At 35.5% G+C, this 144,179-nt stretch overlaps 13 protein-coding genes and 1 long non-coding RNA gene across 14 annotated transcripts in view; 4 read left to right on the forward strand and 10 right to left on the reverse strand.

The window, feature by feature from the left end:
* Nucleotides 1–7,190: 7,190 nt before the first annotated feature.
* Nucleotides 7,191–10,885, forward strand: LOC120333199 (kelch-like protein 23). The gene has a single exon (XM_039400570.2). It carries the CDS (start codon nt 7,261–7,263, stop codon nt 9,223–9,225), a length of 1,965 nt encoding a protein of 654 aa, XP_039256504.2. The 5' UTR covers nt 7,191–7,260; the 3' UTR covers nt 9,226–10,885.
* A 7,801-nt stretch (nt 10,886–18,686) lies between these two features.
* On the forward strand, nt 18,687–19,952 carry LOC144429971 (uncharacterized). The gene is made up of 2 exons (XR_013479211.1): nt 18,687–19,323; nt 19,439–19,952. It is a non-coding gene; the product is annotated as an uncharacterized LOC144429971 (long non-coding RNA).
* A 131-nt stretch (nt 19,953–20,083) lies between these two features.
* On the reverse strand, nt 20,084–23,160 carry LOC120328664 (kelch-like protein 36). The gene has a single exon (XM_039395196.2). The coding sequence runs from the start codon at nt 23,089–23,091 to the stop codon at nt 21,133–21,135; it is 1,959 nt and encodes a 652-aa protein (XP_039251130.2). The 5' UTR covers nt 23,092–23,160; the 3' UTR covers nt 20,084–21,132.
* Nucleotides 23,161–27,484: 4,324 nt separating this feature from the next.
* On the reverse strand, nt 27,485–31,190 carry LOC144429783 (kelch-like protein 40). Its single transcript, XM_078117990.1, has 3 exons — nt 30,687–31,190; nt 29,514–30,500; nt 27,485–27,616 (listed from the first exon to the last, which is right to left on the reverse strand). The coding sequence occupies exons 1-3, from the start codon at nt 31,188–31,190 to the stop codon at nt 27,485–27,487; spliced, it is 1,623 nt and encodes a 540-aa protein (XP_077974116.1).
* A 6,358-nt stretch (nt 31,191–37,548) lies between these two features.
* Nucleotides 37,549–42,032, reverse strand: LOC120333129 (kelch-like protein 38). Its single transcript, XM_078118089.1, has one exon. The coding sequence runs from the start codon at nt 41,980–41,982 to the stop codon at nt 40,000–40,002; it is 1,983 nt and encodes a 660-aa protein (XP_077974215.1). The 5' UTR covers nt 41,983–42,032; the 3' UTR covers nt 37,549–39,999.
* A 7,503-nt stretch (nt 42,033–49,535) lies between these two features.
* LOC120333162 (kelch-like protein 41) lies at nt 49,536–51,883 on the reverse strand. The gene has a single exon (XM_078117938.1). It carries the CDS (start codon nt 51,697–51,699, stop codon nt 50,599–50,601), a length of 1,101 nt encoding a protein of 366 aa, XP_077974064.1. The 5' UTR covers nt 51,700–51,883; the 3' UTR covers nt 49,536–50,598.
* On the reverse strand, nt 51,755–52,563 carry LOC144429784 (kelch-like protein 24). Its single transcript, XM_078117991.1, has 2 exons — nt 51,868–52,563; nt 51,755–51,763 (listed from the first exon to the last, which is right to left on the reverse strand). The coding sequence occupies exons 1-2, from the start codon at nt 52,561–52,563 to the stop codon at nt 51,755–51,757; spliced, it is 705 nt and encodes a 234-aa protein (XP_077974117.1).
* A 1,421-nt stretch (nt 52,564–53,984) lies between these two features.
* On the forward strand, nt 53,985–56,052 carry LOC144411703 (kelch-like protein 36). The gene is made up of 2 exons (XM_078117992.1): nt 53,985–55,198; nt 55,277–56,052. The coding sequence occupies exons 1-2, from the start codon at nt 54,181–54,183 to the stop codon at nt 56,050–56,052; spliced, it is 1,794 nt and encodes a 597-aa protein (XP_077974118.1). The 5' UTR covers nt 53,985–54,180.
* A 7,667-nt stretch (nt 56,053–63,719) lies between these two features.
* LOC144429786 (kelch-like protein 26) lies at nt 63,720–65,684 on the forward strand. Its single transcript, XM_078117993.1, has 2 exons — nt 63,720–64,484; nt 64,671–65,684. Exons 1-2 carry the CDS (start codon nt 63,720–63,722, stop codon nt 65,682–65,684), a joined length of 1,779 nt encoding a protein of 592 aa, XP_077974119.1.
* Nucleotides 65,685–73,269: 7,585 nt separating this feature from the next.
* LOC120333188 (kelch-like protein 40) lies at nt 73,270–76,826 on the reverse strand. Its single transcript, XM_078118230.1, has one exon. It carries the CDS (start codon nt 76,709–76,711, stop codon nt 74,744–74,746), a length of 1,968 nt encoding a protein of 655 aa, XP_077974356.1. The 5' UTR covers nt 76,712–76,826; the 3' UTR covers nt 73,270–74,743.
* An 8,413-nt stretch (nt 76,827–85,239) lies between these two features.
* LOC120333108 (uncharacterized) lies at nt 85,240–89,894 on the reverse strand. The gene has a single exon (XM_039400461.2). The coding sequence runs from the start codon at nt 89,812–89,814 to the stop codon at nt 87,856–87,858; it is 1,959 nt and encodes a 652-aa protein (XP_039256395.2). The 5' UTR covers nt 89,815–89,894; the 3' UTR covers nt 85,240–87,855.
* A 6,985-nt stretch (nt 89,895–96,879) lies between these two features.
* Nucleotides 96,880–101,747, reverse strand: LOC120332056 (uncharacterized). Its single transcript, XM_039399262.2, has one exon. It carries the CDS (start codon nt 101,737–101,739, stop codon nt 99,778–99,780), a length of 1,962 nt encoding a protein of 653 aa, XP_039255196.2. The 5' UTR covers nt 101,740–101,747; the 3' UTR covers nt 96,880–99,777.
* A 68-nt stretch (nt 101,748–101,815) lies between these two features.
* LOC120347536 (uncharacterized) lies at nt 101,816–104,373 on the reverse strand. The gene has a single exon (XM_039417554.2). It carries the CDS (start codon nt 104,264–104,266, stop codon nt 103,382–103,384), a length of 885 nt encoding a protein of 294 aa, XP_039273488.2. The 5' UTR covers nt 104,267–104,373; the 3' UTR covers nt 101,816–103,381.
* Nucleotides 104,374–117,975: 13,602 nt separating this feature from the next.
* Nucleotides 117,976–144,179, reverse strand: part of LOC120347079 (baculoviral IAP repeat-containing protein 2-like) — a 30,688-nt gene continuing 4,484 nt past the window's right edge. The window contains exons 7-19 of the mRNA XM_078117680.1: nt 144,082–144,147; nt 142,762–142,867; nt 141,940–142,016; nt 133,109–133,218; nt 131,769–131,960; nt 128,245–128,346; nt 127,251–127,665; nt 126,483–126,633; nt 125,127–125,226; nt 124,332–124,613; nt 122,656–122,954; nt 121,961–122,267; nt 117,976–121,149 (exon numbers count right to left, since the gene is read on the reverse strand). Of these exons, the coding sequence (XP_077973806.1) occupies nt 120,975–121,149; nt 121,961–122,267; nt 122,656–122,954; nt 124,332–124,613; nt 125,127–125,226; nt 126,483–126,633; nt 127,251–127,665; nt 128,245–128,346; nt 131,769–131,960; nt 133,109–133,218; nt 141,940–142,016; nt 142,762–142,867; nt 144,082–144,147 (2,382 nt within the window). The 3' untranslated portion in view covers nt 117,976–120,974. The remainder of the gene's footprint in view (nt 121,150–121,960; nt 122,268–122,655; nt 122,955–124,331; nt 124,614–125,126; nt 125,227–126,482; nt 126,634–127,250; nt 127,666–128,244; nt 128,347–131,768; nt 131,961–133,108; nt 133,219–141,939; nt 142,017–142,761; nt 142,868–144,081; nt 144,148–144,179) is intronic.

The raw sequence follows: 144,179 nt of genomic DNA on the forward strand, positions 1-144,179 counted from the left end.
TATTCAAACACATCCTATTATTTCAATTCACTCATAGTATCACTGCTATTACTGCTTGTTCTTTGCCTTCTATTATTTACTTTTATTGCAATCATCTCATCCTTCTGTGTTGTATTTACGTTGACAAGTTCCATGCTCTATGCTTTGCAATTTTATTCCTCTCGTGTAGTTATATATGAAGAATGTCCCTTATGTTAATGTGAAATTGGTTTAATTTGAAATGTATTCTAATACTGCTATTCAATTTATTTTATATATCACATATTAAGTATCTATGTTCTTTATTTTTGCATTTAGTTTATTCCATAAAAAGTTGATAAATCTGTTATACATATTCTACCAAGGTCAAAGATCATGTGTATATGCTCTGTTACTCATACTTTTTGGAACTCAAAAGTTCATGATAATATTTTCGACTTCAATTACAGTATTTTCGTATACCGTAACAGGCTTGTCTTATTTGCCGAGTAGATTTATTCTCCGGAAAATACGGTATTTCTTGACCATATTTCAATATTGTGTTTGCAATTTCAATTAATTAGATTTTAAAACCATGGGTGTCTCTGCTTCATAACCGACTTCCCATCCGTGGTAAAATTATTTGTTCATTTATTTGTTCAACATTTTTGCGCAATTTTGTATTCATATCGCATTTTATTTTACTGGCAGGAATAAGGAAACTTGACAATGACATCATACATCCCGGGGGAGAGGAAGGAATTACTCGCATGTACTAGATTGAACTAAATTTAAAAACTTGCCGCACACCATTCAAAATGGGCACTTCTCCGATGGCCGCACAATTTTTTCCTGGGCCGCAGTTTGCACACCTTTTCCGTATGTGAAAAAAAAACTAGCACGAGAAAATTTGTCGACGTGTACGACTGAATTGAAATCTCTAATTTGTCAAAATCGCTATCAGAAAGAATAAGTTATTTTTACACAACGCTTAATCGCGTCTTTCACTCCGAACAAGACCCTGTACAAGCAGCCACTGATATCTATCATTTCAATTGTTTTAGGCGACATTTTATATATCAGATAGATTAGATAAATAGTTCATTTTTAAATCCGTCATGATAAAAAACAACGACGCACATAGGATTGAAATTCACGGAAATTGAGTAAAACTTTGATTAGATTTAAAAACACCAGACATATAAGTACTTCATGCGAAATTTCACCTTGTGATATTTAATATATACAAAATCACGATTAGATACTCAAGAATCGGGTTTAAAGTTTGTGATCATTGCGATAGTATGCAGATATAAATGAAAAAAAATACGATGATATATAAACTCACTAATCGGGCTTTGAGCTTGTGAGCACTGCTAAATTATACGCCTGTGTGATGCACGCATGAGCAGGATTTAGGTACTGGAGTACCTAAAAGGTGCTCCAGAAGTATGTGCACCATTATGTCGCACAACCCGAACCCTAACCGGTACACACATACTATGTTCAGGTTGTGAGCATACTCCTGGAGCTCCCATATATTAACCCTGTTTGACTATTTTAGCCCAATTACAGCGAAATTAAATTTACAACTGATTTGTCACAAAAATGACCAATTAAAGAATCAAGACAACAAAAATTTGGTGACATTTTGTAAAAACAGTATAATATGAAAATCAAGTCTTTCCGTGTTACGAGTCGCCATTGAAGTCGGTAATTGTAAAATTATTCAAATTACGCAACATTATGTAACGTTCACTGCCCCGCAATCAAGTAACAATGAGTTTCCATTTAAATTATAAAGGTGTTGTTTATTCATACCACAGCCCCCTACACACCCCTGCGTTGTAGCATCTTTAGTACTTTTCCATTATGTTCACCTTTGTTCCAGGCTTACAAAGTAAATGAATCTTTTTTGTAATTTGAGGTTCTTTATGTTCCGACGTTTTGTTGATGAGAATAGTCGCCGTTTTGACAGACGAAAGATTGAGGTTTTTATATCTATAGCAATGGGCTCATTTTGTCCAGATCGGAAGTTCGTCATTCTGAATCACAATATATTATTCAGTTTAATATTCCATACACAGGCTTGTGTCGTTGTACCTGGGACCTTATGAACAGTTTAAAATTTAGAAAATTAAGATCAGGGTTATGAATATTTATTTGTTGGTTAATATTTTAGAATTCTTGTTTGAAATTTGTTTAGTTGTTTGTTTTCTGAATTGATATGTTGAATTATACTTTGGCTAGCTCTATTTCGTGATTATGATGGTGCAGTGACGTAACTTTTGAATGACGTAGTCAGGTAGGGGTCATTAATGACTTATTTATTGCAAGAAGACCAGATACAAGTACCTGGGTAAAGCCGCGGGCCACAATTTTATTTAAGATAGATATAGGGGAGTCCATGCCTAGAGGGTGAGTTGAAACGCATAAATTTCTAAAGAAAACCACTATTCAAATTTATTTTCACACCGACTACGAATTCAGTGAGAAACACGTTTTTATAACATTGTGTATTTTGCAACATATTATTGCTAGCTGTTTTTGCTAATATGACAGTGGTACTTGGTGGCAACGCAAGAAGATTGGAATTGCTCGCACATACCAGATTAACTAAACTAAAAACCCGCGTGCACGCTATTCAAAATTGGCCCTTTTCCGCTGGCAGCACAATTTTTCCTTATGAGCCGCATTTGGTCCGCAGTTTACACACCTTTGGACTAAACAGTCGGTAGGAGCGATGGGTATGCTCCATTAATTACTGTAGATTTGACATTTTAAGTCTAAATCAGGACTACTCAACTGGCGGACCGAGGTCCAAATCCGGACCTTTCGAGTATTTGATTCGGACCGCACCTGCTTTATTTTGGATCATCAGCCCTACTCTTGTAGTTTCCTTCTATAAAATGACTTTTATAGTTACGAATATATATATGTAAAGAACTATAACATCATAATAAACAATCCTGATTTGCTAATATTCATTAGCCGGTCGGGGTAGTGCGCCTTTAAGGATGCCGAAATATAATTTCTGTAAAGACCGGACCTAAATAACTTTGAAGTTTTGGATCTTCGGTGAAAATAGTTGAGTAGTCCTGGCCTAAGTCTTATTGGGTTTCTCAATGCAGAGCTTTAATTGGGCGAAAGGCTTGTTTGTGACTGTGACTATTCAATCCGTTCTTGCCTTTCCTTTGAATTAGTATAAATATTTGCATCCCAAATATTATGTCATCTCTGCATCTTTACATTTTGTTGGAACAAATATGAAATCTTCTGTCCCCTTCTCGCCCCTTTTATCCTAATTACCCAACGCTTGCGCACCTTTCTGAGTTGTGATATATATTTAATACAAATTAAATAATTAAAATATTCTTATGAAGTGAAATTGATGCTATGTTTTAGGTTAGGATAGACGTATAATTTAGGGCTTGCTGGAATAATTATAAAATATTTGGTGTCTCAAAGATGTTTTTCCCATTGATATATGTCTCACACTCATTCGCAGACTTGTCCATGCGACATATTTTACGTCCCATTCCCATCCCATAGCAATTATGCCTGTCTCATCCTATCCCATGGGATTCCCATTAAAATAAAATTCAATAAAATTTGTTAAATTTAGGTTTAGCGTCTAATAAATAGGACTTTCTGTACAAAGAGACATGCAGAACAACAAAATTTACGGACTTTGTTAACTATTTATTCATAACTATAATACATGTGTTCATCAGCCCTTTCACGAAGTATATTGTTGATGCTGAATATATTTTGTTCTTTATAACTAACAATAGAGCTATTATCAAATATATGGACACAAAGTCCATAACGAAATGTTTTACAATCATTTCAACGAAAATCATACGTTTTTCGTGTCCTACGTGTCCCATGGTAAATACAAATGTGTGCTGTACTGCTGTCCCTTCCCATCCCATGAGACGTTTGCCAAGGGATTCCCGTGGACAAGCCTGCTTATGTTCGTTTTACTGCGCATGCATATTTTAGGACTGAGCAGAGTCTTAAATCAGGGGTGTGCAACCTTCAATACAGTTGGGATATAAATATATAGATATAAATATACAGATATAAATAACAGAGTGAAACCGCGGGCCACACCATTATTAAACATAGGCTTACTATTGGTTTCAGGCAAAAATTTTTGGTTTATTGATCTTATGGATGAGGGTGTTCCTTTTCCACAAGCTCCGTCATAGAACTCAGGCTTAGGCTTTGCAACGCAAAGGGATTGGTATTACTCACACGTACTACTAGATTAAACTAAATTAAAAACTAGTTTCGCGGGAAACTCACTATTAAAAATTGGCAATTGTCCGCGGTTTGCATTCTGCAGGTTGCACACCCCTATCTTAAATGATTGACATACTACGTGAAATATTACAATAATTAATAGAGTGCGCTGGAATTGTGGGCTCGGCTAAAACTAGCCCTTCCAAATGATTTTTGAGCATTCAATACACCTGGTATGTGACATCACAATGGACAGTGGCAAGCAAACTACCTATGAAGCGTGGAATGAGCATTCTAGCTAGACAATAGAAAATATGAGTCAGAACCGCGATTTGAAAGCGTAATGTTGCAAGGGCGCAAGAATGAAAATTCAACTGCACAAAAGGTCTGGTGCCACCCATACTTTTGCTCAGAGATGAGTATTCTTTACTCCTGATTGAATGCACATAATGCACCGCCATAATTTAAAATAGTTTCAGTAGCTCTTGGCATTTCAGTTGTTGTCTGTGGCGTAACTTATAGGCGAGTTTCCATCACCATTGACTAGTGCGTATAATGCACTACCAACATTTTGAATACCCCCAAAAGCATTTGACATTTAGGTGGTTTCCAGCCGGTAACTTCGCTCAGATATGAGTCCCATTCTTTACTGAGCGAGTGCGCACACTGTACTACAATAAATCTATAGTCCAGTGGTTCCCAACCTTTTATGGCTCGTGGCCCCCTTCCGGCGACTTTTTGCACTCGTGGCCCCCCTGTTCACCATCCCAAAGATAGACGTGTTGGATTCTATTATGTTTTACGACCTTTTATGCAATGCAGAAACAATCCAAAAGTCCGGCTTTTTAGTATACAATCAATGGGAATCTTGCACTTGGGACTGTCTGACGAGATATTATATTAGGCCCCGTCATTGATATAGCCTGACAAATGTCACTGTTAACATCAAGGCGGTTTCCAAATTTTGTTTCCTTCGACAGAAACCCGATCTTTGCCAATGTTGCTTTCTTGTCGAATCTAACTCGCTTGGCAACCAAGAAACCGATGTCAACGAATTTCATCTTGGGTTGATTTTTGTCACAGTGGTTTGAGGTTTATGTCAGTGGTTTTCAAACTTTTTGAAAAATTATGCATAACGGTCCCCTTTCAATTTTTCTGATTACTCGCGGTCCACTAAATAAATGAAAGCAAATAGCAACGCGGTATATCAAGCATTCATTTATTGAATGATATTAAAACAGTTCGATGAGATGGGTACGCCTGCTTGGCTCCTACTAGCTTCCACTTCTAACTTGGGTTCTGTTTTGGATAATGCAACTCTCGTATCGTGTCTCACGTCCATTCTGTTTCAAGATTTTGTTTTAATAGCGAGTAATGTAGAAAAAGCTGTCTCACATTCGTAATTTGTTGCAAATGGAATAAGCATCTTTAGCGCCATCTTAGCAAAATCGGGATGGGACGGGGCCACTGTGTTTTTTTTTCTTCAGAACTTTTCCCGGCAGAATTTTACATATGAATCGTTATATCTAAATTTATTTTTTATGGCATTTTTAGGGCATTTTTAAATTATCCCGTAAACATTTACAACCAGACCCACACGCCTTCCATAAACAATACGCTCTGATTTACGGTACTTAACACGTTCTCCAACGTTTGTTATACGTAATAATGTCTTCGGTAAAGCGTGTCGTGCTTTGGAGAAACACTATAAAAGCATGACATCAAAATTTTACTTCAAATCAAAGTGCTTCTGTGCCGAGGGTAAAGTTGTCTCGGGGTCCCCATAAAATCGCTTCGCGGAACCCTAAGGGACCGCGGACCCCAGTTTGAGAACCAATGATTTAGAATTCAGATTAGATGGACGTAATGACTCATTGCTCATTACATACGAGCACATTCTCTCTCATCTCGAAATACTTTTGTGAAGCCAACGTGACTGTCGTTCCATTTTCATATTTTGGGCATCAGGAATTTATATATGGGATTTTGTGTCTATAATACGATAGTGAAGGTTATCTCTCAGTCTAGTAAACCGCCCGTCTGCAGATTAGACGGCCTACCAGCGAACTATTTCGATTGATAGATTATAAATTCCATCATGATTATCAAACAATTCAAGATAGCAAATAACATAGCCATGTACTGAAACTACGGTAAACGGAGAATTTTAAGAGGAAAGTATGCAAACGAAGTCGTTTTATATTCAATTATTAGCCTTGTGTCGTGACCCCCCTTGAACTGCTTCGTGGGCCCCGGTTTAGAACCACTGCTATAGTGTTTCTGCACCCCATTGGCATTTCAGTGGTCGCTATATTGCTCAGAGATGAGTCTCGTTCAGTACTGAGTGAGTTCGCATACTACACTACCATAATTATAGTTTTCGTAGCTCTTGACAATTCAGTGGTAACTTTGATCTAAGATGGGACTCTTTTACTTCTGAGTGAGAGCTTGTAATGTGCTGCCTTAGTTGTAAATAGTATCTTCAGCTATTGAAATTTCACTCAATAATGAGCCCTTTTTACTTATTTGTGAGGGCCCATATTTCACCACCATAATTCTAAATAGAATCAGTTTCTCTTGGAATTTCAGTGATTGTTCGTAACATTGCGCAGAGATGAGTCCATTCTCTTACTGAGTGAGTGGATGATGTACTACTAAACATTGGTATGGCTGACAGGAAAGCCAAGTTTGTCCAATATTGAATAGTCAGCTCTGTCTCTCGCTAATCAGAAAGACACATTGCAATATGTGTTGTTTATAAGAAAGACTATAACTTGAGAAAGTAGATATTAATCAAGTAGATAGAAAATTTCAATCTTATGTCGCAGGAATGTTTGAAAATCGCTGCACTAGGACATCTATATTACAAATTTGGATTTGACGTTTTTGTAACCTTGAATGATGTTTCAATCTCTCCTCTATATTGTGTTGCAAAATTGAAATTCTCCAGTACTTCCAATATTTACCTAATATTTACAGAATCTAGTTAGATAAGAATCTTGCTGTCATCCACACTTATTATTGAAGTTTTGTCTTTTGTAAATCTGTTCCAAAATGGCTGATTTTGAAAAATCCGTAAAGATTACCCACTCATTGAATGTACTTACATCATTTAATGAACTAAAACAATCCAACTGCATTTGTAACTTCACAATCAAAGTTGGTGACAAATCTTTCAGAGTCCATCGAGACCTGCTTGGCGCAGTATCAAAGTACTTCAAAGGCATGTTTTCGAGTAACATGGTTGAGGCTCGGAATGGTTTTGTCATTATGAAAGACATCTGTGCTGATGCTGTAGGGCAGTGTGTAGATTTCATGTATACTGGTGAAGCAAATCCATCCATGGAATCTGTTGAAAATACTTTGTATGCTTCCAACTTAATGCAGCTTGAAATATTATCAGGTATATGCTTCAATTTCATGAAAAACAATTTGTCAGTGCAGCATTGCTTTCTCGTGGTCAGGTTGGCAAGACTTTATAATTGCACAGAGCTACAAACCATTTCTGAGCGATTCATTGTGGATAATTTTGAGTCTCTGATTTTGGGTGAAAATTTTCTACATCTGAGCAAAGAAGAACTCGTATTTTATCTGCAAAAGTTGGATAAAAAACATGGAGTAGTTTGGCATGCTGTGAGAAGTTGGATTTCAAACAAAGATGAAACAATTGGATCAGAATTAATGGCGACTTTGCATTTTGAAGAGTTTCCTTATAAATTTTTGCTCACTGATCTTCTAAATGATTTTTTGGTAGAAAGTTCTCCAGATGCAAAAAGTTTTGTCATCAAGAATTTGCTTTCGAATATTGATGGGTTGAAAGAGAATTTGTCTCTCGACACTTTATTTCTTTTGAGGAAGATTAATCGGATCGATAACAAAGTTTGCTCAGAGAATGTGAGAAATATAATCAATGAATTTATGGCTCAGAATTTTGAACAGATTGTACCGCTGGATGAATTTGTCGAGTTGGAAAAAGATGAAATTTATATCTTGTTCAAATCTCCGGAAACAAAATATTCTTCAGAGAAAATTAAATGGGAAGCTGCACTGAAATGGGCCAAACAAAGTCGTCGTCATCGGAAAGTTTTTCCAGACTTGTTCGAGTTGATAAAACTTGAGGATTTTCCTGGTGATTTTATTCGACAAACAGTCAGAAATGAACCTTTGGTTAAGGATTCGCACAAGTGTAAAGATTTATTGCTTGATGTCTTTGTCAGAGCCCCTGTGACTAAACTGGTGCCACACATTGCTGTCTCAACAGAGACTGACATAAAAACTCTGAATCTCCAAACAAATCAATGGTCTAGTTTGCATTCAGATTATAATGTTGGAATTCATCTTGTCAATGTTAAGGGACAATTGTATGCTTCAGATGGGAATGAATTGTCTTTGCTACAAGACGGTCGGTGGACTAAGAAGGCTAAGATTGGGAGTAAGAGTGATGGATTGGATAAGATTGTTTATCTCAAGGGTGGGATTTATATTATCAACTTAGATCAGCATACAATGCGATATAACATTGCCGAAGACAGATGGGATAAGAATTTACCTTCATGTTGTCTTGATTATCGTTTTTGTGCTGCTGCCTCTGATGAGTTTATATATGCGATGGGAGGTTGGTCAACACAAAAAGAAGCAAAAGTATACGATCCTGGAACAAAGAAATGGTCTTCCCTGCCACAGATGATTTATGGAACAGCAGATGGAGCAGCAGTCGTTTTTCAAAGTATGGTTTATGTACTGGGAGGTTGGAATGGAGAGCGCTCCCACAACCTTGTTCAATGTTATAACCCTGTTGTTCGATCATGGGCACAAATTGCAAGTATGAAGATGAATAGAAGTTGGTTGAGTGCATGTGTTGCTGATAATAAAATGTATGCTATCGGTGGTGCTAGATGTGAAAACCAGACTGAGGATTCTATTGAAACATTCAATGAAGAAACTGGTGAATGGGAAATAGTCTGTGAAATGAATTGGCCCGGGGTGGACTGGGTTCATTGCTGTAGCTTTGCTCGATAGATGAGTAGCCAGTGATAAGAGTTGATGTCGATAAAATATTCTTGTTTTTTGTAAATAGGCTACTATCTGTATTAAATTTTTTTATTGGGTCATTGGGGGTGATTCAACTTCAAATAATATTCTAATATCGATGCGTGATATTACTAGCTGTATCATCAATGATAATTTTTCATTTCATGATGTTTTTAATTTGCTATAAATCTACATAATAAAATTTCCACAATTTTATATGAATTCTGGATACAACGTTGTGATGTGATTTAGTTTTCTTTTTTTCATAATTACCAAGAAACTTCAATATCACCCATAATTGCGACTTGGCTCACTTGCTATCAATTAGCAAAATTGCTGTTAATAATATAAGTTTACTTTTAAAGAATATTTTAGTCTCAACAGTCAAATCACTTTGTTTTAATTCGTCAGAGATAACAGTGTTTTTAAAACTAAATTTCCGACTTTACAAACTTAATTAAATATCGAACCTTGGTTGTCGCTTTGGTCCCCACTGCTCCCGCGACTTCCTTTTCCGGTAAAAATGTTTTTTGAATTTTATTTTTTATCAATTTGTATGTTATCATTTACTGAATGGTAAAAAAAACTTGAGTATGACTATTCTATCTTTACTCATTATTTCACGGTTCAGGAAGTCATGATGAAATGCATCGACTAAATACCTAAACTTCTAGGTAAAGATCATCTCATTTAAGTCATTGGTATTGATATAACTGTAACAAATCCTTTCTGCACAAAATGTTGGTGTTTTATTTCTTTCTTATCAAGTTTGCACTTTTAGGGTTAAATTACACTACTTATTTTATATATTATACACACTTATGTGCATTGTATTTATTGATTTATTTTGCTTGATTTCACTCATATTTTGCAACTAATATGGAATACAGAATTTCAGTTTTTGTGAGGCATTTTAATACTAATAATATTTCGAATTCATTTATTATACAGTTCAGTTTCATTTTCTCTCCCTCCATATGCATTTGCATACTCCATTTGTAATATCATAGTTCATCCAAGTCTGTATTTTGTAAGAAAGAACAATGGATAATTTTTTTCACACTGAAAAATAAGTAATTGTGACAAGTTGGAATTTTTTTGAATGTTTTTGTAAGTTATTTTCTTTAATTGCTAATCCGAGTTTTTGTATATTTAGCTTTGGTATATATATATTTGATTTATTGCTGTTTTCTTAGTTTTTATTTGTTTTTAGTTTCTTCTGTACACTGTTGGGGCAAGCTGTGCATCTTCATAACTATATACCGTAATTACCATTCGTAGGAAGCTCAAGTTTCATCGAACTGTTTTTGTAGCTATTTTCACATATTCTATTTTCCACTGTGATAGCAAGTTGTGCGATTCCTAAATATTCTGGTTTTCTTACATATTTCATTTTGATCTCTGCACTTAATACTTTGTAATTAATTTTTATATTATCATTTTTGGGATTCTCAAGAACCCTTCAAGATTGAATTTCTGACATTTGCACTACAGTTGTTAATACATAGCTGTTTATTTATTTTGGTGACAGAATAACTGATTTAATCGTGTGAATTTGTTATCGAATGTGAATATATTTATTATTTTTTCGATCTATAGATTAAACCGTAGCTATGTTAACAGTAATCTGTTCACAAAGACAGCAGTATTGAAATAGATTTGATTATTTAGTGACCCACACTCAAGTTTGTTTAAAACTGATGGCTCGGTACTATATGCGACGATTCGATATGATACGCCTGAAGACTTAATATTTACACAGTTGATCTTCAATATATGATATCGGAGAGAAGAAAAGTGATAAGCTTATATATGAAAATCTGGGGAAGGAAGAGTTAAAATAAATAGTAAATCTGTTGGGTTAGTGACCGAGTAGCTGAAACACTCTACTTAACCATTTCGCATTGTATCAGCGGGTAAAACCTCAGGCTCAAATCCATCATCCATCGTTGAGTCTGGGCAAATTAACATGTACTAGCTATGTACAAATAGTCCTGACATCTTGCTCTTAGACGCCAAAAAGTTGAAAAAATTCCTTGAGAAAGGTTTTTTGAATTTTGTGTTGGAAATGCTGAGATGTTTTTTTAGTTCGGTTGTAAATTTTGATTTTCACCGTTAGAATCTGAAATTCTGACTATGAGAAGTTTGAAAATAGGACTCGACAGTTGACAGCCCTGTTTTATATGTATGATATCTTTGACTATCTGAGCTGGACCATGGCGAAATTGAAAAAAATAGTTAAAAGCGGGTAAATACTCAAACGGAGGCGATTTTCTGAGAACGGAACAATATCAAAAACAGTACTATAACTATGGGCAAAACGACGTTGGAAAAAATAAAGGACAACTAGTATCTTTTCTAAATACTAGGAAAGGACAAGTACATGAAAGCTTAATTAAAGGATTGTCCTTTGAAATAAAGGACGGTTGGCAACCCTAGTACCAGGTTAGGGCTTCGGGTTATGCGACATCTTGGTGCACAAACTTCTTGAGCGCCAAATTACGTGTTTCACATATCATGTGTATTAATCACGCGCAAACGTTCCACCTGTGTTCAGTAAAAGCACTTAAACCCTGAGTCCCGATGCATTCTAGTCTCCAGTCGTTCAACCACTAAACCAACTGGTTGTTGACGAGATAACTCGAGTAACTTTGTCAGGGTGAAGGTATGTTTCCACGAAACTCCTCAACACTGCATTCTATAGATAATTATTGAATGGCACGGGGGGAACTGCTATAGTTCATTTGTCAGGATAAACTCGCTATTAGAAAGAATCAGACCAGATTAAACTTTTTACTATACGACGCTTGATCGCGCTTTTAACTCCGAACAAGGCCTTGTACAGGCAGTCACTGATATCTAACGATTTAAAGAATTTAGGCGACGTTCTGTATATCAAATGGTTTTGATATATAGATGATAATTTATTTTCAAGTCCGCCATGATAAACAACGACACATAGTACTGAAATGCATGAAAATTGAGCAAAACTTCAATAAGGTTTAAAAACACCAGACATATAAGTACAACATGAGAAATCTCATATTGTGATATTTAATATATACAAAATCACGATGATATACTCAAGAATCGGGTTTTAAGTTTGTGATCATTGTGATAATATACAAATATAATTGAAAAACACGATAATATATAATCTCACTAATATGGCTTTAAGCTTGTGAGCATAGTTAAAAATATACGCCTGTGTTATGCACGCAGGAGAAGTAGAAATACGAACAATTAAGTAACAATCACGGACATATATTTCCCCTGTTTGACTATTTTAGCCCAATTTTAGCAAAATTATACTTTTAGCTGATCTGTTACAAAAATTGCTTATACGACAAATTGAACCTTATTAAAAAAGTTTGGGTGAAATTTTGTAAATTCAATGTAATATAAAAAACAAATCACTCTACGAGTTGCCATTGAAGTCTGTAATTGTAAATTATTTTGAATAACGCAACATTATGTATCGTTCACTGCCCCGCAATCCAGTATAAATTCCCTCTAAATTACAAAGGTGTTGTTTATTCGGACCACAGCCCCATACACACCCCGTCGCCAGTACTTTTCCATTATGTTCACCTTTGTCCCAGACTGACAAAGTAAATAAATCGTTCTTTATGTTCAGACGTTTTGTCGATAAGAATAGTCGCCGGACGAAGGATAATGTTTTTATATATTTAGCAATGGGGAGGGAAAGGCCGATCTTATAATCTCTTTTAGTCCGGCTCATAGTCCAGGTCGGAAGTTCGTCATTCTGAATTATACAATATATTATTTAGTTTAATATTCTAGATAGGCAGGCTTTTGTTTTTGTACCTGGGCCTTTATAAATAGTTTAAATTTAGAAAATTAAGATCAGTGTTATGGATATTAATTTGTTGGTCGATATTGATAAACAACTATACTCTGGCAAACTTCATTTCGTGATTGTGACATTGCAGTGCCGCAGGTTGCACACCCCTTTTCTAAATGATTCAGTGAAATATGATAATAATGGAATGCGCTGGCATTGTAGGCTCGGGTGAAACTAGCCCTTTCCAAACAATTTCCAAGAATTCAAGGCACTTGGTATGTGACATCACAATGAACAGTGGTAAGCAAACTACATATGAAGCGATAGGTGAGCATTCTAGCTAGGCGTTAGAAAATATGAGTCGGGGCCATGATTTGACATTAATATGTTGCAAGTGCGGGAGAATGGAAAATTGAACTGTATAAATGGTCCGGTGGCAAACATTACTTTTCTCAGAGATGAGCGTTCTTTACTCCTGATTGATTGCACATAATGCACCACCAGACTTTCAAATAGTTCCAGTAACTCTTAGCATTTCAGTGGTCGCATGTGACATGATTTATAGGTGAGTTTCCTTCACTATTGTGTAAGTGCGTATAATGCACCACCAATATTTTAAATATCCCCAATAGCTATTGACATTTGGGTGATTGCCATCCAGTAACTGCGCCTAGAGATTCTGAGATGAGTCCCATTTACTACTGAGTGAGTGCGCTTAATGTACTACAATAATTCTATATAATTTCTGTAACCCGTTTTCATTTCAGTGTTTGCTCTTTCGCTCAGAAATGAGTCTTATTTACTACTGAGTGAATTTGCTACACTATAATAATTATAGTTTTCGTAGCTTTCGTAACTCACCACCATAATTCAGAATAAAATCAGTCGATCTCGGCATTTCAGTGGTCGGTCGTAACGTTGCACACGAATGAGTCTCCTACTGATGAGTGCGCGTAATTCATTTAAAAAAATTTAAATAATTTCTGTAGATCTTGGCGATTGGGTCACCAGTTCCATCGGTCGCTTTGCTCTGAAATGAGTCTATTCTACTACTGAGTGAGTGTGTATGATGCACTACTGAACATTGGTATGCCTGAGAAAAGCCAAGTTTGCCAATTGTTGAAAAGTCAGCTTTGTCTATAGAAAATGACTAGGTTGAGAAATTAGATTGCAATGTACAGCAGGGGTGGCCAACACATCAATCAACTCGAAGTTATTGTCTCATTCCAAGAGTAGTGTGATAAATTTTATTCGCATCGGAAGCAATAGCATCAGAATGCCCATATTTTTCTAATTCTAAACAAGTGAAGAATCGGAGTAGATTTAAATCAGATTCTAAAGTTTGAGCAGTCTTGTAACATTTGTGGTTATGAAATATTGTTTTTGCTGTTTAGATAATACATGAATACTGGGCAAGGATTTTTAAGAAATTTTCGACACATCAACTGGAAAGATTGAAATTAACAAAGTAAATCGGACAGAAAATTCACAAATTAGTGTGATCATTTCATTAAAAACTTGCCCAGAGAACCGAGCTCATGGGCAGCTGTGGAATTTCATTTGTGCGCATGTGCAGTTATCTGAGTATTCAATACTCGTTCGTTTTGTGTATTATCGATCGGGAGCTATTTTGACAATTTTAGTCAATTAAGGTCGAGAGCAAGTTAGCCAGCCCTGGTGTACAGGATAGGTTTTTGATATTTATCCCGAAGATAGAAAAGTGCAATCTTATGAAGAATGAAGGTTTGACAATCACCGCAACAGGACATCTTTATCAAAAAGTCTGTTTTGTAACCTTGAATGTTTTTTCAATCTCTTCTTCTCTTTATTGTATTGCAAAATTGAAATTCTGTCAAACTAATTAATTTACTTAATACAAATATTACACAAGCTAGTTAGACATCTTACTGTCATCTACACTTATCATCGAAGCTTTGCCATTTGTGAATCTCTTTCAGGATGGCTGATTTTAAAAAATCTGCAAAGATCAAGACTTTATGATCGTACAGAGCTACAAATCATTGCTGAGCGATTTATTGTGGATAATTTTGAGTCTTTGATTTTGGGTGAAGATTTTCTACATTTCAGTGAAGAAAATCTTGTATTTTATCTGCAAAAGTTGAATAAAAAGCATGAAGTAGTTTGGCATGCTGTGAGAAGATGGATTCTAAACAAAGGTGGAAAGATTGGATCAGAACTGATGGGGACTTTGCATTTTGGAGAGTTTTCTTATAACTTTCTGCTCACTGTTCTGCTAAATGATTCTTTGGTAAAAACCTCTCCAGAAGCAAAAAGTTTTGTCATCAAAAAATTGCTTTCGAATATCGATGGGTTGAGAGAAAATTTGTCTCTCGACACTTTATTCATTCTGAGGAAGATTAATCGTCTTGAAAACAAAGTTGACTCAGATAATGTCAGAAAAATATTCAATGAATTTATGGCTCAGAGTTTTGAACAGATTGTACCAATGGATGAATTTATTGAATTAGAGCAAGATGAAATTTTCTTCTTGTTCAAATCTCCGGTAACAAAATATTCTTCAGAGAAAATTAAATGGGAAGCTGCACTGAAATGGGCCAAACGAAGTCGTCGCCATAAGAAATTTTTTCCAGACTTATTTGAGTTGATAAAACTTCAGGATTTTTCTGATGATTTTATTCAACAAACAGTCAGAAATGAACCTTTAGTTAAAGAGTCGCATGAATGTAAAGATTTATTGCTTGATATTCATTTTCCCAGAGCTCAGATGGGAATACTTGTCCCACATATTGCTGTCTCGACAAGAACAGGTATAAAGACTCTGAATCTCCAAACAAATCAATGGTCTAGTTTGCAGTCAGATGATGATGTTGGCATTCATCTTGTCAATGCTGAGGGACGATTGTATGCTTCAGATGGGAATGAATTATCTTTGCTGCAGGATGGGCAATGGATTAGGAAGACCAAGGTTAAAAGAAAGAAAGTAAACGATAATACAGTTTATCTCAAGGGTGGGATTTATATTATCGGCTTTGATCAGCATACAGTGCGTTATGACATTGCCAAAGACAAATGGAATAGGAATTTGCCCCCATGTCTCCTTGATTATGGATTTTGTGCTGCTGCCTCTGGTGGGTTCTATATGTTCTAATATTTAAGCCCAGAGTATTCTACTACCTACCAGTATATTTATTGTTATTATGTGTAACATATTGTTGTGTTTGGAGTTAGAAATAAATTAGTAGAGAATAGATGACCACCACTGCCAGCGCGCAGCCGGGATTTTCAAAATCGGAAATTCTCATTGCCGCCTGCAACACCCACCGCGATTCCGCGCTTGTTAAAAGAGCCGTCTTGTCAGCGTATAATGATCATTCTGTTACGTAAAATATTCAATCCATGACAACTACGAGATTCTAAAATATCTTTGTATATTAATTTAATGTGTCCAACATAACTCGCGGTTGCTTCTTCTTACGTCAAAAAAAAACATTACTATTCGGTCCACGGAAATCTGTGACCTAAAATTACGAGATAAACTGCTTGATGTATTTAATTTTAATATGTATTTTTGCAATCTTGCCAACTCGTTATTGCCGTTAGAAAAATCTCAAACAATTATATAAAATCCTGTTAAGTGTAGAGAATAATTCATTTCATACAATGAATATACATATAAAGTTTAGCAGTAAATTAAAAATACATATTCATCGCCGCGATTATGCCACCTGTTAGAAGAGTCGACTTTTACAACAAATAATATAACAACAAATATATATTTTTCTGTTGTGCAAAGTGATGAATTCGTGACCAACACGGGCATATTTAAAATGTCTTGCTCTTATTAATTTAATTGTCTTCAATTTAAACTGCGGTTGCGTCGACAAAATAAAATCCTCACCACTCTTATATACCATTGCAATCAGCGGCCATAAAAATAAAAACGTGAGGTAAACTGTCCGATTAAATATTGTTTTTATCCGTATTTTGCGAATTCGGCAAATATTTAGATGTACTTGTTAACAGTGACTCCGCTCGATCGAAATGCTCAGAGTAAAATATCTCAGAGTAAAATTTATTTCATCACAATAAAATTGATTGAATATACCTCAGAATAACTATAATATAACATTCTCACAACCAGGGAAAAAGTCGTGTTTTAAACCTTGTATCGTGTTAACCCGAAAATATTTGACGGCAATTTAAAGTAAAGGATAATCAGGCAAATCCCGCCCTCAGTGACGATACGTTCCTAAACGCTGACCAAACATAATGTGCACACGAAATTTTGTGATTTTCACTGCCTAGAAAAGCGTTTTTTAAATTTTCGCGGGACTCAATAAAACTTATGTTGTTTACGGTTTTGTTTTCAGTATTTTAAATTGCCGCTTTTCAATCAAAAAGTTGCGTTGTCTTTAGAAACTCGCCGCCTATGAACGTATTTACCAGATTCACAATTCCGTGCGCATACAAAAATAAAATAAATGTTATCGTTATCGTGGAACAAATTTGTGGAAAATTTTCGTTTTAGAGAAAATAACACAATCGTAATAGCGTTTACGGGCCTAAATAACACGTTACGCTGATGAGTGATAAAAACAATCGCGCGCAAGTTTCTATCGAGAATGTTTTCATTCAACGGAAACGTCTTGAAAGCGGCGTCGAAAATGTGTGACGTCACACAAATATCCGATATTCTTATGAACGTGAATTCCGATATTCGAATAATGAGATATTCGAATACATTCGAATACTTCATTCGAATTGGCCATCCCTGGTTATAACCCTGTTGTTCGCTCATGGACAGAAATTGCAAAAATGGAGATGAATAGATTCAGATTCAGTGCATGTGTTGTTGATAATAAAATGTATGTAGTAGGTGGTGCTAAAGATAAAGGTCTGAATAAGGAATCTATTGAAACATTCAATGAATTATCTGGTGAATGGGAAATAGTCTGTGAAATGGATCGACCTAAGCTGGAATGGGTTTATTGCTGTAGCTATGCTCAATAGATGTGTAACCATTGGTTCAAGTTGAAAATGCTATATGTTTTGTCGAACAAATTTTGATTATTTGGAAAGGGCTATTGATCAACTAACATTACATGATACTCATGGAGTTAAAAATGGGGCAAAACTTCTTTATGGATATGTTATCAAAAGGGCTTTAAAGGTCTTCAAAAGTGAATACTTAAAAAAGGGAGATGATGAAAAAGCAAAAGTTATAGATCAATTTTTCAATTTGAATTGGTGTGCTATATTTGGAGATGCTGAAGCGAAATCAATAACCAGCAGACAAAAAAAAAACTAAGAACACCAGAGGATTTACCCATAGGAATAATTCAAACTAATATATCAAGAAGGCAAAGGAACCGGACGCCTTGTGCCAAACCTGGTCCCGCCTGGTATTTTGTTTGGTTCAAAAATTTTGTCCGATGCTGAAGTTCGGATAAAATGTGCAGTCAACGTAGAAAATCAATTTCTATTTCCATCTTTGACTGGAACATGTCAATGGGCCTTATTGCACTAGTTAGTACAATTGCAAAATCTGCTGGTGTGACATCAAACTTGGCGGCTACTAAAATGAGGCACAGAGTGTCGACGTTGTTTGCAAATTTGGATGTACATGAGCCCCAAAGAGCTATTTTTTATGAACATATGGGACACAGTGCGGACATGAATTCTATGGTTTATCAATGTCCGAAGGCAGTTCAAGAAGTTACAACAGTTGAAAAGTATCTATCTGGCATTGATGGCGAACAATCTGGTGAAGTCATAGCAGGTACTCATTACAATAAAAGCACATAATTTCTTACATTCAACAAGGAAAAGCCTCAGATTGAAGCTCAATTCCATGTGACAATCTTTCTTTGTGGGTTTCGTGTGTATCGTTTGAGATCATATTGTAATTTGATTTTTTGTGTCTTCTTATTGTATTATTTATTACACGCCGGAAGAGTTGTTTAGTTTAAATCAATTAGATCTCACACATTAAAGATTCATGCTTTTTTTCGATTTGTTTAAAAACAATTCAATGTAAATGGACCGCATTCAATTGTATTCAAAAGTCGGTAACTATATTTTTATTTTTCAGTTTTTAGATTAAAACTTGTTGTATTTAGAATCTCATGTCGTACAAGACAACATGACTTCAAGTCCATCGCATACTGGTGAGAAGAATAAAGAAACAATACTGAGTTCAAAAGATGAAGACTCTGAATATGAATCCAAGTGTATCAGCGATGATGAAGTTAGTGAAGAAGAGGCATATCTTCTCAGGAGGAAAAAGCTAAAATATGGGAGTAAGCATTCTATTTGTATATCGTCTGTTTGTTTATCATTTCACATAGTTAGTTAGTTATCAGTGCTGCATTCATATTCGTTCAGTTATTTATATATGACCCTCTTATTTTGCAGTTGGGTTCGTGGATCGGAAGACATTTTGAGACATCGTGACTGTGAAGCCTGCCTGTCTCGGTGGGCGTTGGTGTATAATGGTAATGTGGCCTCCTGTCATTGGCTGAGGAAATACTTGTCTTGGGGGAACAATTACAGCTTTTCGTGCAACAGGAATTTTGCATAACTAGGTAACTTCATAAATTGACCATTCACAAGTCGAGAATATGCAATCTGTGAAGTATAACTTCAACGGTTCAAGTTTATACAAAATTTATTTGTGTACTAACTTTGGCTTCACATGGGTTGAGGAAGTTCATTACTGGCCATTGTACGTAACTGGTGAGCGGTTGAACTTCGTTAGAGATTGTCCAGGTGCACCATGTTCAATCCTCACATATCCAGAATTAGAGTTCCGAGCCATTGTTTTGAACGAACTTGAGTGTAGGTCACTAGATAGTCAAATCTTCTTCAATACACAATACTTCAACAAGTCCTGTTTTTGTGGATTACTGGCAACCTAGCTACAGTTTTATTCTATATCACTGAAATATTAATAATTGCATATTTATTAGATAGTGAACATACAATCACACAAATTTAAATATTCAGAACATTAAAGTGATTGAAATTCTTTAATCAAACAAAAACTATGGATGACAAAAATCAAAAAAATATACAGTTCTTCAAATCAGAAAATTCAGCCTTTTTGAAGCAATCAAAATTATTGAACAATGAATAGATTTCAAATTAGAACATTTAAAATAATGAATATATAAGTTCAAACCAAAAAAATACAGATGCATGATCACAGAAAACAAAGAATGAAGGAAAATCCTTTGATCTGTAAATTTAATGTCCATAATATATATAAGTACCGGTATATAATATAAACATAATAGTCAAAAATGTGTCTGTGGATTCAAAATATTATACAAGTTAATAACTGGAGTTGAAATTTGCATCATCGTCGAGCCGAAGTCTTAAAATGTTTATCAGGTTTGGAGTTGAATGTAAAATCTCTACGATTTCACCACAACAGAATTACAATTTGGAACATTCTCATATTATAAATTATGTCGATAACTGTTAAAAATATCCACATAACTCAAATTTCATACTGGCATTAAAAGCCACATAAATCATTTTCACAAGAAATCTTGGAGTTTTATATTTGTATTATTTTGATATAAATTTTTGCAGCAGTCTTCAAACTTCATGAAATATTTTAAAATTCTCTCAAATAAATAATGTTAAAATTTATTATATATAATGAAATGTTGCATATGGAGAAAAGTAAAAGCATATGAATAATATGAAGCAAAAATAATATGGCTGCCCGTGAGCTTATGAGCTCAACTCTGCAATTCCATGGCAATGAGGTTCGAACCGATGTTATTCATCTCATGCTGAACACCTCTACCAGAATGTGTGGCAAATGGTACTGCTCAACTTTAGATAGATTGCTTGTTGTGAAAATATGTGGGGTTTACTTTTTTTCATGGGAGAGGAAAGTCAATAAGACGGCTCAATCATATTGCCTCTCATCCGGCAAAAAATAAAATGGTTGAAATGAGAAAATATCAAGAGTGATACAGCTAGGATAGTCAAAAACCTATCTGGGAAGGTTCACCCAATGGAAAAGTTTATATAAAATAGTATTTACAAGCAACAAATATATTTCCTCGTTATCAACTTTTACCAAGGTTACACATCTATTGAGCATAGCTACAGCAATAAAGCCATTGTAGCCCATCCATTTCACAGACTATTTCCCATTCACCAGTTTTCTCATTGAATTTTTCAATAGAATCCTTATTCAGGCCTTTACTTCCAGCACCACCGACTGCATACATTTTATTATCAATAACACATGCACTGAACCAACCTCTTTTCATCTTCATTTTTGCAATTTCTGTCCATGAGTGAACAACAGGGTTATAACATTGAACATTCCTGTTAAAGCGATTTTTATCATAACCTCCCAGTATATAAACCATACTTTGAGAAACGACTGCTGCACTACCTGCTGTTTTATAAATCATCTGTGGCAGGAAAGACCACTTATTTGTTCCAGGATCGTATACTTTTGCTTCTCTTCCTGTTGACCATCCTCCCATTGCATATATGAACCCATAAGAGGCAGCAGCACAAAATCCATGATCAAGACCACATGAAGGCAAATTTTTATCCCATCTGTCTCTGGCGATATCATATCGCACTGTATGCTGATCATGGCTGATAATATAAATTCCACCCTTGAGATAAAGCATCTTATCTGACCAGTGACTCTCTTTTTCAACCTTAGCTTTCTCAATCCATCGACCATCTTGTAGCAAAGACAATTGATTACCATCTGAAGCATACAATCGTCCCTCAGCATTGACAAGATGAATGCCAACATCATAATCTGACTGCAAACTAAACCATTGATTTGTTTGGAGATTCAGAGCCTTTATACCAGTATCTGATGAGACAGCAATACGTGGGACAAGTGTTCCAATCTGACCTTTGAAATAAGCATCAAGTAACAAATCTTTACACTTATGCGACTCTTTAACCAACGGCTCCTTTCTGATTGTCCGCCGAATAAAATCATCAGAAAAATCCTGAAGTTTTATCAACTCGAATAAGTCTGGAAAAACTTTCTGATGACGACGACTTTGTTTGGCCCATTTCAGTGCAGCTTCCCATTTAATTTTCTCTGGAAAATATTTTGTTTCTTGAGATTTGAACAAGAAGAACATTTCATCTTTTTCCAACTCGATGAATTCATCCATTGGTACAATTTGTTCAAAATTCTGAGCCATAAATTCATTGACTATATTTCTGACAGTCTCTGAGAAAACCTTGTTTTCGATCTGATTAATCTTCCTCAAAATGAATAAAGTGTCGAGCGACAAATTCACTTTCAACCCATCAATATTCGAAAGCAATTTTTTGATGAGAAAACTTTTTGCATCTGGAGAAATTTCGAATAAAGAATCATTTAGCAGAACAGTGAGCAAAAATTTATACGGGAACTCACCAAAATGCAAATTCTCCATTAATTCTGATTCAATCTTTTCACCTTTGTTTGAAATCCATCTTCTCACAGCATGCCAAACTACTTCATGATTTTTATTCAACTCTTGCAGATAAAATACGATTTCTTCTTTGCTCAGATGTAAAAAATCTTCAACCAAAATTAGAGACTCAAAATTATCCACAATGAATCGTTCAGCAGTGGTTTCTAGCACCTTGCGATCATAAAGCCTTGCCAACCTGACCACTAGAAGGCAATGCTGCACTGACAGATTATTTTCCATGAAATTAAAGCATATACTTGATAATACATCAAGCTGCATTAAGTGGGAAGCATACAAGGTATTCTCAACAGATTCCATGGATGGATTTGCTTCACCAGTATACATGAAATCTACACACTGCCCTACAGCATCAGCACAGATGTCTTTCATAACGACAAAACCATTCTGAGCCTCAACCATGTTGCTTGAAAACATGCCTTTGAAGTACTTTGATACTGCGGCAAGCAGGTCTCGATGGACTTTGAAAGATTTGTCACCAACTTTGATTGTGAAGTTACAAATGCAATCAGATTGTTTTAGTTCATTGAATGATGAAAGTACATTCAATGAGTGGGTAATCTTTGCAGATTTTCCAAAATCAGCCATATTCAGAATCCTGGAAAATCTTCCCAGATAGTGAAGCCTTTATAACAGTTAAATATGCTGATGTAACTAGATTCTGTTATATTTGTGTAGTAAGTAAATATTTGAGTCAGAATTTTGTTTTTGCAACACAATATATATAAATGAGAATAGTAGTAGTAGAATATAGTAGTATGTATTAAAATAACATTCAAGGTAACAAAATAGTCAAATTCTAATTTATAACAGCAATGTCCTGGAGCAATGCTTTTCAAACATTGCAACCTAATTTTTCGAGGAATCCTGACTTAGGAACAAGATTTGTCAGATACATGACTCCGACTCGATTATGACAGTAACGATCGAATATTCCTTAAAGCGTTCCAAATTTAAGAGACTTCGAAAAGCCCAAACTGGAAATTTAGCTAAAACCTAATATTTTATCTCAATATTGCTTTACTTGAGTTTGCTATGGATGTTCCATCTTACTCTTACCATATTCCCCCGAAAATAAGACCTAGCCGAAATATAATACCTAGCCTGATTTTTGAAAAGGTTTTTAAATCGAGCCTTCCCTAAAGTAATACCTAGTCGATAGCGCGAAATTTTGATTTGAAAATTTATGAATCTAGTGACTTGCAAGACATTCCAGATGATGATGATATGGTCATTTTTAAATAATCTATATTCATCAATGAATATCGGTTTTTATATTTTGTATATTTGAAAATCTAGAATTTCTCAGCTTTGTCATTTTGATAGATGAAAATAAAAGACATCTCTGAAAATAAGCCCTAGTGTTATTTTTCGAAAGGAAATTTACATAACAGCCTGTTCTGTTTTTGTTTAAATTCAAGCATTTCTGAATGAAAACAAATTCGTGGCAAACATTTAAGTAGCAGCTTGATATTGGGCCATATGCTCCGTTAAATTCAGCATTGGCCCACCAGAGTGAAAATAAATTTTTTGTATTTGGCAATAATGAAGGACTTGCAAGGAATATATGAGTCAGTGGCATTATATAAAATATAGAGTTTACAAAGATGTGAATGGAACATTGCTGTCAAAGGCTATAAAACAGTTTTCTCTCATCTAATTCGATTAGCTGGCAGCTCTCCCTTGTTCACTGTCAGGATACCTTACAGGCAAAAAAAAAAACTAAGCTAAAATTTTTATCCAATAGCTTCAATTATGTGGAATTCATGACCTAAAAGCTAAATAATTAACATATATTGCCTGAAGTTTTGAGTCAATCGGAACTCACTAATGCTCGATTCTACATTATAATGATTTATAGTCCCAGGCACTGTAGTCCAACCTCGCTCAGAAATTATTCTCTCTTAAATTTCTGAATTAGTGCGCGTGGACTTGCTTTGAGCACATTTTCATCAAAAAATCTGTAACGTTTATTATCTCTACACCACACTATAGTCCTAACTCGAGCAATAAAATAAGTTTAAGCTGAATCGAGATATAACAGTTTGTTTTTCGTCAACTCCAGCCATCAAATTACCTATTGGCGTCATATTACCAATTTATTTAAAAATTGTGTTTACCAAACATGGCCAGTGTCTCAGCAGTGTGTTTTACCAACGGACCATGCTCGATCTTACAAATGTAAATTATTACACTATTAACTTATCGAATAACGTCACTTAATCTATTTCCTTATGAGCTATGACTAGTTAACCAGCATGACTCGATGCAATATGCAATGCACAAATATATGTACACAAAGGTTGATATGTCATTACAATATGAGAAGAATTACAGCCAAATTATATAAGGATTGCACTGTATGTCATTTAACTTGGGATAAATATATGAAGTCGATGGCTAGAAGGTGATCACTAGCAAAAGCATTTTATAATTCGATTCGAACCGTTTTCCTATCATCAATTCTGACTAGACTCTGAATAATCTGTCACTGGTGCATGAGGAACCCATATTCTCTTTTTTTAACATAAGATTACCCCCCTTAATACTCTTTTAGGACTGGCATAGATATCATTTCTGAGTCATATCTTTATCATACAATGCATTTTCGCACTGCTCATTACGACCAAAGAAGGCACTGTAACAGAAATGTAAGGTGCTAATATTTATGGTAGGCCCCGAATATTTCCAATTCGGCAATAGTCTATCTTTAACACTTTCATCGTAAGTACAGGGTGCCAAGGAATTGGATTATTTGGAATATATTCTAGAACTGGAGTGGACAAAGGTTTTTTCAAGGGACGCACCAAAAAACGTCCGCACTAAGAAACATTGACTGTGTACCACTGTGCAGAGCTTTGTTGAAAGTGAATTCCAGGGATTACGGTTTATATACTTCATAAGCTCACTAGAATACAGTATTGCGATTTGTTCTAAGAAACATTAGTAAATTGGATTTTCTGTAAATATACTCTTACAGTTTTAAGGGCAAGGGCATGGTTTTTCATCTGAATAAGCTGTTTTATCGACTTCCCTGAACCTCGGGATATATATTCTATCCCATATGAACAGAAAGAAAAAAAGGTTATGGTGGGGCATAAACAGCATATGTAATTCGACACTAACAATAATGCCATCCTATACATTTCATTGATTCCCCAGGTTTGGTCAAACATAAATTGTACGAAGTATGATGGACCTTAACTATGTATTACTCTTAGGCCATTATTCATTTATTTTATTCAATGCAATAAAATAATCCAATCTAAGCTGCATAGAAATATAACTGTTTGTTATTTCGTCAACTCCGGTCATTAAATTACCTATTGGCGTCATATTACCAATTTATTTAGAAATTGTGTTTCCAAACATGGTCAGTGTTTCAGCAGTGTATTCAACCAACGCACCATGCTCGATCTTACAAATGTAAATCATTATACTATTAAATTATCGAACAACGTCAGCAAATCTATTTCCTTATGAGCTATGACTAGTTTATTAGCACGGCTCTATGCAATATGCAAAGGTTGATTTGTCATTAAAATATGAGCAGAATTTCAGCCACATTTTATAAGGATTGGTCTGTATGGCATTTGACTTGGGATAATTACATAAAGTCAATGGCTAGGTGACCAATAGCAAAAACATCTTATAATTCAATTTGAGGCGTTTTCCCACTTTCCGCGTTTTCCCACTTTCAATTCTGATTGGGCTCTGAATAATCTGCCACTGATGCAAGAAGATCAACTATTCTCTCTTTTTTATCAGATTACCTCCTTTGATACTCTTTTAGCGCGTGCACAGATATCATTTCTGAGTCATATATTTATCATACGATGCATTTTCACACTGTTCACTACGAGCAAGACACTGTCATAGAAATTTAAGAAGTTAATATTTATGGTAGGTCCAGAATTTTCTCATTCGACATTTGCCTTCCCAATCTAACACTTTCATCATAAGTACAGGGTGCCTCCCAGAGCTTGGGTTATTGAGAACATATTCTAGAACCGTGGTGGGCAGGCAACGTTTTTCTAAGGGCCGCTCTAAAAAAAAATTTGACTGTGTCACCACAGTGCAGAGCTTTGTTGAGAGTGAATATTGGGGAATAGGATTTATATACTTCAAATAAGATCTTTAGAATACAGTAATGCGGGTTGTTCTGTTTAAAAACTATTGTTTGATAGAGTAGATGGGTGAAACAAAACACAAACTTGGCAGCAAATGCGTTTTTTTTTGTGGCGTGAAGATTGGAGGTGTATACTAAGGATCAATGTTTTTTTAATACAATAATATTTCACTTTCCACAATGATATCATGTGAACAAGGTTTCTCACATATTTTCAATATTATTGACAGTGATGAACTTTTCAAAGTCCCTTGCCAACTGCTATATCCTTCACATTACTCTTAAGTCTCAACCATCGGTGTCACTTGCAATCTTTCTTTAGACTACCATCATCTATGTACTTGTATACTGCACCCAAGCAATTTGTATGCAATTCTAGAGAATGTATTTGGTGGTAATAAAAGTATATTATCGCACATCATGGGAGCAGTGATTATAAATGACCTTTGACCCAGACAAAAGTTATTATTAAGAATCATTAAAACAAATATTTGATTAAGAATCATTCAAACAATATTTTTTAATGAATATAACATACAGATCCTTGATATGTGATAGTTCCTATATTGATCGAATACCAACATTTTATTAATTCACATTGATCTAATATAAGAGCCATTTAATCAAGCCATACATATCAGTGTACAATCGATATTTACATGTATTGAATATGATCTGCATTTAGTTTAGATGGTTCCAGTGAGTTTCATAACCAACCCAAGTCACAAAACACCAGTACGTGATGGAAATGGAGTTCATTGCAGAGTGGTTGCCTGGGGTATTCAGAAAGCCATCGTTGGTAGGGAGCACTGGAATGGACTTGTGTAGAGGGTACAGGCTGTGATCGTGAATTCATTGGTGAGTGGTATTGGGTGAATCGGAAGCATCTGTCCTGGTTGGTGATAATACCAGCATTGAAGTGTACGATGGAACTCTTGTCACTAGTTGAGAATGTACTCGTTCTGGTGGAACAACTACAGCTAACTACAACAAAACGCGAAATAATCAATGTTATGTGAGAGCATGTTCACGATAGTTGTCTGGAATCTACTTGCCTTGGTGCATCGGGCATTCCTGGGTAATTCAGCATTGACAGGTACTATCATATATGGACCATTTGTAAGTCAAAATATGCAATCTGCAAACTTCAATATGTCAAGTTTATACAAAAGTTATTTGTGTACTGTCTTTGGCTTCACATGGGTTAATGACTGTGAGCATATACCTAACTGATGAGCGGGTTGAAATCTGAATTATAGATTGCTAAGGTGTCTGTTCATATTCAATCCTCACATATACAAAATCGGGTTCCGAGCCATTATTTTGACCAAACTTGAGTTTGGGTCACTGGATTGTCAACTCTTCTTCAATACACAAGACTTCAACTAGTCCTGTCTTTGAAACAGATTACTGGCAACCTACCCACAGTTCAATCTATATCACTAAAGTTAATAATTGCTTACATATTAGATAGCTATCTACATTTGAATTAGTAGCATATAAAGTATAGAGCACACTAAGTAAATAAATTTGCTGCTCAATGAATAAAAAAGTCCTCTCTGCAGTGGAGTATTGAAGTTGAAAAATTTAAAAATATATTTCCACTGAAATTGTCAACATTATCAATCTTATGATATGAGAAATCAAATATCTATTACATCAAACACATATGGAGTGCAATATTACATAAAAAACAAGTGCATATGAACAACATGAAGCAAAGTAATGCAATAAATGCCGATATAAGTGTGAGATAAAATGAACACCAAGCAGTGAAACGTAACCATTCAAAAATTAAAACTCGATGAGGAGGAAATAAAAAACAGAGGGAGAGTTCAGGATGAATTTGTTACAGTTACAATGCCAATGACTTAATGAGATGATATTTATCTAGAACTGCATTTCTTCGGTTAATTACAGGGGTCGGCAACCTTTTGTCGCTCGCGGGCCAAAATAATGGTTGCAAGTAATTGGCGGGCCGCACATATTTTTAGAAAGTTGAAAACCGAACGAATGATACTTTTTATAATAAAAATGAAGCAGTGAGACATCTCTAGAATAGAATATAGATTTATTTCCTCATTGCATTGCATTTTTGGCGCCTTTTGAACCCTTTGCACTTAGCATCAACTATTCTACATTTTGTTGCCATTTGTCTAATTATATTTAAATTATAGCCTCATTAAACGAGTAATTGTGAATTTTATACTTGTTAGATTATAATATAATTACTATTATTTTATATTATATTACTATAATTCAGTGAAGCGTCGCGGGCCGGATTATGTTACTGGGGGTGTGGGGGGGTTCTCAAATTTTTTTTCGCCAAGTTAGATCGAAACAGCTAGCGGGTCCGATCAAACGCTGGAATACGCGTGTTTTTAGTAGCCTTGAGGGTCTAAAAAGCATTTTAAGCTACGGTGCTATCTACGATACAGAAAAATTATTTTTAATTTTTTTACATTTAAAAAGGGGGGGGAGGTCGACCCGCAAAACCACCCCCTGGCTACGTCACTGTGCCGACCCCTGGATTAATACATTCTATTACAGTGCTTACTGAATCGTGGAAAAATGAGAAAAAGACTAGAGCACATCTATTTACTAAGGAAAGGTAACGAATAAAGTTTGGCTAATTGATACCAAATGAGCCAAATCACAACATGTCTGATATTGAAGTTTCTTGGTAATTATAAACAAAAGTCAACTAAATCACATTATTATGTACAATTTTGTATCTGAAATTGATATTGAATTGAAGGAAAATATTGAATCGTCAGATTCATTGCCATATAGTCAGTATATATAAGAAACAAGTGTATTTCCTCGTTATCCACTTTTAACATTGATTACTTATTTATCGAGCAAAGCTACAGCAACAGACCCATTGAACATGAAGCGGATCCATTTCACAGACTATTTCCCATTTACCAGTTTTCTCATTGAATGTTTCAATAGAATTCGTCAGGTCTCGATAACTATCCCCACCGACTGCATACATTTTATTATCAACAACACATGCACTGAAATATTGTCTACACATCGCCATTACTGCAATTTCTGTCCATGAGCGAACAGTAGGGTTATAACATTGAACATAACAGTGAGGATACCCAATATCATCTCCTCCCAATACATAAACCATACTTTGAAACACGACTGCTGCACTATCATATGCTTGATGAGACATCTGTGGCAGTGGAGACCATTTCTTAATTCCACGATCGTATACTTTTGCTTTCCTCCATGCTGCCCAACCTCCCATCGCATATATAAACTCATCAGAGGCAGCAGCACAAAAACCATCACCAAGATCACATGAAGGCAAATTCTTATCCCATCTGTCTTTGGCAATGTCATATCGCATTGTATTCTGGTCACGGTTGATAATATAAATCCCACCCTTAAGATAAACCATCTCATACCTCTCATCACTCTTCCTTTCAACCTTGGCCTTCTTAGTCCATCGACCATCTTGTAGCAATGACAATTTATTTCCATCTGAAGCATACAATCGTCCCTCAACATTGACAAGATGAATGCCAACATCATAATCTGACTGCAAACTAGACCATTGATTTGTTTGGAGATTCAGAGCCTTTATACCAGTCTTTGTTGTGACAGCAATATGTGGAACAAGTTTTCCCCCCTGAGCTTTGGCATGGAGAATATCAAGCAATAAATCTTTACACTTATGCGACTCTTGAACTAAAGGTTCATTTCTGACTGTTTGTCGAATAAACTCATAAGAAAAATCCTGAAGTTTTATCAACCCGAACAAGTCTGAAAAAAATTTCTGATGACGGCGACTTTGTTTGGCCCATTTCAGTGCAGCTTCCCATTTAATTTTCTCTGAAGAATATTTTGTTTCCTGAGATTTGAACAAGAAAAAAATTTCAATTTTTTCCAACTCGATAAATTCATCCATCGGTACAATCTGTTCAAAATTCTGAGCCATGAACTCATTGATTATATTTCTGACATTCTCTGAGCAAACTTTGTTTTTGATCCGATTAATCTTCCTCAAAACGAATAAAGTGTTGAGGGATAAATTCACTTTCAACCCATCGATATTTGAAAGCAATTTTTTGATGACAAAACTTTTTGCATCTGGAGAACTTTGTACCAAAGAATCATTTAACAGATCAGTGAGCAAAAATTTATGAGGAAACTCTCCAAAATGACAATTCTCCATTAATTCTGATCCAATCTTTTCACCTTTGTTTGAAATCCATCTTCTCACAGCATGCCAAACTACTTCATGCTTTTTATCCAACTTTTGCAGATAAAATACAAGTTCTTCTTTGCTGAGATGTAGAAAATCTTCACCCAAAATCAGAGACTCAAAATTATTCACGATGAATCGCTCAGCAATGGTTTCCAGCTCTGTACGATTATAAAGCCTTGCCAACTTGACCACTAGAAGGCAATGCTGCACTGACAGATTATTTTCCATGAAATTAAAGCATATACTTGATAATACATCAAGCTGCATTAACTGGGAAACATACAAAGTATTTTCAACAGATTCCATGGATGGATTTGCTTCACCAGTATACATGAAATCTACACACTGCCCTACAGCATCAGCACAGATGTCTTCATAACGACAAAACCATTCCGAGCCTCAACCATGTTGCTTGAAAACATGCCTTTGAAGTACTTTGATACTGCGCCAAGCAGGTCTCGATGGACTTTGAAAGATTTGTCACCGACTTTGATTGTGAAGTTACAAATGCAGTCAGATTGTTTTAGTTCATTGAATGATGTAAGTACATTCAATGAGTGGGTAATCTTAGCAGATTTTTTAAAATCAGCCATTTCTGAATTGCTTCAAGATTTTTACTGATAATAGAGGCTTTACTGTAGAATGATAATTGAACTAGATAGTTTAATTACGGTATGTTAAGAGTAAATATAATAATAATCAAATATATATAAATAAATACAAAAAAGCAGCTTAAGGACCTTATACGAGTCTGGTGTAGTTTCGTACCACAAGTCTGTCTGGTTGGCGTAGCATAACGATTTTTGTACATCTCAATCCTAACCCTCCCCCCCCCTGACTACGCCATCCAAAAATTACGTCACTACGACATCACAATCACGTCATAGAGCTTGCCAAATATACCTATTATCGCGTGAAATAGCATCTGCGCCGACGATAAGAAACTCACTTTCGGCAGCGATCTCTCTAGTCGTCGAGTAATCTAGACCAGTGGTTCCCGAACTTTTTAGAGTTGGGACCTACTATTTATTACCACAGCTTATGGCGACCCATTTAACTTTTTATGACATACCACAGAACACAGCAATGGCTAATCATCGCAAAACTACCATGTTTGCTCTAAAATAGGACCTGGCCTGAAAATAAGACCTAATTTGATTTTAAAAATGATTTTAATTAAACCCTAACCTTAAAATAAATTTAAAATGTGTGGGACAGGAAAGGTTCAATAACCTGAGGTAAGGTGAAGATGACACCACTATTCAAGATTGTGTGATTTCACAATCACAATTATGATATTTGTCACTTGATTTTTGTATAGGAAATACAAATAAAAACGATGGATGTCGGTTTTTATATAATGTTTATATTAAAAAATTTCGTGATTTTCTACAATGTAATTTTATTTTTAATAAATGAACACAAAAGACCGCATCCGAAAAAAAACATAGTGTTATTCTTCAAAGGAAAATAAATCTAAATCCTGTCTAAATTTCGGGGAAACACGATAGGAAGCGCTGTGCAGTGTACAAAACTGCTATGCGTAAAAAAACCAAATGGTCATTCTTCGTGTAACAAATTTTTGTTCCTTTGAGAAGATCGTAAGAAGGAAACTTTCACAGATTAGAATTTAAATTCTATTTAATTTCTTTTTTTTTTTGAAGATTTACATATTCGAGTCGCCACCGATCCTAATAACCAGTATATTCAATCAAAGTTTTCTAAATCTTTTCACGACCAACCAAGATTCCTTTTGAAACAATTACAGCTTTCTGTGCAACAGCAATTCTGCATAACTCGGTAACATCATATATTGACCATTTGCAAGTCGAGAATATACAATCTGTGAAGTAAAACTTCAACGGTTCAAGTTCATACAAAATATTTGTGTAGCAACTTTGGCTTCACATGGGTTGAGGAAGTTCATGACTGGGCGTATGCAGTGGTGCGATTCAATTTTTTGTCAGCCGGTTCCATCACAGAAGTCATATTTTTTAGTAAATAAACTGATTAATGCGGTTCGCTGGTTAACAGGTTCGCTGATCTCATAGAATTCCGTGACTCGCGACCAATAGTTTGGGAACCGCTGATCTGGAGAAATAGCTTCGCACGACTTGGATGACAGTTCGTATTTTAACGATAATAATAACAAATATTAATTGTTGTTCTACAGCAAATACTACGCAAAATTTCTCACCAAAAAAAATCCTCCTTGGTTGGGTATAGTTGGAATAAGCCGCCTTATCGACTTCCCTCAACATTGCTACATAAAAACCTCATCCTTTGATACGGCAACTATTCTTATCGACAAAACGTCTGAACATAAAGAACATCAAATTGCGGAATAGAAAAAGGTGAACGTGATGGAAAAGTACTAGCTATAATATTCCTACAGCTCACGAGGTGAACAGGGGCTGTGGTCCGAAACGCCACACCTTCATAATTTTGAAAAATTCTTTGATCCTATTGTGTGGCAGTGAACCATGCTTACGGTTGCGTGACAAGTAATTCACTGTTTAGACGTCATTGGGGGACACGGTAGGTTCACAAGTATTACAATTTACAAAGTGATTTAGTTTTCATATTACACTTGATTTACAAAATTTCAGCTAAACATATTTGATCAAGTTTAGTCAGTCTTGATTCTTGTATAAGAAATTTTTGTGATGAATCAGTTGAAAGTTTAATTTCGCTGTAATTGGGCTAAAATAGTCAAAAAGGGTTAATATATGTCCGTCATTGTTACCTAATTATTTGCATTTCCTTTGCTCTGAGTGCATAACATAGGCGTATATTTTAACAATGCTCACAAGCTTAAAGTCCGATTAGTGAGTGCTTATATATCATTGTAATTTTTCATTGTATTTGTATACTATCGCAATGAGCACAAACTTAAAACTCGATTCCTGAGTATCTAATTGTGATTTTGCTTATATTAAATATCACTAAGGTGGGATTTCTCATGTAGCACTTTCATGTCTGGTGTTTTTAAATCAAAGTAAAGTTTTGCTCAATTCCCATGAATTTCAGTCCTATGTGTCACCGTTTCTGTACCATGGCAGACTTCAAAACGACTTATCTATCTATCTAATCTATTTGAAATACTGTCACCCAAATTCTTTAAACCCTTACAAATCAGTGGTGCTTGTTCAGGGCCTTGTTCGGAGTGGATGACGCAATTGGGCGTCTTATAATAGAAAGTTATGGTTCTGATTCTTTTTGATAACGATTTTGACAATTAGCAATTTCAATTCAGTCGCACACGTCCGTAGCTTTTTCGCGAGCTTGTTATTTTTCATCTATAGCAGGGGTGTGACCCACAAGAAAAAAATGGTCCGCCCGGGGAAATATTCCCAATGTGAATGGTGTGCGGCCCTCGAAACAAGTTGTAATTTCAGTTCAATCTAGCATTGATGCATAAAATAATTATTGGACACGTAGTGGACATAACGATCGTTTCAATATTATGTTGTTGTTGTTGTTCTTGTTCTTTGACACGTTTTTAAAAAGTCGCTTTTCTCTTCGAATACTGGACCAATTGCTTTGAAATTTTCAGTGGTTAAAGATTAATTTTTTCGCTAGAAGGCTATTACTTTTGTTTATTCTTAAATTTTATATGAATCCTATGAGATATGATATTTCATACAAAATTTCGCGGTATTTATTTTTACTCATGGGAACACTGTTTTACACTTATTTCAAGCGGTTTCGCGATCGATTGTCTTGCTCAGTACTAGGCTTGCACGTAATTGACAAAAATCAATTCCGTAATTACGGCAAAATCAATTACGTAATGACCCCGTAATTGCGATATTTTTCCACGCATTTAAACCTATCATAACAACCAATTGAATCCACTTCTTTTCCGAATGGGACATTGAAGTTGGGTTTTCATATTCTTGGCAGTACTACACGCCGGCGGCAGATGTTAAAGACAAATATCAAGGAGTGAATTCAAATTAATTTTATTCTGATTTATATCTTTTGTGTTAGCTTTGGTTTTCTTTTATCACCTTCGCAAATTAACCGTCCCATTTTTATGCGATCAATTTATCATTACCGACACTGGTATACGGATATTTATGGAAACGATAGTTTTTTAAAATCGACTTTCGTACTGAATAAAAATTACGGGTTTCTAATTTATTAACCAACGACGAGAGTATTCTCTCGTTTGAATATACCTGCGATTTCCTCGCGACGAAGACTTGTTTTTGTAGCGTTTTCGGCATTATCCGACATTACTGCCTTGTTAGCATTTTATAATAATAATTATTGATGTCGACTTGTTGACGATATTCCGATTACCATGCTTCATTTTACATTTAATCATTTCGCGGACTGAATGTTTATAACGTTATTTGCGATAAATTTAGATCAAATATTATTTATTTGCGTATAATTTAAATACCGAACTTATATGATATGATACAAATTTGGTCGAGTGCCGGTGGTATTCAAGTCGACGATAAATCAAAATAAGTTGCCGCATTTGGTAAGACAGTTAATCAAATATGGCCGAAATATTGCGAGGAATTGTGAAAAACATCATGAGCAAGGCCAGGTCCGGACTGATATATAACGATAAAACCGTTAACAGAACATCAAGATTTTGTAATAGAAAATGGATCTCGCACAGAATAAACCTGGCTCATATTTGATTATATACGATAGCAGTTAAATTTTTTAGCGGTCCGCGAGGAACCCGTCGTTTTGTTGTTTCTCTGTCGTCTCAATCGCTTTACCGATGCCGAAAAGACGAAGTTGCGTTGGTTCATTACGTAATCTCTCTTTTGTCGTCTTATTGCTATTTGATAAGCGCGACATTAATTATCACGGCGCTGTATTGGCGCTAGTGATCAATCGCACTTTTCGCTTATTTGGTTCCAGTTCTTCGCGAAAGCTCTTCGTTAAATTTCACAAGATCGTCGTGTTGAAAGGTTATGGATATTTTCCTGTTTATACCCCAAGTCTGAAATAAAACAGCCAAAAGCAGTATGATATTCCATGTTCATATATCAAGTGTTGATATTAACAATGGTGGGGAATCCCCACTATTTAAACGCGTGACTATAAAATAGAATAAAATAGAAACGGAACATATATACCATAAGTAACGGGAAACTGGAACAAGTGAATAATAAATAAAAGTAAAATGGATACAAATGTTTGATAGACCATGTTTGATAGATTGATCTCCTGCGTTCATTAGTCATTTCACCCGAAGAAGTTGAAACCGGGCGTGTTAGCGTCCATCGGTCTTAACACAATTCTTCCCCCTATCTACGGTTATTATGTACATTGGCCATGACCATGCTAGATAAGATGCGGGAGAAGTTAAAACCAGGTGTGTTGGCGTCAAACGGCAGTTCTTCCCCCTTAACTACGTTAATAATTTACATTGGCCATGCCAGATAAGTTGATAATAGGTTAGTAAATGGCAACGCGTCATGCCTTCCTTCACCTACGTAACGAGAGAGAAAAACGGCTGCGAATACCGGAACTCTAACTTCTTCTACTTGTTGAGCTTTCATTTTTCGCAATCGACGAAATTGACTGCTTTGAAGAAAGCTCGTTTCAATGCAATAATTACGACTTTACGTAATTTGTAACTTCCCTTCCGTAACTCCAAATAATTACGTAATTCCGTAAATTACGTGCAAGCCTACTCAGTACTACAGCTACTGTAGGTCGGTACTGGTAAATTGCCATACAGGTACCGTAACGCAGTGAAATTGTCTTATTCCTTCCGCGGTATTACTAATGCTGCAATGCAAGTTTTATAGCCTATCGTATGCGGAACGGAATATCAGACCTACAGGTTCGGTACCGGTACTGGTAGCTCAGTACGTAAGTACGATACTGGTACTGGTGCCGGTGTCTTACCACAATGAAATTACCGTAACCTATTCTTTCACGGTCCTACCAGTGCAGTAATGCAAGCGTTGTAGCCTACTATATTTGTTTATTTTAATGAGAGTCTACTGGAAACAACATAAAATTTGAAAGGGAAGAATTGTTCTGTGATCAATTATCTGTCCTAAAGTGTAAACAACATAAAATTTGCAAGGGAACAACTGTTCTGTGATCAATTACCGTATATGGCCTACAGTGTACAGGTAAGATGCTGGCTGACTGCTAACCGGTACTGGTAGCTCAGTACGTAAGTACGATACTGGTACTGGTGCCGGTACCGGTGTCTTACCACAATGAAATTACCGTAACTTATTCTTTCACGGTCCTACCAGTGCAGTGATGCAAGCGTTGTAGCACTTGTAGCCTACTATATTTGTTTATTTTGACGAGAGTCTACTGGAAACAACATAAAATTTGAAAGGGAAGAATTGTTCTGTGATCAATTATCTGTCCTAAAGTGTAAACAACATAAAATTTGCAAGGGAACAACTGTTCTGTGATAAATTACCGTATATGGCCTACAGTGTACAGGTAAGATGCTGCCTGACTGCTAACTCAGTACCGGTACCGCTTGACACGTTTTACAAAAGTCGCTTTTCTCTTCGAATACTGGACCAATTGCTTTGAAATTTTTAGTGGTTAAAGATAAAAATTTTCTCCAGAAGGCTATTACTTTTTTTTTCGCTATGACGTCATCAAAATTATGTGACTCTACGTGTCCATATATTTGAGCATAGCTCTCTTGTTTCTTTTATACTTATCCTAGGTTGTCCTTATGGCTACGGCTTGATCGTGTACAGTACTTAAAATTCCCAATATTATTTCAGACAAGTCTACGAAAACAAGAGCGGAACAAGTCTACTAGCTCTTATATGTTTCTTAGCACACGCTAATCCCCTACAACATTTGAAATAGCAATATGCCATATTGGTTTTGTACAATTACTTTTTTTCATGAATCTTTTTTTAATTAAAGTCAGTGAAAAAAATTGCAAAGAATAGATCATGGAACTTCTAAAGGTAAACATGACATAACAAAGCGATATGATTGCAATAAAAGCTAATTGCAGTATGCATGCCAATATATCTATACATATGAAACAGGACTGTCGAGTCGAATTTCCAAACTTCACAGAGTCAGGGCCGCTTGTAGATAGTTGTCAGGAGTTTGACATGTTAATTCTCCAAGACTTAACAACTTAAATATGGAAGCTTATTCAATACAGCCCTACAATATGTCAAGAAAAAATGAACATTTGGAATTGCATACAAAAAGTTCAAAGTTTTTTATTGGCAACTCATAAATAAATATAATAAATAGTGATTGAAAGCTACTATAATAACAAATCCAGTTATATAAAAGAGAAAGAGTAAGACTATTACAGAGCAATAATATTCATCCAAGATATAATAAATTGGGTAGAAAGTGATTATGACCACCACACAAAAGTACTGTACAATATTACATACACAAATGGGCACTCCTGAAGTATGTGTACCAGTATGGAGATATCTAATTTGGTATGCCTACGTTACATCAAGTTATGTAAAAAAAGGGCCTAAAACCTATGGGCATGGGGTATATCCACTTGGCTAACACACACAGTCCTCTAACACGTAATATAACTAGAATAAGAAAAATGGTTATGCCATAACCTGGTACACACACTGGAATACCCACAACCGATCTATTTTAACAATCTCATACAAGTAACAAATCACAAAAAAATATTTTGTCTGTTTGCACACCGCCAGGTATATTTCTATAATTTCGGATACTGTAAATTAAAAATAAATATGAAAATTAAAAACTCTGAATATTAAAACCAAAATCTGATGGGCCATTAAAAGCTAGTTATTATGCAACTATAAATATCTCGGTTTCAAACTAAAAAAATGCAAGGTTGTTGCTTTAGGCTAGAGTGTGCCAAGTGCCCCGCGGTAAAGTGCCAATTTTGAATGATGTGCCGCGCTTGATATAATTTTTTAATTTAGTTTAATATGGTATGTGTGAGTAATTCTAATTCCTTTTGCGTTGCCTGAGTCCAATTTATTATCTATGCATATGAGGTTACAATGTCCTAACAGCTAGCTTGTGCAGTGTCATAATGTCGATAACCAAAATGTTTGTGCTGCAGCTACTAGGAAGCCTATGTTAAATAAATGTGCAACCCGCGGTTTCGTCCAGTTATTTGTATATGGCCCTCCTGTAATATAGGTTGCACACCCCTGCTTTAGGGTTTGCAGTTGGGTTTGTGGATCGGAGGACATGTTGAGACATCGTGATTATGAAGCCTGTCTCTCCCGGTGGGTGTTGGTGTATAATGGTAGGGTGGCTAGGAAGGAAATACTTTTCCTGGGGGAACAATTACAGCTTTCTGTGCAACAGGAATTCTGCATAACTCGGTAACATTATATATTGACCATTTGCAAGTCAGGATATGCAGGCTGTGAAGTATACCTTCAATGCTACAAGTTCATACACAATATTTGTGTACTGTCTATGGCTTCACATGGGTTGAAAAAGTTGATTACTAGGCTTATGTATTTAACTGGTGAGTGAGTTGAAATTTATTGTAGATTGTCCAGGTGCATCATATGCAACCCTCGCATATCCAGAATTAGGGTTCCGAGCAATCGTTTTAAACAAACTTGAGTTTGCGTCACTGGATTGTCAACTGTTCTTCAATACACAAGACTTCAACCAGTTCTGTCTTTGTTGACAGATTAATGGCAACCTAGGTATTTTAATTTATATCTCTGAGAAATTAATAATTAATATGTGCATATTCATTAGATATTCATCCAATTGAATTGAAATATTCAGAACATTAAGGTGATTAAAATTGCACAATCGAAAAAAACTATAGATGCTTGGAATAACGATGTCAAAAATCAAACAATCACACAATTTTTACAAACAAAAAAATTCAGTTGTTTTAAAGCAATCAGAAGTTTCATGAAATCTGACTTTAACAATGATTGAGTAGAATTTAAATTCAGAACATTTAAAATAATGAAATAAATATATAAACCGGTAAGTACAAAGACCAAATCTTGAATAGAAAGATATTTCATTCTTTGGTCAGGGCTGTGAAGATAGAGTCAAGTTTTGGCATGTTGTGAGTATTTTATTGATATGATTCAATAGGTGAGTTGATACAGTCAGTATATACAAGCCCATTTAAAGCATACTTCATCATCAAATTTTATCACTGATTACTCATTTATTGAGTAGAGCAACAGCAATAAACCCAGTCCACCTCAGGCCGATCCATTTCACAGACTATTTTCCATTCACCAGTTTCTTCATTGAATGTTTCAATAGAATCCTCAGTCAGGCCTTGAGCACCACCGACTGCATACATTTTATTATCAGCAACACATGCACTGAACAAACCTCTACTCATCTTCATTTTTGCAATTTCTGTCCAAGAGCGAACAACAGGGTTATAACATTGAACAAGGTTACCACTCCGTCCTGCAATACCTCCCAGTACATAAACCATACTTTGAAATACGACTGCTGCACTACAAAATGTTTTATAAATCATCTCTGGCAGTGAAGACCATTTGTTCGTTCCAGGATCGTATACTTTTGCTTCTCTCTCTGTTGACCATCCTCCCATGACATATATGAACTCATCAGAGGCAGCAGCACAAAAATCAACACCATGACCACATGAAGGCAAATTCTTATCCCATCTGTTTTTGGCAATGTCATATCGCACTGCATGCTCATCACAGCTGATAATATAAATCCCACCCTTGAGATAAACCATCTTATCGTTTTCATCACACAGTCTTTCAATCTTGGTCTTCTTAATCCATCGACCATCTTGTAGCAAAGACAATTCATTCCCATCTGAAGCATATAATCGTCCCTCACCATTGACAAGGTGAAAGCCAACATCATAATCTGAATGCAAACTAGACCATTGATTTGTTTGGAGATTCAGAGACTTTATAACAGTATTTGTTGAGACAGCAATATGTGGGACAAGTTTTCTAACCTGACCTCTAAAATAAGCATCAAGTAACAAATCTTTACACTTATGCGACTCTTTAACCAAAGGTTCATTCCTGACTGTTTGTTTAATAAAATCATCAGAAAATTCCTCAAGTTTCATCAACTCGAACAAGTCTGGAAAAACTTTCTGATGACGACGACTTTGTTTGGCCCATTTCAGTGCAGCTTCCCATTTAATTTTCTCTGAAGAATATTTTGTTTCCGGAGATTTGAACAAGAAAAAAACTTCATCTTTTTCCAACTCAATAAATTCATCCATCTGTACAATCTGTTCAAAATTCTGAGCCATAAATTCATTGATTATATTTTTGACATTTTCTGAGCAAACTTTACTTTTGATTTGATTAATCTTCCTCAAAACGAATAAAGTGTCGAGAGACAAATTCTCTTTCAACCCATCGATATTCGAAAGCAATATTTTGACGACAAAACTTTTCGCATCTGAAGAACTTTCGACCAAAGAATCATTTAGCAGATCTGTGAGTAAAAATTTATACGAAAACTCTCCAAAATGCAAAGTCTCCATTAATTCTGATCCGATCTTTTCACCTTTGTTTGAAATCCATCTTCTCACAGCATGCCAAACTACTTCATGCTTTTTATCCAACTTTTGCAGATAAAATACAAGTTCTTCTTTGCTCAGATGTAGAAAATCTTCACCCAAAATCAGAGACTCAAAATTATCCACAATGAATCGCTCAGCAATGGTTTGTAACTTTGTACGATCATAAAGTCTTGCCAAACTGACCACTAAAAGGCAATGCTGCGCTGACAGATTATTTTCCATGAAATTAAAGCATATACTTGATAATACGTCAAGCTGCATTAGGTGGGAAGCATACAAAGTATTCCCAAGAGATTCCATGGATGGATTTGCTTCACCAGTATACATGAAATCTACACACTGCCCTACAGCATCAGCACATATGTCTTTCATAATGACAAAACCATTACGAGCCTCAACCATGTTACTTGAAAACATGCCTTTGAAGTACCTCGATACTGCGGCAAGCAGGTCTCGATGGACTTTGAAAGATTTGTCACCAACTTTGATTGTGAAGTTACAAATGCATTCAGATTGTTTTAGTTCATTGAATGACGTAAGTACATTCAATGAGTGGGTAATCTTTGCAGATTTTGCAAAATCAGCCATTTTCGATTTCCTGCCAAATCTTCTCATATCGTGAGACCTTATGTAACAGTTAAAGATGCTGATGTAACTAGATTCTGTAATATTTCTATAGTAAGTAAATATTTGAGTCAGAATTTCGTTTTTGTAACACAATATAGATAAGTAGAAATTGATTAATAGTATAAAGATAGTAGTAGTAATAGAAATTTAAATAAAATTCAAGGTTACAAAACAGTCAAATTCTAATTTATAACAGCAATGTCCTGGAGCAATGCTTTTCAAACATTGTACCTTAATTTTTCAAATTTTAGTCTTTTCTTATACACAACTCGCATTGCTGTGTGTCTATCTACCTATGTTTAGTACTTTTATTGTAACACTACGCAGCATGTAATAATATATTTGAGGGATGATATAGCACTAACCCATGATTATAAATAACCATGCACAAACAAGCGATTTTGTGGAATCCTCACTTAGGAACAAGATTTGTCAGATACATGACTCCGACTCGATTATGACAGTAACGATCGAATATTCCTAAAACTTCCTAAAAGCGTTCCAAATTCAAAGAGACTTCGAAAAGCCCAAACTGGAAATTCAGCTAAAACTTAATATTTTATCTTAATATTGCTTTACTTGAGTTTGCTATGAATGTTCCCTCTTACTCTTACCATATTCCCCCGAAAATAAGACCTAGCCGAAATATAATACCTAGCCTGATTTTTAAAAAGGTTTTTAAATCAAACCCTTCCTAAAGTAATACCTAGTCGATAGCGAAAAATTTTGAATTCAAAAATTTATGAATCTAGTGACTTGCAAGACATTCCAGATGATGATGATATGATCATTTTTGAATAATCTATATTCATCAATTAATATCGGTTTTTATATTTTGTGTATTTGAAAATCTAGCATTTCTCAACTTTGTCATTTTGATAGATGAAAATAAAAGACATCCCCCAAAAAGCCCTAGTGTTATTTTTCGAAAGAAAATTTACATAACAGCCTGTTCTATTTTCACGGAAACACGGTGGAATCAGAAGTAATTGGATATGATATGTTTCACCTAACTTGTGTTTTACAAGTGAATTTGTTTAAATTTAAGCATTTTTGAATGAAAACAAATTCGTGGCAAACTTTCAAGTAGCAGCTTGATATTGGGCCATATGCTCTGTTGAATTCAGCATTGGCCCACCAGAGTGAAAATAAATTAATTGTATTTGGCAATAATGAAGGACTTGGAAGGAATATATAAGTCAGTGGCATTATATAAAATATAGAGTTTACAAAGATGAGAATGGAACATTGCTGTCAAAGACTATAAAACAGTTTTCTCTCATCTAATTTGATTAGCTGGGAGCTGTCGTTTACTGTCAAGGGTACCTCACAGACAATAAAAACATGCTCAAATATTTTTAACCAATAACTTCAATTATGTGGATTTCACGACCAAAAAGCTGTTTTATTGGTCATAGTTAACATATATTGCCTGAAGTTTTGAGTCAATCGGAACTCACTAATGCTCGATTCTACATTATAATGATTTATAGTCCCAGGCACTGTAGTCCAACCTCGCTCAGAAATTATTCTCTCTTAAATTTCTGAATTAGTGCGCGTGGACTTGCTTTGAGCACATTTTCATCAAAAAATCTGTAACGTTTATTATCTCTACACCACACTATAGTCCTAACTCGAGCAATAAAATAAGTCTAAGCTGCATCGAGATATAAGAGTTTGTAGTTTCGTCAACTCCAGCCATCAAATTACCTATTGGCGTCATATTACCAATTTATTTGAAAATTGTGTTTACCAAACATGGCCAGTGTCTCAGCAGTGTGTTTTACCAACGGACCATGCTCGATCTTACAAATGTAAATTATTACACTATTAACCTATCGAATAACGTCACTTAATCTATTTCCTTATGAGCTATGACTAGTTAACCAGCATGACTCGATGCAATATGCAATGCACAAATATATGTACACAACGGTTGATATGTCATTACAATATGAGAAGAATTCTAGCCAAATTATATAAGGATTGCACTGTATGTCATTTAACTTGGGATAAATATATGAAGTCGATGGCTAGAAGGTGATCACTAGCAAAAGCATTTTATAATTCGATTCGAACCGTCTTCCTATCATCAATTCTGACTAGATTCTGAATAATCTGTCACTGGTGCATGAGGAACCCATATTCTCTTTTTTTAACATAAGATTACCCCCCTTAATACTCTTTTAGGACTGGCATAGATATCATTTCTGAGTCATATCTTTATCATACAATGCATTTTCGCACTGCTCATTACGACCAAAGAAGGCACTGTAACAGAAATGTAAGGTGCTAATATTTATGGTAGGCCCCGAATATTTCCAATTCGGCAATAGTCTACCTTTAACACTTTCATCGTAAGTACAGGGTGCCAAGGAATTGGATTATTTGGAATATATTCTAGAACTGGAGTGGACAAAGGTTTTTTCAAGGGCCGCACCAAAAAACGTCCGCACTAAGAAACATTGACTGTGTACCACTGTGCAGAGCTTTGTTGAAAGTGAATTCCAGGGATTACGGTTTATATACTTCATAAGCTCACTAGAATACAGTATTGCGATTTGTTCTAAGAAACATTAGTAAATTGGATTTTCTGTAAATATACTCTTACATTTTTGAGGGCAAGGGCATGGTTTTTCATCTGAATAAGCTGTTTTATCGACTTCCCTGAACCTCGGGATATATATTCTATCCCAAATAAACAGAAAGAAAAAAAAGGTTATGGTGGGGCATAAACAGCATATATAATTCGACACTAACAATAATGCCATCCTATACATTTCATTGATTCCCCAGGTTTGATCAAACATAAATTGTACGAAGTATGATGGACCTTAACTATGTATTACTCTTAGGCCATTATTCATTTATTTTATTCAATGCAATAAAATAATCCAATCTAAGCTGCATAGAAATATAACTGTTTGTTATTTCGTCAACTCCGGTCATTAAATTACCTATTGGCGTCATATAACCAATGTATTAGAAATCGTGTTTCCCAGACATAGTCAGTGTTTCAATCGTGTTTCCCAGACATAGTCAGTGTTTCAGCAGTGTATTTTACCAACGGACCATGCTCGACCTTACAAATGTAAATTATTACACTATTAAATTATCGAATAACGTCAGCTAATCTATTTCCTTATGAGCTATGACTAGTTTATCAGCACGGCTCTATGCAATATGCAAAGGTTGATTTGTCACTAAAATATGAGCAGAATTTCAGCCACATTTTATAAGGATTGGTCTGTATGGCATTTGACTTGGGATAATTACATAAAGTCAATGGCTAGGTGACCAATAGCAAAAACATCTTATAATTCAATTTGAGGCGTTTTCCCACTTTCCGCGTTTTCCCACTTTCAATTCTGATTGGGCTCTGAATAATCTGCCACTGATGCAAGAAGATCAACTATTCTCTCTTTTTTTTATCAGATTACCTCCTTTGATACTCTTTTAGCGCGTGCACAGATATCATTTCTGAGTCATATATTTATCATACGATGCATTTTCACACTGTTCGCTACGAGCAAGGCAGTGTCATAGATATTTAAGGAGTTAATATTTATGGTAGGTCCAGAATTTTCCCATTCGACATTTGCCTTCCCAATCTAACACTTTCATCATAAGTACAGGGTGCCTCCCAGAGCTTGGGTTATTGAGAACATATTCTAGAACCGTGGTGGGCAGGCAACGTTTTTTTAAGGGCCGCTCTAAAAAAAATTTGACTGTGTCACCACAGTGCAGGGCTTTGTTGAGAGTGAATATTGGGGAATAGGATTTATATACTTCAAATAAGATCTTTAGAATACAGTAATGCGGGTTGTTTAAAAACTATTGTTTGATAGAGTAGATGGGTGAAACAAAACACAAACTTGACAGCAAATGCGTTTTTTTGTGGCGTGAAGATTGGAGGTGTATACTAAGGATCAATGTTTTTTTTATACAATAATATTTCACTTTTCACAATGATATCATGTGAACAAGGTTTCTCACATATTTTCAATATTATTGACAGTGATGAACTTTTCAAAGTCCCTTGCCAACTGCTATATCTTTCACTAGGATAAGTCTGTGCATAGCTCTTAAGTCTCAACCATCGGTGTCACTTGCAATCTTTCTTTAGACTACCATCATCTATGTACTTGTATACTGCACCCAAGCAATTTGTATGCAATTCTAGAGAATGTATTTGGTGGTAATAAAAGTATAATATCGCACATCATGGAAGCAGTGATTATAAATGACCTTTGACCCAGACAACAGACAAAAGTTATTATTAAGGATCAATAAAACAAATATTTTATTAAGAATCATTCAAACAATATTTTTTAATGAATATAACACACAGATACTTGATATGTGATAGTTCCTATATTGATCGAATACCAACATTCTATTAATTCACATTGATCTAATATAAGAGCCATTTAATCAAGCCATACATATCAGTGTACAATCGATATTTACATGTATTGAATATGATCTGCATTTAGTTTAGATGGTTCCAGTGAGTTTCATAACCAACCCAAGTCACAAAACACCAGTACGTGATGGAAATGGAGTTCAATCTCTTATTTAAATAGCAGATTGCAGAGTGGTTGCCTGGGGTATTCAGAAAGCCATCGTTGGTAGGGAGCACTGGAATGGACTTGTGTAGAGGGTACAGGCTGTGATCGTGAATTCATTGGTGAGTGGTATTGGGTGAATCGGAAGCATCTGTCCTGGTTGGTGATAATACCAGCCTTGAGTGTACGATGGAACTCCTGTCACTAGTTGAGAATGTACTCGTTCTGGTGGAACAACTACAGCTAACTACAACAAAACGCGAAATAATCAATGTTATGTGAGAGCATGTTCACGATAGTTGTCTGGAATCTTTGTTTGTTTATTATGTGCGCGAAACTGTTTCTCGCTCGTTCAAAATACTTATCTTTGAAGTAATGACAAATTCTTTCATGTAATTCTAAGCTTTGAAATACTTACCCAAATAAAATTGAATTAGTAGTAAAATAAAAAATTTACAAAAAAAATATGTTGACGTCATCGTGGATACGAACACTCGGCTCAAGCATGGATCATAGTTGGATGCCTAAAATGATTTTAGTTAGTGCGGGAATACTTCACAAAACATAAACCTAAAGGTAAAATAGCCCGAAAATAACTAATATTGCCATATTATGACCAAGGATGCGAGTGCGAATATATGAGAGATCCGGAAACAAAGAGTAGGTTATGCACATCCACTAATAAAGGAGACAGGACTCTGAGAAAAGTTACAGATGAGCACTGAAGAGAGACATGATACAGAAACTATATTGTGGTGGGGCATACCAACGTATAAAATTTGAAACAAACTATAATGCCATTATATACCTTTCATTGATTCCCCAGGTTTGGTCAAGCGTAAATTGTACCAAATCTGATGGACCTTGGCTATGTATTACTTTTAAGCCACAAAAACCATTGTTCATTCATTTTATCTAATCTTACTGAGAAATATAAGTTTTGTCATTGTGATCTGACAATGATTAAAACTTAATTAAATCCCTCTCTCAATTCAGTCATCATTAATAAATAACTTCAATATAGTAATGGATACCAGAACTGCAACAAACTCAATGACGCATAATTCAACCCAGAACAACATATAAGTCTGAAGAGGTTCAAAGTTCACCCTGCAGCCGATAACAAATGTTTATTTAGCTGATGCCAGTTCGAACATTAATTTCCTCTCTACTGTAGTACCAGTATGAGTAACCTTAATAACATCATCCTTAACTTAACAGTCATAAATCTCTTCGCTAAGATGGATTGTACCCCAGCACCCAGCTATATCAATACCTTATAAATTAAAAGTTATTTATTTTCGATATAGTATGGTTAACCTTACCATGTTCCCTAATTTTTGTTTAGCTAAGATGGATTGTGCACCCTGTTATATCAATGACTTATACCAGGACATGCACAAATTCTTATGTGTGGGCGGGGGTGTCTCAAACATATCGAAACTGTGTTCCCCCGAAAATGTGGCATGGTCCTATTTCTTTACAAAGAATAACACAAGGGCCTATTTGTAGGGTATTTAGTTTATTTCATTTATCAACAACAAAATTACAAAGTACATAATTACGAGATTTTATTTAATTATAAATTAAATGTTTAACTAAAAAACAACTGACCATATCATAATCCTCTGAAATGCCATGCAAGTCAATAGATTCATAAATTTTAATGAAGATTTCATTTAACTGAAATTTCTGGCGAATTTTTGCATCTACAAAATTTCGCGCTATCGAGTAGGTCCTATTTTGAGGGAATGGAATTTGTCTCTGATTTTAGGACTAATTCCGATTATCTTATTCAAAAATTCATTATTTAGAGCAGATGTGTGTAACCTGCGGCCCGCGAAATGAGTTTTTAATTTAATTTGGTAAATCCGATGAAGCTTACCAAAAATCAATTATAAATAAAATTTGAGCCGATTTCGAATATTTGATCTCTTTTCTACTAACAGTCAGTCTGCAAAAACATCATTCTTAAATTTACAGACTCACATCGGTGGGGTGTTAGTGAAGTTATTACTGCAAAAAGGAAATGGCAATTGTTTTATATCAATTGACACTTATCCGAGTCTTTCTCTTAGAACATGGCCCTATAGAAGCATCGACTGAAATCTAATGACATTTCAGAATAATTTTTTATTGACAAACCGCAATCTTTCCGGTTCGAGACTACTCCATTTATCACACACTAAATGAGGTGGTGGACTTGTGATTTGGACCAATGATTAACAACCTGTAACAAGGTCATCGTGCCCACAAATTAATCTGTCTGTTAGCTTGCTTTTCACTGGGATGTGTTATAAGCTTATTACTTCAATTATTCTGGATAAATAGAGATCGCTGTGTAGGGAGCACTGGGATTGACTTGTGTAGACGTCGCAGATAATGGCGAGAATACATTGGCGAATCAGCTATTCCGACTACTGGTTGGTTTGGAAGCGTTTGTCCGAAGGAATGAATTATCGTGGATTGTGAAGCCATCTGGCTCGATGGGTGATAGTGTGGTCTTACTACTTGAATAGAGGGGTATGGTGGCCTCCTGTCATTGGTACTTGCCTTGGTGCATCGGGCATTCCTGGGTAATTCAGCATTGACAGGTACCATCATATATGGACCATTTGTAAGTCAAAATATGCAATCTGCAAACTTCAATATGTCAAGTTTATACAAAAGTTATTTGTGTACTGTCTTTGGCTTCACATGGGTTAAGGAAGCTCATGACTGTGAGCATATACCTAACTGATGAGCGGGTTGAAATCTGTATTATAGATTGCCAATGTGTCTGTTCATATTCAATCCTCACATATACAAAATCGGGTTCCGAGCCATTATTTTGACCAAACTTGAGTTTGGGTCACTGGATTGTCAACTCTTCTTCAATACACAAGACTTCAACTAGTCCTGTCTTTGAAACAGATTACTGGCAACCTACCCACAGTTGAATCTATATCACTAAAGTTAATAATTGCTTACATATTAGATAGCTATCTACATTTGAATTAGTAGCATATAAAGTATAGAGCACACTAAGTAAATAAATTTGCTGCTCAATGAATAAAAAAGTCCTCTCTGCAGTGGAGTATTGAAGTTGAAAAATTTAAAAATATTTTTCCACTGAAATTGTCAACATTATCAATCTTATGATTTGAGAATTCAAATATCTATTACATCAAACACATATGGAGTGCAATATTACATATAAAGCAAGTGCATATGAACAACATGAAGCAAAGTAATTCAATAAATGCCGATATAAGTGTGAGATAAAATGAACACCAAGCAGTGAAACGTAACCATTCAAAAATTCAAACTCGATGAGGAGGAAATAAAAAACAGAGGGAGAGTTCAGGATGAATTTGTTACAGTTACAACAATGCCAATGACTTAATGAGATGATATTTATCTAGAACTGCATTTATTCGGTTAATTACAGGGGTCGGCAACCTTTTGTCGCTCGCGGGCCAAAATAATGGTTGCAAGTAATTGGCTCAAATTTTTTTTGCCAAGTTAGATCGAAACAGCTAGCGGGTCCGATCAAACGCTGGAATACGCGTGTTTTTAGTAGCCTTGAGGGTCTAAAAAGCATTTTAAGCTACGGTGCTATCTACGATACAGAAAAATTATTTTTAATTTTTTTATATTTAAAAAGGGGGGGGGGGTCGACCCGCAAAACCACCCCCTGGCTACGTCACTGTGCCGACCCCTGGATTAATACATTCTATTATAGTGCTTACTGAATCGTGGAAAAATGAGAAAAAGACTAGAGCACATCTATTTACTAAGGAAAGGTAACGAATAAAGTTTGGCTAATTGATAGCAAATGAGCCAAATCACAACATGTCTGATATTGAAGTTTCTTGGTAATTATAAATAGGAGTCAACTAAATCACATTATTATGTACAATTTTGTATCTGAAATTGATATTGAATTGAAGGAAAATATTGAATCGTAAGATTCATTGCCATATAGTCAGTATATACAAGATAACAAGAAACAAGTGTATTTCCTCGTTATCCACTTTTATCATTGATTACTTATTTATCGAGCAAAGCTACAGCAATAGACCCATGGAACCTGAAGCCGATCCATTTCACAGACTATTTCCCATTTACCAGTTTTCTCATTGAATGTTTCAATAGAATCCGTCAGGTCTCGATAACTATCCCCACCGACTGCATACATTTTATTATCAACAACACATGCACTGAAATATTGTCTATACATCGCCATTACTTCAATTTCTGTCCATGAGCGAACAGTAGGGTTATAACATTGAACATAACAGTGAGGATACCCCATATCATCTCCTCCCAATACATAAACCATACTTTGAAACACGACTGCTGCACTATCATATGCTTGATGAGACATCTGTGGCAGTGGAGACCATTTCTTAATTCCACGATTGTATACTTTTGCTTCTGTCGCAGTTGAATAACCTCCCATCGCATATATAAACTCATCAGAGGCAGCAGCACAAAAACCATGATCAAGATCACATGAAGGCAAATTATTATCCCATCTGTCTTTGGCAATGTCATATCGCATTGTATTCTGGTCACGGGTGATAATATAAATCCCACCCTTAAGATAAACCATCTCATACCTCTCATCACTCTTCCTTTCAACCTTGGCCTTCTTAGTCCATTGCCCATCTTGTAGCAAAGACAATTTATTTCCATCTGAAGCAAACAATTGTCCCTCACCATTGACAAGGTGAAAGCCAACATCATAATCTGACTGCAAACTAGACCATTGATTTGTTTGGAGATTCAGAGCCTTTATACCAGTCTTTGTTGTGACAGCAATATGTGGAACAAGTTTTCCCCCCTGAGCTTTGGCATGGAGAATATCAAGCAATAAATCTTTACACTTATGCGACTCTTTAACTAAAGGTTCATTTCTGACTGTTTGTCGAATAAACTCATAAGAAAAATCCTGAAGTTTTATCAACCCGAACAAGTCTGAAAAATTTTTTTGATGACGGCGACTTTGTTTGGCCCATTTCAGCGCAGCTTCCCATTTAATTTTCTCTGAAGAATATTTTGTTTCCTGAGATTTGAACAAGAAAAAAATTTCAATTTTTTCCAACTCGATAAATTCATCCAACGGTACAATCTGTTCAAAATTCTGAGCCATGAACTCATTGATTATATTTCTGACATTCTCTGAGCAAACTTTGTTTTTGATCCGATTAATCTTCCTCAAAACGAATAAAGTGTTGAGGGATAAATTCACTTTCAACCCATCGATATTTGAAAGCAATTTTTTGATAACAAAACTTTGTGCATCTGGAGAACTTTGTACCAAAGAATCATTTAGCAGATCAGTGAGCAAAAACTTATAGGGAAACTCCCCGAAATGCAAAGTCTCCAATAATTCTGATTCAATTTTTTCACCTTTGTTCGAAATCCATCTTCTCACAGCATGCCAAACTACCTCATGCTTTTTATCCAACTTTTGCAGATAAAATACGAGTTCTTCTTTGCTCAGATGTAGGAAATCTTCGCCCAAAATCAGAGACTCAAAATTATCCAAAATGAATTGCTCAGCAATGGTTTGTACCTCTGTGTGATCATAGAGTCTTGCCAACCTGACCACTAAAAGGCAATGCTGCACTGACAAATTATTTTCCATGAAATTGAAGCATATACTCGATAATACATCAAGCTGCATTAAGTGGGAAGCATACAAGATATTTTCAACAGATTCCATGGATGGATTTGCTTCACCGGTGTACATGAAATCTACACACTGCCCTACAGCATCAGCACAGATGTCTTTCATAATAACAAAACCATTCCGAGCCTCAACCATGTTACTTGAAAACATGCCTTTGAAGTACTTTGATACTGCGCCAAGCAGATCTCGATGGACTTTGAAAGATTTGTCACCAACTTGGATTGTGAAGTTACAAATGCAGTCAGATTGTTTTAGTTCATTGAATGATGTAAGTACATTCAATGAGTGGGTAATCTTTGCAGATTTTTTGAATTCATCCATATTCTGTATCTTGGAAGTGATTCACAAATGACAAGGCTTTAATAGTAATATAGATGACAGCAAGATGATTACCTAACTAGATTCTGTGGTATTTGTATATTAGGTAAATATTTGTAGTATTGGAGAATTTCAAATTTGCAATACAATATAAAGAGAGGAGAGATAGAAACAAGATTCAAGGTTACAAAAAGGTCAAATCCTAATTTGTTATATAGATGTCCTGGTGCAGTGATTTTCAAACATCCAATCGCCATGAGATTGCGATTTTAGGATTAATATGAAAATCCTATCATGTACACTGCAACCTACTTTCTCAAGTAGGTTGTTATTTCGTATAGATAACAGACATTTCAATGCGTCTCTTTCATTAGAGACAAAGCTGACTATTCAGTAAGGGGCAAACTTGGTTTCCTGTTAGTAAGTTCAGTAGTGCATCATGCACTCAGTAGTAGAATAGACTCATTTCAGAGCAAGGTGACCGTTGGCATTGGTGGCTGAAACGCTAAGAGCTACCAAAACTATTTAGAATTTTGAAATTCCATTCAGTAGGAGACTCATCTCTGTACAGCGTTACGAAAACCACTAAAATACCAAGAGCAACTGATTCTATTCAGAATTCAAAGCGATTGATGGTGAATTACGCGTCCTCACTCAGAAGTGTAAAAGTCTCATCTCAGAGCACAGTTACGAACAATCATCTAAACTTCAAAACCTACTGGGGGGATTTAAAATGTTGGTGGTGCAATATACGTATTTACACAATAGTGAAGGAAACTCACCTTAAGTTAAGTCACAGGCGACCACTGAAATGCAGGGAGCTACTTGGAGACTATTTGAAAGTATGGTGGTGCATTATGTGCACTCAATCAGAAGTGAAGAACACTCATCTCTGAAAAATGTAATGGGTGCCATCAGACTATTTGTGCAGTTGAATTTCAAGTCTTGCACACTTGCAACATTATTCTTTCAAACCATGGCTCCCGACTCATATTTTCTAACGTCTAGCTAGAATGCTTGTTCCACGTTTCATATGTACTGCTTGCTACTGTTTATTGTGATGTCACATACCAAGTGACTTGAATTCTGGAAATGCATTTGGAAAGGGCTAGTTTTAGACGAGCCTACAATGCCAGCCCATAGTACGTGAATCATTTAAGACAGGGGTTTGCAACTTTCGGCCGGGGGCAAAATGCGGTTTGCGGACAAGTGCCAATTTTGAATAGTGAGTGTTTGAATAGCTTTGTCTCTAATGAAAGAGACGCATTGAAATGTCTGTTATCTATACGAAATAACAACCTACTTGAGAAAGTAGGTTGCAGTGTACATGATAGGATTTTCATATTAATCCTAAAATCGCAATCTCATGGCGATTGGATGTTTGAAAATCACTGCACCAGGACATCTATATAACAAATTAGGATTTGACCTTTTTGTAACCTTGAATCTTGTTTCTATCTCTCCTCTCTTTATATTGTATTGCAAATTTGAAATTCTCCAATACTACAAATATTTACCTAATATACAAATACCACAGAATCTAGTTAGGTAATCATCTTGCTGTCATCTATATTACTATTAAAGCCTTGTCATTTGTGAATCACTTCCAAGATACAGAATATGGATGAATTCAAAAAATCTGCAAAGATTACCCACTCATTGAATGTACTTACATCATTCAATGAACTAAAACAATCTGACTGCATTTGTAACTTCACAATCCAAGTTGGTGACAAATCTTTCAAAGTCCATCGAGATCTGCTTGGCGCAGTATCAAAGTACTTCAAAGGCATGTTTTCAAGTAACATGGTTGAGGCTCGGAATGGTTTTGTTATTATGAAAGACATCTGTGCTGATGCTGTAGGGCAGTGTGTAGATTTCATGTACACCGGTGAAGCAAATCCATCCATGGAATCTGTTGAAAATATCTTGTATGCTTCCCACTTAATGCAGCTTGATGTATTATCGAGTATATGCTTCAATTTCATGGAAAATAATTTGTCAGTGCAGCATTGCCTTTTAGTGGTCAGGTTGGCAAGACTCTATGATCACACAGAGGTACAAACCATTGCTGAGCAATTCATTTTGGATAATTTTGAGTCTCTGATTTTGGGCGAAGATTTCCTACATCTGAGCAAAGAAGAACTCGTATTTTATCTGCAAAAGTTGGATAAAAAGCATGAGGTAGTTTGGCATGCTGTGAGAAGATGGATTTCGAACAAAGGTGAAAAAATTGGATCAGAATTATTGGAGACTTTGCATTTCGGGGAGTTTCCCTATAAGTTTTTGCTCACTGATCTGCTAAATGATTCTTTGGTACAAAGTTCTCCAGATGCACAAAGTTTTGTTATCAAAAAATTGCTTTCAAATATCGATGGGTTGAAAGTGAATTTATCCCTCAACACTTTATTCGTTTTGAGGAAGATTAATCGGATCAAAAACAAAGTTTGCTCAGAGAATGTCAGAAATATAATCAATGAGTTCATGGCTCAGAATTTTGAACAGATTGTACCGTTGGATGAATTTATCGAGTTGGAAAAAATTGAAATTTTTTTCTTGTTCAAATCTCAGGAAACAAAATATTCTTCAGAGAAAATTAAATGGGAAGCTGCGCTGAAATGGGCCAAACAAAGTCGCCGTCATCAAAAAAATTTTTCAGACTTGTTCGGGTTGATAAAACTTCAGGATTTTTCTTATGAGTTTATTTGACAAACAGTCAGAAATGAACCTTTAGTTAAAGAGTCGCATAAGTGTAAAGATTTATTGCTTGATATTCTCCATGCCAAAGCTCAGGGGGGAAAACTTGTTCCACATATTGCTGTCACAACAAAGACTGGTATAAAGGCTCTGAATCTCCAAACAAATCAATGGTCTAGTTTGCAGTCAGATTATGATGTTGGCTTTCACCTTGTCAATGGTGAGGGACAATTGTTTGCTTCAGATGGAAATAAATTGTCTTTGCTACAAGATGGGCAATGGACTAAGAAGGCCAAGGTTGAAAGGAAGAGTGATGAGAGGTATGAGATGGTTTATCTTAAGGGTGGGATTTATATTATCACCCGTGACCAGAATACAATGCGATATGACATTGCCAAAGACAGATGGGATAATAATTTGCCTTCATGTGATCTTGATCATGGTTTTTGTGCTGCTGCCTCTGATGAGTTTATATATGCGATGGGAGGTTATTCAACTGCGACAGAAGCAAAAGTATACAATCGTGGAATTAAGAAATGGTCTCCACTGCCACAGATGTCTCATCAAGCATATGATAGTGCAGCAGTCGTGTTTCAAAGTATGGTTTATGTATTGGGAGGAGATGATATGGGGTATCCTCACTGTTATGTTCAATGTTATAACCCTACTGTTCGCTCATGGACAGAAATTGAAGTAATGGCGATGTATAGACAATATTTCAGTGCATGTGTTGTTGATAATAAAATGTATGCAGTCGGTGGGGATAGTTATCGAGACCTGACGGATTCTATTTAAACATTCAATGAGAAAACTGGTAAATGGGAAATAGTCTGTGAAATGGATCGGCTTCAGGTTCCATGGGTCTATTGCTGTAGCTTTGCTCGATAAATAAGTAATCAATGATAAAAGTGGATAACGAGGAAATACACTTGTTTCTTGTTATCTTGTATATACTGACTATATGGCAATGAATCTTACGATTCAATATTTTCCTTCAATTCAATATCAATTTCAGATACAAAATTGTACATAATAATGTGATTTAGTTGACTCCTATTTATAATTACCAAGAAACTTCAATATCAGACATGTTGTGATTTGGCTCATTTGCTATCAATTAGCCAAACTTTATTCGTTACCTTTCCTTAGTAAATAGATGTGCTCTAGTCTTTTTCTCATTTTTCCACGATTCAGTAAGCACTATAATAGAATGTATTAATCCAGGGGTCGGCACAGTGACGTAGCCAGGGGGTGGTTTTGCGGGTCGACCCCCCCCCCCCTTTTTGAATGTAAAAAAATTAAAAATAATTTTTCTGTATCGTAGATAGCACCGTAGCTTAAAATGCTTTTTAGACCCTCAAGGCTACTAAAAACACGCGTATTCCAGCGTTTGATCGGACCCGCTAGCTGTTTCGATCTAACTTGGCAAAAAAAATTTGAGCCAATTACTTGCAACCATTATTTTGGCCCGCGAGCGACAAAAGGTTGCCGACCCCTGTAATTAACCGAATAAATGCAGTTCTAGATAAATATCATCTCATTAAGTCATTGGCATTGTTGTAACTGTAACAAATTCATCCTGAACTCTCCCTCTGTTTTTTATTTCCTCCTCATCGAGTTTGAATTTTTGAATGGTTACGTTTCACTGCTTGGTGTTCATTTTATCTCACACTTATATCGGCATTTATTGAATTACTTTGCTTCATGTTGTTCATATGCACTTGCTTTATATGTAATATTGCACTCCATATGTGTTTGATGTAATAGATATTTGAATTCTCAAATCATAAGATTGATAATGTTGACAATTTCAGTGGAAAAATATTTTTAAATTTTTCAACTTCAATACTCCACTGCAGAGAGGACTTTTTTATTCATTGAGCAGCAAATTTATTTACTTAGTGTGCTCTATACTTTATATGCTACTAATTCAAATGTAGATAGCTATCTAATATGTAAGCAATTATTAACTTTAGTGATATAGATTCAACTGTGGGTAGGTTGCCAGTAATCTGTTTCAAAGACAGGACTAGTTGAAGTCTTGTGTATTGAAGAAGAGTTGACAATCCAGTGACCCAAACTCAAGTTTGGTCAAAATAATGGCTCGGAACCCGATTTTGTATATGTGAGGATTGAATATGAACAGACACATTGGCAATCTATAATACAGATTTCAACCCGCTCATCAGTTAGGTATATGCTCACAGTCATGAGCTTCCTTAACCCATGTGAAGCCAAAGACAGTACACAAATAACTTTTGTATAAACTTGACATATTGAAGTTTGCAGATTGCATATTTTGACTTACAAATGGTCCATATATGATGGTACCTGTCAATGCTGAATTACCCAGGAATGCCCGATGCACCAAGGCAAGTACCAATGACAGGAGGCCACCATACCCCTCTATTCAAGTAGTAAGACCACACTATCACCCATCGAGCCAGATGGCTTCACAATCCACGATAATTCATTCCTTCGGACAAACGCTTCCAAACCAACCAGTAGTCGGAATAGCTGATTCGCCAATGTATTCTCGCCATTATCTGCGACGTCTACACAAGTCAATCCCAGTGCTCCCTACACAGCGATCTCTATTTATCCAGAATAATTGAAGTAATAAGCTTATAACACATCCCAGTGAAAAGCAAGCTAACAGACAGATTAATTTGTGGGCACGATGACCTTGTTACAGGTTGTTAATCATTGGTCCAAATCACAAGTCCACCACCTCATTTAGTGTGTGATAAATGGAGTAGTCTCGAACCGGAAAGATTGCGGTTTGTCAATAAAAAATTATTCTGAAATGTCATTAGATTTCAGTCGATGCTTCTATAGGGCCATGTTCTAAGAGAAAGACTCGGATAAGTGTCAATTGATATAAAACAATTGCCATTTCCTTTTTGCAGTAATAACTTCACTAACACCCCACCGATGTGAGTCTGTAAATTTAAAAATGATGTTTTTGCAGACTGACTGTTAGTAGAAAAGAGATCAAATATTCGAAATCGGCTCAAATTTTATTTATAATTGATTTTTGGTAAGCTTCATCGGATTTACCAAATTAAATTAAAAACTCATTTCGCGGGCCGCAGGTTACACACATCTGCTCTAAATAATGAATTTTTGAATAAGATAATCGGAATTAGTCCTAAAATCAGAGACAAATTCCATTCCCTCAAAATAGGACCTACTCGATAGCGCGAAATTTTGTAGATGCAAAAATTCGCCAGAAATTTCAGTTAAATGAAATCTTCATTAAAATTTATGAATCTATTGACTTGCATGGCATTTCAGAGGATTATGATATGGTCAGTTGTTTTTTAGTTAAACATTTAATTTATAATTAAATAAAATCTCGTAATTATGTACTTTGTAATTTTGTTGTTGATAAATGAAATAAACTAAATACCCTACAAATAGGCCCTTGTGTTATTCTTTGTAAAGAAATAGGACCATGCCACATTTTCGGGGGAACACAGTTTCGATATGTTTGAGACACCCCCGCCCACACATAAGAATTTGTGCATGTCCTGGTATAAGTCATTGATATAACAGGGTGCACAATCCATCTTAGCTAAACAAAAATTAGGGAACATGGTAAGGTTAACCATACTATATCGAAAATAAATAACTTTTAATTTATAAGGTATTGATATAGCTGGGTGCTGGGGTACAATCCATCTTAGCGAAGAGATTTATGACTGTTAAGTTAAGGATGATGTTATTAAGGTTACTCATACTGGTACTACAGTAGAGAGGAAATTAATGTTCGAACTGGCATCAGCTAAATAAACATTTGTTATCGGCTGCAGGGTGAACTTTGAACCTCTTCAGACTTATATGTTGTTCTGGGTTGAATTATGCGTCATTGAGTTTGTTGCAGTTCTGGTATCCATTACTATATTGAAGTTATTTATTAATGATGACTGAATTGAGAGAGGGATTTAATTAAGTTTTAATCATTGTCAGATCACAATGACAAAACTTATATTTCTCAGTAAGATTAGATAAAATGAATGAACAATGGTTTTTGTGGCTTAAAAGTAATACATAGCCAAGGTCCATCAGATTTGGTACAATTTACGCTTGACCAAACCTGGGGAATCAATGAAAGGTATATAATGGCATTATAGTTTGTTTCAAATTTTATACGTTGGTATGCCCCACCACAATATAGTTTCTGTATCATGTCTCTCTTCAGTGCTCATCTGTAACTTTTCTCAGAGTCCTGTCTCCTTTATTAGTGGATGTGCATAACCTACTCTTTGTTTCCGGATCTCTCATATATTCGCACTCGCATCCTTGGTCATAATATGGCAATATTAGTTATTTTCGGGCTATTTTACCTTTAGGTTTATGTTTTGTGAAGTATTCCCGCACTAACTAAAATCATTTTAGGCATCCAACTATGATCCATGCTTGAGCCGAGTGTTCGTATCCACGATGACGTCAACATATTTTTTTTGTAAATTTTTTATTTTACTACTAATTCAATTTTATTTGGGTAAGTATTTCAAAGCTTAGAATTACATGAAAGAATTTGTCATTACTTCAAAGATAAGTATTTTGAACGAGCGAGAAACAGTTTCGCGCACATAATAAACAAACAAAGATTCCAGACAACTATCGTGAACATGCTCTCACATAACATTGATTATTTCGCGTTTTGTTGTAGTTAGCTGTAGTTGTTCCACCAGAACGAGTACATTCTCAACTAGTGACAGGAGTTCCATCGTACACTCAAGGCTGGTATTATCACCAACCAGGACAGATGCTTCCGATTCACCCAATACCACTCACCAATGAATTCACGATCACAGCCTGTACCCTCTACACAAGTCCATTCCAGTGCTCCCTACCAACGATGGCTTTCTGAATACCCCAGGCAACCACTCTGCAATCTGCTATTTAAATAAGAGATTGAACTCCATTTCCATCACGTACTGGTGTTTTGTGACTTGGGTTGGTTATGAAACTCACTGGAACCATCTAAACTAAATGCAGATCATATTCAATACATGTAAATATCGATTGTACACTGATATGTATGGCTTGATTAAATGGCTCTTATATTAGATCAATGTGAATTAATAGAATGTTGGTATTCGATCAATATAGGAACTATCACATATCAAGTATCTGTGTGTTATATTCATTAAAAAATATTGTTTGAATGATTCTTAATAAAATATTTGTTTTATTGATCCTTAATAATAACTTTTGTCTGTTGTCTGGGTCAAAGGTCATTTATAATCACTGCTTCCATGATGTGCGATATTATACTTTTATTACCACCAAATACATTCTCTAGAATTGCATACAAATTGCTTGGGTGCAGTATACAAGTACATAGATGATGGTAGTCTAAAGAAAGATTGCAAGTGACACCGATGGTTGAGACTTAAGAGCTATGCACAGACTTATCCTAGTGAAAGATATAGCAGTTGGCAAGGGACTTTGAAAAGTTCATCACTGTCAATAATATTGAAAATATGTGAGAAACCTTGTTCACATGATATCATTGTGAAAAGTGAAATATTATTGTATAAAAAAAACATTGATCCTTAGTATACACCTCCAATCTTCACGCCACAAAAAAACGCATTTGCTGTCAAGTTTGTGTTTTGTTTCACCCATCTACTCTATCAAACAATAGTTTTTAAACAACCCGCATTACTGTATTCTAAAGATCTTATTTGAAGTATATAAATCCTATTCCCCAATATTCACTCTCAACAAAGCCCTGCACTGTGGTGACACAGTCAAATTTTTTTTAGAGCGGCCCTTAAAAAAACGTTGCCTGCCCACCACGGTTCTAGAATATGTTCTCAATAACCCAAGCTCTGGGAGGCACCCTGTACTTATGATGAAAGTGTTAGATTGGGAAGGCAAATGTCGAATGGGAAAATTCTGGACCTACCATAAATATTAACTCCTTAAATATCTATGACACTGCCTTGCTCGTAGCGAACAGTGTGAAAATGCATCGTATGATAAATATATGACTCAGAAATGATATCTGTGCACGCGCTAAAAGAGTATCAAAGGAGGTAATCTGATAAAAAAAAGAGAGAATAGTTGATCTTCTTGCATCAGTGGCAGATTATTCAGAGCCCAATCAGAATTGAAAGTGGGAAAACGCGGAAAGTGGGAAAACGCCTCAAATTGAATTATAAGATGTTTTTGCTATTGGTCACCTAGCCATTGACTTTATGTAATTATCCCAAGTCAAATGCCATACAGACCAATCCTTATAAAATGTGGCTGAAATTCTGCTCATATTTTAGTGACAAATCAACCTTTGCATATTGCATAGAGCCGTGCTGATAAACTAGTCATAGCTCATAAGGAAATAGATTAGCTGACGTTATTCGATAATTTAATAGTGTAATAATTTACATTTGTAAGGTCGAGCATGGTCCGTTGGTAAAATACACTGCTGAAACACTGACTATGTCTGGGAAACACGATTTCTAATACATTGGTTATATGACGCCAATAGGTAATTTAATGACCGGAGTTGACGAAATAACAAACAGTTATATTTCTATGCAGCTTAGATTGGATTATTTTATTGCATTGAATAAAATAAATGAATAATGGCCTAAGAGTAATACATAGTTAAGGTCCATCATACTTCGTACAATTTATGTTTGATCAAACCTGGGGAATCAATGAAATGTATAGGATGGCATTATTGTTAGTGTCGAATTATATATGCTGTTTATGCCCCACCATAACCTTTTTTTTCTTTCTGTTTATTTGGGATAGAATATATATCCCGAGGTTCAGGGAAGTCGATAAAACAGCTTATTCAGATGAAAAACCATGCCCTTGCCCTTAAAAATGTAAGAGTATATTTACAGAAAATCCAATTTACTAATGTTTCTTAGAACAAATCGCAATACTGTATTCTAGTGAGCTTATGAAGTATATAAACCGTAATCCCTGGAATTCACTTTCAACAAAGCTCTGCACAGTGGTACACAGTCAATGTTTCTTAGTGCGGACGTTTTTTGGTGCGGCCCTTGAAAAAACCTTTGTCCACTCCAGTTCTAGAATATATTCCAAATAATCCAATTCCTTGGCACCCTGTACTTACGATGAAAGTGTTAAAGGTAGACTATTGCCGAATTGGAAATATTCGGGGCCTACCATAAATATTAGCACCTTACATTTCTGTTACAGTGCCTTCTTTGGTCGTAATGAGCAGTGCGAAAATGCATTGTATGATAAAGATATGACTCAGAAATGATATCTATGCCAGTCCTAAAAGAGTATTAAGGGGGGTAATCTTATGTTAAAAAAAGAGAATATGGGTTCCTCATGCACCAGTGACAGATTATTCAGAATCTAGTCAGAATTGATGATAGGAAAACGGTTCGAATCGAATTATAAAATGCTTTATAAACAGTAGCAAGCAGTACATATGAAACGTGGAACAAGCATTCTAGCTAGACGTTAGAAAATATGAGTCGGGAGCCATGGTTTGAAAGAATAATGTTGCAAGTGTGCAAGACTTGAAATTCAACTGCACAAATAGTCTGATGGCACCCATTACATTTTTCAGAGATGAGTGTTCTTCACTTCTGATTGAGTGCACATAATGCACCACCATACTTTCAAATAGTCTCCAAGTAGCTCCCTGCATTTCAGTGGTCGCCTGTGACTTAACTTAAGGTGAGTTTCCTTCACTATTGTGTAAATACGTATATTGCACCACCAACATTTTAAATCCCCCCAGTAGGTTTTGAAGTTTAGATGATTGTTCGTAACTGTGCTCTGAGATGAGACTTTTACACTTCTGAGTGAGGACGCGTAATTCACCATCAATCGCTTTGAATTCTGAATAGAATCAGTTGCTCTTGGTATTTTAGTGGTTTTCGTAACGCTGTACAGAGATGAGTCTCCTACTGAATGGAATTTCAAAATTCTAAATAGTTTTGGTAGCTCTTAGCGTTTCAGCCACCAATGCCAACGGTCACCTTGCTCTGAAATGAGTCTATTCTACTACTGAGTGCATGATGCACTACTGAACTTACTAACAGGAAACCAAGTTTGCCCCTTACTGAATAGTCAGCTTTGTCTCTAATGAAAGAGACGCATTGAAATGTCTGTTATCTATACGAAATAACAACCTACTTGAGAAAGTAGGTTGCAGTGTACATGATAGGATTTTCATATTAATCCTAAAATCGCAATCTCATGGCGATTGGATGTTTGAAAATCACTGCACCAGGACATCTATATAACAAATTAGGATTTGACCTTTTTGTAACCTTGAATCTTGTTTCTATCTCTCCTCTCTTTATATTGTATTGCAAATTTGAAATTCTCCAATACTACAAATATTTACCTAATATACAAATACCACAGAATCTAGTTAGGTAATCATCTTGCTGTCATCTATATTACTATTAAAGCCTTGTCATTTGTGAATCACTTCCAAGATACAGAATATGGATGAATTCAAAAAATCTGCAAAGATTACCCACTCATTGAATGTACTTACATCATTCAATGAACTAAAACAATCTGACTGCATTTGTAACTTCACAATCCAAGTTGGTGACAAATCTTTCAAAGTCCATCGAGATCTGCTTGGCGCAGTATCAAAGTACTTCAAAGGCATGTTTTCAAGTAACATGGTTGAGGCTCGGAATGGTTTTGTTATTATGAAAGACATCTGTGCTGATGCTGTAGGGCAGTGTGTAGATTTCATGTACACCGGTGAAGCAAATCCATCCATGGAATCTGTTGAAAATATCTTGTATGCTTCCCACTTAATGCAGCTTGATGTATTATCGAGTATATGCTTCAATTTCATGGAAAATAATTTGTCAGTGCAGCATTGCCTTTTAGTGGTCAGGTTGGCAAGACTCTATGATCACACAGAGGTACAAACCATTGCTGAGCAATTCATTTTGGATAATTTTGAGTCTCTGATTTTGGGCGAAGATTTCCTACATCTGAGCAAAGAAGAACTCGTATTTTATCTGCAAAAGTTGGATAAAAAGCATGAGGTAGTTTGGCATGCTGTGAGAAGATGGATTTCGAACAAAGGTGAAAAAATTGGATCAGAATTATTGGAGACTTTGCATTTCGGGGAGTTTCCCTATAAGTTTTTGCTCACTGATCTGCTAAATGATTCTTTGGTACAAAGTTCTCCAGATGCACAAAGTTTTGTTATCAAAAAATTGCTTTCAAATATCGATGGGTTGAAAGTGAATTTATCCCTCAACACTTTATTTGTTTTGAGGAAGATTAATCGGATCAAAAACAAAGTTTGCTCAGAGAATGTCAGAAATATAATCAATGAGTTCATGGCTCAGAATTTTGAACAGATTGTACCGTTGGATGAATTTATCGAGTTGAAAAAAATTGAAATTTTTTTCTTGTTCAAATCTCAGGAAACAAAATATTCTTCAGAGAAAATTAAATGGGAAGCTGCGCTGAAATGGGCCAAACAAAGTCGCCGTCATCAAAAAAATTTTTCAGACTTGTTCGGGTTGATAAAACTTCAGGATTTTTCTTATGAGTTTATTCGACAAACAGTCAGAAATGAACCTTTAGTTAAAGAGTCGCATAAGTGTAAAGATTTATTGCTTGATATTCTCCATGCCAAAGCTCAGGGGGGAAAACTTGTTCCACATATTGCTGTCACAACAAAGACTGGTATAAAGGCTCTGAATCTCCAAACAAATCAATGGTCTAGTTTGCAGTCAGATTATGATGTTGGCTTTCACCTTGTCAATGGTGAGGGACAATTGTTTGCTTCAGATGGAAATAAATTGTCTTTGCTACAAGATGGGCAATGGACTAAGAAGGCCAAGGTTGAAAGGAAGAGTGATGAGAGGTATGAGATGGTTTATCTTAAGGGTGGGATTTATATTATCACCCGTGACCAGAATACAATGCGATATGACATTGCCAAAGACAGATGGGATAATAATTTGCCTTCATGTGATCTTGATCATGGTTTTTGTGCTGCTGCCTCTGATGAGTTTATATATGCGATGGGAGGTTATTCAACTGCGACAGAAGCAAAAGTATACAATCGTGGAATTAAGAAATGGTCTCCACTGCCACAGATGTCTCATCAAGCATATGATAGTGCAGCAGTCGTGTTTCAAAGTATGGTTTATGTATTGGGAGGAGATGATATGGGGTATCCTCACTGTTATGTTCAATGTTATAACCCTACTGTTCGCTCATGGACAGAAATTGAAGTAATGGCGATGTATAGACAATATTTCAGTGCATGTGTTGTTGATAATAAAATGTATGCAGTCGGTGGGGATAGTTATCGAGACCTGACGGATTCTATTGAAACATTCAATGAGAAAACTGGTAAATGGGAAATAGTCTGTGAAATGGATCGGCTTCAGGTTCCATGGGTCTATTGCTGTAGCTTTGCTCGATAAATAAGTAATCAATGATAAAAGTGGATAACGAGGAAATACACTTGTTTCTTGTTATCTTGTATATACTGACTATATGGCAATGAATCTTACGATTCAATATTTTCCTTCAATTCAATATCAATTTCAGATACAAAATTGTACATAATAATGTGATTTAGTTGACTCCTATTTATAATTACCAAGAAACTTCAATATCAGACATGTTGTGATTTGGCTCATTTGCTATCAATTAGCCAAACTTTATTCGTTACCTTTCCTTAGTAAATAGATGTGCTCTAGTCTTTTTCTCATTTTTCCACGATTCAGTAAGCACTATAATAGAATGTATTAATCCAGGGGTCGGCACAGTGACGTAGCCAGGGGGTGGTTTTGCGGGTCGACCCCCCCCCCCCCTTTTTAAATGTAAAAAAATTAAAAATAATTTTTCTGTATCGTAGATAGCACCGTAGCTTAAAATGCTTTTTAGACCCTCAAGGCTACTAAAAACACGCGTATTCCAGCGTTTGATCGGACCCGCTAGCTGTTTCGATCTAACTTGGCAAAAAAAATTTGAGCCAATTACTTGCAACCATTATTTTGGCCCGCGAGCGACAAAAGGTTGCCGACCCCTGTAATTAACCGAATAAATGCAGTTCTAGATAAATATCATCTCATTAAGTCATTGGCATTGTTGTAACTGTAACAAATTCATCCTGAACTCTCCCTCTGTTTTTTATTTCCTCCTCATCGAGTTTGAATTTTTGAATGGTTACGTTTCACTGCTTGGTGTTCATTTTATCTCACACTTATATCGGCATTTATTGAATTACTTTGCTTCATGTTGTTCATATGCACTTGCTTTATATGTAATATTGCACTCCATATGTGTTTGATGTAATAGATATTTGAATTCTCAAATCATAAGATTGATAATGTTGACAATTTCAGTGGAAAAATATTTTTAAATTTTTCAACTTCAATACTCCACTGCAGAGAGGACTTTTTTATTCATTGAGCAGCAAATTTATTTACTTAGTGTGCTCTATACTTTATATGCTACTAATTCAAATGTAGATAGCTATCTAATATGTAAGCAATTATTAACTTTAGTGATATAGATTCAACTGTGGGTAGGTTGCCAGTAATCTGTTTCAAAGACAGGACTAGTTGAAGTCTTGTGTATTGAAGAAGAGTTGACAATCCAGTGACCCAAACTCAAGTTTGGTCAAAATAATGGCTCGGAACCCGATTTTGTATATGTGAGGATTGAATATGAACAGACACATTGGCAATCTATAATACAGATTTCAACCCGCTCATCAGTTAGGTATATGCTCACAGTCATGAGCTTCCTTAACCCATGTGAAGCCAAAGACAGTACACAAATAACTTTTGTATAAACTTGACATATTGAAGTTTGCAGATTGCATATTTTGACTTACAAATGGTCCATATATGATGGTACCTGTCAATGCTGAATTACCCAGGAATGCCCGATGCACCAAGGCAAGTACCAATGACAGGAGGCCACCATACCCCTCTATTCAAGTAGTAAGACCACACTATCACCCATCGAGCCAGATGGCTTCACAATCCACGATAATTCATTCCTTCGGACAAACGCTTCCAAACCAACCAGTAGTCGGAATAGCTGATTCGCCAATGTATTCTCGCCATTATCTGCGACGTCTACACAAGTCAATCCCAGTGCTCCCTACACAGCGATCTCTATTTATCCAGAATAATTGAAGTAATAAGCTTATAACACATCCCAGTGAAAAGCAAGCTAACAGACAGATTAATTTGTGGGCACGATGACCTTGTTACAGGTTGTTAATCATTGGTCCAAATCACAAGTCCACCACCTCATTTAGTGTGTGATAAATGGAGTAGTCTCGAACCGGAAAGATTGCGGTTTGTCAATAAAAAATTATTCTGAAATGTCATTAGATTTCAGTCGATGCTTCTATAGGGCCATGTTCTAAGAGAAAGACTCGGATAAGTGTCAATTGATATAAAACAATTGCCATTTCCTTTTTGCAGTAATAACTTCACTAACACCCCACCGATGTGAGTCTGTAAATTTAAGAATGATGTTTTTGCAGACTGACTGTTAGTAGAAAAGAGATCAAATATTCGAAATCGGCTCAAATTTTATTTATAATTGATTTTTGGTAAGCTTCATCGGATTTACCAAATTAAATTAAAAACTCATTTCGCGGGCCGCAGGTTACACACATCTGCTCTAAATAATGAATTTTTGAATAAGATAATCGGAATTAGTCCTAAAATCAGAGACAAATTCCATTCCCTCAAAATAGGACCTACTCGATAGCGCGAAATTTTGTAGATGCAAAAATTCGCCAGAAATTTCAGTTAAATGAAATCTTCATTAAAATTTATGAATCTATTGACTTGCATGGCATTTCAGAGGATTATGATATGGTCAGTTGTTTTTTAGTTAAACATTTAATTTATAATTAAATAAAATCTCGTAATTATGTACTTTGTAATTTTGTTGTTGATAAATGAAATAAACTAAATACCCTACAAATAGGCCCTTGTGTTATTCTTTGTAAAGAAATAGGACCATGCCACATTTTCGGGGGAACACAGTTTCGATATGTTTGAGACACCCCCGCCCACACATAAGAATTTGTGCATGTCCTGGTATAAGTCATTGATATAACAGGGTGCACAATCCATCTTAGCTAAACAAAAATTAGGGAACATGGTAAGGTTAACCATACTATATCGAAAATAAATAACTTTTAATTTATAAGGTATTGATATAGCTGGGTGCTGGGGTACAATCCATCTTAGCGAAGAGATTTATGACTGTTAAGTTAAGGATGATGTTATTAAGGTTACTCATACTGGTACTACAGTAGAGAGGAAATTAATGTTCGAACTGGCATCAGCTAAATAAACATTTGTTATCGGCTGCAGGGTGAACTTTGAACCTCTTCAGACTTATATGTTGTTCTGGGTTGAATTATGCGTCATTGAGTTTGTTGCAGTTCTGGTATCCATTACTATATTGAAGTTATTTATTAATGATGACTGAATTGAGAGAGGGATTTAATTAAGTTTTAATCATTGTCAGATCACAATGACAAAACTTATATTTCTCAGTAAGATTAGATAAAATGAATGAACAATGGTTTTTGTGGCTTAAAAGTAATACATAGCCAAGGTCCATCAGATTTGGTACAATTTACGCTTGACCAAACCTGGGGAATCAATGAAAGGTATATAATGGCATTATAGTTTGTTTCAAATTTTATACGTTGGTATGCCCCACCACAATATAGTTTCTGTATCATGTCTCTCTTCAGTGCTCATCTGTAACTTTTCTCAGAGTCCTGTCTCCTTTATTAGTGGATGTGCATAACCTACTCTTTGTTTCCGGATCTCTCATATATTCGCACTCGCATCCTTGGTCATAATATGGCAATATTAGTTATTTTCGGGCTATTTTACCTTTAGGTTTATGTTTTGTGAAGTATTCCCGCACTAACTAAAATCATTTTAGGCATCCAACTATGATCCATGCTTGAGCCGAGTGTTCGTATCCACGATGACGTCAACATATTTTTTTTGTAAATTTTTTATTTTACTACTAATTCAATTTTATTTGGGTAAGTATTTCAAAGCTTAGAATTACATGAAAGAATTTGTCATTACTTCAAAGATAAGTATTTTGAACGAGCGAGAAACAGTTTCGCGCACATAATAAACAAACAAAGATTCCAGACAACTATCGTGAACATGCTCTCACATAACATTGATTATTTCGCGTTTTGTTGTAGTTAGCTGTAGTTGTTCCACCAGAACGAGTACATTCTCAACTAGTGACAGGAGTTCCATCGTACACTCAAGGCTGGTATTATCACCAACCAGGACAGATGCTTCCGATTCACCCAATACCACTCACCAATGAATTCACGATCACAGCCTGTACCCTCTACACAAGTCCATTCCAGTGCTCCCTACCAACGATGGCTTTCTGAATACCCCAGGCAACCACTCTGCAATCTGCTATTTAAATAAGAGATTGAACTCCATTTTCATCACGTACTGGTGTTTTGTGACTTGGGTTGGTTATGAAACTCACTGGAACCATCTAAACTAAATGCAGATCATATTCAATACATGTAAATATCGATTGTACACTGATATGTATGGCTTGATTAAATGGCTCTTATATTAGATCAATGTGAATTAATAGAATGTTGGTATTCGATCAATATAGGAACTATCACATATCAAGTATCTGTGTGTTATATTCATTAAAAAATATTGTTTGAATGATTCTTAATAAAATATTTGTTTTATTGATCCTTAATAATAACTTTTGTCTGTTGTCTGGGTCAAAGGTCATTTATAATCACTGCTTCCATGATGTGCGATATTATACTTTTATTACCACCAAATACATTCTCTAGAATTGCATACAAATTGCTTGGGTGCAGTATACAAGTACATAGATGATGGTAGTCTAAAGAAAGATTGCAAGTGACACCGATGGTTGAGACTTAAGAGCTATGCACAGACTTATCCTAGTGAAAGATATAGCAGTTGGCAAGGGACTTTGAAAAGTTCATCACTGTCAATAATATTGAAAATATGTGAGAAACCTTGTTCACATGATATCATTGTGAAAAGTGAAATATTATTGTATAAAAAAAACATTGATCCTTAGTATACACCTCCAATCTTCACGCCACAAAAAAACGCATTTGCTGTCAAGTTTGTGTTTTGTTTCACCCATCTACTCTATCAAACAATAGTTTTTAAACAACCCGCATTACTGTATTCTAAAGATCTTATTTGAAGTATATAAATCCTATTCCCCAATATTCACTCTCAACAAAGCCCTGCACTGTGGTGACACAGTCAAATTTTTTTTAGAGCGGCCCTTAAAAAAACGTTGCCTGCCCACCACGGTTCTAGAATATGTTCTCAATAACCCAAGCTCTGGGAGGCACCCTGTACTTATGATGAAAGTGTTAGATTGGGAAGGCAAATGTCGAATGGGAAAATTCTGGACCTACCATAAATATTAACTCCTTAAATATCTATGACACTGCCTTGCTCGTAGCGAACAGTGTGAAAATGCATCGTATGATAAATATATGACTCAGAAATGATATCTGTGCACGCGCTAAAAGAGTATCAAAGGAGGTAATCTGATAAAAAAAAGAGAGAATAGTTGATCTTCTTGCATCAGTGGCAGATTATTCAGAGCCCAATCAGAATTGAAAGTGGGAAAACGCGGAAAGTGGGAAAACGCCTCAAATTGAATTATAAGATGTTTTTGCTATTGGTCACCTAGCCATTGACTTTATGTAATTATCCCAAGTCAAATGCCATACAGACCAATCCTTATAAAATGTGGCTGAAATTCTGCTCATATTTTAGTGACAAATCAACCTTTGCATATTGCATAGAGCCGTGCTGATAAACTAGTCATAGCTCATAAGGAAATAGATTAGCTGACGTTATTCGATAATTTAATAGTGTAATAATTTACATTTGTAAGGTCGAGCATGGTCCGTTGGTAAAATACACTGCTGAAACACTGACTATGTCTGGGAAACACGATTTCTAATACATTGGTTATATGACGCCAATAGGTAATTTAAGGAGAATGATCATTCTCCTTCTATTTACGGACTGATATTTTATCATGGCGGATTTGAGAATAAATTATCATCTATATATATATATCTAATCTATTTGATATACAAAATGTCACCTAAATTTTTTAAATCGTTGGATATCGATGGCTGCTTGTACAGGTCCTTGTTTGGAGTGAAAGACGCGTTATGGTCTGATTCTTTTTGATAGTAATTTTGACAAATCAGCGAGTGCAATTCAGTCGCATATGTCGGAAATTTTCCGCGTTCTGGTCATTTTTCATCTATGGCAGGGGTGTGAATCCTGCGGGCAAAATGTGGTCAACATGGGAAAATTCTGCGGCCTACAAGAAAGAGCCAAATTTAAACGGTATGCGGCCCGCGAAACGAGTTTTTAATTTATTTCAATCTCGTACGTGCGAGTAATTCCAATCCCGTCGCAAAGCCTGAACCTGATGCAAAGCCAAAGCCTGCATCTATTCGAAAGCCCATGTTAAATAATGGTGCGGCCCACGGTTCCACTCTGTTATTTGTATTTGCCTGTATTAAAGGTTGTGCATCCCTTATCTATGGAATACAGTGTTTGGGAGTATCGAGTTATTGACTCGACTCGAGTTACCATTTATCAAAGACTAGAAGGGACTCGAGTCATCTGAATAAAATGACTCGGACTTCGTCTCTATCAATCGACATTGAGACTTAATTCAGCGATTGCCTCGACTTGATCGGCAATTCAAGGTTTCGGGAAGGTTTGAGTTCGACTCGAGTCATCGCATCATCAACAAACTGTCAGTGAAAATTAACCCAATGATTGAGTCTTGACTTGGAGTTTAGTTAGTTGCTTCTATTCAACACAGGTGGAATGTTTGTACATTATTGATATATAAAATAACTATTTTATAGTTATCCTTAGGGAGAGAGACCAATTTAATCATGCAACGATACACTCTAGTTTGCATTTTGGATACACTGACATAAGACTTCTGTTGTCCGGGGAGTTGCTGATAATGATATTCCTTATGACTAACCAAAAAAATAATTTAGGGAGTTAACAAATTATAGATGCTGTTATACATGGGACAAAATAATTTAAAAGTAAAGTAGGAATGATATATTTGTATTATTATTTAAATTATCAAACTAAGCACCCTATAACGTTCTACTCGCGCCGGTTGCTCTAGACACGCCCAATCCGGAGTGATAGCCAATGAGAGTTTATTACTCATCGATCTCGATCGGTAAGTATATTGATGGGTATTTGTCTGTTTGTTCGTTTGTCTGTTAGACAATTTCGTATGTTACGAGATATCTCACGAAAGCGAGGTTGAATCTGCTCCAATTTTTGCCTATGTATTCATCATATCTCGGACCAGAAACCCATTGATTAGATGAATTATGTCGTATACCTAGCATGTTATTAATTATTCAGTGATGGGACACGCGGTGTCGCTATTGAGTCAGAGCGAAGGAATCGAAACCGCAGTTTCTGCTTTGGGGGATCCCCAAACTATGGCAGTGACATTTACTACGGGAGTACCAATTATTCTGTCTGTTGGCTTTTCTTCTACTCGGGTATGATATAAACTGTCTTATAATTTCACTTATTCTCGGTAAATAGGGAAATTCTATCCTGTATTTAGAAACAAACATCGAAATATTGAGATAAATATGGCTCCAGATGTAGAATATTAAATCCTCCTATTGTTCTGAACAAGGCTGAGTTTGGGTCACTGGATTGTAAACTTTTCTTCAATACACAAGACCGGACCAGTCCTGCCTTTGGGGAGAGATTATTTGCAATATAGCTACAGTTTAAACTATATCTGAGAAATGAATAATTGCATATTTATTAGATGGTAAACACACTTTGAAACATCAATATAATTAAAATTGCATAACCAAACAACAATTATAGATGCTTGAAATAAGGATGCCAAAAAAAACAAAAATTATTCAGTTTTTCAAATCATAAAATTCAGCCTTTTTCGAGCAATCAAAATTTTTACAAAATCTGACATGAACAATGATTTATGATTAGAAATTTGAAATATTGAATATACATATATATGTTTGAACAAAAAATACAGATGCTGAATTACAGAAAACAAAGAATGAAGAAAAATCCTTCAATCTGTATATTTAATATTTCTAATATATATACAAGTATATATATATATAGGCATAATGTGTGTCTGTGCAGCCAGACTTTTGTATGTTGGACATGCTCACGTGTTGTATTTACATGGGTTTTAGTTTATATTGTCAATATTTCTTTTTTTCTAAGCTGGAGTTGGAGTCGAAATATTCCTCAAGTCGGTAACAGAGGTTCAAATTTGCCTAATCTCAGAGCCAGACCTTTGAAATGTTTTTTCAAGGTTGGAGTCTTATGTAAAATCACTGCAATTTCACCCAATAGAATTTCAACTTGAAACATTCGAATTATATATACATATATATATAAAAAACTTACTTGGATTTATAGTGATTCCCTTCTTATACCAAGTAAATTTAGCCTCATAAATCATTTTCACAAGAAGAGAGTTTTATATTTTTAGATCAAAATACAAAAATAGTTTATTTTGACACAAATTTGTCACAGCCGTCATTAAATATCATAAAAAGATTTTCAAATTCTCTCAATTAAGAAATATTAACTTTTACTGTATATAATAAAATATTGCAAATAAAGAGAAAGTTAAAGAAAAAATAATATGGCTGCTCGTAAGCTTATGGGCTTCACTCTGCAATTCCATGGCAATGAGGTTCGAAACCGATGTAATTAAACGCATGCCCAACACGTCTACCAAATTGTGTTAGACAGGGTTACAAATGTTACTGCTACTGCTCACGTTTAGATAGATTGCTTGTTGGTAATATTTAGAGTTTACATTTTTATCCCGGGGGAGAGAAAAGGTATTAAGACGACTTAATCAAATGGCAAATCATAGTCTCTCGTTCTGCATGTAGATTTAACGAGTTAAAAAAATAAACTATAGAATCGATGAAATGAAAAATTATCGTGCTTGATACAGCTAAAATATTCATACATCTATCTGGGAAGGTTTATTGAAGTTCAATCACCACCAATGACCGAAAAGAAAAGTTAATAAGAGTTAGTGCCAGATTCTACGGCTCACCTATAAAATAGGGATTACATTTTTATCTTAGGGGAGAAGAAAGCCAATGAGACGGCTTAATCATTGAGCAAACTACGGCCATATGCCAACTCTCGTCTGGCATATGGATTTAATGAATTGAAAACATGAACTATAAAATGAATGAAATGAGAAATTATTGTGATTGACACAGCTAGAATATTCGAACATCTATCATTGAAGATAAATCAACACCAGGCAATGACCCAATAGTTTATACAGTCAGTATTTACATGAAGCAGGAATATTTCCTCATCATCAACTTTTATCATTCATTGAACATCTATCGAGCAAAGCTACAGCATTGAACCCAATCCAACTTAGGTCGATCCATTTCACAGACTATTTCCCATTCACCAGTTTGCTCACTGAATGTTTCAATAGAATCCTTAGTCAGGCCTTTAACTTCAGCCCCACCCACTGCATACATTTTATTGTCAACAACACATGCACCGAAATAACTTCTATTCATCTTCATTTTTACAATTTCTGTCCATGCGCGTACAACAGGGTTATAGCATTGAACAAGGTTGTGAAAGTGCTCCCCATCAATACCCCCCAGTAAATAAACCATACTTTGAAAAACGACTGCTGCTCCACCTGCTGTTCCATAAATCATCTGTGGCAGGGAAGACCATTTGTTTGTTCCAGGATCGTATACTTTCGCTTCTCTCCATGTTGACCCACCTCCCATCGCATATATAAACCCATCAGAGGCAGCAACATGAAAACCTGGACCAAGACGACATAAAGGCAAATTCTTATCCCATCTGTCTTTGGCGATGTCATATTGCACTGTATGCTGATCACAGTTCATAATATAAATCCTACCCTTAAGATAAATCATCTTATCCCAGTCATCTTTCTTCCTTTCAATCTTGGACTTCTTAATCCATCGACCATTTTGTAGCAAAGACAATTCACACCCGTCTGAAGCATACAATCGTCCCTCAACATTGACAAGATGAATTCCAACATCATAATCTGACTGCAAACTAGACCATTGATTTGTTTGGAGATTCAGAGTCTTTATACCAGTATCTGATGAGACAGCAATATGTGGAACATATGTTTGAACCTCAGCTCTGGCACAGAGAACATCAAGCAATAAATCTTTACACTTATGTGACTCTTCAACTAAAGGTTCATTTCTGACCGTTTGCCGAATAAAATCCCCAGAAAAATCCTGAAGTTTAATCAGCTCAAACAAGTCTGGAAATAATTTCTGATGACGACGACTTTGTTTGGCCCATTTCAATGCAGCTTCCCATTTAATTTTCTCTGAAGAATATTTTGTTTCCAGAGATTTGAACAAGAAAAAAATTTCATCTTTTTCCAACTCGATAAATTCATCCATCAGTACAATCTGTTCAAAATTCTGAGCCATAAATTTATTGATTATATTTTTGACATTCTCTGAGCAAACTTTGTTTTCAATCCGATTAATCTTCCTCAAAATAAATAAAGTGTTGAGAGACAAATTTTCTTTCAACCCATCGATATTCGAAAGCAATATTTTGACGACAAAACTTTTCGCATCTGAAGAACTTTTGACCAAAGAATCTGTTAGCAGATCTGTGAGCAAAAACTTATAGGGAAACTCTCCAAAATGCAAAGTCTCCATTAATTCTGATCCAATCTTTCCACCTTTGTTTGAAATCCATCTTCTCACAGCATGCCAAACTACTTCATGTTTTTTATCCAACTTTTGCAGATAAAATATGAGTTCTTCTTTGCTCAGGTGAAAAAAATCTTCACCCAAAATCAGAGATTCAAAATTATCCACAATAAATCGCTCAGCAATGGTTTCTAGCTCTGTTCGATCATAAAGCCTTGCCAACCTGCCCACTAGAAGGCAATGCTGCACTGACAGATTATTTTCCATGAAATTAAAGCATATACTCGATAATACATCAAGCTGCATTAAGTGGGAAGCATACAAAGTATTTTCAACAGATTCCATGGATGGATTTGCTTCACCAGTATACATGAAATCTACACACTGCCCTACAGCATCAGCACAGATGTCTTTCATAATAACAAAACCATTCCGAGCCTCAACCATGTTACTTGAAAACATGCCTTTGAAATACTTTGATACTGCGCCAAGTAGGTCTCGATGGACTTTGAAAGATTTGTCACCAACTTTGATTGTGAAGTTACAAATGCAGTCAGATTGCTTTAGCTCATTGAATGATGAAAGTATATTCAATGAGTGGGTAATCTTTGCAGATTTTTTAAAATCAGCCATTTCATGAATCCTAGAAGATCTTCGCGACGGCTTTATAACAGATAAAGATGCTGATGTAACTAAATTCTGTATTATTTGTGTAGTAAGTAGATATTTGAGTCATTATAGAATTTCGTTTTTGTAACACTATAAAAATAAATAGAAATTAAATAGTAGTAGAAAGATACTAGTAGTAGAAATTCAAATGCTTTCAAACATTCATACACTACATCCTAATTTTCTCAAATTTTAGTGTTTTCCTATAGACAACACACATTGCAATGTGTCTCTCTCACTAAAGACAAATCTGACTATTCAACAACAACTGGACAAACTTGTCTTTCTTGTCAGTCATACCAATGTTTAGTACATGTCTTGCAACACTACCTAGTATGTGCTAATATACTTGAAAAATGATATAATGATCATGAAAAGCTATACCCAAAAATTAATTTAATTTGAGCTTTCCCCTTGAAATAAGACCTAGTCGATAGCGCGAAATTTTGAATTTAAAATTTATGAATCCAGTGACTTGTAAGACATTCCAGGTGATTATGATATGGTCATATTTGAATAATCTATATTCTACTATGGATATTCGATCCCATATTTTGTATATTTGAAAATCTCGTAATTCTCTACTTTGTAATTTGTTTTTGATAAATGAAAATAAAAGACATCCCCAAAATAAGCCCTATTGTTATTTTACGAACGAAAATTTTTATAACAGCCTGTTCTATCTTCGGGGAAACACGGTAGAACCAGTTGAATTAATTGGATATGAGGAGTTTCACTTAACTTACCGTATGTTATACAAGTGGATTTAGATTCCAACATTTCTGAATGAAAACAACTTCGTGGCAAACTTTCAAGTAGCAGCTTGATATTGGGCCATATGCTCTGTTAAATTCCTCATTAGCCCACACAGGGTAAAAATAAATCAATTGGTATTTGGCAATAATGAAAGGCGTATGCATTTGACTTGGAACGAATATACGAGTCCGTGGCTCAAAATGGCAGTGAATGTTGAATGGCAGTTTGATCTCCTTCCTTATCATTGACATTCATTTCCCGAATGCGTAATTTACTTGACGAAAACATTGATATATGTCTATGACATAGGCGTAGCCATGCGCCCCAATATTCCTTGCATAACTTCTTCGACAGCGAAGAAAGTCTCTAGAGCAGGGGTTCTAAACCTTTTTTCTGTCAAGTACCCCACGTTCACGAAACAATCAACGCGAACCCCCGGTAATCAGACACCAAACAAAGTTGTGATCTACTGATATATTGACTAACAATTTGTTGCAACACCAATTTATTGATCATATGTAACTAAATGAAATCGTCTTGTTGATATTATTGCCAAGGCTGTCGTCTGCCTAACTAATGAATTCTTGAAAACTCTCCCAAGTTTCAATAAGCATAATCACTTCTCCAGTGCTCGCAGCACGCTGTCTTTAGAGATTTCACAGTTTGTACGCAAAGCCTTGAATTTCACATTGTTGCATCACAATCACAACACCACAAGATCAGGGAAAATCTACTTTTCCATTGGCGTCTAGTTTCAATGGGCACGCATTTTCCTATGGTAGTAATAAAAGATATTAAAAAACAGCAACATACAAAAACTCGACTGTCATCCAAGTACCCCTGGAAATCTTCTCGTGAACCTGAGGGGGTTCGCGAACCCCAGGTTGAGAACCCCTTCTCTAGAGTCTAGAGCAGTGGTTCTGAAACTTTTTGAGCCGCGCCCCCCTTTGAAATATTTTACAAACTTCGCGCCCCCCCCCCTCTTTTTGCTTCAAAAAAATGGTTTTGTGATGGACATGTTGTTATATATTAAGATGGCGCAAGAAGAGTGTTGGTCTCATAGCGTCATTGCTCAGATTGTTTAGGCATAAAATGCATGGGATAACGCAACTTCGCCATTCACTGTCGTATTTATAAAGCCAAATAGTGGTTGGTTGGTCATACATTCTCGTTTTTCCGCTCAGTTTGCAATACCTGGTGAGGTCAAACTAATTTTCAAGTAAAACTAAACACGCAATAAACCTATGCTTTAATGTATTTTCTGCCTAAACGTTTACATAAGACACGTAAAATTTCGATCAAAAATTTGCCTCATCACTACTGAGCAATGCAAAAATTATTTACTGTGTGTTAAAAATAAGCAACAATTACAGACTTCTTGGCTTGCGCCTAACGTCTCAAACAAAATGGCGAAGTGCAAATGAATTTATGTAAAACATAAAAGCAGTTCATTTTTTAATACTTATTATGAATGTGGAAGTTTCCCCGGCTCTTGACCGCTGAAAAAGAAAGTCGCTAAGGTGTTTACGATTGCATTTTGTTTAAATCTCGATTGTTTTCGTCAGCGTGGCGTGTTATTAAGCCATAAAAATCTTGATTTCGGTGTTTATTCTTCCTAAATCAGAAATTTCCCGTGACATATTCTTGTGCCGCGACGATTATGATTACTTTTTTGTTCTCGAATGGAACCATGACACCTCTGAGGAAAACGAGTTCGTTTTTATTACATAATCATCAGCGACGAGATGCTAAAGATAGAATAAAAAAGTGAATCCGCAACCAAAAATTTCTTTATTGTAAAAGCGGCATTATAAAATACTAAAAATAAAACGGAAAACACCATGAGTTTTGTTTTGGGGTGGACCGCGAACACTTTTTAGACATTGCGAATCTCATAAATTCTTTGTGCCTGCGGCACACCAGTACTGTTCTAAAACTACCGACTTGAAACAAATTTTACTCCGTGGGATATTTACTCGCAGACTTAGGAATCTCTGTAAAGGTGATATCTTAAAATTAATCGACTGGCAGCAATGCGATAGAGCGGAGTATGAGTTGCAGGGACAGCTCATATTGGTAGAAGTGGCAAAAATACAAAACAAAATGTAATCGGGCAGTGGGCACTTTGTCACATATTTTTATTGTTGCGAATTACCGTGGCATTTTGGAGTAATGGTGCTTTTATTTTATCGACGCAATCGCAGATTTGATTTATCACAATTAAATGAATAAAGCAACCATTTTAAATAAGTATATCCGTCATGGATTGATTATTTTTATTCAACAGAAAAACCATTACATATCCATTGAAAAAGTCGTCTCTTTTTACGACTCGTGTACTGACTCAGGGGCCGTACCGCGAGGATTTCGAGTCGATGAACATGTATTTTAATTGTACTAAATCAAATATACTTTCTGGGATATCATACCAGATCTTTCTAATGACGACAACGAATTCGCATGAGTGAAATATATATCAAAACTAAATATAATCGGGCAGTTGATCACATTTTTTTTTAATATGTCCGCGGATTGGCGTGGTATTTTAGAGTCGCCTGAACCGCGAGTTACCTTGAACACAAATGAATTAAAATAGAGAGACATTTTGAATTCTTGTAGTTATTACGAGACAGAAAAATTTATTATACCACGTAAAAGCCGGTATTTTTAACGAATGCGAAGACCGTTTCGGGATCCGTTACACGTAAATTTCCGATTCCATCTTGTGACTTCTCGCGCCCCCCCCCCCCCCCTGTGAGCATCTCGCGCCCCCCTAGGGGGGGGGGGGGGGGCCCAGTTTAAGAACCACTGGTCTGGAGAGATTCTTAAAGTTTTTGTTGGATATCATTGGCTACTTTTATCAAGTCTCGTTCGGAGCAAAAGGCACGAGTGAATGTTGTATTACATCATTATACAAAGGATAGGATTTATAATATGAATAAAGATTTGCTCAAAGGTTTATATTCACGGCCTAAACTAGTTAACATGTATTCCCTGAACTTAATCAGAATTCACTAATGCGCGATTCTATATTATAATGATTTATAGTCCCAGGTGCTCTAGTCCAACTTCGCTCAAAGTTCAATATCTTATATTTCCGAGAGCGCGTAGACATGCTTTGAGCTTATTCCCTCTAAAAATCTGTAGACCACACTACAGTCTCAACTCGAGCAATAAGATAATCCAGTCTAAGCTGCATCGAGATATAACAGTTTGGTATTTCGTCAACTCCAGTCATCAAATTACCTATTGGCGTCATATTATCAATTTATTTAGAAATTGTGTTTACCAAACATGGCCAGTGTCTCAGCAGTGTGTTTTACCAACGGACCATGCTTGATCTTACAAATGTATATTATTACACTATTAAATTATCGAATAACGTCAGCTAATCTATTTCCTTATGAGCTATGACTAGTTTACCAGCACGGCTTTATGCAATACGCAAAGGTTGATATGTCACTGAAATATGAGCAGAATTCCAGCCAAATTATTTAAGGATTGTTCAGAATGTCATTTAACTTGGGATAAATATATGTAATCGATGGCTAGAAAGTGACCAATAGCACAAACATTCATACGATGCATTTTCACGATGTTCACTACGAACAAGGCATCACAGAAATGTGAGAAGCTAATACTTATAGTAGGCCCAGAATCTTTCTAATTTAGCATTTGCGTACCTAATCTAACACTTTCAATGTAAGTAAATGGTGCCAAGGACTTGGGTTATTTGGAACATATTCTAGAACTGGGGTGGATTAAGATTTTGCAAAGGCTGCATTGAAAAAAGAAATTAACCGTGATATCACAGTGCAGGGCTTTGTTGAAAGTGAATATTGGGAATTAAGATTTATGTACTCCAAATAAACTCACTAGAATACAGTAATGTGGGTTTTTCTTGGAAAAAAAAATTTCTGAAACTATATTCCTACATTTTTGAGGCAAATAAACATACATACATACATCCTGATATTGCCCCACCACTGAATTTGGGATATGTTGATGTGTTAAGTTGAATAATCTAAGATTTTTTTCAAACATATTTGCCAAAGCTAGGTTATTCGCATTCACTAATAATAGAGACAGAACTCTGAGCAAAGTTACAGCTGAGCAATGAAGAGCCACAGGATACAGGAACTATATAACTCTATGAGTCTATTCAAACATTGTTTGCGAAAACAAATAACTGGCTAACTAAACCCATACCCGACATGGACTGGTAACCGGACGAGATGCCGTGGATTCGCCATATGAATTAGCCGCCTTATCGACTTTCGAAAGAAATAAAGGTTGCGTTGGGGCATTAGCAGCGTAATTTGATACCAACAATAAAGCCTTTTTATACCTTCCATTGATTCCCCAGGTTTGGTCAAACATAATTGTATAATTTGCAAAACTGAATTTTTGCACCTACAAATTCACGCTATCGACTAGGTCCTATTTTGAGAGGGAGGGTTTATATTGAAATCATTTTTGGCATTCAGGCTTGGTTTTATTTTGGGGAAACACGAAAGTAAGTCTCTGATTTTAGGACTAATTCAGATTTACTCATTCGAAAATTCATTATTTGGAGAAGGAGTGTGCAACCTGCGGTAAGCGAAATGAGTTTTTAATTTAATTCGGTATGTGCGAGTAACTTCAATTTCTTTGCAGCACGAATTCTGTACCTGAGTTCAATTTATTATCTATGCAAATGACTTTGCAATGCCCTAACAGCTACATTGTGTTGCTACATGAATCTCGCAAGATCGATAACCAAATTTTTGTGCCTGCAACTAATAGATAGCCTATGTTAGTGCGAGCCGCGATTCCATTGGAATGTGAATGAAATATTATCTAAATTGTACGGTGGCATTGAAAAGATTTAATGATAAACAACAACCCGCAAATCCAAGTGAATGTAAAACCCAACCCAGGCATCGCCTTTATGCAAGAGCGAGCCAGCCTAAATATTTTGTATAATGATGTAATATGATGCTTACTTCTGTTCATTTCTTTTTTCTCCGAATAAGACTAGGTAAAAGCAGCCACTGATAGCTAACAGCATGTTATAGAATTTCTCTACTTACGTACTGCACAGTCGAAGTGGTATCAAGCTCGCTTTTTCATCTATCTTGGCTATTCATTTATTGAAAGGATTATTTATAGCAAGCAAGGGAAAGTCAGTTTGCAGTAAATCGTTCAAGAATAAAGTAAAATGCCCCTCAGGCCCGCCTGGCTACGCCTATATGATACAAAATTTCACAATGTTTATCAATCATGGCGCAATCGCGAATTTAAAACTTGTGACGTTCAAAACAAGTTATCATACTTGGTTGCCTTTAAGCTTTCATTTAGTTCAGAGATTTCTTTCCGCTACGTTCTTCGCTAAGCTACGTTCCCTTTTTAGAATTTGTCAAGTCTCGCGCCCCACCTCAAAATAACTAGCTAGCAATAGGCTACAGATAGTGGGGTATTTTTTTTTCAGAAAACACGTAAAAAATATAGGTGTACATAATACAGAAATGTAAACCATAAAGTAATGTGAATATCCAAAATAAGGCGGGCATGATCAAATCTAACACCTATTTTTATTTTTACTTAGTTCCACGCCACTTCAAAAATGTCTAGGTCCTCCCTGTGGGGCGTGTCCCACCGTTTGAGAACCACTGCTGTCAATATACTCAAGGTCAAAACTGAATAGTTTTTCGAAAATTTCAGTCAATGTGCAATTTATTACCTCAAAAGACCTGAATCATCTCTGTGGATCAAGATTGCAATCTGACCAATGCTAGCAAGGATTGAGAGTACAATCGCCATTCCAGTGTTCATTAGGCTAAAGCTATATAGGATTTCAGACCGAAAGAAAATAAACAGGCGTTTTCAGACTCATCATCACAGATTAGTTCAGGTAACAACTTAAGTTCTCTCAACTGTTTATAACCATTCATACAAGGCACATACCTACATCTGGCTTATCATACATTGTCATCTTTAAATATTTTTGAAGTAATTTGTATAATGTTTATTCTTAAAGTCAAGAAAATCTTGCAAGAAATAGAACATGGAATTTGTCAAGGTTAACACAAGTGCGATAATTATAGAAATATCAATAATGAAATATATATTGCCCCATAAGGATGGCCCATGGATATTATAACTGAATTCATTGAAGTTCATAAAATACTTATGAGGCAATTTATGTGATATACCACATGGTAAGAAAATATTGTTACCAAATATACATGGGGAACACTTGTAGTAGTAAGCAGAACTCTTATATCACATGCAAGAATCCCATCAGTTATAAATGGAAAATGGTTAAACAACACTTTTGTCATAAAAATGCAAAAATAAAGAATATAGCACATATATACTCAATGTGTGATGGTCCATAGTAAATTGAATACCAGTATTAAAATAAATTTCAAATTAAAACCAGGGACATTCTGCATAAATAACAACATGAAGTGAATAAAAATTGCAAGAATAGATCATGGAAATTGTTTACGTAAACATAACACAGTAGAGTGAGATGATTGCAATAAAAGTAAATATTAAAAAATAACATGCAGTAATAGCAGCAATACTACAAGTGAATTATAAGAATAGGATGCATTTGAATATAAACTAATATTCTTTATACATCCCAAAGAGTCGAAATTTCTGACTGAAATTCCTAAACGAGCAACATGGCGAAGCATTCTTATCAGTTGGTTGAAGTAAATTTGTTTATTCCCAAGTTTATTTCTCATGGGGTCCCCCAATCTTGAAGTCTATGTCACAATTATTGTTAAGCCGAAGTAGGGAGTAGGGCCCATCAAAAAGCTATGAGTTTTGAGTGTAAACTTCCAAGATTCCGTAGTTGTGATTATGGCAGTCTATGATAATACTCATTATTTTCATACATTTGATGTACAATATGGCAAGAAACTTAAACATTGAGAACATTCACATATTAAATACGAAAATTTATTTTGAATTCTAATTCTAAAATTAATATGCAACACCTTCCTAAAGTTAATATAGCCATGGAAAGCCAATGTAATAAAAAAATAAGACGTTAGAGGGGCACTCTTGTAATATGTGTACCAGGTTAGGGCTGGGGCCTAATTTTATTCCATTTTCCTCATCTTAGTTCTGTTACAAGTTCGGGTACGGTCTGTGTTAGCCCAGTGAATATATCCCCTGCCCATAAGCTTTAGTCCCTTTACACAACTTGATGTAGGCGAACAAAACTACTTATCTCCATATTGGCAATTGGCATACATATTTCCTGAGCGCCGTAAAAGGGGCAAGAATGCTGAATGGCTATAATAGTCTCGAAGAATGCAATAAATTTGGTAGGAAAAAAATAACTGGACAGTTTAACAAAAATGACAGTGTCATATACAGCATAGGTCTAGGATCTTGCTCAAATTATTGTATAATATTATATATTCAAATGATCGGTACTCCTGAAGTATGCGCACCAAGATGTCGCATAACCTGAACCCTAACCTGGTACACAACCTGAGTTTAGGTTGTGCGCCATCTTGATGCGCATACTTCAGAAGGTCCAAATGATCTATATTAGCAATCTCTTAAAATAATTGCTATAATTGCTTCGAGTGATAAAATATTTCTCACTTTTCACACTGCTAAGTCTAGTTTCAGATAAATTTCTTGGGATTTAAGAAAAATATCAAAGTAAATAAAAATTTAAACACAAAAGTGAAACCAATCTATGTAGAGACTTAATTAAAAGTTACTCAAGCAACTATACAAAGAAATATGCCAGGATGATGAAATGAACTAATCTGCTATTTTCACATGATATGGGATTCACTAAATTGCATTTAGCTGACAAATAATACTCTCTCTAAAAAAACAACCAAAACATGACAAATTCAGAATGAGTTGACAGTTAATATTTTCAAAAGCTATCTTGTGTATACGATGTTTTGTGATCATGAAAACAATTGCATAGTACTTTATTTTATGTTCCGGTGAGAATGGAATTATCGGTTCCATTACATTTGAACCCACATACAAATGCACCTGCATACTATTGCACCTATAGAATTTTTTTGAATTTTACGGTTATACTAACCCATATTAACCCTAAGGGTTTTAGCACACGCATATAGATTGAACCTGCGGATATACACATGGTTTCAAATGTACGGTCACCGAATTATCAGCATGTGCTGAAAATTTTGATAAAGAATTGCAGGTTGATTGCCTGCATAAGGTAGGTGGGTTCTGACATTGGATAACTTGCTGCGACATCGTTGAGTAGGAAGCACTGGGTTGAACTTGTATAGACGTCGCAGGTAATGGTGTGATTGAGAATACATTGGCGGATCAGCTATTCCGACTACTGGTTGGTTTGGATAATGAATTATCGATGATTGTGGAGCTATCTGTCCCGATGTGTGATGCTGTGGTCTTGTCTTACTACTTTAATGGAAGGGTAGGGTGGCCTCCTGTCATTAGTACTTGCCCTGGTGGAACAACTTCAGCTGGCTGTGCAACAGGCATTCCTGAGTAACTCTGCATTGACAGGTACCATCATATATTGACCATTTGCAAGTCGAGAATAGGCAAGCTGCAAACTTCAACGCTCCGAGTTCATACAAAAGTTATATGTGTACTGTCTTTGGCTTCACATGGGTAGAGAAAGTTCCTTACTGGACGTATTACCTAACAGGTGAGTGCGTTGAAATTCATTCTAGATTGTACACATGTTTATTCATATTGAAACCTTACATTTTCAGAATCAGGGTTCTGAGCCATCAATTTTAAACAAATTCACTAAACTGTCAAATTTTCTTCAATACACAAGACTTGAATAAGTCATGTCTTTGTAGATAGATTACTGGCAACCTAGCTACAGTTATATCAATATCACTGAGAAATTAATTATTGTATATTTAATATATAGTAAACACACTTTGAAACATTAATATGGGTGAAATTGCATAATTAAACATAAACTATAGATGCTTGGAATAATGATGCCAAAAATTATCAGTATACAGTTTTTCAAATCATAAAAGTCAGCCTTTTTGAAGCAATAAATTTTTTTTTATAAAATCTGACATGAACAGTGATTTATGATTAGAACATTCAAAATAATGAATATATATTCAAACAATGAAATACAGGAAACAAAGAATGGAGGAGAATCGTTCAATCTGTAAATTTAATCCTAATGTTCATAATATATATAGGCACAATAATAAACAAGAGAGCTATGCTCAAATATATGGACACGTCACAGAAATTTTTGAAATAAGTAAAAGTAATAGCCTTCTGGCGAAAAAATCAATCTTTAACCAAAGCAAATTTTTTTTAAAAATTTCAAAGCAATTGGTCCAGTATTCGAAAAGAAAAGTGATTTTATCATGACGAAGGAGAAGAAATTCAAGAATAACAACATAATATCGAAACGATCGTTATGTCCACTGACGTGTCCAAAAATGGAGCCAGACTTTTGCATGTTAGGCATGCTCACGTGTTGCATTTGCATAGACTAGTTTTTGTTACCAATATTTCGTTTAGCTGAAGTAACCAGTACATACAAAAAAATACAGAGTACCAGGCGTTTGAATCATCTGGTGCAGAAGGTTTGGGTAGACCAAAGTTTTGTTTTCAATATTTCGTTTTATCAGAGCTGAATTCGAAATACTCCTCAAGTAGGAGGAATTTCCCAGAACTGGAGTAAGAGTCGAAATATTGTAACCGGAGTTGAAATTAGAATCATCATCAAGTCTTATTTAGGTTTGGGCTCGAACATAAAATCTCTGCAATTTCACTCCAACAGAATTACAATTTGAAACATTCAAATTATGAAATATGTATATAGGCATTACAATCAAAACCAAATATAAAATAGTCAGGTATTTTGACACATCTGACATTGTAAATTATGAGGATAACTGTTAGAAATATCCACTTAAAGCAAATTCCAAAGTGGCATTTAAAGCCTTGTCTTAAATCATTCTCACAATAATCAGAAATATAATTTTACAACAAAATACAAAAGTTGTTTATCTTGATACAAACTTTTTTGCAGCAGTTATTTCATAAAATATTATTAATTTTGTCAATTAAATATTATAAACTTTTATTTTATAAAAAGATCCACAAGAAGCAAATTAAGAGATAGTCATTAAAAGCATTGTCACAAATAATAAGAAGTCCTAATAATTTTATATCAATATAAAAGTAGTTTATTTTGACACAGAGTTTTTTGCAGCAGTCATAATATTTCATAAAATATTTACAAATTCTCTCAAACAAAGAATTTTCACTTTATCATATATAATAAAATATTGCATATTAAAATAACATAGCTGCCGAAATTTTTATCAAGAATAACACATTTATCGAGCATAGCTACAGCAATAAACCCAGTCCACCCCCGGCCGATCCAATTCACAGACTATTTCCCATTCAACAGTTTCTTCATTGTAAGTTTCAATAGAATCCATAGTCAGGCTTTCACCATGAGCACCACCGACTGCATACATTTTATCACCAATAACACATGCACTGAACCTCAATCTATTCATCTTCATTTTTGCAATTTCTGTCCATGAACGAACAACAGGGTTATAACATTGAACTAGGTCGTGAGGGTTTCCATACCAACCTCCCAGTACATAAACCATACTTCGAAAAACGACTGCTGCACCTCCATATGTTCTAAGAATCATCTGGGGCAGGGAAGACCATTTCTTCGTTCTCGGTACGTATACTTTTGCTTTCCTCCATGCTGCCCAACCTCCCATCGCCCATATAAACTCATCAGAGGCAGCAGCACAAAAACCATCACCAAGATCACATGAAGGCAAATTCTTATCCCATCTGTCGTTGGCTATGTCATATCGCACTGTATGCTGATTATGGCTGATAATATAAATCCCACCCTTGAGATAAACCATCTTATCAAAGTCATCACTCTTCCTTTCAACCTTGGCCTTCTTAATCCATCGACCATCTTGTAGCAAAGACAATTCATTGCCATCTGAAGCATACAATCGTCCCTCAACATTGGCAAGATGGATGCCAACACAATAATCTGACTGCAAACTAGACCATTGATTTGTTTGGAGAGTCTTTATACCTGTTCTTGTCGAGACAGCAATATGTGGGAAAAGTATTCCCATCTGAGCTCTGGGATAATGAATATCAAGCAATAAATCTTTACACTTATGGGACTCTTTAAATAAAGATTCATTTATGATTGTTTGTCGAATAAAATCTTCAGGAAAATCCTCCAGTTTCATCAACTCGAACAAATCAGGAAAAAAATTCTGATGACGACGACTTTGTTTAGCCCATTTCATTGCGGCTTCCAATTTAATTTTTTCAGAAGAATATTTAGTTTCCTGAGATTTGAACAAGAAAAAAATTTCATCTTTTTCCAACTCAATAAATTCATCCATCGGTACAATTTGTTCAAAATTCTGAGCCATAAATTCATTGATTATATTTCTGACATTCTCTGAGTGAACTTTGTTTTCGATGCGATTTATCTTCCTCAAAACGAATAAAGTGTCGAGAGACAAATTCTCTTTCAACCCATCGATATTCGAAAGTAATTTTATGATGACAAAACTTTTCGCATCTGAAGAACTTTCTACCAAACAATCATTTAGAAGATCAGTGAGCAAAAATTGATAAGGAAACTCTTCAAAATGCAAAGTAGCCATTAATTCTGATCCTATTTCTTCACCTTTGTTTGAAATCCATCTTCTCACAGCATGCCAAACTACTTCATGACTTTTTTCCAACTTTTGCAGATAAAATATGAGTTCTCCTTTGCTCAGATGTAGAAAATCTTCACCCAAAATCAGAGACTCAAAATTATCCACAATGAATTGTTCAGCAATGGTTTCTAGCTCTGTACAATCATAAAGTCTTGCCAACCTGACCACTAGAAGGCAATGCTGCACTGACAAATTATTTTCCATGAAATTGAAGCATATACTTGATAATACATCAAGCTGCATTAAGTGGGAAGCATACAAAGTATTTTCAACAGATTCCATGGATGGATTTGCTTCACCAGTATACATGAAATCTACACACTGCCCTACAGCATCAACACAGATGTCTTTCATAATGACAAAACCATTCCGAGACTCAACCATGTTACTTGAAAACATGCCTTTGAAGTACTTTGATACTGCGCCAAGCAGGTCTCGATGGACTTCAAAAGATTTGTCACCAACTTTGATTGTGAAGTTACAAATGCAGTTGGATTGTTTTAGTTCATTGAATGACGTAAGTATATTCAATGAGTGGGTGATCTTTGCAGATTTTTTAAATTCATCCATCTTCTGTATCTTGGAGGGAGAGATTCACAAATGACAAAGCTTTAATATTAGGTGAAGATGACAGCAAGATGCTTGCTTAACTAGTTTCTGTGATATATGTATATTAGATAAATATTCGGAGTATTGGAGAATTTTAATTTTGCAGCACAATATAGAGGAGAGGCAGGGGTGTGAATCTGCGGCAATTCAGCCCACAAGACAAAATTGTGTGGACAAGTGCCAATTTTGAATATTGTGGAGCCCCAGAAACGAGTTTTTAAGTTAGTTCAATCTAGTACGTTCGAGTAACTACAATCCCATCGCGTTGCAAAACCTAAACCTGAGTGCTATACCTGAGCTTGTGCAAAGCGAACACCGCATGTCATAAGATCAATAACCAATTATGTGCCCGAAACTACTAGAAAGCCTATGTTAAATAACCTGCAACGCGCGGTTTTACTCAGGTATTTGTATCTACCCCGCCTGTATTGAAAGTTGCCACCCCTGATTTAAGACTCTGCTCAGCACTAAAATATTCATGCGCAGTAAAACGAACATTTGCTCAATGTAACATTTTCTTAGAGGGAACACAATTGATTGACCCCTGAAATATCATGAGCTCGAATACTTGATCGAATCAGATTCTTTTTCTAAATCCCACTCTCAATATTTTGCTCGCCGACTGCCTTCTTCTTTACTTGTGATCGTTGAGATTTAAAGTATTTTGTGAGGTTATACCATAATATATATCCCTATTTATCCAGCTTTTTAAAGTCCACTCAACAAATTGTGAGATTCAAAGGCTAGGTATACAGATATATCCAGCAGTAAAGTATATATCTATCTTAACCCAGAATTTTGCGTAAATTCCAATTCTATACATATTCCGCAATACAAATCCAACTTAAGTGTTAGATAATTCGAATAAGTTTGGCAAGTGTTTGATAATTAGTGTGACAAGTGGGGGAAATATACCAGTGGGAAACAACTTCTTTGAGACTATGAAGATTTCATAATCATTCCAGCTGGCCTAAAGTTCTGCTTTGAGAACCCCAATAGAATTTAGACTAACAATTTCAAATCTACAGTAATTATTGGAGCATGACCTTCATTCCTAACTGTTTGGACACCTTAATCATATTAATTCTCCATTCACTGTCAACGTTGAGATTCCTAGCATTATATTTAAACAAGGATATATAGGCCTAGAACCGGGATGGCGAACCACTGACCCGCGGATCACAAAGTGACCCACCGCGTTTTATTTGCGACCCGCCAAGCGAAGGCACGAATAAAATAAAATGCTAACATATCAGTGATAAAAATTGATAAAACCGGCCTTAAATTAATCTAACAATAACTAAACTATTACAATGTACCGTCAGTTGGACAGTCAGGGAGGGCTGCGATCGCTCATATTCAAAATGTTGATTTTCGGGCCGGTATGGTAATTTCAAAAACTCTAATCTTGTACGCATGTATGCACCGCTGTGTACCGTTATTCAGCTATTGGGCCTGACATCATTTATGACATAACAATGCAATTGATCTGTTCATTTCTCGCAACGCCTGTCTTTTTTGGAAGTGCATCTGCAGACTGTTTTAGGGGTTATACGAGAACTAGATGCTACTTTCCTTTTTATTAGTTTCTCGCTTACAATGCCGTTGTGAAAACAAAATCTAGAAATCTGATATAACAATGGGGCAGTGTAAAAGTGGCTTAATGTGGTTGGAAGCTGATCGAAAATTTTAACACTATCGAAGCGGAATTACCTTCAAACACTAGAACCGCAAAATAATTCACCGCATCATCCTAAACATTTTTGGTAATTCATATGCGTTTTTTTCGTACTCTAACCGAGTGCCATAAAAAGTCCCTGATAGAAGTGCTGCATAAGTAAAGCCCAAAACTACACCAACACCAGCTTATAAGATTTGTTTCAGAAGTTTCTTATAGATACAAACGTGAATTAAATATCTGTGACCCACTCTCTTCTGTTCCGCAATAAAATTATAGTTTTTGACCCATTCATTGAAAAAGGTTCGCCATCCCTGATATAGAGGAATAGAAATTGAATAGTAGTAGAACGATAGTAGAAGTAATGGAACTTTAAATAAGATTCAAGATTACAAAATAGTCGGATCCTAATTTATAACAGCAATGTCCTGGAGCAATGCTTTTCAAACATTGCACCCTAATTTTTCAAATTTTAGTCTTTTCTTTTATACAACTCGCATTGCTGTGTATCTATCCACCAATGTTTAGTACTTTTCTTGTCACACCACATAGCATGTGCTAATATATTTGATGAATGATATAGCATTAATCCTTGAATATAAATAACCGCAAATAAGCAGTTCCGCAGAATTCTCACAGAAGAACAAGATTTGTTAGATACATGACTTGCACTTGACAGTGACATCCAAATATTCCCAAAACTTTCTAAAAGCGTTGGAGAGTCATTAAAAGTCTAAACTAAAAATTCAGCTAAAACCCAATATTTTATCTCCATGTAGCTTCACTTGAGTTTACTGTTCATTTTTCCAGAACAAATGAAGTTATATTCAAGCATTTCTGAATGAAAACAAACTCGTTGCCAACTTGCCAGCTTGATAAATGACAAATAATGATCATAATGGCTCGCGAACAATACAAAAATATTAGTGTGGCCCGTGAGGCCGACAACTTTGGACCACCCGGTATTATATCATTATGCAAAGGATAGGATTTACAAACATATGGATGGAATATTACTGTCAAATGCCTACAAAAAAGTTTTTTTGGTCACATTCCATCAGCTGGCAGCACTCCCATGTTACAGTATGTTTAAAAAAATTTCCAATAACTTTAATTATGTGGAATTCACGACCTAAAAGCTGTTGTACTGATCCTAATTAACATATATTGCCTAAAGTTTCGAGTCCATTGGAATTCACGAATGCGCGATTATACAATATACTGATGTCCCAGTCACTGTAGTCCAACTTCCCTCCGAGATTAATCTCCCACATTTCCGAGTGAGTGCGCAAGGACCTGCTCTGAGCATATTTTCTTCGAAAAAAGATGTAACATGTAGTATATGTAGACCGCACTACAGTCCCAACTCGAGCAGTAAAATAATCCAGTTTAAGCGGCATCAGCAGTTTGTTATTTCGTTAACTCCAGTCATCATATTACCTATTGGCGTCATATTACCAGTGTATTTAGAATCGTGTTTACCAAACATGGTCAGTGTCTTTTACCAAGGGACGGACCATGCTTGAAAACACTGTCAAATTATCGAATGACGTCAGCAAATCTATTTCCCTATGAGCTATGACTAGTTTACCAGCATGACTCGATGCAATATGCAATGCACAAATATATGTACACATAAGTTGATATGTCACTACAATATGAGAAGAATTCCAGCCAAATTATATAAGGACTGCACGGTATGTCATTTAACTTGGGATAAATATATAAAGTCGGTGGCTAGAAGATGGCCAATAGCAAAAACATCTTACAATTCAATTTGAAACGTTTTGCTACCATCAATATTGACCAGGCTCTGAATAATCTGCCACTGATGCATGAGAAAAATACTATTCTCTTTTTTTTACAAAATTACCCACCTTAATTCTTATAAGGCTGGCACAGATATCATTTCTGAGTCATATATTTATCATACGATGCATTTTCACGGTATTCCCTCGGAACAAGGCACTGTCATAGAAATGTGAGGAGCTGATACTTATGGTAGGCCCAGACTCTTTCTAATTTGGCATTTTCCTATCTAATCTAACACTTTCATTGTAAGTACAGGGTGCCAAGGACTTATGTTATTTGGAACATATTCTTGAAATGGAGTGGCTAAGGTTTTAAGCAAGGGCAGCATTGAAAGGAGAAATTGACTGTAACACCACAGCGCAGAGCTTTTTTGAGAGTGAATATGGAGGATTAGGGTTTATATACTCCAGTAAAAGCTCACTAGACTAATATGGGTTGTTCTAAAAAACACTAAGAAAAGGAAGTTTCTGAAAATATTCATACATATATATACATATTTGAGGCAAATAAAAATACATACATACATCCTGATATTTCACCACCAATGAATTTGGGATATGTTGATGTGTTATGTTAATAAGATTTTTTAAACATATTTGCCAAAGCAATCTTATACGCATTCACTAATAATAGAGACAGAAGCATGAGATAAGTTACAGTTGAGCACTAAAGAGCCACAAGATACAGGAACCATATAGTAACTCCATGAGTCTATTCAAACAATGCTCGTGAAAACAAACAACTAATCCCATACCCTACATGAACTGGTACCCGGATGAGGGTATGAGAAGCATACAAAGTATTTTCAACAGATTCCATGGACGGATTCGCTTCACCAGTATACATGAAATCTACACACTGCCCTACAGCATCAGCACAGATGTCTTTCATCATGACAAAACCATTCCGAGCCTCAACCATGTTACTTGAAAACATGCCTCTGAAGTACTTTGATACTGCGGCAAGCAGGTCTCGATGGACTTTGAAAGATTTGCAGATTTCAAAAAATGACAAAGCTTCAATAATAGGTGTAGATGACAGCAAGATGTTTGACTAATTAGATTCTGTGATATTTATACATTAGGTAAATATTTGAGGTATTGGAGAATTTCAATTTTACAATTCAACAATATAGCGAAGGAGAGATTGAAACAACATTTAAGGTTACAAAATAGTCAAATCCTAATTTGTAATAAAGATGTCCTGGTGCCATGATTTTCAAACAATCATGCGCCATAAGATTGAACTGTTCTATCTTTGGAGAAACATAAAAATACTATCCCCTACACTGCAACCTAATAATTTCTCAACTTTCAGTCATTTCTTATACACAACACACATTGCCGTTTGTTTATTTAGTTTGACAAAGCTGACTATTCAATAACGGACACACTTGGCTTTTCTGTCAATCATACCAAAGTTCAGTAGTGCTTCATGCACACTCACTCAGTGGTAGAGATGTATCGGTATCAAGTATCGGCAATATCGGCCAATTTATCGGTATCGGTACATCTCTACGTCAGTAGTAGAATAGACTCGTCTAAGAGCAAAGCGACCGTTGGTGGCTGGAACGCCAAGAGCTAAGAAAACTATTTTGAATTTTGACATTCCGTTACACGCACTCATCCGTAGAAGATTTATTTATGTGCAACGCTACTACCAACCACTAAATTGTCAAGAGAAACTGATTTTATTCTAAATTATAGTGGCGAATTATGTGCCCTCACCCATACGTAAAAAGAGTTCCATCTCCAAGTGAAGTTAGGTGCGACCAATGAAATTCCAAGATCTGAAGATATTATTTAGAAACAAGGCCACACATTACAAGCCATCACCCAGAAATGATAGAGTCCCATCTCGGATCAAAGTTACGGGCAACCACCTAAATTTCAAAGTTATTGAGGATATTTGAAATATTGGTGGTGCATTATGCACACTTAATCAATAGTGAAGAAAACTCACCCACTAGTCAAGTCACAGGCAACCACTGAATTGCCAAGAGCTACTGAATCTATTTGAAATTATGGTCATCTTTGAGCAAAATTATGGATGCAACCAAACAATTTGTGCAGCTAAATTCCCATTCTCACATACTTTAGGTTCTCAAATCATATTTTCTAATGCCTAGCTAGAATCCCAGCGCATTCTATTATTGTAATATTTCACATAGTATGTGAATCATGTAGTCATAGTATGTGCCCCTGCAAAATGCGGCCCGCGGAAAAGTGTCTATTTTGCATAGTGTGTGGCCCCCGGCGTTGCAAAGCCTAAACCTGAGTACTATACCTGAGCTTGTGCAAAGCGAGCACGGCAATCATAAGATCAATAATGAAAATTTTGTGCCTGAAACTACTAGAAAGCCTATGTTAAATATTGTTCCGGCCCACAATTTCACTTCATGTATTGAAAGTTGCACATCACTGACTCTTCTCAGCGCAGTAAAATAAAAAATTGTTCAATGTAACATTTTCCTAAAAGGAACACTAATGGATGACCCCTGAATTATCATGAGCTCGATTACTTGATCGCATCAGACTATTTTTTCAAATCACACTATCATTATTTTGCTTGTCGACTGCTTTCTTCATTGCTTGTGATTGTTGAGACTTGAAGTATTTAGTGAAATTATAAAATAATATAGATCATAGGTTCTCAAAGTGCTCCGTACGGAGCCCCAGGGCTCCGCGAGAAAAACCCAGGGGCTCCGCGAGCTATTCGGTTACTTTTCAAAATACTGACTTGGCTAATTTTGTAACTGTTCAAAGAAGCAATAACAGCTTTGATAAAATTGGACAACAATATAGCCTCGAAATATGGCAAAAAGGCGGAATTAAAAAATGACATTATTTATAAGTAGGAGCACAGCCAGGATTCTTAAGAGGGAGGGGTTCAAAATTGGAATTGGAAATTTCTACGCAACATTCTTCATTTAAATTGCATTTAAAGTGTCTTGTCGTAATAATTCTAATTGTGCTCATCGTCACTCACGTTTGATTCGAGATTACTATTAGGATTACTAAAATGAAAGAATACTATTCTAAAACAAGAGAGCTACGCACAAATATATGGACACGTTAGACCTTTGACGCTACCGGTACCCTCAAAAAAGTTCTGAATTTCCAGTAGCAAGAATTTTGCCGAATCGAAACGTACAGCCAGTCATGACACTGACTAAAATCCGTGTTCCCATGGATAAAAAATAATACAGCAAAATTTTAGACGAAATATCAAATTTCATAGAATTCACGCAAAATTTTGAAATAAATAAAAGTAATAGCCTTTTAGCGAAGAAATTAATCTTTAACCACTGCAAATTTCAAAGCAATTGGTCCAGTATTCGAAGAGAAAAGCGATTTTTTAAAAACGTGTCAAAGAACAAGAACAACAACAACATAATATTGAAACGATCGTTATGGCCACTAAACGTGTCCAATAACATAAAATACCCAAGGTCCGGGCAAAATATGAACGATTGTAATTTATTTTATTGCATGCGGCTAAAAGGTACAACGCATGACCAATTGACTGTGTTTCGATTTCGCAGTTACTATGATGAATAACCAAAGTAAACATAAAACTAAATTTTGTGATTCACAATGTCTATAAAAGTCTGCTGAAACAACACTTATAGTGTTATCTCCCATTTAAGTTTCAGTTTTAATATTTTAGAATGCCGCTTTCCAATCAAGAAATTCGAGTTGCGGATTTACCTCTTTATTAATTATTATTTTTAGTATTTCGTCGCCGATGACTATAATATGATAACATGTTTTTTTACATTGAACTCATAATTCCCCACGAGAACAAAAAAGCAATTATCGTTGTCATTGTGGAACAATACACGTATATGTCAATGGAAATTTTTGATTTAGGAAGAATAAACATCGGCGTAAAGATGTTTAAGGTTTAAAACACGCCATACTGACGAAAACAATCGGCGATTGTAACAAAATGCAATCGCGCGCGTTTTTAGCGCTTTTTAAGTCTTCCAAAAATGTCAAAAGGGAAAAGATTCGACCCCTAATTTATTAATATGTTTGTCAAGTGTCAAATTTATAGCTTTAGTATATATAATTTATCTTTGAAATTTAGATTCATTTATGACTTGTATTAACCCTATTAAAAAGGTGTTGCATTCAAATTAAGTAAAGTACTTTTAACTTACTCAGGAATATTAATTGGAAAGTAACAATTTTAACATTTATTTTGGGGCTCCGTGAATAATGGTCAACCTTTTCAAGGGCTCCGCAACATCAAAAGTTTGAGAACCCCTGAATAGATAACTATCTATCCAGCATTTAAAAGTCCACTTAGCAAGCAAAAACACATGATTTAAAAGGTTTGGTATTCAGATATATCTAGCCGCAAAGTACGGTGTATATCTGTCCCGCAAAGTATATATCTATCCCAACCGAGAACATAACGTAAATTCCATCTCTATAATTAATGCGCATTACATATCTAACTTAATTGTTGGAAAATTTGAAAATGCATGGGACTTATACCAGTGGGAAACAACATCTTTGAGACATCGAAGATCCCGTAACTATTCCGGCCAGTCCCAAATGATACATCTATCCTAACCCAAAACATAGCTTAAATTCCACTTAATGGAAATATTTTAACCCGATCATTCTGCATTAAATATCTACTTTATTTCAGAACCGTGGGCAAGCGTTGGGTAATTCGGATAAGTGTGTTAAGTGTGGGATACAGGAGATTTTATATTTGTTTTAATATAATGGAAAGCTGCAGAAATGACATATTATCGTGGATGCAATTATTTATACTAAAATTAGAGGAAAGCATGGAGTACCCACAAATAATCTATTTTAACAATCTTATATAAGTAACAAATCACATAAAATTTTTCTCTGTTTGAAAACTGCCAAATATATTTCTATAATTTCGAATACTGTCAATTAAAAAGAAATATGAAAGTTCAAAAACTCGGAACATAATCTGATGAGGCCATTAAAAGTTAATATGCAACTATAAATATACTTTTTGCAATCTCGGTTTTAAACTAAAAAATTGCAAAGTGGTTGCTTTAGGGCAGGTGTGTGTGCAACCAGGGGCCCGCGAGCCAAATGCGGCAGACTAGAAAAAATTGTGTTGCCCACGGTGAAGTGCTAATTTTGAATGATGTGTGGGACACGAAATAAGTTTTTAATTTAGTTTAATCAGGTATGTAAGAGTAATTCTAATTCCTTTTGCGTTGCAAAGTCTATACCGGCATACAATTTATTATCCAAATCTATGAGGTTACAAAGTCCTAACTAATAGCTAAGCTTGTGCGAAACTAACAACGCATGTCATAATATCAATACCCAAAATTTTTGTGCTTGCATCTACTAGGAAATCCATGTTGGGTCCCGCGGTTTCGCCCAGCTATTTGTATATGGCCCTACCGTAAAAAAGGTTGCACACCCCTGCTTTAGGCTATGCATTTAGGTTTATGGGTTGAACGACATGTTGAGACATTGTGAATATGAAGCCTGTATGTCCCGGTGGGTGTTGGTGTATAATGGTGGGGTGGCCTTCTGTCATTGGATGAGGAAATACTTGTTATGGAGGAAACAATTACAGCTTTCTGTGCAACAGGGATTCTGCGTACCATCATATATTAACCATTTGCAAGTCAAGAATATGCAAACTGCGAAGTATAACTTCAACGCTTCAAGTCCATACAAAAGTTATTTGCGTACTGTGCTTGGCTTCACATGGGTTGAGGAAGTTTATTACTGGGCGTAGTACCTAACCGTTGAGTGGGTTGAAATTTGTTGTAGATTGTCCACGTGTACCATATTCAATCCTCACATATCCATAATCAGGGTTATGAGCCATCGTTTCGACAAAGTTGAGTGCGTATCACTGGATTGTCAACTCTTCTTCAATACACAAGACTTCAACCAGTTTTGTCTTTGTGGACAGATTAATGGCAACCTATGTATTTTAATTTATATCTCTGAGAAATTAATAATTAATATGTGCATATTCATTAGATATTCACACAATTGAATTGAAATATTCAGAACATTATGGTGATTAAAATTGCACAATCGAACAAAAACTATAGATGCTTGGAATAACGATGTCAAAAATCAAACAATTTTTACAAACAAAAAAATTAAGTCTTTTTAAAGCAAACAGAATTTTCATGAAATCTGACTTTAACAATGATTGAGTAGAATTTCAATTCAGAACATTTAAAATAATGAAATAAATATGTATATACCCGTAAGTACAAAGAAATAACCAAATCTTAAATAGACAGATATTTCATTTTTTGGTCAGGGCTGTGAAGATAGAGTCAAGTTTTGGCATGTTGTGAGTATTTTATTGATATGATCAATAGGTGAGTTGATACAGTCAGTATATACAAGCCCATTTAAAGCATACTTCATCATCAAATTTTATCACTGATTACTCATTTATTGAGTAAAGCAACAGCAATAAATCCAGTCCACCTCAGGCCGATCCATTTCACAGACTATTTTCCATTCACCAGTTTCTTCATTGAATGTTTCAATAGACTCCTCAGTCAGGCCTTGAGCACCACCGACTGCAAACATTTTATTATCAACAACACATGCACTGAACAAACCTCTATTCATCTTCATTTTTGCAATTTCTGTCCATGAGCGAACGACAGGGTTATAACATTGAACAAGGTTGTGAAATCGATATCCATCAGAACCTCCCAGTACATAAACCATACTTTGAAAAACGACTGCTGCACTATTATATGCTGCTTGAATCATCTGTGGCAGGGAAGACCATTTCTTTGTTCCAGGATCGTATACATTTGCTTTTTTCATTGTTGACCAACCTCCCATCGCCCATATAAACTCATCAGAGGCAGCAGCACAAAAACCAAAACTAAGTTCACATGCAGGCAAATTCTTATCCCATCTGTCTTTGGCAATGTCATATCGCACTGTATGCTGATCAGGGCTGATAATATAAATCCCATCTCTGAGATAAACCATCTCATCCCTCTCATCACTATTCCTTTCAATCTTGGTCTTCTTAATCCATCGACCATCTTGTAGCAAAGACAATTCATTCCCATCTGAAGCATACAATCGTCCCTCAGCATTGACAAGATGAATGCCAACATCATAATCTGACTGCAAACTAGACCATTGATTTGTTTTGAGATTCAGAGCCTTTATACCAGTCTTTGATGAAACAGCAATATGTGGTACTTGTTTAGGTACAGAGGTTCTAGCATAAACAACATCAAGCAATAAATCTTTGCATTTATGCGACTCTTTAACCAGAGATTCATTCCTGACTGTTTGTTGTATAAAATCATAAGAAAAATCCTCAAGTTTTATCAACTCGAACAAGTCTGAAAAAACTTTCTGATGACGACGACTTTGTTTGGCCCATTTCAGTGCAGCTTCCCATTTGATTTTCTCTGAAGAGTACTTTGTTTCCTGAGATTTGAACAAGAAAAAAATTTCATTCTTTTCCAACTCGACAAATTCATCCATTGGTACAATCTGTTCAAAATTCTCAGCCATGTATTCTTTCATTATTTTCCTGACACTCTCTGAGCAAACTTTGTTTTCGATCCGATTAATTTTTCTTAAAATGAATAAACTATCGAGGGACAAATTCTCTTTCAACCCATCGATATTCGAAAGCAATTTTTTGATGACAAAACTTTTTGCATCTGGAGAACTTTCTACCAAAGAATCATTTAGCAGATCAGTGAGCAAAAATTTATAAGGAAACTCTCCAAAATGCAAAGTCTCCATTAATTCTGATCCAATCTTTTCACCTTTGTTTGAAATCCATCTTCTCACAGCATGCCAAAGTACTTCATGCTTTTTATCCATCTTTTGCAGATAAAATATGAGTTCTTCTTTGCTTAGATGTAGAAAATCTTCACCTAAAATCAGAGACTCAAAATTCTCCACAATGAATTGTTCAGCAATGGTTTCTAGCTCTGTACAATCATAAAGTCTTGCCAGCCTGACCACTAGGAAGCAATGCTGCACTGACAGATTATTTTCCATGAAATTAAAGCATATACTTGATAATACATCAAGCTGCATTAAGTGAGAAGCATACAAAGTATTCTCAACAGATTCCATGGATGGATTTGCTTCACCGGTATACATGAAATCTACACACTGCCCTACAGCATCAGCACAGATGTCTTTCATAATGGCAAAACCATTTCGAGCCTCAACCATGTTACTTGAAAACATGCCTTTGAAGAACTTTGATACTGCGGCAAGCAGGTCCCGATGGACTTTGAAAGATTTGTCACCAACTGTGATGGTGAAGTTACAAATGCAGTCAGATTGTTTTAGTTCATTGAATGATGATAGTACATTCAATGAGTGGGTAATCTTTGCAGATTTTTTAAAATCAGCCATGTTCTGTACCTTTTACTGATAAACAATAGCTATAAATCACAGCGAGACGCTGATGTAACTTGACTCCGTAATATTAAAAAAATAAATATACAGTTAAAGATTTAGGGTGACAATACTATAATATTTTTTTAATATTTGAATCTTGATAATTTATCGAAGTTTACAAAAGTTAGGCAAATTCAAACGACACAAAAATCAACTCCTATTTGTTATACAATGAATATTCTCTACTTCTGCTCTGTACCAAGGATCAAAACAAGCAGCCACTGATATGTAACAGTATTTAAGGCGCTATCATTTTTTGAATCTTGCCAACAAATTTTTTTCATGCATTTTTATGTCAGTAACGCTGGCCTCCTCCGCACAGGGGGTAAAATGGTATTTGTAACATTAATGAAAAAAGGATTTTAACCTAAATAAAGAATTGATTTGGACGTGTAAGAATATAACACGTCGATATAGAAAAATTAAAATTTATTTAACTGGGCCAGCTCCTCAAGTTTGGGGGAGCCAGAGGGCATTCAATTTTAACTGAGATGTGCAGTCAACACAGTTGAGAATAATGCCGCTAAGCAATTACAACGTTAGCAAACAGTATTATTAAAAATTGTACAAAAATAACAAATAATCGTGCGAGGAAATATACACTATACAGCAGAGATGGGCACGGTTTTTGGATCAGGTTACAAAAATTTTGCCAATCTAGACTGGCAGGCCATGTAAGCATGCCGTAAAGAGTTAAATTTTATGAACAATGTTTACAAAAGCAACAGTGGAAAACAATAAACCTCATGCCAGAACAAAATTTAATCGCAATCTCAACAAATTCCTTGAGCTATTTTTAACTAAAACATCAAAATTTTGTTTCAGTTTGGTTGTGGCAGCATCAGGCAGGCCAGATTGAATTACCCAGTGGGCCATATTTGGCCCGCGGGCCGTACTTTGCCCATGTCTACTATACAGGGTGTCCAAAAATTCTCGCCAGAGTTTGTAGTGGTAACAATTAAAAATTCTTTGTCATTGTTTATCAATGGATCTTATTGTGCTTGTAGTTCTTACCATTTATCATATACCGTAAATGAAAGGTAATTAGCAGGCAAAGAGCGATTTTCAAGGTCGGATTGTTCAGATTGTATTGTTTAGCACAGTGGTCCCAGAAGTAAAATTAGAATAGCCAGAATTTGAGCGGAGCGCCCGCAAGGGGCTGATACCGGTATATTTGAATTGTTGAAGAAAAAAGGAGAGTGTGCAACGTGCCGATATTAAAGTGTTACGAATATACACATGCTTTATTAACAATTGGAGCTATCTAGATTGCAGAAAAAAATGTGATTGTTACAATTATTTCACTCAAGTTCGGCAGGCCATATTAAATCTTTCACAGACTGTAATTGGCCCACTGCTTGGGAACCACTATTATAGACTCTTGGACAGTCAGGACAGAGTACACCTCAGGTTGCTATATAGCTAAGATTGGTGCTCATGCTCAATAAACAAAAATATGAAACAAATATATTCTAAATATTTTACTTTGAAATGGAACAAAATATAAACATGAATGATTGAATAAATACCGTAGTTCATGATTATAATTGTGTGATATGTGTTGGATTCGAAAAAGTAATATTTACACCACAACCTGTCAATTCAGCAATGGAGGATTTTGCGACGAATGAGCAGTGTATTCTGGTGGGTTAAGCTGTGCCTCTTGCTCTTTTGTCATTGGTTGGGTCGGTGGGTAGGGCGAAACCCCTTCAGTTTGTTGAGGCATTTGGTTAGCATTATAATAAGAAGGTCCAGGCATCTGCAGTGCTGGGTAGTTTTGGGGAACATTGACTGGAACCATCATATACTGACCATTTGCAAGTTGAACCATTTGTGGCTGTGAAGTGTACATCACAACACCTTGGTAAGGTTTCTTTATGCAACAAACACCAGCACAACAGAATAATGAATGTACAATACATATTACCATTCCTATAAATCCAATCACTGCTATAATGCTGTGTAAAACAATATAACCAACAGCAAATTCTTTAGGTTCCACAATTCCAGCACAAATACTAGATATTATACATAAAGTTGCCATAAAAAAAGAAGCAACAATGGCAACAACCATATTAGCAACGTGCATGCAAACCGATGAATGCTTTCGAGCTTTTATTCCGAGTACACCGGGTGCTATTATAGCAGCTCCACACCATATTCCTTGTCCGAGATCATTCAGGGCATAACGGATTCTCCAATAATATGAACGCTCGTCATCAAAGTCATAATCCCGATATGTTGTTTTAGTTCGAGCAATTACCAATGTTGCAATACATAAAATAACAGACAACGACCCCAAGATGACTTCAGTAATTCCTAGGTTGAATAAAACATTTTTGTATTTCTCTCTTGGATTTGCACGGGAAGCTGGTTGCACTTGTGGTTGCAGAACGATGGATTGCGGTGGAACTGTCAATGATGATTGTACGGTTGGTGAAATAGTATTATCCAATGAGGCAAAATCAGAACTTTGAATCATCGTGAAATACAAATCTATATATCTACGTTTATTTGCCTCCAAAATCTAACATTATCTGAATAATTGAACAGTATAACAGAGACAGAATCTAGTTAAACCAATTTCAAGTTTTTATGTCCCACAAATACATTGTTTCTCAACCTGTGTTCAAACGAACCCCATACTTCTGTCTGGGGCCTTCTGTCTGATGCCTAGGCTATTAATGGTTTGCATTTCTATAACCTTGCACAAAATTAACTTCAAATGTTTAAGTAGTTTGGGTTCGACGGAAGCTTGAAGAATAGCATATGGGTTCGGCAGGTTCGCAAAGGTTAAGAACCATAGCACTGGTTTCACAATGCATTGTTAATTTACTTCGTAATCAGCATAAAGGTAATGAATAGAGATTATAAATATAAACAACAATACACTTTAGATCTTAGATATGATAACCAGGTCTATTTTCATTTAATCCCTCACAGTTCTGGGATTTCAATTATGCAGGCAATAATAAACTCGGAAACTCCTCTTTTACAAGACAGTAACTTTTTGAAAAATGATGCATAACGGCCCCCTTTCAATTTTTCCGATGACTCGCGGTCCACTGAAGAAATGAAAGCAAATAGCAACGCAGTATATCAAGCATTCCATCTATTGAATGACATTAAAACAGTTCAATGAGATGGCGCCTGCTTGGCTCCCACTGGTTCTCTTACCTTGGATTCTGTTTTGGATATTGCAACTCTCATATCGTGTCCCACTTATCTTATCCTTACCTTAATCTTATCCTTACCGTACAGAGGTACCGTCCGTAACTAGGCTATTTCCATACCGTACGGTACCGGTACAGAACATACGATACTGTACCCTAGCCATTGTAACAAGATCAGCGACTCTGGTTCGGCACGCGACAAATTAGTCTCGTAATGCTAATGCTATTTTCGCGGCTCTCAACGCCCAGTCTCCAACACTCCAATTCAGGGGTCTCAAACTCGCTGCCCGCGAGATGATGGTTTGTGGCCCACGCCTTGATATTAAAGTTTAATGTTAGTGCGGCCCGCAAGTCACTTAGCTCAGTTGGCATGATTATTGCTTTTAATGTAACAGCGTTTCCCAAACTGTGTTCCGCGAGCATCTCCCAATTGTTGAAAAAATGAAATTGGTCGCCATGGCGATCTGAGTATCATGAAGTTGCTAACCAACTGACCGTTTAAAATTGCGTCACTGTCGGCCTAAAGTGGACTAACTAAGTTAGGGTAGAGGCATTTTCGTTAACCGTTGGTTTAGCTTTTTGACTGTTAACTTTTGGTATTGTTAAAGACAAACAAGTAAATCTGAAGAATGAATGCAAAAGGTGACCGTTCTTCCTCCATCTCTACCTGGTTTTACTTTAAAATTCTGAAAGTTTGTCGCGCATTTGCAACTCGCCACGGCGAAACCATTGGGAACCGCTACATTGCACCGTTTTTCTTTATCAATATAACCCTTTCAATTTTTGGTGTTCCGCGAGGAGATATGAAAACTGTAAATGTTCTGTGGTCTAAAAAGGGAAACTCTCACGTAGGGCAAAACAAAATATTTTATCATCTATTCCCTGAAAGGAATATCTGAATATGCGGTGCGGTAACCTAACAGTACCATACCTGTAGGCCTGATATTCGATCGCGGGACCGCCTGAAACAATTTAAAAACAGTGTTCCATGATTTTTGACGTCACAATCACTAACGCTTAGATTTATCTTGATACATTGTAACCATGTTTCCCATGTGGCAAAACATCACTGTCCATCGGCTAAATGCTTGATTGGAACATCAGCGCAACAGTTATTACAAGATAGAATTTTATAATATTGCACATCCCTAAACGTGTCGTTGGGACTGAAGTTTCAGTAAACAGAATGGTTGGTGATGAGCACAGACATTTTCAAAAAACTAGGAAATGCAATATTTCTTTGTTGGGCGTGGGAGCATCCCAACATGTTTTATCTGCACAATTAAAGTTGCAGTGCACAAGGAATACAATTTAAACTAATTGCTCAGCTTTTATTGTGGAAAACCTGATGCGGCCCGGACTCATTTGAGACTCTGCCCCAGCGGCCCCCAAGTATATTGAGTTTGAGACCCCTTCTCTAATTGAATAACATTGTTAGCAGGATACCGCGGCGGTGTGGCTCAACGGGCTAAGCGTTAGGAATTTACATAAATATGTAAATCCTATCCTATCCTACCTTTACCTTTTTTTTTTTTTTTTTTTTTTTGCCAAATAAATTCCAAAGCCAAACGGAATTTTCGTATATTAATTTTATTGTCGAATTAGTATAATTTGCACCCAATTAAAACAATTTCATAATTTCAAAACACATTGCCCACAAGTTCAATAATATATGTAACAATTAAAATATAAAACCATACCATTACCGGAGTTTTGTATCATATATAGTCCAATTTATATCCATTGAATATAGGTTAATCCATATTATCAGTCGTCATCCAATTCGTGCACACATTTTATATATAGTTACCAATAATTAATCGATTTAGTTAGTTTTTGCATGGAAATTAGAAAATAGAAAATTAGACAGAAAATCAGAAAACAGCCAAAGTGGGTTTTTTGGCATTTCTCTATTCACTATCTATGTATGAATTAAATCAAAATGATGCATAAATTTGGACATTGGAATCTTTTCATGTACTATCCATTTAAGTTGGTGTTGCATAGAAAATGTCAATGTCATGTCACATCATGATTGACCTATGTATGAGATCATCCATATGTTCATACAATAGTAAATCATTTCTTTCACTTGTTTTCATTAAATTTAAAACTCCTATCAGTTTACATTTGAATATTGAGCGCATACTACTTTTACTTTTAACTATTTCATCATATTTTACTGAATTTCTATATTCCCAAATTGTTGATTTTCCGCATATTATTGTGATTAATTTAGATTTGCATTCCGAATCATTTGCTAAAATAGTAATTCGATTATTTTCTACGCAGCACCATTGCCAGAAATCAACAGCCCATTGACATTCCAAAAATAAATGACATAAAGTCTCTTCAATATTACATTCACACATAACACATATACCTGGTTCATTCATGAACCAGTGTTTTATTTTATCCCCTGTTGGCAGTCCATTATGAATAACCTTCCAACACAACTCCTTATACTTATTTCCTATGTTAATTTTCCATATTTTGTTCCAATTAATGGACTTGGTTAGTTGAAATTTATTCATGATATATTCATTGTGATTATTCAAAAATGCACTGTTTTTCTTTCTTTGCAAAAGCTTATAAATTTGTTTAGTGGATAAGTCTTTCGACCCATTGTACCTATTGATAAGTAACCTCGTTGGACTATTTTCTCTATTTCTTGATAGGATTTCTCTCCATTCTATCGGAAGAGCTTCCCATACTTGCCTTAACTCATTTGAACACTTATTTAGTAAACTATTTCTCCTAAACGTATTCATTGTATTATTTTGTATTTGCGGATAAATTCTTTTGGATAGGCTATCAAACGTTTTGTCAAGTATATCACCAATTGTTATTATTTTTGCTTGGACCCAACTTAATTTTGCAGTTAGTTCAGTTTTATTCCTATCTAAGATTAATGGATTGTGCCAAATAATTTCCTGCGATATTTCTGCATAGTTTTGTGGTTGATTCCATTCTAATCTAATTTGTTTGAATGAATTAATAATACTGGTATAAAATTTTGGAATAGTTATATTAGTTTCCAATTTAAAATTCAAATGTAAACATTCTAAATTTCCTTTTGATAGCACTTCAAAATACTTATTCACATAAAATTTTGCTCTATTAGCCCACGGACTCATGGCCCCCTCAAGCAATTTTAAAATCCATTTTACTTGCAATGCCTTAATTTGATTCCTAACGTTCATCATTTTTATACCCCCTTCATTTTGTTCACTACAACTGATATTTCTACTGACCATTTGCGCTTTTTCATTCCAAATAAATTTCCAAATAATTACTTCCAATTTCTGAATATATTTTTCTGGCATAAATTCAAAACTGACCATGTACCATAATTTTGATAGTAGCAATGTTTTAGCTATAAGAACTCTTCCAACAATAGTTAGATTACGTCCTTTCCAAAGATTTATAATTTTTTGTATTTTTGCCAAAATGTTCAACCAGTTTTTATCTCTAGACTTATAGGTATTTCCAATATATATCCCTAATAATTTAATTTCCTCACGTTTTACAGTTATACCCTTATAGGTTTCATTCAACGGCCAACTTCGAGCAGTTCCACATATCAGTAGTGTACATTTGTTATTATTTATTTTAAGACCAGTCCCACGTTGGAATAATCCCATTAATTTTAACACTGAATCCACAGATGACAATGACTCAAGGGTTAGTGTTATGTCATCTGCAAATCCTTTATAAACTTCTCTTTCATTTATGCAGTTCTTAAATCCAATTATTTCTCTATCCTTTTTGATATTTGATGATATTAATTCTGAAATGAATAAATATAACAATGGAGAAAGGGGGCAGCCCTGCCTCACACCTCTTTGCATCCAAATTTTTTCTGTCAAATATCCATTCACATTTATTTTTGAAGAAGCATTTTTATACAAAGTAATTATCCAATTTATGAGGTTTTTTCCAAATCCAGATTTTTTTAATAATTTAAGTAGTATATTTCTGTCTGTCATATCATACGCTTTTTGTTGATCTATTGACAAAACAATTAATGGTAAATTTTCCTTATTTGCCCAAAATATGTCATCTCGAATGGAAATAAGATTTTCGTGAATTGATCTCCCTGGAACAAATGCAGTTTGATTGATGTCGATTATGTCTGGTAGTATACTTTTTATTCTGTTTGCAATTATTTTAGCTATCAATTTATAATCAAAATTAAGGAGAGTGATAGGCCGCCAATTTTTTATATCTTCCTTTTCTCCATTCTTATATATCAAGGTTATGACTCCTGTTATTGTATCTTGGGGCATTTCTTTCATTTTGTGGTAGCTTTTACATAACAGTAGTAAAATTGGTTTTAATTTGGTCCAAAATCTAGAATAAAATTCTTTCGTTAGACCATCTAAACCAGGAGCTTTATTTAATTTGAGTTCTGTCATGGCTTGTTCAATTTCATCATCCGTTATATCATTTTCCATATAATCTTTCTGTTCATTTGTTATTTGTTTATCATAATTATTAATCAACGTTTCCTGTATATTAATATCTATTCCAGTATCCTTGCTATATAACTTACTATAATAGTTAACAATTTCACACTGTATTTCACTTAATTCATGGATAACATTCCCATCATTTTTTCTTAGCGATTTGATCATTTTAGTTTTAGCTCTAATTTTTTCAAGATTAAAAAAATATTTAGATGATTTCTCTCCTTCCTCTGCCCATTTAATTCTAGACCGAATTATTGACCCCCTTGTTTTTTGTTTAATGTATTGTTTAATTTCTGCTTCTGTGTCCCGCAATTTGGTTTTAGTTTCTTCATCTTCAGCATATATTTCTATTTCTTGTAAACACTCCCTATATTGAATCATTAATAATCTTTCTTTTTTGTTTTCTTCATCTTTTTTTTTTTTGGAACAATAAATAGCCCATTTTTTTATTTTCCTTTTGCAATTATCCCAGTAATGTCCTCTTTCAGTTTCATCCAGATTTTTGATATCAAAATGCCATTTTTTTAATATAGCTTTTATACCTTGACAAAAATAGTCATAATCATTTAATTGGGAGTTATATTTCCAGTACCCTGGTCCCTGTTTTAAACCATTCATTGAAGATATTTTGAGATATACCGGATGATGATCAGACATGACAGTTTCTTGAATTTCAATCCTACTGACGTTTAGGGTTTGGCATTGCGAAATATACCACCGATCTAATCGACTCTTAGAGTTTAAATTTTGCATATTGTTGCTTTTTTGTATCCAAGTATATTGTTTTTTGTTTTCATTGACTAGTCTCCATATATCTACTAAACCTAATGTTGTAATAAATTCATTCAATTTTTTTACACTATTATCCTCTTTGTATCTTATATTGGGGTATTTATCGATTTTGTTCAAAACGCAGTTGAAATCTCCTCCAACATATATCCTATATTGGGAATTTGCGTCTTGGTTTATCCCAGTTTTCTATTTTGTTTTGTAATGCTAAAAAGAATTCACTTCTTTCCCTACATCTATTTGGGGCATATATATTTAGTAATGTAAAATGTTCGTCGAAAGACTTCCATCTCACTAAAATATATCGACCAAAATCATCTTTCTGTATATCATCAAAATTTGCGTCTATTTTATTTGATAACAATATCCCAACCCCACTAGAAAAATTAGAAAAAGTTGTCCAAATTGCATTACCCCCCCATTCTTTTGTCCATTTTTTGCATCGGTTTCACTGCCACAATGGGTTTCTTGAATAAATGTTATGTTTGCTCCTATATTCCTTACGTAGTCAAAAATTGATTTGCGTTTTTCAAAATTCCTCATACCATTAACATTATAAGTCAAGAGAGTAATTTGGAAGGTAAAATTCACGATGTCTGAATGTGGTATTACTAATTATTTTACAGCATATTCTAACCCCAAAATTTGCCCCCGCATTCGAAACAGTCTAATAAAAAAAATTATAAACGTACTAGCTATTCTTCTTGGTCCATGGAATCATTATACCAGTCTTGTTGTGTGTTTTTATCTGGGTTTTCCTCTATTTCCTGAGGTATGGTATCACAAGGTTCTGGATTTAATTGTGACTCTTCCACTTGAATTGTCTGTCCAGATTCTTGTGTATTGTCATTTTTTTGTTCTTTCTTTTTTTGTTTAAGTGTTTGAGTAGGACTCTTTTCATGATGTCTTTTAAGAATATTTCCTTTTCCTGTTCCACAAATATTTATCACTTTATTGATTTGTTCAATTACTTTTGTGACACCCTCTCCTTTTAGATGAATCATGTCTACTTCGAAATAGCTGTCGATAACTCGGTCCTCTGATATGCATTCTGGTGGATCTATATATACAACCTTCGCAGCCTCTGATTGTTTTTTAATAATGGCATTCAGTCTATCACTGCCATCATCCCCCTTGTTCCTTCCATTTTTAGGCACCATACCACACAGATACACATTTTCTGATATTTCTTTCGCTGTTTCAATTAAACGATCCAAACATTTTTTTGTATTGTCATATGGTTTTGATGATATTTCATTTGTTCCTGCATAAATAACTACTCCTTGATATTTCTCTTGATGTTTTTTGAGAGCAATTTCCAAGTTTGCAAACTTCCCTCCCTCTACATGAAGCGTTTTCACTTTAGTTTGATTAACCTTTGGTTTCATCCTTTTGACTTGTGAATCTCCAATGATTAGTATTTCTTTTTTCAGTTCCAAGTTTTTAGATGAAGTACTGGTGTATGGTTCCGCAGTCATGTTTGGCTGTTTTGAAGAATTGGCATTTAGTATTTTTTGTCTTTTTAGTTCCTCTCCAATCTCTTTTACCACTTCATTGTTATTTTGGCCTTTACCTTTACCTTTACCAATTTACGCCCTTTACCTTTACCTTTACCAATTTACGCCCTTCATCATTTCTGAACTTGTTTACCCGATCATTCGGGGAATACCCTCGAGTTACGTGGGTTCATCTCATATAACCTCGGTCTTGTTGGTAGTTCAGCTGCCAAATCCATATACACAAGAGATGATAGTTTCCTAAAAATTTAATTCTACCTTACAAATTTGATTAGATGTGTGTTGAAGTCTATTCATTGTTTTTTCTATTTCGTGTGTTATAATAATAATACAGTATATTAAATTTTTCTAAACTTTTCCATCGCAAAATTGCCGATGCTTATTTTGAACAATGAGCATATATACAATGAGTGGAAACTTTCAAATATTTGCTCATTAATCCATTGTGCCCTGCATTTTTTACGTCGTCCAGCTAAATGGTTCGTCGCATATGGAAAAAGCATATCGCTCGCTGCAAAAATCCTTTGCTTCGGCCGCGAAATTGGCCGTATTGAGGCTTGTAATTTTTCGATTCGTGTTCTGTTTTGGGTTTCGAAGTATGGTACGTTGAAAGCATACTAACTATGAGCATATGCTTATTGGGAATGCATATATATTAGGCAGAAAACGTAGCTATAGCACAGAATATGAAGTCAAGTGCGGGTATCTAATTATAGCATGGGATTTAGGTACATATTTATCCAGGGGAAAGCAATGGCGATAAGAAGGCCTAAATGTATGGCGAACCACGGCTTCTCACAATCATAGTTTATAAGGTGCTACATACGAATCCCCAGGGCTCCCCTATTTAAATTACTCTGTCAGTCTGGGATATCTTGACATTAAAAACGAAGACAAAAATTCGAAGAATAGCAGGGAATCGGCTTTCCTCTCCACCTGGGTAAATATGTTAACCCCATTCTATATCAATGAATACAATGCCCCCACGTCCCCCTTTACATGGGTCGCATTCCGTTTGAGAAACTTTTTCATGCGAAACTTCTTCCACAATAAAGCAGCATCGTCGTTTTACGGTCGCGCATTATGGTTTCGTCAAAACGATATTATTATGTGTATTATCACTGCAGCACAATTAAAACGTCAGGCTTTTTTTTATCTTTACGACATGTTATCTTTTTTAGTTGGCGCTAATGATGATAAATAAGAATGCGTGATTGTTATTCAGTAACGCGCATGTAACCGTCGTTTAGGGCGTTCAAAATGAAAGAAGGGTTATAAGCTAATTTAAGGACATTCTCTTTTATTTTAATACAAATACAGGGCGCATTAAAAGCAAAATAGAATTTATTAACCTAAATTTACAACGAGTTACGTAAAATTTACCAACGGCTATCGCCAACAGGCAGAAACGATGAATGTGAGAATTTTTTGTTTTGTTCCATTTTTGCGCCATCATATTTTTCAATTTCTAATTTTGCGTAAATCGCGTTAACATCGTTTTTGTAAATTTTGAAAACGTTGAATCAGATAAGCAAGGCATATGAATAAGGTATTCTATGCAAATTTCCCGAGATATTGTGGAGAAATAATATTTTGACCCCGTAGAAAAGCCATTATTGCTGATTTATTCACGTGTTAAGTATCAGTGTTTGAAACCAAAGCTGAGTTACGTGAATACTCAACAATATGCGGAGTTTTCTTAAATATTATTTAATACGAAAGTAACACGGAAACGATATGAAATTAAAACATAAAAATGTCAACTACCAGCTTCACAAATATCCCATCCCGGGGTCAGTAAGGATAATATTGTTCGCTCAAAATTGGGACCGTAACTGTGATACAAATCCTACACAAAAGATAAAAATCAGAATAAAATTAATTTTTGTTGTTAATGCATTCCTTAATAGTTGTCTTTAACATCTTCGCCGATATTCGTTAAAATATTCGAATAATTTTATATAAAAAATACGATTTTGCCCACCACTAATCACGACGCATGTAAATAATCATTGAAAGACAATAAAAAATCAACTTTATTAGCAAGAAATTCTAAGTAAAAGTTCCACATTTCATGCATTCAATCGGCGCTACACGCGAGCGTGTTTTTGTATATATAGATTATAGAGGACTTGCACGGGTCACGTGACTTTGTTTACTGGACGGCAAAAAAACAAAAACGTCCATTTGGCTCCTGTCAGTTGCAAGTCGGATTATAGTTTCCGTTTTGTTTGGCTGTTGAAAATGGTTATTTCGTATTGTTCCGTTGGCTGTACGTATAGTATATATAGACAACGAAATAGATCTTCAGTTATATTCCACTGTTTTCAAAAGATCCGGAACGTCGCGCAATGTGGATATCATCTATTGGCAGGACTGCTTGGTGTCAAGTCCAGAAGCCATCTCACTTGTGTTTCACTATTTGCGGACAGCACTTCGTTGATGGTGAGTCATAATGTGCCGTTATCAATTTTTTTAAATATTCTTAAGCTCTCTCATTTCAATGGAAAGCATATGACAAACTACTGTTATTGGTTGGATAGGATAGGATATGATTTACATATTTATCCCGGGGGAGAGGAAAGCCGATAAGACGGCTTATCCATATGGCGAACCACGGCCTCTCGTCCGGTTACCATTCCAAGTCGGGTATGGGATTAGTTTTACTGTATTGTTTGTTTTCGGAAGCATGGACTTGGTGGTGGAGGAAGCCGTAACCGACCAGCGGTTACGTGAACCACCCAACGACGGCGAGGAGTCCAACAATCCTCTGGCACATAACCATCCCTGCATGGGATTCGAACCTGCGAACCCACGCAGAGTAATTAGAGGTGCGGTGGCGAGCGTATTCCTAACGCTTAGCCCGTTGAGCCACACCGCCGCGCCGGCATAGGCCTACTTGCAGACTTGACTCGTGTAAGGTATTAATCAATAATTGCCATAAGGTATTGTTTCCCTAGTTAGCAGGTAATCTATTAGTAAGTGTGAAAAGTTGAATAGATAACTAAAGTTTAATGCCAGTGCTAATGCAAAAAATAACCAGAATTCAATTGAATTATCCATCTAAGAATACGCTTGTAGCCAATTAGTTGTTATGTAACTACAAAACTACACCAAATTGGCCCGATTCGTGAGAAACTCATGAAAAACAGAATTAATTATTCCCGTTATAGCAATTATCAATTTCTCAAAATCCAATTTCAAGATTCAATAGCCTTTCAGTGACATCCCATGTAAAAATAAAATTTATTTCCAGTAATATTCCAATAACGTAAATTCGAAATATCTTGTTAAAACCAAATTATCCACTTGAGAACAATTTTTTACATCTCATAATTGGAGTAAGTACGTGGCCAGGAACACGGTGACTTCGCAATAACAAGTTAATTGCTAGTAATGAAATTTAAGAAAACACTTTTAATAATGTTTGATTATAGTGAACCGAAAGCTAACCAGAAACCGGAATGACGCGTGATTCTTTTATTGTTAATGTAAAAATCTGTTTCTTTATTCTATTTTAATTACTTGGCAGAAAGCTATATATTCAGCAATGTGTTGTGTGTTAATCAGACTAGATTTGATCTAATTGTGTGTACATTGTATTTCTGTATATATTGTCGGAATGGCAATAAACTCATAAGGTGTATTCAAACGTCTCATTACTACAGCCGAAGGCTATCGACAGATAGACAGTTCGAGTTAACGAACGCAAGACAAAATCATTGTCAGTCAATGCTGGGGTTACAATACACAAACCAGACCAATCTACAAACAATCTAGATGGCGAATTCAATTGAATTCTGGTTATTTTTTGCATGACCACTGGTGTTAAACTTTAGTTATCTATTCAACCTTTCACACTTAGTAATAGATTATCTGCTAATTAGGGAAACAATACCTTATAGCAATCGATTATTAATTCCTTACTGTCTTACACAAGTCAAGTCTGCAACTGCAAGTAGGCCCACGCCTGGCGGCCTAGGCCTACTAATAACAGTATTTTGTCATCTGCTTTCCATTGAAATGAGGGAGCTTGTGAATATTTAAAGAAATTGATAACGGCACACTATCACCACATTATCACTCACCATCAACGAAGTGCTGTCCACAAACAGTGAAACACAAGTAAGATGGCTTCTGGACTTGACACCAGGCAGTTCTGCAAATAGGCAATAGATGATATCCACATTGCGCGACGTTCCGGATCTCTTGAAATCAGTGGAATATAACTGAAGATCCATTTCGTTGTCTATATATACTATACGTACAGCCAACGGAACAATACGAAATAACCATTTTCAACAGCCAAACAAAACGGAAACGTATAATCCGACTTGCAACTGACAGGAGCCAAATGGACGTTTTTGTTTTATTGCCGTCCAGTAACAAAGTCACGTGACCCGTGCAAGTCCTCTATTCACCAAAAACGTCAGAGGCGAGCTACACGTAAATGTGGAATTTCGCTGTGAACGACGCATTGTTTTTAACTTATTACCCGCCTTACGCCGTCATGAATTGAACTTTTTGTGCACTGTTTTAAAACCACCGTAATCCTGGCTGCGCCCCTTGTCCAAGTTCTATATCTCACTATTAATTACAAATATATAATTGCATCCAAATCAACAGTATCTATCTATATATATGACTATATGAAGGATCGTTAAAATTAAATAATATATATGCAAAAATCATAATTGATAGCAAAATGTACTCAAAATATTATGATAAATTTTTTTTTTTGTAAATTCACCAGATATGAAAACGGCAAATTTTAAATTTCAATGGCAATATATCCCAGAGTAATTTAAAGTTAAAATCAGTATTTTTAATTAATAAGTAAACGAATAGCTTACAAAGAACTGGCAGTCTGGGGGTTCATATGGAGCACAGAGCTATTTGGAGAGGCCCTGGTTCGCCATATATATTCAGGCTTTTCTCTCTCCCTGGATAAATCTGTAAGTCCTATGTTATATCAATGAATAAATACAGCAATAACCGCACCCCACGTGGCGACTGATTCATATTCTGTTCTGTAGCTACGTTTTCTGCCTAATATATATGCATTCACAATATGCATATGCTCCTAGTTAGTATGCTTTCAACGTACCATACTTCGAAACCCAAAACCGAACACGAATGGAAAAATTAAAAGCCTCAATACGGCCAATTTCGCACCCAGCCCAGCTGAAACAAGGGATTTTTGCAGCGAACGATATTCTTTCTTCGTATGCAACGAACCATTTAGCTGGACGACGTAAAAATGCAGGGCACAATGGATTAATGAGCAAATATTTGGAAGTTTCCACTCATTGTATATATGCTCATTGTTTTGAAGGTCCATTTGCGATATGCCCTTCACAAACTTGTTTGCATGTACAAAACAGTGATTTTTAGTCAAAATAAAAATGACTTGTAATTTAAAAATACTGATAGTCAATTTCGATTACGTAACCGGACCCAGCGCCGTCACTCCTTTTATGATTAAAAGACAGAGGGAGGAAATTTTTTTGTCAAACAAGAAAGCACATATGATAGCAGAATGAGAAAATTTAGTTTCGGGGGTAACGATACGACCATTCACAGTCATCTGAGTCAGTTACCACCCATATGGAGCACACGAATCATCGTCTTATCAGATTTCATCCAGATTAAATATAAAATCCTTCACTTTAGGCATTTCTTTCATAGTTCATCATGGTAATTAATATTATTGCAGCTGACCCAAAATTATTACCACTGAGTTATGGAAGTATAGCTTAGTTTGGATACATATTAAATCAGGTAGAACCGGTTTATACATCCATGCCAAAATCTGTCTGAGTGGTTGTCTGTACAATGGGGTCGGTGTGCAGGAAACAATGAACGCATATGGATTTCGACCGATTGTCAGTTAGTGTCGGATATGGGATTAGTTAGCCAATTATTTTGTCCTCCGATGCATGAACTTGATAGTGGAAAAAGCTGTAAACGACCAGGATTTATCAGAAGTGCTGTGGCAAGCGTAAATTGATTATCTACACTCCCAGATTAACAACAACGTTGTAGCGAAATGAGTTGCATTACCACTTCGATTAATAAATCATTTATTTTTGCTGCTCTGCCGAAACATGACGACATTTGATACTTAAAAATTCCAAACAGATCAACAAGGTCCACAGAAAACAAGGGTGGCAAGCATGTGAAACATGCTTTCTGTCCAATAAGTTTTGAAAAGCATTACTCAAACTGTTAAGACACCCGCCTGTTTTCAAGTCTTTATTTCTTTGTTTTAATCAGAATCACACATAACAAGAAGATTCCAAATTTTTAAAAACTTGAATCCCTACTGAAAACTACCTAAACACATTATTATATCACTCTGACTCGTAAAATCTTGTTTAATTACCGTAATCTTGACTATTAACTGAAGAAAATAGTAAAAAAAGGCATTATGGGAAGAAATCAGCGGCATTCTATAGTATTGAAATGAGTCATGCATTTTTATGACAATTATAACACATTTCCAAATGTGCTTGTTGTTAATGACTAAAAATATATCTATTCATTGGAAAAATGACAATTAAGACAGATTCTCTGAAACATATGCAAAAAATAACAAACACTTATACTTGAAAAAATTGAAAATTCATCAACAAAGATTACATTTCACTAATAATACAGTTACCTATATGTGCGAAATATATCACATTGATAAACCAGATATACAGAGTTTGCTGCGATTTGCTGGAGTCAAAACATTTCAATCAACGGTGTTTGGTGTCTAAATTTCAATGTATAAATCGTTTCTTGGGAGGTCTCGCATCAGGTGGAATTTTTCTTTGATAGTAGAGTTCTATCCTTTACAAGATGAAAAATATGTTAAGTGTCAGCAGTACTAAAAAAGATCATTTGAGTTCCTTGCTAACTATTTTTGAAAATTGTTCATAATATAAGACTTCACACGCAAATATCATTCTATGGAAACTTTCGGTAACACACTAATAGTCAACCACATCAAAGCAGCCAAAAAATAACACAAATCAAGGGAACCAGTGGTACCACCTAGCCGTGATTGTTGTGGTCGCTCACACAATCCCCAAAAATGAAAAAAAAAATTTCCTCACCCACGAGGATTTCCATTCATTGATTTTTGTAACTTTCAATTTCAATTCATTTTGACTACTCTCACTCGAATATTTTAGGTAGTGGTCTGGATTCTGGTTTATGGTCAAAATACAATTTTAGTATCAGTGGTACAAAACAAGAACAGGGTAAAATAATCATTTTGGAGATGTGTGAATGACTTGAGTGTGTTTATCCATACCATATTGGCGTCACTGGAAATTGAAGTGATAAAAAAATGAATTACTTCATTTCAAACTATATACTTTCATGAATGTAGGGCTGCAATGAGATATATCTGTAGAGAATAAATTGAATGGTCAGCATGTTATCAGCACTATATTGGAGTCATAGGGTATGTACTTCGTGCTTATACCACATGCCCGATATGTGAAAGCAAATCACCATTCAACAAGGAATCAATGGTCTGTTTTTAAGTAAAATTGAGAAAAAATAAAATTGATTTGTTTAAATTCCTAGAATAATCAATCTTTCAGTAAAATGGTAATTTCTAATTTAAGATCAGAAAAATTAGAAAATTAAATTGAAACATAAATGAAAAAATCAAAAAACTTTTAAAAATATTTCAAAATTTGAAAAGTGAAGCAGAGGAAAAAGCACTTATCAAATTGGTTGCCATACTGCACACTAGTAAAAAGGATTCAATGTGACATCAACATATCTTTTAGTTGGAAGTAGATTTATTGAAAATTGTGCTATTTTTGACAATGAAACTTAATTTAGCTGTGGATCTGTTTCAGTGAGATACATAGAAAAGACTTCAAATTCACAGCAAAGTTGTTCATGCATTTTTTTTCGAAAATAGAACTGATATAGATATTATACCATAAGCTCAAAATCAGAGGTTTAAAAATATGAATATAAAATTCGAACAATATTGCAAATGTTGAGGGCCAATTCAGTGCATGAATGTGTTTACAAGTTTTACAAATAAGTTTAATTTTTCATCATATAAAAAATAAAATACAAAATTAATTAAAATACCAAATCTGGATATCGAGCAGCGACACCTGGTGAGGGCGGCTGAAGGTCACTTTCAGATATTAGTTTGCTGAACAATAATAAAAGAAAGATATTTGCCTGATTGGTGGTGCGGTGCACCATGCTAAGCTTTAGGAACACGCCCGCCACCGCACCTACAATTACCCTGCATGGGTTCGCATTCGCAGGTTTGAATCATGTGCGAGGATAGTTATGTGTGAGAGTGAGAAGATTGCTGGACTCCTCGCCGCCGTAGGGTGCTGACGTAACCGCTGGTCGGTTACGGCTTCCTCCACCATCAAGTCCATGCTTCCGAAAACAAATAACTAACTAATCCCATACACGACATGGACTAGTAACCGGACGAGAGGGTGTGGTCCGCCATATGGTTAAGCCGTCTCATCGACTTTCCTCTCCCCTGGAATAAACATGTAAATCCTATCCTAGGCAACTACCACGCAGCTGTGCCCTATTAGCAATAACATGAAGACATGGTTAGTTCATTGGGTCTAACAAATCAAACTACCCTAGACAATATATGTCTTGTTCGATCAATAATATCCCTATAAAAATGATATTAAGAATCAAAATATTGAAATAAAAATTATAAATTGCTACATTTCACAGAGAAAGTTTGAGAATGCCACGAAAATATTGAATAAGTCTATATAACGGCTAATTAAAAACAAAACGATTAACAACAATTATCTAATTTCTTGGCTAACATAACAACGAGAATATCGGTCAGACAAAAAATATTTATCTCTATATTCAGTATGCGGTAATAAGTGATATCCATTAGGGATGGAAAACCTAGCGATATCTCATGCGATATTAATTAAATTAAAATCATTTGGCATAATCAAGCCTAATTGTTTGAACATTTCTTAATATTGAGCTTAATAGTTATTAAAATCAATAAAAACCGTTCTTTTTTCCATAAAATTCAGACACAGCTTCAAGCAAATCTGCAAATTTCAGTCAAATCCTGATGAAAGTCTATGTTATTAAAATATCGAACTATAAAACGCAATCTTTCTTTTGTCTTGACATAATTTTCCAGAATTCGAATATAATTTGGCAAGAGTTCTGGCCGAATCTGTTGACTTCAATTTTAAGCCTCATTTTGCGGTTTTTCATGGTCGATATGTTCGAATCGCTCTCTCGATCTCACTCCTACACACCGGACATGCTTGTAGTCTCTCAGCGCAACCAAAACAAGCGCAGATGTGACCGCAAGGTTGGAACAACATTTGAGCATCCTCTGTCAAACATATTTTACATCTTTTCTCTCTTTCAAGCGCTTGTAGCCTAAAAAAAAACAATAAATATTCAGTTATGGCTTTGACTTGTTATAACATTAGGCATTTTATTCATATTTTTGTCATGGTTTGTGGCGATAAAGTAACGTCTTGCGGCATTTGCATTATGGATTGTGGCATTCATTTGTGTCACGTTAAATTTTTGTCATGATTCCTAGATAGCATTTGTGGCACTGTTCATGACATTTTACAAATGATTTTTGACGTTTCATTATGGATGTGACATTTTAAATATGAGTGCTTCCCTCCTCGCCGTACGGTGGTTCATGTAACCATTGGCTGCTTCATCCACCATCCAATTTTTGTATTCAAAACAGTGTTTCCCAAATGATGGGGAGGGGGGGGGGGGTGGGCAGAGGGGGAGTACTCAATTTTTCAAGTGGTGTTGAAGATACTTAAAAATAATTGTTACATTCGACCTTGCCCTCCATATTTTGGATATTTACATTTCAAAACTTTTCATTATTTACTTTCCATACACATATTTTCAACGTGTTCTTTAAATCAAACATACTCTGCCTTACTGTTAATTGTAGCTTATTGTTAGCTAATTATTTTGGTGGTGAGGCGCAAGACTTGACAAATTCTAAAAAGCGTGCGCTGCTTCAATAGTTCGATCTAAAACATATAACTGATTAAACAATCCAACGGGACAAGATGCACTTCGCCATATGATTTAACCATCCTATCGGCTTTCCTTTACAGAGATAATTGAAAAACCCTTTTCTACAAATATGAGAACTTATTACTGACATTGCCAAGACAAGGTTGTGAGACATTAAATTAAAAATCTGACTCACCTTTCTTCAGCAGATCCCGGTGTTGTCGCTGCAGTTGCTCCTTGCGAAGTTGTTGATGTAGCAGAAGCAGCGGTAGAAGCATTTCTAGTTGTGTTAGTAGGAGCACTTCTAGTCGTATTAGCCACACTAGCTGGAGCACTTCTCGCAGAAGCAGCTGGCGCACGTGGAGTGTTAGATCGTGCTGATATATTTCTTCCTATGTTATTGAAGACCACATGGGGCTGTGGTGCAGCAGGTGCAGGTATATTCACTACTGGTGCGTTATTTATCAAATGATCCATTTCACCTCGGAAGAATGGATGGTCAACTGAAATATAATAGAGATTACAATTTGAAAGATGGGTGCTCCCAAAGTATGTGCACCAAGATGGCGCACAACCTGAACCTGGTACAACTACTATGTTGAGGGTCAGGACCAAGGCTCCTTGAGGTCCAAAAGATGTCGGTGTGATGAAAAAGGCTTGCAAGTAGGCGTCTCGTATGCCATTGTAACAACTGCTGCTGCTGTTATCTTATTTGTATCGACTTCTTGTCTGTTGACTAACTCGTTAGTTGTTGCCCACTAGTTTACTATTCACTTATATATTAGACTCCCATGCTTACTTACTTATTAACAATATGTTGTATGGAGCGAATGGCACAAATTGCATAGATGTTGCGTAAAAAATAAAACCTGATAAAAAATCAACACTTACAAGCATTATGCATGATTTCATCTAACGATTGTCCGTTAATCATCAAATTATCTGGGTTTGATGTGTATGTAGTTGTTGTTGAATATTGGTTTGGGTTATTGTTCGGTAAATGAAGTTGGCCGTTGATATAACTCGGCCCAATGAAGCGTATTGTTTGCCCATCCATGTGTATCACATTCTCTCCTCCGCCAACGGCTCCTCCTGAACTTCCAGCAGCATCCGCGGCTTGACGGTCACCAACCAACGCGTCAATCAGTGGTTCACTGGATTGGTAACAACAGCCTTGTTCAACAATGTGTCTGTGATTTAAAGAAAAGTTTATCAAAATAATATTGTTCATACTTCTCAAGCAATGTTCCCTCTAATTTTTTGTAGTATGTGTGCGCAGAAATTTTGGTGTGTGCGCACTTTTTTGGAAATGACTAATATTTGTGCAAAAACCAATGAAGAAATTTTGACGTTCTAACCGGGTAATAAGTGGGCCAACAACAAACTTCTCAACCTGCCAACCGAGCACATTGTTACATTACATCGAAATACGTCTGTGCGCAGTAAATTTATGCGTGTACGCAGCCGCTGAAAGCTGTGTGCGCGCGCACACCTTAAATCAGGGGTTCCCAAACTTTATTGGCCGCGGGCCAAAATTAGAATCGAAAGGGTGTTCGCGGGCCGGAAGAGTGTAGTGCCCGAAAGTGTGCAACGGTTTAGCTGGGGTTCTGTGGATTCACATTTGACATTTTTTCGCTGAAGTGTGATTCTTTTCAATACAGAAATACGAACGATGCCATTTATCGGAGTAACATCTGTTTTCAGAGTCTTGTATATTATTTGACAGCTCTAACCTTTCTTAAACGGCTGATAACTAAATTACTGCCCTATGTAATCCTAATACGGTAAGTATAATTGAGATACCGGCATAATCGAATTGTTACCATGAACACGAGCTTAAACTGTGATAATGACATAACAATTGGCGGTTTCTAGATTGTAAAAAGGTAGAAACAAAATCTATTTCATTGTTTCACTTAAGCTCGGCGGGCCATTTTAAATCGTTACGCGGGCCGGAGTTGGCCCGCGGGCCGCGGTTTGGGAACCCCTGCCTTAGATGGAACACTGTTCTCAAGTCTTTGGAATAGGCTTTCTGTAGTGAAACAATTCGAGGAAAATTCATTTAAACCGTTTTCTACTTTCTAGGCTCCTATTAACTTGAATATTACTGTTAATACTAAAACAAGAAAAAGAACAATTTAAAGCAAGTAGCAATCTGGATGCACGCTAACCAAATGAAACCTTCACTTCGCCACACGACTGTTAACATCTTCAAATAGCTCGGCAACAGTGTCTGGTTGGCCACATTAGGTGGTGCTAATTTAATTTCAGTTTCTGAAACTGGGCTCTTGGCCACTTAAAATGCCATGAAGCTGTTCTCTGCACAGGCAAAAATTTTTATTGGGTATCATTTACAATTATCACCAGGGGCATACATAGCAAAGGGGGTTGGCCCCAAACCCCGCTTTTGAAATATAAAAAAAAAATCGTTTTTTTGTCTTCCACATAGCAATTTTTCGTAGCTTGGAACATTTTGGACCCTCATAACTATATGATAGAGAGATTTTTAGGGATTAGAGCTTCACTCCAAGACATTTATTTCGTAAAAAAAAAACAAGCTCGCTCACTTTCTCTGCTTATCTTTAATTCTCTCATCACTGAATCCCATTGCGCGGGCGGCTTGAACCGGTGCAGACAGCATTCCTGCTTGCAACATTTCCTCTCTCATTCGATGAATTTCAACGGGGTCATCTATATGGGGTTCAGGGGGCAATGGGTAGGGTGAAGAAACTACATTGGGCAAATTTTGTTGATTACGAACGGGTAAATTCGGACGCTGAACGTTGGGGTTTTGTACTGAAATTGATGTCACCCACCCTGGCCCCCGTTGTTGCAAGAGAAATTCACACCTGATAAAACAGAAGACTGTTTAGCTTTTATGCAAAAATAAAAAGGAACTAAGAAATCTAGAAAATATGAGGTTTAGATTATAAATATAGTAAGAGCTTCAATCTTTCTATCTCGATAGTACTGATCGTCACAGGGTACCAACACTGGTTATCGTGCAATGACACCCAGGTACTTCCGAAGTACGTGAACCAAGATGGCGGACACTGGAACATAGTATATGTACCACGTTAGGGTTAGGCCATGATTTTATTCAAATTTTTCTCATTTTAGTTTTTTTACGAGTTCAGGGCTAGCCAAGTGACTCCCATGGTATTTGTACCTGAACTTATGGCCTAATCCTGACCTGATCCTGACATACGTTCCACTATCTGCCATCTTGGTTCACATACTTCGGGACCGACACCCACGTTTCTAATATCAATAATAATTAATCGTTTGACACTGCTGAAGATGAAAATGTTTGACGGCTGCTAGTCCAGAGCCTTGTTTGCAGCATGAAAAATTCAACTTACTCAGGATAAAATTTAGCATGCTCGGTCCACGGGTCGTCCTCTTCTGTAAAATTATTTAATCCTCCGCCACAAACCCAGCATTTGCATTTGTCACCCTCACCTGTAATTTAATCAAAACCATCAAATGAAATGAAAGTACGCAAGTAAACAAATAAATACTAATTTCGGTGAAGTGATTTTCTCACACCGAATGATTTAGCAAGAACAGAAGTATCCTGATCTACAAATTTGAATTAAAACAATTTCGAGCTGGGAAATTTTTTTTTTTTAATTTTTCATAGAAGAATTCTTTATCACTAAGCTTCTTTCATAAGACTTGTTCCAATATAGGCCGTAAATATTTGTTTTTTATAAAGCGCCACAGAGATATTAAATAGATTCTTTATAACTTCTAAAATTCCAGTAGCCGGTTCAATCTACTTAATATAAGTATGAATAATTTCTCATGAAACAGATTAATATTTTGCCCGGTTCGCGACGAACTTGGAATTGGTTTGGGAACCACTGGCATTTGTCAATCGTTTATTTTCCATATTTATGTTGTTTTAAGATTGTAAAAATTTTATTTTATTTTCGTTGTATTCCATATACATTCAACTCGTTTGTGCAAGACATGGAGTGCAAATATTTCGTACTGGACTTACAACATGGCTTGCAAATAGTTCTCGATTTAGGGACGTGATTTAAGGACTGACCCTGAATAACCTCTGTTTCTTGTTTCATAACTTTTTTGCCGTTAATTACCAGTCTGTTGTTTTTGCTTAATTAATTAGTAATCGGTGTCCTTTTCTAAAGCGCGTTTTGCCTGGTTTTCATGAGTCATCGCACAGTCCTCAGATAAATAAAACATTTGGTGTTGCTCTTCAGGTTGTTAAACGAGATTGATGTTGTTAGTTTAATTTATTGTAGGAAATGCAAAGATGGTACAAACGGACACAATAATAGATAACGAACCTATATAGCTTCGAAAGTTTAATGAGTTTATTGAAAATGTTGGTAGCACAAAGTTATAGTTTATTATATTCTAGTTCATGTTGAAATGCAGCTACGTTGTTGTTTATTTCAAATTATTCATCTTTAGATACTAAGTTTTGATATGCTATTAAGCACACAATGGCTCATTTTCCTTATTTTAGTTCTATTACAAGTTCGGAGACTGTCTGTCTTAGCCAAATGAATATACCCCCTGTCCATAGGTTTCAGTGCCTACACAACTGTTCCTACACAACTTGATGTAAAGTAGGCACACAAAATTGGTTACCTCCATATTGGTACGCACACTTCTGGTGTGCCTTCTCATCCAGTCAGTTCTAAAATTTGTCAGACCACGTTATCTAAATTTCATAAAGTTCTCACCCAAATAGTACAATCCAGCCTGAGCCAATGTTCTATCACTTGCTCTCAATCGAGTATTTCTTCTGAAGTTGGGGTTGGTTGTGAATGTTTGAAGTCTTGCATGCTCTTCACGCATTCTTGGGTTGTTCGGATTCTCGCAGGGAAATCCCAACTACGAATACAAAGATGGATTCTATTTCACATATGAGATGACTAAAAATATAGATATGGACAGGACAAGGATATTAGAAGTACATGGTGTCCATGAAGTCTCTTTACAATTTCAATTTCGCCATGAAGTCAGTTCTCAATATATCTTAACCACTTAACCAGGTTTGTTGTTTTTTAATCAGTAATTGTTCAAGTATTTTTAGTTCATTTAATACATCTGTAAGAGCCAAAACAATATATGATATCGATGAATTCATTTGCTATTCTAAAAAATTGAGACGCATTTGAGACTTTATGGACACCCTATATTTCAATCTCAGTTTTTTTGCAGTAATGATAGGCTGATAGTTTGGTGATGGATATTGTACACCTTCGGAATGTGGCCTCCTCAATAATGATTATGCCTGAGTCCAGCAATCCTCTCGCACATAATAATCCATGTGAAGGATTTGAAATTGCGAATCCACGCAGGGGGATCAGAGGTGCAGTGACAAGTGTATTTCTAACACTTAGCACAATGCATCTCCTCATTACACATGTTAGATATCTGTATTTTCCGGAACAGGAGCCTTGTTCAGATAAGGCAAAAATAAAATCAGTGAATCCTATCTCACTTACCATTAGGTTGGATCTTTCAACAAGAGCAGGTGATGGATGACTATAAGGTTCCCTCACTGTAGAAGATGAACGAGCAGGAGAGGGGGCTCGAACTGGGGCATGAGCAGGTGAGAGAGCACGAGCAGGGGAGTTTGGATGAACAGGTGATACAGGCTGCAGTGACGCAGAACTTGAATATCTGCGAGCTTCATTTGGTGCACGGGAAGGGGCATGAGAGTATGGATGGACAGGGGAGACAGGTTGCAATGACGCAGAATTTGAAAAATTGCGGACTCTATGTGACCCATGAGCAGGGGCTGGGGGAGCAGATACAGGTCCAGCTACTTCCAGTGATGGATGTGCAACCGGGCTCAAACTATGTATACTGTGATGTGGAGATCCATGGGGGCTTTGACTGAATTGGCTCGACTGGTAGCTGGAAAAAGAAGTGGGATTATTATATGTATTATAACAGGGTTTCTCAAACTTGGTTCCGCAGTGATGACAGCACCTGGGGCCCGCAACGATATGAAAAAGTTTCTGAAACATATACAAATAAATCATAATCGGTGCAAGTTACTGTGCGATATGTCCTCAATTAAAAAATGAAAACAGAGTTGTCAAGTCAGAATGGGAAGAACGTACATATTTACCAGTCAGGAGAATAAACCTTTGGGCTTGATCTTTCATAAGCTACTAATTCAGAATAAAGTCAGCAATTTAAACGACATCATGAAACGAATCATGAAAACTTCTTAAGCTCAAATTGTGCATATATTTAAGCATAGCTGCCTTGTTTATCTATTTATTGTTATTAGACTCTTGTGTGATTTTTTTTTTCTGTTCATGGTATTTTGATAATAATAAATTCACAAATTCTGCGGCTCTTTCAAAGTTCTGACTTGCAGCATGTGGCTCTTATACTAAAAAATTGTGCCCACCCCTGGGATACGGCAACAAGTAATTCAAATAAAACATTATCAAGAACTGTGTAACTTAATTGTTTTCAACTAACCTTTGCAATGATGGTATAACTAAGCTATGAGCAGGCGTTGATCTCGGACTTCGAACTTCAATCGGTAAAGGTGTCTCTCCACATTCCTCCCCTTCAATAAATCTGAAAAAAAAAATTTTTTTTCGGAAATTTGTGGCAAACGAAATCTTGCATATCCTTGTGTATAAGCCAAGTTTAAAACTCAAAAAAGTTGCAATACTGAGGGGTTGGCTTACACATGTATAGCTCTGATGGCACTCAAACAAAATGACATTATGCTAACTTAATTCCAACAGCTTGAACTATGCTAAGTTCTCACTATAAGAGTGTGTACGCACACATATAAAGTAGCGCTTAGTACGAAATGATTGGTTGTCAACTTGTCATACACATGATCGCTTGAGTGTTTATGCTGTGGCAGCAATAACCACGAAATGTTCAGGTTTGTGGGTTCAACTCATTTGTGAATTTTTATAAATTCACTGTTTTAGGGTCGTTTTTATGGGGTTGGCTTAAATCAGAGCAATATACAATATTGATAACCAAGATATGTTGGTACTGTGCTAAATCTGATGACTACTTATATTATTAAGACCTCACAATGAATTATTCCGATACTAAAAGTCAGAGATATATACTTTGTAATGCTGCACTGAAGATTGAACAACAAATGGTAGCACTCCCAGCGGAATACCTACAGCCGACAGTATTATAATCGGGCCCGCGATGCTTCACTGAATTATAGTAACGAATCAGCTGTTTTGACGATTGCCGAGGATGCTCGTTTTACCGCCCGATCTTAATTGAGGGCCCGTTTGAATAGCCGCCCGTGTGAACAGAACATAAAAATAAATAAAATAAATATAAGATTTTTCAGTGGTAGAGAACAATAGGAAATAAGAAGCGCTTTTGTCACAACGCTGTTGAATTTTGAGCGCCGGTAGATAATACTCACGCCTTAGGCGTCCAAGTACATAATAGATAGCATTGATTACAGAACACTATGGTTCTCAAACTGGGCGTCGCGACGCCCAAGTGCGTCGTTTCAATATTGATAGGGCGTCGCAAAACTTTTCTTCTTTTGCGAATTTGTACCTGCGGTGCGTAGAAACAATTTTCGTTATTTCCTAATGTTGTGCAATTTATATGACAAAGCAATTGAAAATGCATAACATTAAATTTTCAACATGCTTCCAATACAGAGCAATAAATTTGATTTACTGGGTATGTTAAAGTGTTTCGGTACATAGGATAGGACAGGGTTTGATTTATTCCAAAACCTCGTAATATTTACACCATAAAAAACCTTCTGTTATTGTAGTGTTCACTCTTTTGTTCGAGGCACAATAAACGACCTCCGCTAACAATACAATGTTAAGTAGCGTCAGTTCTGTTTTTATTACAAGCCGAAATGCCCTCAGTGTATTCAACTAATTTAAACAAGTGATATTTTTTTTGGGGAGCATAAATATTCCACAGAACAACAGACGGGCGCTCCCTAAGTATGTGAACCAAGATGGCGGACACCGGAACGTAGTATGTGTACCAGGTTAGGGATAGACCATAATTTTATTCCAATTTTTCTTATTCCAGTTCAATTACGAGTTCGGGGACTAGCTAAGTGACTTATGTAATATTTGTATCTGAAATTATGGCCTAACCCTAACCTGGTACACATACTACGTTCCGGTGGTCGCCATCTTGGTTCACATACTTCGGGAGTACCAACAGAAGACCATGTTTGCATTTTTTGAATGAAAATATATATTGCTAGGTTTCCATGTTTGATTAGACGAAAAGAATTCAATATGTAAACAAACCAAGAGTGCCCAATTAATCAAGTGAACAACAAAATATTTACTCAGCAACAACACAAACATCTGCGCCTTGGGAGGGACTTATCTTTGTCTTAACCCTTTCAAAACCGATTTATGATAACGCAATTGAAAATTAAAATTTTTATTGAAAACTATTGAAAAGAATGCAGAGTTTATATTATGTATGTTTGACATGGATTCATGTTGTTCCTCATCATGTCTTATTTTTCCATTTTGGGACATAATATGTGTGCTAGAGGTTTTTATTCTTGGGAATAAATTGTCCCAGTGGGATTGGACACCAGAAATCCGTACTATCAGCTGATTTCTGACTACAATGCCAATGAATTTTGCAAGGGATCTCCATCATATTATATATATGCAAAAGGTTTTCGAAGATGACGAAAAGTGTAAAGTTTATTTGTCTAAACTATTACAAATGATACTATTATTTATTTGAACAAAGTACTGAGCTGAAAAATTCTGACATTGTTTCAAAAATTAGATGAAAATATTTTCCATATGAAGTTCTATATGCTTTTTTGCTCCCAAAAAGGCTATGAGCAAACAACCTTTGCTAGGTTAAAGCCTAATATTATTTGAAATTAATCTTTCTCGTAAGGTATTACATTTCTTATTGATAAGGTGGTGTCCATGGGATTCAAACCAGAGATTTTCACCTGTGATGCCAGTATAGTTAAGTCTAATGCTTTAACTCAAGGGTATGCAACCAGCACTCCATGAGCCAAATGCGGGCCGCAAGAAAAACAAATAGTGCCGATTTTGAATGATGGGCAGACCATGAAACGTGTTTTTTATTTCAATTTGGTATGCATGTGTAACTCCAATCAATTTGCGTTGCGAAGCCTATATCTGAATACTGAATCTAATTTTTCACCTATGCCTATGACTTTACAAGGCCTTGATAACAGCTAGCTAGTTGCAAACAATGTATGTCACAAGATTAATAACCAAAACTTGTGTGTCTGCAAGTACTGGATAGCCCATATTAGGGTGCGGGTGGCCCGCAGTTTCACCCAGTTTTTCTATTCGGTTTCCTGTATAAAAGGTTGAACTGAATGCTTCTGATCTAGTTGGAGCAATTGTGGTTATCACAGCATCCAGATGAGATTTAAGGTCTTAAGTGCCATTTTGAAATTACCATATTTCCAAGCTGATTAGCATACTCCCTCTTTTCCAGTATTATCAGATTCAAATCCAATAATAAAAAAGGCAAGGCGACCCCAGAGAATTGGCTTATAAGTTTGAAAATAAGTACTCCTGTAGTATGTGTACCATGTTAGGCCCCCCATATTTTTATTCAGATTTTCCTTATTTTATTTCTATTTCGGGTTCCGGGACTGTCTCGTTTGAGGACTGTCTGTGTTAGCTAAGTGAATATCCCCCTGCCTATAGGTTTCATTCTCTTTACACAAATTGATGTTCCTAAGTAGGCAAACAAAATTAGGTACCTCCATATTGGGACCAATATGGGGTGTACTAAGGTGTTGTCTACTGAACTGCAAGTCCTTTCTCCTAGTTTACTTTCTATTGCGGATCCGTATGTGTCAGTCGCCACAAGGATGCTTGAACGAGATAGTATTATGAAGATAAGGTAATCTCTTTCCACGAAGTAGTAAGTTTATTTATGAGCATTCGATAGATCATGGTCTATCTTCTTCAGATATGGCTTAATCGCTGGGAAATATGGTATGTCAAACTACCAACCTGCAATGAATAGTTGTCAGTTCCAAATGTCTTCGCCTCGGATTGTCATTTCGTGACCAGTTAGCAACAATAACGTGGCAGCAGAAACATTCCACAGCATCTCCTTGGCCCAGGCAGAAGAAACCACACATGACGAGAAGACGAACGTTTCGAAATTCATTTTCTTCCGCCCAGAATCTTTGAAACGTCAATCTGTAAAAAGAAAATTTCTTAATCCATGAAAATGAGAGAGTTTATTTGTCTCACCCTTCGAGGTTTGAATGCCCTTATTCAATTAAGTAACCCATTAATTTAATAACAAATTAATAACAAATTAATTTGGCAAAATGCTACAAAATATTTAAGTGCACGATACGTTTCCTAGATATTTTAGATCTAAATAAAATGAAGTTTTATAAAATTGATTATTCTCGTGGATTCCAGCTAGTGTGTGTAACAGACCTTTATTAAAAAAATGGACTTTTTGAAAAAGAAACAAGAGTTACATTTGCTGAGAGTAGAGCCAGGATTTCTCAATCATGCCATTCAAGATGACGACTACCGTATTAATATATATATATATATATTAATATAAAGTAAATTGGCTGATTTGTTTATTTCAACTGTCAAATTCAATTCAAAAATTCTGTAAAGTTCAATCTTTTCTGATGGTAACATGATGAAGCAAGGATTTTTATACAAGAGCAATTAGTCTTTTGGTGAAGGGCCATGGTTCATGACAATTTGTGAACCATTTACATAGTCGGTCTCTTTTATCGACATGCCAGTTAATGGAATGACAATTTATCAAGACGATGTTTTGCTAATTAGGTGGTGTCAAAGATGCCTGTCCTCTCAATTCAATATCTTATCTGCTATTGGCAGCTAGAAAGATCTGATATGCAGGTTTAGGTGAAAGTAATGTCTTGCTTTGAGCAAATATTTATTTAGTACAAGGTGATACTGAGAATTACAAACATTTGTTTGTTTTGCAATAAGAAATAGATAGAATTGCTATTTATTCATTACAAGAACATTCACATAAATTTATGGACGCTCCAGAAGCGTAGTATGTGTACCTGGTTAGGATTAGGCCATAATTTTATTCCAATTTTCTTCAATTTCAGTTCTATTACGAGTTCGGGACTAGAATAGCTCCTGTAGTATTTGTACCTGAAATTGTGGCCTGACCCTAACCTACACATACTACATTCTGGTGTCCGCCATCTTGGTTCACATATTCCGGGAGCGACGAGATGATTGTCATGGTTCACCATAATTTCAACTTTTAATCTCCTTCATCTTTCCCATTCAAGGTATAAATATGAAAATCCAAACCTAAATTAACTAATAAAACTTACAATCTATTTTGAGCAACTCTCATGTCATAGTTCAAGATTTGTTCCAAACCCGGATTTTCAGTGCTTGATGAATGAAATTGTAAGGAAGAGTGCGGGTCAAAAGATGCAGGCTGGAAAAGGAGATTTTGGATGATTTAGAAAATTGTTTCAACTTCAATTTTATTTGATAAATATGGTTCCATTACATTTAAACCCCTGACAATTGCACCTGCATACTATTGCACCTATGAAAATTTTTTTGTTTTACGGATATTTGAATTAACTAACCACACTAACCCTAACCCATGGGTTTCAGCACCCGCAAATAGATTGAACCCGCGGATATACGCATGGGTTCAAATGTACGGTCACCGATAAATAGAGGCAATTGATAATTCACATTTTTATTTATTCTTAACACAATTCTTTATTGTGTCTGAGATTTAAGTGGTCGACTGTCCCTTCAATAAGATATTGATAATCTTTTTAATTTCTGAGTGAGTTCTCCTGACCTCGCTTTGAGGAAAGATTTTCAAAAAAATGTCTAGACCAGTGGTTCTTATATTTTAAATATTGCCTTCCAGCAATATAAAAAAAAAAGGTTTCAGAGATTATTTTTTCATTACAAGCAAGTAATCGCAAAATCATGATTTAGTACGATATTTTCATGAGAAAAATGAGGTAATTGTATGAGGTAACACTTTTCTCCAAATTAGCCTCCGCACATGATGCTCAGGCAATAAAGGTGTTTAAGGAATAACCAGAAAAATTATCAGAACTATTCCATCATATACTATACAGGGGTGCACAACCTGCTACCATCTATAGACGAAAGATTCTACACCCTGTCTTACACCAAGCAGGTTTGGTCATAAGATAATTCTATTTCTTATAAGACTTAATACAATATGTGATTAGAACATCATACTTACTCATGACAAAAATATACAGGTTACTATTACTGCAGCATCATAATATGAAATAACAGTTGTTATGTGGATAAAATCCTGGATTAAAACTCTATAGCCAGGCCTTTCTGGATCAGAAAGAAAATATTCAGAAAGAAAATATTTATCTGCCTGACTGGCTTTTGTTTTTGCCTATAATAATGAGGTATATATGGTTGCTATTCAGATTACAATATTTTCAAGCTAATGAGCTGATTTTCTGAGATCGACATATTCAGTGGCTCAGTTGTTTTATTTTTCCTGGGAACAGTTCATTATTAGCTTCAGAACAGAAAATTCTGGGAAAGGGGAAAATAACATGCTTTTCCCGTCAATTCTTTTACTTGTAGTCCTCGGCTATTTATCGGATTGGCCTATTAGCCAGAATATAAGGTAGTTGTGAAATAAGTACTTTCTTGCTATTTCCCCACCACTAATTTCTAATAATTATTTATTTATTGTTTATCATACATTGTGACAAAGTTAGGAAGGTGGGTTAACAACCCAACCTGTTTACTTGGATAGTACTATTGGTTCAATAGAAAATCAATATGGTGAATCAGTGATGAATGACTCTACTTACTCATTGTGTTTTTTAAGTTTATTTTGAGTCTGATGACTGATAAGTATCGTAATTTGACCAGGTACAGAAACCTATGAATCATAGCTGTGAATGAAGCTTATTGAAAAAACAGGTAGAGAAAACTAGAAAGCATATCAAATTCCAGTTGAAATCGTACAATAGAAGAAAGGAAAAGGAAACTTGCATAGTGTAGGCCTGAGAGTGAGACAAAACACACAACATTTAGATGTGTAACAACCATATAAGACTATAATCCAAAGTACGATGTCGATATTCCACAAAAACATGACATTTGTTCCAACAAACCCACAAAATTGAAATTCAATACAACTACATGGCAAAAGGATGAGAAGTTCACTATTTTGATAAACACAGTTTAAATACTCACGCCACGGAATAAACATGATGGAATAATACTGAAAAGTCTACCTCACATGGGTGTGAATAACATACAATAAAATGTTATTTGCCATGGGCTTGGTATGTAACAAGAAACTTATCTGTATTTGCCCATGGAGTCTAGGTCAAACACTACGTCATTGTGATGAAACCTTTTAAACAACACAATTTCATTTCAATCATTCGTTTTTTTTTTATAACACTTCTGCTCGGAACAAGACTCTGTACAAGCAAAGACTAATATCTAAGGATATGTAAGAAGCTGCTAAATTTAGAAGGACCTGTCCGGTATTGCCTACTTAATTTCTTACACACCAGGTGAGTTGGTTGGGACCCGAGATGAGTAACCCGCGATGATAACACAATTAAGTTTACTAACAGAAAGGAGTCGACCGATCCTCTCGCGCAATCTAATTTCACATAGAATTCAAAACTGCAGACAAGAACAAAAATGTAGGTAATTGACAAATTGGTAAAATAAGTAGAAATTCGAAGTAGTTGGAACACATAAAAAGATCTACAATCCTTGTTACAAAAATAAAGATTTATATTTTCATATTTATACTATAAATAAGTATTGACTGTCGTGAGAATGCATGGCAAATTTGGTTTGAATGAATTTCGAAATTAAAGTTTCGCTTATTAAAAGATCTATTTTAGGAATTTAGATAATCAAGAATAACAGAAACGAGTCCGCCATAGGCTTACATAACCGGTTCAGTGGTCGGGAAATAAGTTTGTAGTTTGGGGTACCACCGTCATTGCCGTAATCTACCAGGTCACTAAACACCCTATAAAAGCAAGAAGTCAAGCAATTCTATGGCACATGGAAATTTCCTATAAGATTCGAAGCCCTATACAACCCCAACGATTCTCGACCATAACAAGTGTCGTTGTTCCCATGAGGTTCAAATTCAATATTAATAAAGTTAATATAACAAGTAGAAAATAGAAGTTTTTGAAAAGTTTCTTGATCATAGTCATAGATCATCATGGGATGTGAATCCTTTTTTTATTACGATTCATCTTTTTATATTTATATTATAAATAATGAAGGCCCCATTGTAAAGCACTGACTGGTGACGAGAATGAACAAAGAATTCGGTTTGAATGTACTCTGAAAATAACACTGTACCAAAAAGATGAATTTTAAAAATTTAGACAATCAAGATTAACAATAACGAGTCTGCCGAAGGCTTACATAACAGCGTTAGCGGCTGGGAAATAAGTTTGTCATCTGGGGTTTCACCAACATGGAGAAAACAATCGATAAAAACTTATTTTTCAGCGCTTAATCATAAAACCATGGAATTTAATCTGATTTAAAAAAGTATGTTCAATGAAGAAGGTTGAAGATTAATTCGAGTTCAGACCAACATTGGAACAACATTGTTTTCATAGTTGGGGATTTCAAATGAGTTATGTGTCAAAGAAATTTGCGATAAATTTATTTGAAAATGAATTCTCGCTTTTTAGAGAAATTTTTATTTTCTTGGAAAATTGTGATTTATATAAAAAATTTTCAAATGAATTTTGTCATAATTATAAGGGTTCAGTTGAAAATTTAAAATTGAAATCACTGTTGCAAGAATATTATATATATGTTATGTCCTCACACAATTTTTAACTCATTATAATATAGATTTTACCAGTTAGTGCCAATATTAGGAGACACAAACATAGCATTAGGGAAATGCAGTAATTTAAAAACTTACACGAGTAATTCCCGATCGTCAATGTATTAATTATTCGCCACATATTTTAAAGTTTTCCAAATGTTTCAGATCAATTTTATTTTACTCAATACATCATCAAAATACCCGATTATCCTATAAGACGGTTTTCTGCTACATTGATAGTTTTATAAATGAAATTTTTGAATATAAATACTAGAAATGTAAACTTCTACATTTCATATAAATTAGCTCTAAATCAAGGTCACAAGTAAATTAGAAATCTTGGTAAATATTCATGTGATGAAATGTCCAGTCGAGGTTGAAATCTTCTTGTCAGAAAGGTCAATTTGGCCTACTTTGAGCTACCTATACAGAGTCTTATTCAGAGTAGTTAAAAAGTAGAACCCAAATACTACTATATGAGATTGTATTATTCTGATATTTGCTTTAATTATGTGGAGGAGATATAATCAGCCTGAAGTGAACATCAGCTCTAAATTTGCTTTATAGGTAACATTAGGTGTCAGTTACATCATCAATGGAAAATCCCACATACTTCTAAGCATGATACTTTCAAACATAATTTGTGTTTGGGTGATTACAGGGAAATATGTAGGGTAAGAATATTACATCATCGAGAAAAATTTATAAGAGAACTGTGTCTTGTGAGAATTGCAAATTGAAGAATACCAGGAGTGGTAATTATCAATTATATAAATTTGCATGAGCGCTGGTATTTCGCTTGGGAGTTTCCCAGTGGCTAAGATAACCTGATACTTGATAAGTTAGACTTAACTATGATAGCATTGCTGGTTAAAATCTACAGTTCCAAACCCATACCCACCTCCTCGCTCACGGTGTTATAAATGAGGTAAGCAATACAATATAAGTGATCAATCATAATATTATTATAAAGGTTATTTATTGGTACCATTTGTATTAACCATTATTTTAGGAATTATTCTAAACTGCTTCACCTAACTTTTAAAATTATTTGTTATTGAAATTCAACTGAAGCGATGCAAGAGAGATCATTCATTCATCCATAACAAAAAAGGAGAGAAATTTAAAATGAGAGAGAATGCAGTTTGAATTTTTAAATCACAACAAACTTTTCACGGTTCAACCGATATGAGCAATTTATTCTAAGATGATTTGCAGAAAAGTTATTTTCTTTCTTGAATGTTCCAATGACTTGATTTTCATTAGGACAAAATAAATAAATATTGAAGGCAACATGCCATCTGCTGTGAATCATAGAAAAATATGACATAATCCTAACGTGATAAACCTTATGTTTATGGGGTATGGACAAAGCATATCCATGTGACAGATAAGCCAGGTTCCTTTATATAGATACCTATTAATCATATAGTAAACAGCCTCTAAGCTAGCTACCAGTTCAAGTCATGTATGGTGTAGTAGTTCTTGCTTGGCCAATTCTCACAAATTAATGTCACGTAAGAGTGACACACAAAACTTAATTTTATGCAATAATGAATATGAAAAGCCACAGTCATGCTTGATTAGAGAACAAATGAATTGAATATTATTGCGCCAAAGAAGCGACTACTATAGGCTATAAAAGCAGCAGAACCTTCTAGAACATAATTGGGAAAAAGTAATTGGAAGCCACCTTATTAAGTCATTCATGTTATATAAGAATTGAGGCTATTTTATAGCCAGCAAATCCTCAAAATAACAAGCTAACCAACCAACTTTACAACCAGCTATACGGGTACACTTAATAAGAAGATCAGACTTTCTTTGCAATGAAAATTTTTTCTTCAAATTCTGGCCACCTCCTAGCCAACAAAGCAAGCTAAGATGTGATGGCTTATTATTAATATTAATTATTAGATTATTGGACATAACATGTGTGACAGTCTACTGTATGTACCCAAACTTAGTCTTTTCAAAAATAGCAGCTCAAAGCCTTGTTCGAAGGGTGTGTAAAGCTGTGTAAAAACCGTCAGTGGTTACTAAATAAGCGGTTAATGCATTGGCTTGTATTGGCGGTGTAGATTGAAATATCTAGGTCCATCTCATGTCTTTTGAAGTTCTTACAATATTGCAAGGGTGTGAAATAATTATTCGGTGGGTGTTGCCTACTGCAGGATTTTATTTTTTCATAATCTCCATACATTTGAGTGAGTAATTACATAGAGTGGAATGGGCGTGATTGTAAAAATCTGGATTCACAATGTTTTATGCTGGAAACAATGAAGCAAGCAATGCTCAGGCATATTGACAGAGAGTTGGTAATGCCACCTTGAACAGATGAATTTTTCTGGACCCCTTGGTTAGAATAACCAATCACTAAAATTTTGGGTAAAACAATTTTTTGCCTAAAATTTACAAAAACGACATTCAGCAAAACCCCCCTGGGTTAAATACGTGACAAAATGAGAAAAAAATCATCAATTATGAAATATAGCGGGAAGTGGTCTGGAAAAATTACCCGGTATGAAAAATGGGTGCTCCCGAAGTATGCGAACCAAGATGGCGGACATCGGAACGTAACATGGGTAACAGGTTAGGGTTAGGCGATAATTTTTTTCCAATTTTCCTTATTTTAGTCCTATCATCAGTTCGAAGACTAGCCAAGAGCCTCCCGTAGTATTTATACCTAAAATTATGGCCTAACCCTAACCTAGTACACATATTACATTCCGATGTCCGCCATCTTGGTTCGCATACTTTGGGAGCCCTGAAAAATGATATAATGGCTTTTACTATTACATCTTGCGTCTAATTGTTAATGGTTAACTTAGTGCCGGCAGCCGGCGGTTGGCACCAGCTTAAACTAGATCAAATATTAACAAATATTTTGCAACGTCTGTAAGCATTGCGCAATAGCAATTTTGGTCATGAGAACCCTCTGTTACACTAGGCCAAGTGACATGCATGCCAGGCTACAATTGATTATCTTTTCTGGAAAATTCCCACAATATGGCAGTTATATAGATAGGTTGAATACATTATAAATATGTTTCGCTTTCCCAAACAACTCATAAATTAAAGAATATGATTTGACTTCTACCTAATTTTTAATGAAAAACACCCATAAATCATAGCATATTCAATAATTCAAGTTCAAAAATATTATTCAGAATAATAGATTATTCGATTTTGGCTGTCATTAGAATTGTTAGAATAGGACTATGTGGTATTCCTCTCCTACTATAGATATTCGGTGCTCCCAAATTATGTGAACCAAGATGGCGGACACCGGAACGTAGTATGTGTACCGGATTAAGATTAGCCCATAATTTGAGGTACAAATACTATGGGAGTCACTCGGCTAGTCCCCGAACTCGTAATAGATCTAAGATGGGGTAAATTGGAATAAAATTATGGCCTAACCCTAACACATACTACGTTCCGATGTCCGCCATCTTGGTTCACATACTTCGGGAGCACCAGATATTCTGTTTCTAATGCTCAAGAATAAAAATTATGATTATTGCTGCGTGAGTGGCTTATATAAAGTTTGAATTCATATTTTCTAGATTGTTTTTTAAAACCATCGCCTTGTCTTGTACTTAATTTTGATTCTATAGCATTTGGTCACTGAAATTCTGCTGAGAAATTTTAGACTTCCATGTTTAATACAGAAACTATTACAAAATTTGTAAAGCAGCTCTTCAAATAAAATACAGGGTACGAGGGTGTGAGATCTCAGTTCAATTTACAAATATCTACTACGAAGTCAAATGATGAATTAATTGATGAGTTGTTGGATCCGTTTTTGTACACATTGTACGTGGATACAGGCTAACAAATACCTAAAATGATTAATTATGTATACATGATATAAAGAGCGATCCCAAAGGCCCAAAAGGAGAGAATATTCTAAGGAGAACATAATTTTACGCAAAGCTTCCTAGTTCACTGACAATTTTGGGTATAATCATACAAAAATGAATGTTCAAGTGCTACAAAAATTTTCTTCGTTTTTGTACAAGTATTCAAGAAATTTATAGTTTCTGTATTTTAGGGTCACTTTTTACATAGACTATAAAAATGTTAATATATTCATACTATACTATATAGATATTGTGGACTTCATTCTTAATAATATTATGTATTGCTAAAAGCCAACACAGTCATGATGACTAACAGGGAAGTATATGAGATGAAACAATGCAGAATGCAAAAAGGATGATGCATAGCCCGATTGCAAAGTTTAAATTTAAAAAAAATCTAGACAAAAGGTTAATATGATATGAAAATGTACATGATAGCACACAAACATGCTGTCATATTTGTATGCTATAGCATTTTTATTCTATGACATTCCCCTCCAGGAAGTGAAAAAGCAATATGCAACCAGATACATGGTATGAATGGATAGATAGCTAAAAATAAAACCAGGAAGTTGCTCTAAGTCTAAGCTATCAATTTATATTGAATTATGTGACAGGTTCTTTATTTTTTATTTTTTGAATTATCTGAGTCACGAGTAAAAACAATCTATTGGAAACCAGCATACTCTAGATTTTTTGATTTTTCAATACACTTTATCGGTGAAAAGTAGAGTCAAAGGTTCTCAGTTTCACTGCATTACAAAAGCAAAAATGGACTTTGGGAATTTCCCATTTGCTGCAAAGTGAAAATAAAAGAAAAAATAAAAGGCCATAGGACTAGGATTTCGAAGTTGAATTACCGCTTTTTTTAATATTGTATATTAGTTATAATTTTTTCCTTTTTGAGTTACTTTTAATTTTTTTTTTAAATCTCAACTCCAATCTCTGCACAAATCGCCTTTAATACATAACAAGCTTAAAACCTTGCCTCCCCCAAATTTTTTTTGTGAAAACATCTTAAAATGCATTTTTAGAATTTGTTTCATAAATTAAATTTCAGAAAATTTATTTATGTGGTGTAGCCATTTTCACTATAGGCAAAGATCACACAGAAAGCTAATTTTGAATATCTACATAGTACACAGTTCTATTGAGAACACAATCAGGAGTATTTTTTCAAAACTAGTGACCATGCCTTCGGCAGAATACTTGGGTAAAAAAATCTTTAATCAGCAATTTTTAAATTTCGGACAATATTTTTCCCATAGTTGATCCCCCATTTCACTATTAGCAAAATTCCCAATAGTCAGGCATTCGTGCTAACTTTGAAATTTTCAATACTTAGAACTATACCAAAAACAATTCAGATCTCGTTTTAACTGAATTCCCTGATAATATTTTCTACCTGGCAGCATATAATTACAAAAATCACACTTACTTGGGGGTCATACAGCCTTCTTGATGCTGCCGGACGATGGACATTCGAAGATTCTTGAATTGAAGAATGAATTGAAGCTAAAATTAGAAAAGAATTGTCAAAACTTTTGATCGATTTAGAATTTAATGATTATCAAATTTGGTTGGATTCATGTATTCAATACTAGAACTATCAGTCGAGGTTACACGAGACTAACTCCCTATCACCCCTCAATGCCTTTGTGTGGTTCCGTATATGCATATAATGCAAGGATGCTATAGCAGAAATAAACATATCACACTATGCAACACCATTCAAAGAGTCAAAACACCATTATAAGAGGCTTATATAGGCTGAAATTTTTGTCATTAAAATTTGGTTTTCTCAGTGTTTGGAACCGAAGATCCAATTAAATTTTCCTTCATTTATTTTGTCATTTTGGAAACAGCTTGGGTGTCAAAGTTCATTTCAAAGTTTAGTCCTTCATGACAAGTGTATAGATCAGGGGTGGGCACGGTTTTTAAACCAGGGGCCAGAAATTGTGCACACTCAGACTGGCGGGCCATAAAAGTGTCACATAAAAAGTTACATTTTATGAACAATATTTACAGTATTACAAAGAAAAGGTGGAAAACAATATGCCTCGTGCGAAAACTAAATTTAACCGCAATCTCAACAAATTCCTTGAGCTATTTTTAGCTAAAACATCAAAATTAGATTTCATTTTGTGGCAGCATCAGGCGGGCCGACTGAATTACCCAACAGGCTGGATTTGGCCTGCAGGCCGTACTTGGCCCATGTCTGGTATAGATTAATAATTACAGCCCCATTTTAAATACTTACGTGGATTTGATTGAAAATGAAATGGCTGTTGTGAGTGCCGTGGTGTTCTTTCTCCAGAACTTGATGAAAACGTACCACTGGGTACAGGGCTTGTTGGATGAGATTCCTAAAAAAAGAAAGATGAAATGTTAATTAGGATTTAATATGATCACAAATCTAACAATTTATTTAAATTTTCCATATTGCACTGCCGTTTCATAACCTTATACAGCACTGCAGAAAAAGAAAATACACTTTTTTTCATGATATAATACTGAATCTCCTAATATTTAGGACCAGGTTTGAATTGAACTAGGTTGAATATTGGGCTGCGAACCAATATTCATGAATCTTAGTTTTGTCGAACCCCCTTCTGTATCAATTTCTGTGCGTAACTAATGAGAAAGGAGATTTGATTAAAATCAATCTTCACAGAGCACTCAGATTCATATTGTTGCGAACCCCCGTGCAGATATCACAGATCCCCATGGGACGCGGAGCCCAGTTTGGGAAAGCCTGTTTTAGACAATCAAGCCCATCTCAAATGCTCATAGATAACATTTTATGAAAAAATAATTGGCAGATTAATAGCATATACCATCCATATGATTGCAAAAATGGAATAGGATAGGATTTACATATTTATCCTGGGGGAGAGGAGAGACGATAAGACGGCTTAACCATATGGCGAACCACGGCCTCTCGTCCGATTACCATTCCATGTCGGGTATGGAATTAGTTAGTTAGTTGTTTTTAGAAGCATGGACTTGATGGTGGCGGAAGCCGTAACCGACCAGCGGTTACGTGAACCGCAAAAATTAAGTCCATATTAAAAATATTATATCAGTATGAAATTCTGATATTCCATTTTAGATTTGAAATAACCATTTGAAGAACCCTAAATGAAAATAATATCATCCCCTATATCAGTTTCTAATACATAAAGCATGTTATGTGATGACACTCCAGAAGTATGCGTACCAATAAGAAGGTAACTAATTTTGTTCGCCTACTTTACATCAAGTTGTGAAAGAGACTGAAACCTATAGGCAGGTGGTATATTCACTTGGCTAACACAAACAGTCCCAGAACTCATAATATAACTAAAATAAGGAAAATTGGAATAAAGGTATAGCCCAACTCTATTCTGGTACACATACTACAGGAGTACCAATAATTTTTGTTAAGTTTAACAGGCTACCATAAACGATGATTCAAAAAAAAACACCGCATAATGTGGACCACGCACTCATGTCATGACTAAGTTTTAGCTTCTGCACTATAGAAGGAAATGAGTTGGAATATCTTTTATATATTTAAATACAAACAGAATTAAAGTACCTGTCTTATAACATGGTGAACACTAGTAGTCCTTCCTCCTTCATCTCTCCTATGAACTCTAGTGACCTGAAATAAAATATTAACAGCCTTTGATATTT

This window comes from Styela clava, chromosome 11 (genome assembly GCF_964204865.1).
Source record: "Styela clava chromosome 11, kaStyClav1.hap1.2, whole genome shotgun sequence".
NCBI classification, from domain to species: domain Eukaryota; kingdom Metazoa; phylum Chordata; class Ascidiacea; order Stolidobranchia; family Styelidae; genus Styela; species Styela clava.

Bases quoted from the DNA above. Each gene is read 5' to 3' on its own strand.
- LOC120333129 (XM_078118089.1), bottom strand. From the start codon at position 41,982: ATGAGAAGATTTGGCAGGAAATCGAAAATGGCTGATTTTGCAAAATCT.
- LOC120347536 (XM_039417554.2), bottom strand. From the start codon at position 104,266: ATGATTCAAAGTTCTGATTTTGCCTCATTGGATAATACTATTTCACCA.
- LOC120328664 (XM_039395196.2), bottom strand. From the start codon at position 23,091: ATGGCTGATTTTGGAAAATCTGCAAAGATTACCCACTCATTGAATGTA.
- LOC120333199 (XM_039400570.2), top strand. From the start codon at position 7,261: ATGGCTGATTTTGAAAAATCCGTAAAGATTACCCACTCATTGAATGTA.
- LOC144411703 (XM_078117992.1), top strand. From the start codon at position 54,181: ATGGATGAATTCAAAAAATCTGCAAAGATTACCCACTCATTGAATGTA. The intron at 55,199-55,276 runs GTCATCAAAAAA...TTTGACAAACAG, and splicing joins ATGGGCCAAACAAAGTCGCC to TCAGAAATGAACCTTTAGTT.
- LOC120332056 (XM_039399262.2), bottom strand. From the start codon at position 101,739: ATGGCTGATTTTAAAAAATCTGCAAAGATTACCCACTCATTGAATGTA.
- LOC120333188 (XM_078118230.1), bottom strand. From the start codon at position 76,711: ATGGCTGATTTTAAAAAATCTGCAAAGATTACCCACTCATTGAATATA.
- LOC144429783 (XM_078117990.1), bottom strand. From the start codon at position 31,190: ATGTATACTGGTGAAGCAAATCCATCCATGGAATCTGTTGAAAATACT. The intron at 30,501-30,686 runs GTGAATTTATCC...TTCAAATCTCAG, and splicing joins CAAATATCGATGGGTTGAAA to GAAACAAAATATTCTTCAGA. The intron at 27,617-29,513 runs GTCTGTTGCTGT...GTTTTGTTGTAG, and splicing joins ATCCGCTTCATGTTCAATGG to TTAGCTGTAGTTGTTCCACC.
- LOC120333162 (XM_078117938.1), bottom strand. From the start codon at position 51,699: ATGGCTCAGAATTTTGAACAGATTGTACCGTTGGATGAATTTATCGAG.
- LOC144429786 (XM_078117993.1), top strand. From the start codon at position 63,720: ATGGATGAATTCAAAAAATCTGCAAAGATTACCCACTCATTGAATGTA. The intron at 64,485-64,670 runs GTGAATTTATCC...TTCAAATCTCAG, and splicing joins CAAATATCGATGGGTTGAAA to GAAACAAAATATTCTTCAGA.
- LOC144429784 (XM_078117991.1), bottom strand. From the start codon at position 52,563: ATGGATGAATTCAAAAAATCTGCAAAGATTACCCACTCATTGAATGTA.
- LOC120333108 (XM_039400461.2), bottom strand. From the start codon at position 89,814: ATGGATGAATTTAAAAAATCTGCAAAGATCACCCACTCATTGAATATA.